Raw genomic sequence first — 143,579 nt, 5'->3', positions numbered from 1 at the left:
TTCACAGCAAAGATTGACAAAATTGACAAATAAACACTAACCGAGAAGAAAATAGAGAAGATTCAAATTATAAAATCAGGAGTGAAAGAGGGGAGATCACTATGACCTTGCAAAAATAAAAAGGGTCTCAGGGAATACTTTTGAACAACTGTGCCAGCAAATTAAATAACCTGGAATAAATGGGCACATTTCTAGAAAGATGCAGACTACCAAAACTGACTCAATAAATAGAATATTTGAATAGACCTATTGCAAGAAATTGAATTAATAATGAAAACTCTTCCCACAAGGAGCGTGGTAAATTGGATAAAAGGGGACAGATGTATGGGGCCTCCCTTGTGGTGCAAGGGGTTAAACAACACACTATGAAGCAATCAGCAGCCTCTGCAGCAAGAGTTGGATCTCCCGCCAGCTGGGGAGCAATCCACATGGCACAGCAGACCTCTCCTGACTTGCCCGCTGCTCCCCTTGCAGTGTAGTTCAGTCAGTCTGCCTGTTCTGTTCCCCACTCTGTCTCTAGTGAATTCTCTCATATACCCCCACCCCGCATCTCTGGCCTGTACCCCAGCTCTTGTATGCATAAATAAATCTTAAAAAAAAAACAGCTGTTTAAAAAAATTTTAAAAAAGGGGACAAATGTATAATGAAGGAGAAATTGGACTTTTAGTAGTGAACCTAGTGCAGTATACTCATGTACTGAATTACAGTGATGCACACCTGAAACTTATATAATGTTATAATGCAATGGTATTTTATTTATTTATTTATTAAATAAATCTCTCTTTTTTTAAGATTTATTTATTTATTATTTATACAAGCACTGGGTACAGTCAGAAGCGCAGGAGGGTGAGAGAATTCACCAGAGCCAGAGCGAGGAGCAGAGCAGGTAAAAGGACTGAAGTATACTGCTGAGGGGAGCAGCGGGTGGCAGGAGAAGTCTGCGCGCCATGTGGGACCCTCCTCTGGTGGCCGGGGAGCAGCCGGGGATCGAACCGGCGCTGCAGAGGGTGCGGGCAGCTTCGCAACCCAGTGCTCAACCGCTGCGCCACTGGGGAGGCCCATATTTTATTTATTTTTTAGCAGATTTCTTTTATTTATTTTTGCATACAAGAACTGGGGTGTAGGCCAGAGAAACAGAGGGGTGAGAGGATTCACCACGGACAGAGTGGGGAGCAAAATAGGCAGACATACTGAAGTACCCTGCTGAGGGGAGCAGCGGGTGAGACAGGAAAGGTCTGCTGCACTATGTGGGTAGCTCCCTGGCTGGGGCTCGAACTGTGCTGCAGTGGCTGCAGATGACTTCATAGTGTTGTGTCTTAACCCCTTGCACCACCAGGGAGGCCCCTATAACAATATTCTGAGGGGGCCTCCCCTGTGGCACAGCGGTTGAGCACTGGGTTGTGAAGCTGCCAGCAGCCTCTGCAGCGTCTGCTGGATCGCGTGCCAGCAAGGGTCCCACACATCGCGCAGACCTCTCCTGCTGCCCGCTGCTCCCCTCAGCAGTGTACTTCGGTCCTTCTGCCTGCTCTGCTCCCCACTCTGGCTCTGGTGAATTCTCTCACCCTCCCGCGCTTCTGACTGTACCCAGTGCTTGTATAAATAAATTAATTAATTTAAAAAAAAAGCAATATTCTGAGACTAACTTTGACTTGTAGTCAGTGAAAAGATCAAAAGATAAGGAAATGCTTTTTAAATTTTTGTTTCAAGTAGTAAATAAAAAGTTAAAAAAATTATAATATATTTATAACAGTTTTATAACCATAGACATTTGGTCAAAAATGAATAACGAGCATAAATGTTATGGCCTTAAAATTTCACTTTGCTAACCTTTATTGCCAGGGTCCCAGACAGTTGCTGTGCCAGTATATCTTTTGGTTAGATTCCTAGAAGATGGATTTCTGGATCAAAGGATAACTTCTTGGGTAATTCTGCTAGATATTATCAAATCCTTTCACAGAGGATTGTGAATACATGTATATTTGAATGTTCCTTTTTGCCCACTCACCTGCCAGTGGAGTTTGTTTCATTTCTCTGATCAGTTAGGTGAGAAATAGTGTCTTAGTGCAATTTTAATTTGTATTTCTCTCATGAATGAGATTGGACAGATTTTCATACCATTTGGACCATTTGCATTATGTTTTTCTGTGCATTTCTTTTTTTTTTTTTTTTTAAGATTTATTTATTTGTATAAGAACTAGGGTACTGGGCCTCCCTCGTGGCACAAGGGTTTAGGACGCAACCTATGAAGCTTGGTCCCAGCCAGCCAGGGAGAAACCCACATGGCGCAGCAGACCTCTCCTGACTCGCCCGTTGCTCCCCTCAGCAGTGTATTTCAGTCAATCTGCCTGTTCTGCTCCCCACTCTGTCTCTTGTGAATCTGTCCCCCCCTACAGCTCTGGCCTGTGCCCCAGTTCTTGTATGCATAAATAAATAAATCTTTAAAAAAAAAAAGAACTGGAGTACAGGCCAGAGGCATAAGAGGGTGAGAGGATTCACCAGAGACAGAGCAGGGAGCAGAACAGGCAGACTCACCATGTGTGTATCTTCCTGGCCGGCTGGGAATTGAACCTGTGCTGCAGAGGGTGCGGGCAGCCCCGCAGCTCAGCGCTCAACCGCTGTGCCACCAGGGGAGACCCTACCATGTCTTCTTGATCCAATTGTCTGTCAATGGACATTTTGATTGCTTCCATATCCTAGCTATTGTTGATAATACTGCCATGAAAAGATATGAATTTTATGTTGATGTTTTCATATTTTTTAGATTTATGCCTGACAGAATTACTGGGCCATACTCTTAGCTAGAGCTATTGAGTTGTGAGAACTTGGAGCAAACACCCTCCTAGATCCTAACTGTATGATGAGTGATTCCAGAAGAAAAACAGAAAGAACACAGAGTAGGGCTCCGATCCATTTCTCCTAGTCATTCCTTTCTCTGTCCATCTACCCCGGGGTTAATTTCTCTCTAGGGCCTTGGAAATGGCTTCTTAGTAGAAGCATTTTGCTGAAGAGGGAGCTAAGGTTAGAAATTTGAGCTGCTCCCAAAACTCACGAACCAAGATACCTGGGGTCACATAAAACAGAATATTTGGACTAAATATACTTCAGTCCAATATATCTTAGTTCCTCTTACTTCTTCCTGAAAACTTTCTACTGCTCTTCCCCTGACCCACAAAACTGTAAGTTCTATTTGGACCATGGACCAAATATTCTACACCTAGTACAATACCTGGCATATAATAGCTACCCAATAATGAATTGGATGCAAGAATGGTTATTAAAAGTATTTTGGTACTGACCACCAGGTGGCTCTCATTTCCCTAAATCCCAATAGCTTTCCAGGAATCTGGACACTCTTGTAGAACCTTAAGGATTTTTATGTTGAAGGTATTTTCTCAGAGTCACTATAGTTTATGATGGAGTCAGGATCACGAAATCCAAAATGCCAAAACTATGAAGTAATACCCCAATTCCTTAAGGCACCAGCAGCTCCTTAAGCCACTAGGTGCTCCTAGCTGCACCTAGTCCTTTAATTCGTGCAATGACAAACATCACATACATCATAACTTGAAATTTCAGCTAAAAATTTAGCTGCGGTACGGCAGAACTAATGTATTAGGATAAATGCTTCCTGAGACTTATGTCAGTTAGCCACAACTGTGCTGTGCTGTATCCCCCTGGAACTTTTGTCTTCTGCTGCAAGTTTCAAAGTACAGGACTCTCAATAGCATCAGCATCATCCAGGAACTTGTTAGAAATGCAGTTTCTCAGGCTCCACCCAGAGCATTGAGTCAGAAACTGTAGGTTGGTGGGTTCAATCTTTTTAAATTTTATTTTGCATTGAAGAACTGGGGTGTAGGCCAGAGGTGTGGGGCATGACAGGATTCACCAGAGACAGAACGGGGAGCAGAACAGGCAGATTTACTGAAATACACTGGGAAGGGAAGCAGCTGGCAAGATAGGAGAGGTCTGCTGTGCCATATGTGGGTTAGTGTCCTGGCCACGGTTTGAACTCAGGTAGTACGGTGATAGCGCTGAGACTTAACCCATAGGCCACTAGGGAGGCCCAGTAATCTATGTTTAAAAAGCCCACCTGATGACCTCCATGCATGCTTAAAGCTCACCCTGCTAATATAGCCCTCAGATTCCCCATGAGGGGACTACTGAAATAATGCTCGATGATTCCATTTTTCAAACTTTTCTCAGAATTAATTATTTTAGGGTTTAAGTGGTGGTGTGGATAATTTAGGCAAAGCAGTCACAAGGGGAAAGTGGGAAAAGGCTCTGCTACCCTGAGAATCTTGTTTTCCTCCAGCAGAGATTCCCAGGCCTTCATCCCTTTCTCTTTAAAAGATAACCCCACTGGTTCTCATCCCAGACTGATTAATCAACCGGAGAGTTTTATTTTTTTTTAAAGATTTATTTATTTATGCATACAAGAGCTGGGATACAGGCCAGAGGTGTGGGGGGTAAGAGGATTCACCAGAGACAGAGTGGGAAACAGAACAGGCAGACTGACTGAAGTACACTGCTGAGGGGAGCAGCGGGTGAGTCAGGAGAGGTGTGTTGCGCCTGGCCGGGGAATCAAACTAGTGTTGGAGAGGCTGCAGACAGCTTCATAGGTTGCCTCTTAATGCCTTGCGCCACCAGGGAGGCCCTCAACCAGGGAGCTTTAAAATGTAGTAACACAGAACGCATAAAACATGGAGGTCTACATCCTGAAGATTTTGATCCACTTGATCTGGTGTCCGGGCACCAAAATTCAAGGCTCTTCAAGTGGCTCTGCAATCAGCAGTAAGAACCACCACAAGGGGTTAAGATGCAGTACTATGAAGCTATCCGCAGCCACTGCAGCATGAGTTAGATCCCTAGGCAGGGAGGTGACCCACATGGCACAGCAGACCTCTCCTGACTCGCCCGCTGCTCCCCTCAGCAGTGTATTTCAGTCGGTCTGCCTGTTCTGTTCCCCATTCTGTCTCTGGTGAATCCTCTCAATGCCCCCCCCCCCACCTCTGGCCTGTACCCCAGTTATTGTATGCATAAATAAATAAATCATTAAAACAAACAAACAAACAAACAAACAAAAAGAACCACTGCCAGGGGCCTCCCTGTTCGTGCAGGGGTTGAAAACAGCGCTATCAAGCTCTATGCCAGCCACTGCTGCACGAGTTCAATCCCAGGCCACAGAGGTGACCCACATGGTGCAGCAGACCTCTCCTGACTTGCCTGCTGCTACCCTCAACAATGTGTTTCGGTAGATCTGCCTCCCCACTGTGCCTAAGGTGAATCCTCTCACCTGCCCCCACCTTTCCACACCTCTGGCCTATACCCCAGCTCTGGTATGCATCCATAAATCAATCTTTCTTTTTTTTTTTAAAGATTTATTTATTTATTTATACAAGCACTGGGTACAGTCAGAAGTGCGGGAGGGTGAGAGAATTCACCAGAGCCAGAGCGGGGAGCAGAGCAGGCAGAAGGACCGAAGTACACTGCTGAGGGGAGCAGCGGGCGGCAGGAGAGGTCTGCGCGCTGTGTGGGGCCCTCCTCCGGTGGCTGGGGAGTAGCTGGAGATCGAACCGGTGCTGCAGAGGGTGCGGGCAGCTTCGCAACCCAGCGCTCAACCACTGTGCCACCGGTGAGGCCCCATAAAGCAATCTTTAAAAAAAAACAAACAAAAAACTACGGCCAGGCTGTAGAAGTGGTCTATATAAAACTGTGTGCACAAAAGTCCACTGGTGTTAGTACCACTAGGAATTACTTTATAGCAAAAAAAAAAAAAAAAAAAAGTGGGGGGGGTGGACCTAAAGGATTACTAATCTTCTCCAACCCTCTCCCTCATCTGCAGAAAGGAGTAATTTACATACCAGTCTAGTTCAGTGATTCTCAAAGGGTGATCCAGAAACCCCTAGAGAGATCTGACACACTTTCAGGGAGTCCCAAAGATCAAAACTTCTTACATTACTCATGTTTCAATTTCATTCTCTCTAGTTGTCTTCCAGGGCTAGGGGCTAAGTGGTGTGGTGTCACTGCTTTGATGTGGACAGAAGTGTACCTGTGTTGTCTTAAAAATGGTTCAACCTCTGACATGATAGTTATCAATTGTTATACCTCTGAAAAATAAAAACTCCGTGGGGGTCTTCTGTAAATTTCAAGGCCAGAAAGTTTGTAGTAGTTTTCAGGCTTTTCAGCCCTCCTGCTAATAGAACTGTCCTGCCTGATGGGGCACCTGCATTTGTTACATTATTATAAGTTGTATTGTTTACCTCTGTGGGCCATGGCTGCAGTATTCAGATAGTCAGCAAGAGAAGCAAAGGCAGGATTGAGGCAGAAGACAGAAGCCCAGCGTGAAGACTTGTCAAGGGCTCCCCCCCCCCCCCACCATCCGTGCCTGCCCTGTACCTGGTTGCTGCACTACATGTAAAAGCTCAACAAAAGCCTGAGAAAGCCACTGAGGGCTCCAGGACTTCTTTACCCGACTGGTCTGCTCAAATCGTAAGAAAACCTGTTCAGTGGCCCACCCTGCCCCTACACTGGGGTAGCAGTTTCTTCGCAGCATTGTAAATCATAGGCTCTAAAAGTCAGTAGAAAAAGAAATTAGGGGAAGCAACAAGTGGTCAATTGGGGATATGAATAAAAGCATGAAATTTACTTGGAACTTTTATTTTTTTTATTTTTTTTTAAAGATTTATTTATTTGTTTGTTTATTTATACAAGCACTGGGTACAGTCAGAAGCACGGGAGGGTGAGAGAATTCACCAGAGCCAGAGCGGGGAGCAGAGCAGGCAGAAGGACCAAAGTACACTGCTGAGGGGAGCAGTGGGCGGCAGGAGAGGTCTGCGGCCATGTGGGACCCTCACCCGGCGGCCGGGGATAGAACTGGCGCTGCAACCCAGCGCTCAACCGCTGCACCACCGGGGAGGCCCCTACTTGGAACTTTTACTCCAGAGATTACATACTAACTAAGAAAGAATTATTGGAACCCGAAGGCTCTAGAATGAGCTAGCTCTATTTCAGATGCAATTTGCAATGGTAAGTGGGATCTTGTTCAATTCCAGACCAATTTATGAACCCCAGCAGGTATGTCATAATTCCCTCCCTGATATCCCATAATTCCTTAAATTAGACACAAACACACGATTGTCATTCACTTTTCCGCATACTTTATTTGTTACAAACATACAATTTTTTAAATATAGACTGTAAAACTCCATTTGCAAAAGTCTGCTATTGTAAGGAGTGCACACCAGCAGTAAGGATTCTCAAACTTGTTTTTTCTATGAGTTTTTCTGTCAGTTTTGCTAGTTAGTGGTAAATACGGGACCCGCCATTTTACAGACCTGTCTGAAGCTTCTGGCTGTATTCACATTGCTCTTTTGAAGCAGCCCTGCTCATCTTGAAATTGACCAGAATCTGAGCTTCAACCTCCAGGCAGTGAGATCAACAGCCCATCTAGACTCTGCTTTTGAACGGTTTCCAGGAAGTGTGATTTCTGAATGGGTACTGCACTTAACGGATTTGTTTGAATTGCCCATGCAGCTGTTTGTTAAAGTGCATTTTTCTTTTAAAAAATAAGAGGCATAATCTTTACTCTTTAACCAAGGTACTTAAAAAAATGAGCTTTTTGGTCTCTCAGCAGATATTCCCAAATTGATCCTATCACTACAAACTTTAGTGTTCTATTTACAAATATTTATAGGGTTATAGGTGAAGGGGACCTTATACAATTAAAGGTGCAGCTTCTCTTGAAGCAGAAATCCGTTCTACAAATTCATACATAGGAATACACACTTGGTTTACAATGCACAAGCATGTGGGTATTTACACAGACTGAAGACATCCCCAAAAAACTTTTAAACTAACCTCCAACCTAAATTCTAGTTGTACATCTAGATTAGGAAGCTGTCTCCTGCTATCAATATTTGGTTTTCATTCATTCAAATGACTTCTATAGATGCTCTACATGCAGAACATCAGTTCCAACTTTGTAGTAAAGAATCTAATCTAAGGAAGCCCCTGGTAGATTTGATTGGCAGTGAAGGTTCCTACAAAATGAAAGTATGTTACTTGGGAATATGATCAAGATTAACAATAATCTTGGAAAAACATCTGTATGAAGGTGCAAAAGAACAAACATCTAAGTGTTCTAGAACTTTAGAAAAAAGGCCAACTACATACACTGATAATTTCTTATTCAAATCTTTGTAACTTCTTAAAACTCAAATATACTCCCCTATTATAACATATAAAACCACACTAGTATGCTCTGTACTCATCAGTTTCTAGACTTCTGTCCAATCGATAGTCACTTGTAGGAATCAAGTGTTTTTCTACAGAGGTGACATGTGGGCTGGGAGAAAAGGGCTTATATCTCACAGTTCAACAGTTTAAAACTCCCTAATCTTTACAACACAAATGTGATTAGTAATATAATCCTGTTTTTCAATTTTCTTAGGCCTCTCCCTGGACTTATGTTTCTGAAAAGGTAATTTTAAAAAGGGAAGAAATAAACTACTGGCAACTCGATATCCAAATACAAAGATTTTTTGAATCGGTCTGACAGTGCAACACTGGGTTAAGAGTGGAGATGAAAATTTGCCTTTAAGAAATGAGATGGTCTAAATAAATTTTCTTGAAAGTTAGTTGCTTATTGAAGGGAAGTAAGAAGAAACTCATGCCTTCTGTAATATGTTAGTGGAAAATGAACATGAATAGGTCTATTACTTTTCTCTCCAATTATCTGGGTCCACACTTCATTAGATCACATGTAACCAGCTCTCTCCTCTTCCATGTCAGTGGATATTTAGATATAAACTAGGAGAATGAAATTTGCTCCTGGACTCAAAATCTCATGTTAGAGTCACAACTTTCATCAAACTATTTAGAATCACCTTTTACTTCAGTTAAAGTTCTGCCATTCTTGTATTACAAGTCCTGTTGAGCAGTAAGTGACCAATAGAGCACTGGTCATGTTTTAACATGGCTTTACCTATGTCAACTGGGAGGGCTAATTCAAGAAGCAAGGAGTCAGATTTTCAAACAAAAATAAAAGATTGTGAATAAAGGTGATTATATTGATGGCATATTCTTATTTCATCAGCAAATATAAAATACATTCATAAAGGTCTTACTTTAATCAGAGAAATTACTAGCCTTTGTGATGCAATTTTATTATTTTCCAAATTTAATTTTCAGTACTGACAACTGGATATTTGTCAAAATAAGGGTCTGTAAAATCCATCAATAATGAAAACTAGATTTTAAGCCTCAGGGCTGGGAACAGTGACTAACTAAATAGCAAAGTTATCAAGAGAACAGTCCATCCAAAAGACTTGTTCTCTTGAAATTTGGGGGAGGGAGCATTTGAATATTAATTACTTTGCTTTTCTAGATTAAAAACAGGAAATGGAAGGTATAATTTGCCTCTTCCACTTATATCTGAAATTCCGAATGGGGCATTGACGTGCATTTTTTCCTTTTCTGTCTATATTTTTCTTACAAGTAAATGTGATTTTTTTTCCTTTTTCTCTTTTCTACAAACTATCTCCCCATCCCAGACCCACCCCTACCCCCACTATCCAGTTTATTTAATGGGAATAGTAACTCTTTAGGAAGACAGCTAATTGATTTACAGTACTCTAAAACCAACCCTGAAAACTGACAATCTCATTTATTTACTATAACTTCAGTGCTGTTGTTGACAGAAAAAAGAAAGTTACCTTAAGGCTCAAGGGAAAGTAACCTATTAAATTGTGAATGCAGCATTGTTTACTCTCCCATCCATTGGAAGCTAGCAAAATGCATTCTGGATCATAATACAAACCGTTTAACATTAGCAAAGATTTCTATTATTCTTACACAGAGATAGAACAATATTCATAAGCAGATTATCTATGGAAGCCTGAGAAACCATCCACATCACACAAAAATTCCATGTATTTCATGATCAAAAAGTGCTTTATCTTTGAGAAGTATGTCAGGGTTAAAATGGAAATATACAATGTAAAATCCATCAACACTTTCAGTGAAGTACAAAGTAGAAAAGGAGCTAAAGATGGAGGCTCTGCTCTCTGAACAGGCCTGATGCATGTGACTTTAAGGGGGTACTAAATTAATGTTGTTTTAATAGTTAGTGGGATTTCACACTACTATATATATTCTAAAACCTGAGATTGGACATCAAAGCAGTCAACTTTGTTACATTATCAGATCAATTCTGATACTTCCAAAAAATAGAAGACAACTCAATTGAATTAGTAATTCCAGGATCAAAAACATTAACTTTCTGAATCAAAAAGGAGACGGATCACAAACGCATAGATACGAAGAGTGCTGCAGAACAACTCTCAGCAAACGAGTCATTTCTACATAAGCAAAAAGTCACTTCTCTCCTTCCCCTTCTCACTGATCAAGGCCACACTATTTTCAAATGAATATCTACTGAGAGATCAGTTGTGCATTGGACAAAGTACCATAATTGGGTTAAAAATGAAAACAAAATTTACAGAGAAGAATACTTAATGTGCATGGTTTACACACTTAAGTTTTCTCCTTAATTTCATCCACCTCGAGAGCAAGGTAGATGCAGACAAATATTCACCTTTTAATATCTTGCGTAGATCATTCTACCCCCCTGTAAATAAAGCCAGTCAAAGTCACATTTAACAAAGCATCCTCAGCAACTATAGTGCCTTAAGTTTGCAGCCATCTACAGACCACTCAATATGAGGGCATTATTATAACCAGCCTCTTTTGCCCACAACCCTGCATTTTCAGATAAGACAGGATACTTGTTTTGTTTTGAGGAAACTGAAGCTTGATTCTCTTGAAAGACCTGCAATTTATTGCAAAGTGATAGAGAGGTAACAAAGGAAGCAGGAAGCTAATGGCTGCCTGCACCAAAAGCCTCTCAATCATTTTGCAGTAAATAATTATGGAAAGTGACCTGACAAGCAGCCATGTATGTATCACAGCTACAGTCATTTATACCACCTACATGCCTCCCGTTGTGACATAGGGTGTCCGGGTTTTTGGTTTGGTTTTCACTTTGATTTTTGGCGCCATACAGGTTTTTTACATTTTGTTTCTGTGCAGCATATTGCACTGAGAGCTCTCTTTGCGTAGAACACTGTTCTACTCACTTAATGATAGGGACAATAGAAACCAGAAGGGAATGGTAGGATGTTGTCAAGAGTTTTACTCTTGATTCTGCTCCTAAAATTTCACTTCGCACGTCTGCATGTGCAGTAGTTTGAGAAGCATACATTCTACCAATTACCTGAAAGGAATTTTAGTTCCCTGCTTTTCAGGAAAATGACTATTTTGAACAGGTGATTAGCTGGGATGTTAGCCAAAATGAAAAACAAGTCCTAAGTTACAGTTCATAACAGTGGTTGAAAACCACAGTCTGCACAATGCCATTTTCTGACTGGATTTAACAAAGATCATTTCCTTTCAACAAGCCTACTGATGAATGAGTTCTGAGAAATGATCCACTAGTATCACCTTGTTTAACTATGTCATCTCTGTTCTGCAGATTCCTATTGTCCCTAGTAACTGGAATGAAGATGGGTAAAATGCTGCAATTAATCTACATCCTTCTGTGATCTTCCTGCAGTGGGAAGAGAGGCCATGAACCACCCCTGGCAGGAGAAACAAACCTCTGAGATTGGTTTAGACTTAAAACCCACCACTATGACATTTACCACTTAATCTTACACATAGGCAGGTCAAAATTTTAATATAAATTACTTTTTCCAACACATAGCTTATGCATTCTTTGCTCCTTTTTTTTGGAGAATTCTCAAATTGACATCTAAAGATTTACATATGATATATTACTGTTATATGGTCTAATGACTAAGAAAATTTCTCTGGTAACCAAAGCTGATGCCATATATGGTAGTGTTCATGGCATATACTCTATATGCCTCAGACCACTTCCACATTCTTTCTATTCAGCTAATTATAGCTTAGTAGCCACTGGTGAAGGATTGTGAAGACCCTGTCATTTCTACAGAATAGAAAAGCAAGGCTAGTTACTGCAATTCAGCCAAACAAAAAGAAAAGAAAAAAATAAACCAACCCCTTAAAAAGGAGAGGTACCGCACCTTTGCAAAATTGAACGGCTCACTGCAGCTGAGCAACAGAACCACCAAATGAAGCAAGAAAACAAGTTGGTCTACACAGGAATTGTACATGGTTTGAAAATGAAAGTTATAGCAATCAACGAACAGCCACAACCTTAATTTTCATTGCTGCCTCAGAGTTTGAAACTTAAAGTTTCTGCAAACCAAATGCTAACTTCTCAGCTCTTTTACTAAAACTATTTAGGGATTTGTTCTCCGCAGCAAAGAAAAAAAAAAAAAAACAACACTCAAAACACATATGTAAATACAGCAGGACATTATTGAAAACAGCTGCCTTGTAGTACAAAATACAGTACAAGTATACGGATGTCATTAAAACATCAAAAATACTATTGCTCCCATACAATTTAGGAAACATTCTTTGCAACGGAGAAAAATTTAAAAAAAAAAAAAAGATTAAAAAAATCTGTTTAAAAAGTCTACTGTGGATGATGAAAGTAGAGAAATAGTCTGAAAAGGGCACCAATGTTCGTGGCTCTTCCACTTTTTTTAAAATCTAAGATCAATAATATTCTGCATCATAACCTAATTTTTAAAAAGCTTAATTTTATATACACAATTATTTCCCTCCCTCTCAGCCACAATGCATGAAAATGACCTTTTTGAATATTACTTATTTCCCAATAAATACAAAAAGTGTATAGATTGAATACTACCAAAATAAGATAATAAAAAGGGTATGCAATAAATTAAAAGGCAGCTCAAATAAAGGGCAGGCATGCAGTTAAAAAAAAAATACTAAGACTGAGGAGGTGGGGTTACTTGCCTCCTGATTGAGAAGGTGTCTCACAAATAATACCTGAAAACTTTGGAAAGAACATTAGCTCCCATTCAATTCAGTTACCTAGGTCTCTGACATTTTAAGGAATACCTTTTGATAGGGTGGGATTAACTTGATTAGAAAAAAAGATTTCTACTGAAAATCCATTTAAAATATAGAAGAGGCGATCCTTGAAAACCCCAACTTTTATTCTTGAAAGACAGCTGGCTAAACTGGCAAAAGCCAGGTTGTTGAAATTTCAAGATGGTATAAAAATGCTTCCAGGATATAGTCAGCATATTCACTGTTCACTTCAGCGCCATTCAGAAGAATTTCAGTTTCCAAAGGACACATTGCTTGAATCACTTATCCACCATTTGCCAACTTTGATTGTGAGGTACTGATACAATGGATCAAGTTCTTAAAAATTTATTTTAAAAGAATAAATGATGCTGGAATTCTGGACCTGAGGATCTTTAGTATTTGAAAAAATCCACAGATTAAACTGAAGGTAGATGAAGACTTCAGTTTTGTTATTCCAACTTTTCTGTGAGGATGTATATTCCATTAAAGCTCAAGCTTGTAGTCACACTGTTCCTTTTGTGGATATCTTCAAGTTTTAAAGTTTAAAATCCAGCCAACCAGTGGCGGAAACAGCCGAATTAGCCACACTTCACTGGCTCACAAGGTGGAGCCATAGGGATCTGGCTCTCATTCATACCTAAGCCATTTCTTGGTAATGACCTCCATATATGGAGATCAGGGGAAGAACTTTAGTGAGCAGCAACCAATCCACTCAAACAGTTTTTCCTTGTGCTTTACGCCCGATTTCTTCTTGTGCCTACCTCAGAAACCCCCAATGAAAAACTGCTCTTCTAGCTTTGAAAAAATTTTGCCAACTTAAAAAATTTGTTTTAGTAATGAATTCTAGTTCAAGGATTGATATTTGAGTTCATCTGCGTCCCGGAAAACAGTTCTGTAACAAAAAGACTTGGGCCTTGGTCCAGGTTCCATGCAAAACCATTTTAGACAAAACGGATCCAATTTGTTTCTGTATTCCCCAATGGCTTCTTGAATTCTTATTTTGCCCTGTCCATGATTAAAGTTGTATTCCTTTTCATGAAACCGGTATCCGCATAAGTGGGTAACTGCAAAGGCCCTTTTCTCAAGAATTCCACGAAGGCCTAGATCCAAAATGCTGATTTCAATGGAGGTGAAGGGAAAGACACTGCAATACTGAGTTCTGGAGAGATCTTTAGACCAGGTTACCCAGGTACAACACAAATTCAGTTGCCATCACGTCTCTGGGTAACTCAGTGTTCCCTTGGCCCATGCTGGGCGAGGATCTAGTCCCTGCATGGTTCTCCTGATGGGTTTAGGAACCTCAGCTGGGAAACAACAGAAGCTGAGACTATTTTGCTCAGGTGAGGAGACACTGCTGTCCTCTTTGCAGGTTGCTGTCTGTTCCTTGGAACTTTACTGCTTTTCTCTAATTGTCCGCGACTGTTCTCTTACGGTTATTTCTCTTAATAAACTATTACTTAAATTTTAATTTTCTCTTTCTGGGGCCTCCCTGGTTACCCCTGCACTAGCTCACTGGGGATGGGCAGGAAAGGTAGCTCTTTAGCCAAGGGGTTTGTGGTTTAAGGGGTGGGGGGAGGCCTACAGGGAAAGCGGCTATTTTCAATCCTCATCCACCTCCTCGCCTTCAGACTCATCTCCGCCGCGTCGTTCATAGAGCTTATCCCTCTGCCGCTCCTGGATCTCTTTCATCTCATCCGCATACCGGCAAAAGGCGCCTCCGAACTTGCCCCAGGCCTTGAAGGGGACAGTGATGGCGTTGCGGTAAGACGGCTTCACCTCGCTCACTCGCAGGAACACCCCGTACTTGTTGCAGCCTACGTCGAAGAAGAAGCGCTTGGAGTCCACCGTGATGGAGGTGCCTTCTGGGAGCTCCCCGTACAGGCCGGCTCCAGGACCCCCGGCGCCGCCGCCAGTGCCCAGCTCTTCGTCTTCGCCCCCGTAGTCGTCGATGAGCTTGGCCAGCGCATCGCGGAACTCGATGAGGCCCTGCGCGGGCAACGCGATGGTCTGGCCGCTCTGCAGGCCGCCGGGCCCGGGCCCGCCGAAGCCGCCGCCCCCGCCGCGGTGCACCGTCTGGCGGATGCGCAGGAAGCGGCCGCGTTGGTTTTCCTTGAGGTCTAGGTAGTACTTGCGGTTCTCGCGCACCAGGAACTCGCTCTTGAGCGCGCGCCGCGGCCCGCCGCCCTCCTCGGCTCCCGCTGCCAGCTGCTCCGGGCTGCTGGGGCCCAGCTGCGCGTAGTGCTCGATGAAGTCGCCCAGCGCATCGCGGAACTCGGCGGCCACAGCCATGGACAGCGTGAGGCGGCTTTTGGAGCCGCCCGCGCCCACCTCAGCGATCTTGAGGAAGCGGCCTTTGGCGTTCTGCTTCACGTCCAGATAGAAGCGCTTGTTCTGGATGTCCAGCCGCTTCGAGGCCAGCTCCTGCGTCTCCTGCTCGCCGCCGCCGCCGCTACGGGACGCGGACTGGAAGCCACCGGGCCCGCCGCCGCCGCCGCGCTCGCTACCGCTGTCGCCATCCGCCATCTTCTCTCCTCGGCCGCCGCCGCCGCGCCCTGGCCGCCGCCCGCCGCCCGCCGCGCTCGCGCCCCCGCCCTCCGCCCTGCGGCTAGCTCTCCGGGGCCCCCCAGCCTCGCCCGCCGGCTCGCTCACGCGCTCCCGCTGCTCATCGCCAGTCGCCGCCGCCCCCCATCGTACTCACGCCCCGCCCTGCCACTTCCGCCCGTTAGGCTCCCGCTTCCGGCGCGCGCCCCTGTGACGCCGCCAACCCGCGGCCCGAGGCGCCGCCGTGGCGGGGCGCAGAGCCGTGACGTCACCAGCACGCTCTGCTTTTGGCCCAGGGATGTGATCCGCAAGTGAGGGTGGTGCGGTGGGAACCCGGCAGTGCCGAGCCGGGGTACTCCAGAAGGAGACGGCAGGGGCCGGGGGTATGTGTGGAGGAGACGCCGGGGAAGAACTTCGCCTGTGGGGCGGGTATCGAGGGTGGTTCGGAATGACCTGAGGTTTGGGCCTCGGAGACCGCACCTGCTCCACACACTGACTTGTTTTCTAAAGTGGGTCAGTGATTGGATCCCGCCAAGCCTTCCTTTATTTAACAAAAAAAAAAGTGTGTAAAATACTTCCTGTGGTCCTTATTCCAGCGAGAATGAGGTTTGATAGGGGCAAGATAGGAATATCGTTTGAAAGTGTCCGTCTGGGTTTGAATCATTGTGTTCTTCACCAGTTATTCTATTTTCCCAAGCCAGAGTTTCCCCATATTGAAAATTCAGCTATTAATAAATGATTAATTTGACAAGGGATTTATTTAAAAACAAATATTTTCATTTTATATTAACTTAATATTTTAACTTATTCAAATATTTAAATCTTAAAAGTCAATAATACAATGTGGTAAATAGGCAAAAGATTTTAACATACACTTCACCAAGAAATGATATACATATGCTAAGTGTCAGGCCTTCCTGGTGGCTTAGGAGTTAAGTCACAACGCTCTCACCATTACGGCCTGGGTGCCAGATTTCGATCCCCACCCAGAGAGCTAACCCATGGATGGCACAGAAGACCTCTTCTGTCTTGCGTGCTGCTCCCCTTAGCAGTGTATTTCACTAAATCTACCTGTTGTGCTTCCCACTCTGTCTTTGGTGAACCCTCTCACCCCGCAATCTCTGGCCTACACCCCAGTTCTATGCAAAAATAATATATATATATATATATATATATATATATATACTCAGTGTTAGCAGAGAAATGCAAACTAATATTACAATGAAATACCAATAAACACCACTACCTTGGCTAAATTTGGACCAACAACTATCAAATGTTGGTGATGATGTGAAGAAACGAATTCTCATAGGATACTAGTTGGAATGTAAAATTTCAAATGTAAAAGCAATTTGACAAAGAGTTTGGCAGTTTCTTATAAACATTTACAATACTTCTCCCTTATCGATACATTCCAAAAAAGTGAACACCTGAAACTGAGTACAGAGCGTGTATATACTGTATTTATTCCCTATACATATATAAATACATACATAATTACCTATGATAGGGTTTAACATAAATTAGGCATAGTAAAAATTAATAAAATAGAATAATTTTAAATATACTGTAATAAAAATTATGTGACTATGGTCTCAGAATATCTTATATATTTTTTTATTTATACAAGAACCAAGGTACAGGCCAGATGCACCAGAGGGTGTGAGGATTCATCAGAGACAGCGGGGAACAGAACAGGCAGACTAACGAAATACTCTGCTGAGGGGAGCAGCGGGAGCAACAGGAGAGGTCTGTCACGCCATGCGGGGCCCTCACCTGCCGGCTGGCCAGGATCAAACCCGTGCTGCAGAGGCTGCGAACAGTTTCACAGCGCTGCACTCAAATGCCTGCGCCATCAGGGGAGGACCACATAATTTTTTTTTAAAGATCTATTTATGCATACAAGAGCTGGGGTACAGGTCAGAGATGTGGGGGGTGAGAGGATCCACCAGAGACAGAGTGGGGAACAGAACATGCAGACTGACTGAAATACACTGCTGAGGGGAGCAGCAGGCAAGACAGGAGAGGTCTGCCTTGCCATGTGGGTTTCTTCCTGGCCGGCTGGCCGGGGATCGAACTCGCGCTGCAGAAGCTGCGGATTGCTTCATAGTGTGGTGCTTCACCCACTGTGCCACCAGGGAGGCCCTTATACATAATTTTTTGAGCTGCAGTTGACCTCTGGTATCTGGAATGGTAGAAAGCAAATTACAGATAAGGGGGGAATACTGTACATGCGGTAAAGCTCATCTGCTTCACTTATGTTTTCACAGGGTAAGTAAAAGTATGTCTGTAGAGAACATGTACTTCCATTTATATAAAAGTCTAGAAAAATGAAATATATATATGTCAGGAAACAGATCAATAGCCTGGATCTGGGAAGAGCAGGGGGTAGGGGGAGATAGATTGGAAATAGCACGATGTAATTTTCAGGGTGATAGAAATAGTCTGCATCTTGTTTATAGTAGTGGTTTCATAGATGTGCCAAAACTCGTTGAAACACACCTTTTTAAAAATTTTATTTTTTACATCATTGTTCATTTTTATTTTTTTATTAAAGATTTATTTATTTATGCATGCAAATACTGGGGTACAGGCCAGAAGTGTGAGGGGGTGAGAGGATTCACCAGAGACAAAGTGGGGAGCAGAACAGGCAGACTGACTGAAATACACTGCTGAGGAGCAGCAGGTGAGACAGGCGAGGTCTGCTGCACCATGTGTGTTGCTCCCTAGCTGGCTGGGGATCGAACTCATGCTGCAGAGGCTGAGGATAGCTTTACAGTGCTATGCTTAACCCCTTGCACCACCAGGAGGCCACTGTTCATTTGCAAACAATATTTGCTTACCCGCCCCCTCCCCACCCCAGGTGTAGTCTGCATAGAATTTCCTTCTCCAATGCACCCATGCACCATCGCGTAGTCCCCAGTGCTCCTCCCTCCCTCCCTTTGATCCCTCTCCCTCTTCCTCCTTTGCAGGATGTCTCTAATTTATAATTGTCTGTTTTCGTTTTGTTGTGTTTTATATGGTTATTATTTTTTACACTGATGTCTTATTTCGTTCCCCTATATTCCTCTGATAAGTGAAACCATCCAATAATTTTCTTTTTCCTTCTGACTTATTTCACTGAGCATAATTCCTTCTAGCTCCATTCAAGTTGCTGCAAATGGCAGAAGTTTAACTTTTAGAATGCTGAATAATATTCCATTATATGTGTGTATATATATGTTTGTGTGTATGTGTGTGTGTATATATATATATATATATATATATATATATATATATCCCACAGCTTCTTGATCCAGTCATCTATATTGGGACATTTGGGTTGTTTCCAGGTTTTACCTATTATAAATAGTGCTGCAATAAACATAGGGGTACAGGTGTTCTTTTGAATCAATGTTTTTGTGTCCTTTGGGTAGATCCCTAGGAGTGGAATTGCTGAGTCATACGGTAGCTCCATTTCTAGTAGACCTAAGAATCTCCAGAAAGCTTATCATAGTGGTTAGACCAGTTTGCACTTCCACCAGCAATGTAAGAGAGTTCCTTTTTCACCACATCCTCGCCCTCATTTGTTGTTGCTAGTTTTTTTAATATGTGCCATTCTTACTGGTTTAAGGTGGTCAACATCCCTAATAATCAGGGAAACAAAACATACACTTTTAAAGTGCAGTTGAGGGCCTTATGGTGGCGCAAGGGGTTAAGACACAGCACTGGGAAGCTGTCAGCAGCAGTGCAGCACTGAGTTCAATCCCCAGCCTGGGAGGTGACCCACATGGCACAACAGAGCTCTCCTGACGAGTCTCCTGACTCGCCTGCTGCTCGCCTCAGCAGTGTATTTCAGTCAATCTGTCTATTCTGTTCCCCATTTTCATTCTCTGGTGAATCCTCTCACCCTCCCACCCCCCCACACCTGGCCTGTACCCCAGTTCTTGTATGCATAAATAAATCTTTTTTAAAAATAAAGTGCAGTTGATTGTAGGGAAATTATACCTCAATGAAGTTAATTTTTCAAGAGAGGAATTAAATGTGGACCTGTAGCTTTAGTTTGTAGAGTAACTTACAGAGTGCCTGAAATACACACAATTGTATAATCATCATTTCAACAACATAAGAAAAGAAGTGATCAAGTCCTGAAGTTTTAATAGGGATACATAATTTAGGGAATATTGAACATCCGTGTACAGACTCTGACAACCATTGTATATGTTAGCTCAGGGCCTCTCCGGGTTGAGCACCGTGCTGTGAGCACGGTTGAGCACAGCAACTGCAGTGCGGGTTCGATTCCCGGCCTGCCAGGAAGAAACCCACATGGTGAGGCAGACCTCTCCTGTCTTGCCCACTGCTCTCCTCAGCAGTGTATTTCAGTCATTCATCCTGTTCTACTCCCCTCTCTATCTCTGGTGAATTCTCTCACCCTCCCGCACCTCTGACCTGTACCCTAGTTCTTGTATAAATAAGCAAATCAAAAATAAATAAATAAATAAAGTACAGAAAAATCAAAGAAATTATTAAAAAAACAATATTATATATGTTAACTCAGAAGAATACACATTTCAAAGGTTACATTTGGAAGAGGAAAAGAAATGGACTAAAGAAGGTGTTTGGGGCCTCCCCTGGTGGTGCAGTGGTTGAGCGCTGGGCTGCGAAGCTGCCCGCAGCCTCTGCAGCGCAGTTTCAATCCCGGCCGCTGGCAAGGGTCCCACATGTCGCGACTGACCTCTCCTGTCGCTCCTGCTGCTCCCCTCAGCAGTGTATTTCATCAGTCTGCCTGTTCTGTTCCCCGCTCTGGCTCTGGTGAATTCGCTCACCCTCCCGCGCTTCTGACTGTACCCAGTACTTGTATAAATCAATCAATCAATCAATCAATCTTAAAAACAAAAAAAAAGATGTTTGACTTTACATGAAAGGAGGTGTGTGCCTAGAGTCACTCTGCCTGGGTCTGAATCCCATGCTGTGTGATCTTGAGTAGTTCAGTTAATCTCTAAGTCTTAGTTTCCTAAGACTGTTAAATGGGAGTAATAGAACCTATCTCTTAGGATTGTTATAAGAATTAAATGAGATAGGGACCTCCCTGGTGGTGCAAGGGGTTAAGATGCAGCACCATGCAGCAACCCATAGCCACTGCAGCACGAGTTCGATCCCTGGCCAGGGAGATGCCCACGTGGTGCAGCAGACCTCTCCTGACTTGCCCGCCGCTCCCCTCAGAGTGTATTTCAGTCAGTCTGCCTGTTCTGTTCCCCACTCTGTCTCTGGTGAATCCTCTCACCCCCCACATCTCTGGCCTGTACCCCAGTTCTTGTATGCATAAATAAATAAATCTTCTAAAAAATGAAAAAAAAAGAATTAAATGAGATAAAGTACATAAGCTGGCACAGATGAAGCACTCCTAAGTATTACTCCACCTGGTTCAAAAAAATGAACCAAACAAACAAAATTAGACCAATAGCTATTAATGAGACACAGGGGAATCCAGGGAAAGACATCAAAGTTTTGGTCTTGAACATATCAGTTTTGGAGAGGGTTTGGATATTTCAAATACCTAGAGAAGGAATGAAATGTTGGACATCACGTGTCCTTCGTGCAGGATATCCAAGAGGCTCTTCTTATATCTTGCTAACCAAACCGCTCCCTGGCTCAGGAGGCCCCAGCATTTAGTTCGCACAAGAACACTACTCCTCTGTTAATTGCTTATCAGTTTGGTTTTAATAAGTCAAGTTCTATTTAATGAATTAGATCTATTTGTTTCCTTTGAAATTTAATTTTTGCTTTTAAGCTTAGAGTCTTCTACACTTTCAGATATTTGATAATTGCATATTTTCCCAGACTTTTTACAGTTAGATTTTTTCATCTATATAATTATATTTCTATATTTACATTTTATATTTAACCTTAGTTTATCGAAAATATATTTTGGTGTAGTGTGGAGAATCTAAAAAATTTTCTGCAAATAACCAATTGTCCCAGTACTATTTATTGAATAACTCTTCTAGGACAGATCTCAACAGGTGGAGACAAATGTAGGTTATTTTGGGCAGAGGAAACATGTGTTCCCAGATGACAAAAAGTCTAGTTTGTTTGGAGCCCAGGATCTGGGAGGAGGGGGTGGTGAACAACAGAAGTGGTGGGGGAGGGTGAGGCAGCTGAACTGGGATCCTCAGGACAGGTCTTGACTTTTGTAGGCAGGAGCTTGGATTTAACTCAAGGGGGAGCCCCCTAGATCTTTGTGAAAAAGAGTGTGGTGCTTTACTGTGTGCTTTGAGGAAGTGAGCCAAGGCAAAGGACAGCAGCAGTGGGTCGCACACTGTGTTGCAGGCCTAAGCCAGCAGGGACTGAAACCAGTTGGTGGAAAGGGTAGAATCTATGGGGCAGGAGAAATACCAGCATTTAAGAAATGGACGTATTGACCTGAGAGAGAAGTGAAGGGTGCTTTGAGACGGGTGCTGAGCGACTGGAGCCCAAAGCTGTTAGGAAAGACCAGCTCTTGTTCAAGATGACACTGAATACTTAATTGAGACCCACAGAGGTCAGGATAATGCAAATGTTAAGTACTCCTCCCTCGTGTAATTTGCAATAAAAGGTATACAAAAGACAAAATCTTTGATGCATTTTTTGAATATCTAATTCTTTCCTTAGATGCTTATTGCTTCTGGGTGGCCTTAAGCACCTGCTGTGACTGTCTTTTGGCAAATCCAGCGCAAATGGGCCTGAGGGTTGGCATGTTAAATTTGAGGAGCTGGCTGGATTCAGAGGGGAGATGTCCAAGCAGCTGTGGGACCCAGACAAACGGAGTCCAAAAGAGGGGCAGCAATGAAGATGAAGGCTTGGGAGCCGCCTGTAGCCAGGGAGCTCCAAAGAAGCTATGTCCAGAAATCAGGGAAAGGAGAACAAGATGGGAAAAGAGAAGGGCTGATGGTCCCCATTGCAGTTCATTGTGTGCTACACGCACACTTTCTCACTGGTCCTAGAAATGTGCTGAGAATCACACAGCTATTAAGGGGTGGAGCAGAGACTGCAATTCAAGTCTCCAGCTCTAAATCCTGTCTTTGACTCTGAATTTTTTTAAAAAAAGATTTATTTATTTATGCATAAAGAACTAGGGTGTAGGCCCAAGTTGCAGGGGAGGTGAGAGGATTCACCAGAGACAGAGTTGGGGAGCAGAACAGGCAGACTGACTGAAATACACTGCTGAGGGGAGCAGCAGGCGAGACAGGAGAGGTCTGCTGTGCCATGTGGGTTGCTCCCTGACCTGCTGGGAATCATGAACTAGTGCTGGAGTAGCTGGCGATAGCTTGATAGCACTGTGTCTTTAACCCCTGCACAACCAGGGAGGCCCAAGACTGATACTTTTAGGGAAGCAGGGAAGTCAAATGTCCCTGTACTGAGGAGTTGAAGTGTGGTAGTGACCAATGGCTGGAAAAGGCGGTGGCCTCGCCCAGAGAGACCTGAGTGGCTCCAAGTTGGGTTCTCAGGATGTGGTCTCAACTAAGGGACAAAGGAGAGGGGGCCTGTTCGTTCCTGGGAGGCAGGATGATGTCATTTTTTTTTTTTTAAGATTTATTTACTTATTTATACAAGCACTGGGTACAGTCAGAAGTGCGGGAGGGTGAGAGGATTCACCAGAGCCAGAGCGGCGAACAGAATAGGCAGACTGATGAAATACACTGCTGAGGGGAGCAGCGGGTGCAACAGGAGAGGTCTGCGCGCCATGTGGGACCCTTGCTGGTGGCCGGGGATGGAACCGGCGCTGCAGAGGCTGTGGGCAGCTTTGCAGCCCAGCGCTCAACCGCTGTGCCATCAGGGGAGGCCCCTTTGTTTTTTTTTAAATAGGCGAATGTTCTGTCAATTTTTTTTATTTTTTTTTTACAATTAAATTTTATGTTATATATATTTTACCACATCTTCATTTTTATACAGTGTATGCTTTCTCCTCTCAGGTGTCGTCCTCCTAAAATTCCCACCACCAATACACCTGTGCACTGTCACCATAGTCCCTTGTGCTCTTCCTTCCTGTTTTTTTTTTTTTTAAGATTTATTTATTTATGCATACAAGAACTGGGATACAGGCCAGAGGTGCAGGGGTGGGGGTGTGTGTGTGAGAGGATTCACCAGAGACAGAGCGGGGAACAGAACAGGCAGACTGATTGAAAAACACTGCTGAGCGGAGCAGCGGGCGAAACAGGAGAGATCTGCTGTGCTATGTAGGTGGCTCCCTGGCTGGCCAAGGATCTAACTCGTGCAGCAGAGGCTGTGGATAACTTCACAGTGCTGTGCTTAACCTCTTCCTCCACCAGGGAGACCCTCCCTCCCGTTTTGATCTCTGTCCTTCCCCCTCCCCTGCAGAATGTCTCTGATTTATAGTTACCTGTTGATTTTATTTTTTAATTTATTGTAATTTTTTTCCTGATCCCTTTTTTGGTTCCCCTACATTCCTCCTATAAGTCATTCTTACTGTGTCTGTTGTGGTGTCAGAGTAAGCCTATAAACCAAGTTTTCTGGGAAGACCAAAGTCTCTTCGAGAAGCCTCTTGAGCAGCTAGGGCCATGGCTAAGGCCGGGGCCAAAGCACAGTGCTTTCTTTGGCTCCTGAGACCATCTTGGCCTCTGGGAGGGAGGCAGCCTTTGCCTAGGTTTCATGAGGAAGAGGGGTGCAGAACCTAGGAACCATGGCCTTAGGTGGCCAGCCCCTGTCCTTGGTCCAGGTCAGGAGTAGGATGGGTTTGGACATAGCAGCGGTCACATTTATTTTTTTGTCATATTTTTTCTTACCAGAATTAAAATCAAACTCATAGAACAATTGTTTAAAATAGTGTTCTTACTCTCTGTGACTGTAAACCTGGGGAACTCTTGCAGTCTGGGGATTTCAGAGCATGTCCCCCCAATCCTTTATCCTCCCTGAAAACTGAAACTCCTCAATAAAATGGTTTGATTTCCCCTAAAAGAATAATACTCTTAGGGCCTCCCTGGTGGCGCAAGGGGTTAAGCACAGCACTATGAAGCTATCCACAGCCTCTGCAGCACGAGTTCAATCCTTGGCCTGCCAGGGAGCAACCCACATGGCACAGCAGACCTCTCCTGTCTCGTCCGTTGTTCTCCTCAGCAGTGTATTTCCGTCAGTCTGACTGTTCTGTTCCCCACTCTGTCTCCGGTGAATCCCCTCACTCCTTAAACCTCTGGCCTATATCCCAGCTCTTGTATACATAAATAAATAAATCTTAAAAGAAAAAGAGTAATACTCTTCATGTAGGTCCCACAAATGTTAGTATTTAACCATGTTTGCTTCATGGTCTCTTTTTGTCTATTTTGTCTTCCTTTTGAACTACTTGAAAATAAGTTGCAGGAATGATGCCCCTTCACCTTTAAAAACTTTAGAGTATCTGGCCTCTCTTGTGGCACAGGAGTTAAAGACGCAGGGTTATAAAGCTATCGACGGCCACTGCAACATGAGTTCGATCCCTGGGCAGGGAGCTAACCTAAATGGCTAACCAGAGTACAATGATCAAAATCAAGAAATTAGCAGACATTATCATTTTATTGGCAGATTTGATTTAGATTTTACTATGTGCCCTTATTACATCATTAGTAACAGAAGAAAATCCCAGTTGTATTCTGGGGGCCGGTGTCCCTCTCTCTAACCTGCGACCATCCTTTTCCTCAGTCTGTGTCTTTCAAGTCATTGACATATCTTAAGGGTACAGGCCAATTATTTAGTAGACTTTGGGCTTGGAGGTACTTTCAGACCTCAGTCTAGAAACATTTACCTTCCTGACTGACTTGACTCTGCACAGGGTGCAAAATACTGCCAGGCTGCCCAGATCAGTCCTTGGTCAAAGCAGGGAAGAAGGTTAAGCTCTGGAGTCAGCAGGGCAGGGCAGTGGGAAAGCCTGAGTGTGTGTGTGACTTCCTTGCCTCTTCTGCCTCTTTCCTATCAGAAGGAAACTGGACTGAAGGTAAGGAGGCAGGGTGGCAGTTTAGGAGAGGGTGTTGAGGGATGCCATCCCCATGGACACCTGTACTGAAGCTGCAGCTGCATCTCAGTTGATGCCTCTGGGCCCATGATCAAGCTGGTGTGCATCGAAACTTTAATGACAGGCCTCCCCAGTGGTGCAGCGTTGAGTGCCGGGTTGTGAAGCTGCCCACAGCCTCTGCAGCGCCGGTTCAATCCCCAGCTGCCCCTCAGCAGTGTACTTCGGTCCTTCTGCCTGCTCTGCAACCCGCTCTAGCTCTGGTGAATTCTCTCACCCTCCCGCGCTTCTGACTATACCCAGTGCTTGTATAAATAAATAAAAAAATAAATCTTTAAAAAAAAAAACCTTAATGACATTTTCTTGAATTTGTGTGTCTAGACACAAGTGAAGGCCCACACCTGCTGTTTAACTGGGGACTTTTATCTTCTGTGAGCTAGAAAATCAATCGCTTATGTCGGTATTAGGTTCCAGGGGCAGTTTCTTAGCTTTGGAACTTAGCCAACTCAGTAGCTCCTCTTGACCTTAAAAATTAATCTTTCTGGGGGCCTCCCTGGTGGCACAAGGGGTTGAGACACAACACTATGAAGCTACCCAACCAGGGAGGTGACCCACATGGCATAGCAGCCGTCTCCTGACTCACCTGCTGCTCCCCTCAGCAATGTATTTCAGTCAATCTGCCTGTTTTGTTCCCCATTCTGTCTCTGGTGACTCCTCTCACCCTTCACACCTCTGGCCTGTATCCCAGTTCTTCTATGCATCAAATAAATTAATCTTTTTTAAAAAAATAATCTTTCTGGGCACTTCAAGAAACTGTAAGACTGCTTTAAACACACTGTCTAACCTGTTTGTCCCACATTCATCAACACTCCCATGTAGCTTTCTGAACCTCTGGAAGACATTCGTGTTCTGGGAACACAATGGGCCTCCCCTACCCAGTGTTTTAAGGCAAGTCATTTCACTCCTCCTTCCCCAGTATGTGATATCTGCTGCCTTGGGCAGTCAGGGAGGCCATGTGTGCAGACTGCTTGTTCTGCATGACTGGCACCTGAGTGCTTCCAAATGGCCTTGTCCTTGTTAATGCTGTTTGTGGGTGCTGAACTAATGTCTGCTAAAGACTCCATGTTCTGTAATGCCTGAATGTTGAGCTGAAAGCACACGTTTGTAAACCCAAAAGTACTGTCGTCATTCTTGGGGATGTATATTTACTGCACAAAAGAATGAAACCCCCAATTGCAACAATCTTCTTTTTGTAACAGAAACTAAAATGAGCCATGCTCACACCAGTACTTTTTTTTTTTTTTTAAAGATTTATTTATTTATTTATACAAGCACTGGGTACAGTCAGAAGCGCGGGAGGTGAGTGAATTCACCAGAGCCAGAGAGGGGAGCAGAATAGGCAGAAGGACAGAAGTACACTGCTGAGGGGAGCAGCGGGCAGCAGGAGAGGTCTGTGCACCATGTGGGACCCGCCCTGGCAGCTGGGGAATGAACTGGCACTGCAGAGGCTGCGGGTAGCTTCCTGTGGGCAGCTTCACAGCCCAGCGCTCAACCGCTGCGCCATCAGGGAGGCCCTCATGTCACCAGAACTTAAGGTGGCACCTGAGGTAGAAATAAGGGCATTTATTTTGGAATTCATGTGACAGATTTGGGCGTAACTAATTCAGATCACCACCACCACCCCTTTTCATAAATTGAGGTAACATTAGTTTATAACACTGTTTGTGTTTTAGGAGTATAGGATCATACCTCTTTTTTTTTTTAAAGATTTATTTATTTATTCATACAAGAGCTGGAGTAGAGGCCAGAGGTATGGGGGGTGAGAGGATTCACCAGAGACAGAGTGGGGAACAGAACAGGCAGATTGACTGAAATACACTGCTGAGGGGAGCTGCGGGCGAGTCAGGAGAGGTCTGCTGAGCCATGTGGGTAGCTCCCTGCCTGGGGCTCAAACTAGTGCTGTAGTGGCTGTGGATAGCTTCATAGGCTGTGTCCCAAACCCTGTGCCACCAGGGAGCCCCCATACCTCACCATGTCTACCACCAAAGGATCAGTAACTCTCCACCACAGTCCATCGTACCCCCCCTTAAACTTTTCCTCCCACCCATTCCCTCTAGTACCCTCAGTTCTGCAGTCAGAATCAAATGTTTGTCTTGGACAAATACAAAAATCTTAAAAAGAATAGGATTCCTAGAAATAGTACAGTGAAAAAGTGTACCAGCTGGCAATGTAAACAGATCTGAGGTACCCATAACTAGGGTCACTAGTTTGAACCCACTCATTTATGTCCTAAACACCACGGGGGCAGCCTCTGTCCCCAAGAGCTCTCTTTGGTGACAGCTGGGTGTGAGCTGCTCCTGCCAGCTGTCCTCAGGCTCACTCAGAGCCAGCTGTGCCCACAAAGCCCCTAGTCAGGGCTCCTCTCCCAGTTGTTGTGGAAAATAAGTTTGTTCTTTCCAAGCATCCCTTGTGGTCTTTCCATGGAGCTGGACAACAGCCATCTATCTGTTCTGGCTTCTCATTTCATCTGGAAAAATCCCAGTGTTTTGGCTTTCCCCCACAACACCATCCCCGCTTCCTGGGGATTCTGATTCTGCCTCCCCTGCACCTTCCAGAAGGGCTTTCTGACTCAGTCCTATGGGACTGGATTGGAATCAGACATATCAGACATATCAGCATGAGTTCATGGTTTCATTACATGTATACATGGATACATACACCCACATGTAGAGATAAATATGTAAATACACATACACAAAGAGAGATATATAGAAATAACAGAAACAGAGACCTAGAAATGTACTATATACAGATACAGAAACAAACACAACTAGACATAGAAATAGACTCACATACATATATACATGTAGATAGATATACAGAAATATACACACAGAGTCACACAGAGATATAGAAATACATGTACACACAGATAAACATAGAAACAAATAAACAGATAAACATAGAAACAGCCACAGAGAGAAAGGTACAGAAATATATACATAGGGGCCTCCCCGGTGGCGCAGCGGTTGAGTGCTGGGTTGCTAAGCTGCCTGAAGCCTTCCTGGCGCCGGTTCCATCCCCAGCTGCTCCCCGACCACCAGAGGAGGGTCCCGCATGGCGCGCAGACCTCTCCTGCCGCCCGCTGCTCCCCTCAGCAGTGTACTTCCGTCCTTCTGTCTGCTCTGCTCCTTGCTCTGGCTCTGGTGAATTCTCTCACCTTCCTGCGTTTCTGACTGTACCCAGTGCTTGTATAAGTAAATAAATAAATCTTTTAAAAAATTATAAATAAATAAATAAACAAATAAATAAATAAATAAAAAAGAAATATATACATAGGCACATAGGTCTGGGTATTTATACATATACATTTGTTAGAAGCAATGGTACCCCAATAGCAATGAGCACACCTAATGCCCAGATTGTAGTGTCCCTACTAAAAAGAGCCAGAACTCCTTAGAAAATGGCTGATTCCAAGACAAGAGGAGGAAAAGCACAAGCTGAGACTAGAATTTCTTGTGTGAGAAAGTAAGTGCTCAAAAAATGGAGGGGGTCTCCCTGGTGGCGCAAGGGTTAAGACGCAACCTATGAAGCAATTCACAGCCTCTGCAGCACAAGTTCGATTCCCGGCCGGCCAGGGAGAAGCCTATATGGAGGGACAGACATCTCCTGTCTTGCCCGCTGCTCCCCTCAGCAGTGTACTTTGGTCTGTCTGCCTGTTCTGTTCCCTGCTCTGTCTCTGGTGAATATTCTCACCCCTTGCATCTCTGGACTGTACCCCAATTCTTGCATAAAAATAAATAAATCTTTAAAAAAAAATGAGGGAGGACATGTCAAAAGGACATTCTTGCTAGCAAGATACTGCTGGCATCAAATAATGTCCACAGGTTATAAGCCACAGAATAAAATAAGAATTTATGTACACATGCTGATATAAATGAGAGAAAGAAAAGCCCATCTTTACAGCAGATAGCCCAGTAATAAAATCATGGAATTTGACAAAAAATCATTTAGCAATTATTGTAGAAATAATCAACTTAATTCAAGAATCATCAGTGAGTGGATGTTAAAACCAGTGGGTGAAAATTTGTTGAATAAAGTGAAATTTACCTACCATCAAAAAAAATCTGCCCATAAAAACTTGCTAACTACAAATGAAAAATAATAACTTTCCACGGAGAAACCTGGCAGTCATTGCCTCAGCCAGGTGATCATAGTTAATGTTGAATAGGGGGTTTTGGAAACAGGCCTGGAGACTGAGGACCCCAGGCAGGCTCTTGCTCGGTTCTTGTCTTCATTGAGCAAAGAATTCAATGTTGAGACCAAAGTTACAGAAAAGCAAGAGATTTGATAGGTAGGTAGGAAGAAGAACAGGAAAGCTCTTTGGAGAGGGGTCTAAGTGTGTAGCCACTGAGGTGATGAGAAGTAGGTGCTTATATGGATATAGTGGGCAAGGAGTGGGGGTTTGGTTGTTGAATGCCTCCCTGTTGTGTCTCTTGCTGATTGCTGGGCCCTAAGGGTCTCCTAGGCTACCAAGTCCCACTGAATTTGCAGGGTTCTCCTAGGCTACCCAGGCCTACTCAGTTTGCCTGTTACCAGGCCTACCTTCCTAAAACAAGCCTTGGTTTATTGCTCTAGCATTGTATTATTATGCTGGTGTTCTGAACTCTCCAGTCAGACTGATAAATGGATCTAGGGCTTGATGGGTAGGGAGGAAAGAGGGGCACTTTCCTGGATCCAACTGAGTGCTTCTCAATCAGCTGATAAGTAGACTTAGGGGCTTGGGGCACCCTCTTCCTAACTCACTGCCTACACCCACTTCCTAGTTTCCTCCATCAATGTCACCAGGAATGAGAAATTTTTTTATCAGGTATCAATCCAATCCCCTAAAAATTCCAATATTATGCAAGGACATAAACAAAAAATACTAAAAGTGTTATGGAACCATAAAAAAATCCCTCAAATAGCTAAAGGAATTTGAGTGAAAACAAAACAAAACAAAACAAAACAAGAAAAATAGAGGCATCATGGTACCTGATTTTAAGCTATATCACAAAGCAACAATAATTAAAACAATATGGTATTGGACTAAAAATAGACATATAGATCAATGGAATGGAATAGAAAACCCAGAAATAAATTCATGCATATAGCAACATGCAATTGATGACAAAGAAGCCAGGTCCCTAAGTGGGGAAAGAAGAGTCTCTGTAACAAATGATGCTGGGAAAACAGGAATGATGACATGTGAAAGACAGATGTTAGATCACTCTCTAACGCCATCATAAAAATAAATTCAAAATGGATTAAAGGCTTAGATATAATAACTGCAAAAATATAATGCAAAGAAGAAAGTACTGACAATTTGTTTCATGACAGGCATGATAAAAATATGTTTAGAAACCTAACTCCTACGGCAAAACAAAACAAAACAAAAACACAGATATAAACAATTTGGATTACCTTGAATTAAAAAGCTTTTACACAGCAAAAGAAAATATTATCATATTTAAAAGATATCCTGCCAAATGGGAAAAGATGTTACTGTTTACAGCACAATAGAAGGAGCTTGAAGGATTACATGTAGCCAAGCAAGTCAGAAAGTTAAAGACAAATATTGCACAATTTCACATATATGAGTAAAATAAGGAATCAAATGATAAAACAGTTTAAACTAGCAGACATTGCTAAGTGAAGTGAGGTTTTTGAGATTAAGAGCAAAGAGGTGAGATCAAGAGTCAAAGGGATGGATGTGAGAGGAAAAGACAAAACAAACAAGAGCAATCAAAAACTGGGTATAATAACATGATTTAGTCACAGTGACATACAGAATTCTCCATCACATAACTGTTACCGGAACCCAGCCGTCTCAGCGGTGGGAGCCGGCAGGGCAGTGACGTCCTTCCACCCCGCCGCTCCACCACAAGTCCGTTGTGGCAGTTGCTCCTCAGAGCTCAGTAACGGCCGTTTGTAATGGACCAATCAGGTGCGAGCTGTGAGCTGATTGGTGCTAAATGGTCCAATCAGACTTGTGGGTGAGAGGATCTAAGCCAGGGTTGGATGGAGCTGAGGGCGCCCCTGAAGCAAAGGAGATGACAGCCAGCCCCCCCCCCCCCAAGAAGAGAGACAACACCAACTGCTGGAGAAAAGAAGATGGTTCCAGCCTCTGAAGAGAGAAGAAAAGAAGCATCCAGCAGCCGCCCTCCGAGGAGGAAGAGAAGCCGAAGGACTCCGTCCCGGTCTGGGCCTTGGTCCCGTCTCTGACGTGGCCTGAAAGGAGCACCCAAGGCCCCGGGCCTGGTCCTCAGAGAGCCGTTTGTCGCTGGTGTAACCCGACCACTCACAAAGAGCCTTTAACACTGGGTGTCTCTGACGCCGCCTCTGCGGGGCCAGTAGTGGCCATCACGACAGGCCAGTGCTGCCCAGCACTCCTGGTGACCGGTGGCGACCGTCGCCGATGCTCCCTGGGTGAGACAGCCGCCATCTGTGGATACGGAAAGCTCTTTGTTTCCCCTGTTTGTAAACTAAACCCCCTCGTTGTTGTTCCTGGGGCCTGAGGTCTCTTGCAATTGTGTGCTCAGGTGAGAACCCACGGACAGTGACCTGTCCTCTTCGCGGGCACTGTCCTTTGTTAGGCTATTGCTCTTGGTTTTGGTTTTTGGTCTGTTGGCCTTTTGGGGCTTTTTGGTGGCTCTCTTGTCTCAGAGCTTGGGCAGGTGGGTGGCCATTCCATCCATCTGGCCTTCTGCCCCGTGGCCTCTTTTGTGGTCCTCTCCACCCCTGTTTCATAACCACTCTCCTTAATTTTTTGATTCCACATTATGTTATGAAGATTCCACATGTCTTTTATTGTTTTGTTTAGCTGGAGTTAATTCATATTCATAGTTGTATAATATTCCACCGTGGGCCAATACCACCACTGTGTTCCACCTTCTGCCTGTGGTCATTAGGATCATGGTTGTTCTCACAAACAAGGCTGGGGGACTCTTTGGAAGTTGTTCTGTGGAGTAGATGTGGAAAGATTGTCTTAGGTCTATACCAAGGAATGATTTCCTGAGCCATCGGACATATGAATGTCCCAAATTATCAAGCAAAGTGAAATAGTTTTCCCAAGTCATTACAACAGTTTCACAACCCTCAAAAATGTATTAGAGATCTCTGTGAGATAAGAGACCTCTGACTAAGAGGCCTCTCCAGGCCGTGGCATTGTCAGATTACTAATTTTTGCCCTGGAATAGATGAAAAACATTCTCTTTTGCTACCTTAGTTTCCATTTCCCTGATTACAAGGAGGTCACCAATCTCTTTGTATACTTGCTGACTGGATATGTTTCCTCATTGATGAAATGCCTTATTCATGGCTTTTGTCTATGTTTGTAAGGGATTAGGAGTTCTGTATGTGTTCTTTTTTTTTTAAGATTTATTTATCTATTCATACAAGAACTGGGGTACAGGCCAGAGGTGTGAGGGGTGAGAGGATTCACCAGAGACAAAGTGGGGAACAGAACAGACAGATTGACTGAAATACACTGCTGAGGGGAGCAGTGGGTGAGTCAGGAGAGGTCTGCTGCGTCATGTGGGTAGCTCCCTGGCTGGGGATCAAACTTGTGCTGCAGTGGCTGCAAGGTAGGCCCTCTGTATAAGTTATTATTATTTTTTAATAGAGGCATGTTTTCTTTCTCTCTCTCTCTCTCTCTCTCTCTCTCTCTCTCTCTCTCTCTCTCTTTTGTTTATACATGCACTGGGTACAGTCAGAAGCGCGGGAGGGTGAGAGAATTCACCAGAGCCAGAGCGGGGAGCAGAGCAGGCAGAAGGACCGAAGTACACTGCTGAGGGGAGCAGCGGGCGGTGGGAGAGGTCTGCGCGCCATGTGGGACCCTCCTCCGGTGGCCGGGGAGCAGCCGGGGATCAAACCGGTGCCGCAGAGGCCGCGGGCAGCTTCGCAACCTACCGTTCAACCGCTGCACCACCAGGGAGGCCCTCTGTATAGGTTCTTAATGCAATACTTTGTTAGTTATGTCTTCTCCATTTGTAGCTTGTTTTTCACTTTCTTTAGGGATTTCTTTTTTTGTTTTAAAGATTTATTTATTTATTTATGCACACAAGAGCTGTGGTGAAGGACACAGGTGCGAAGAGGTGAGAGGTTTCACCAGAGGCAGAGTGGGTAACAGAACAGGCAGGTTTACTATAATACACTGCTGAGGGGAGCAGCAGGCAAGACAGGAGAGGTCTGCTGTGCCATGTGGGTAGCTCCCTGGTGGGGGATCGAACTCGTGCTGCAGTGACTGCTGATAACTTCATAGTGCTGACTTCACTCTTTGCGCCACCAGGGAGGCCCTCTTTAGGGATTTCTTAATGACAACCTGTTATGTTTATTTACAAAAATACCACAAACACTGCATAATGGTCCACTGAACTCCTGGCTTCTCATTCCTGACTACATTTCAGAATCCAGGAGCAGCGATATTTTGATTTAATTACCCTGGGTGTGACTTAACCATTGTGTTGTTGCAAAGGTACCCCTGTGGATTCTAATTGCAGCTGGAATAGAGAACCACAAATCACTCCTGGAGACAGGAAGGCAGCTTGATTTTAATGGGAAATAAATAAATGGGAAATAAAGAAAATGTGTTTATTAAGACAGCACACAGGCATTTCCATAAGGAGGAATGGGAGTAGAGGCTAGGTCAGGGGAAGTTTCCAGCTATTTCTGTGTTTGAAGCTAAGAACTGCCTAGAGCAGGAAGTGGGGCCTGCTGCCTCCCTCATTGTTTCCTGCTACCGTTGATTTATTTCAGAGTCTGTCAGTTACAACTTCTCACTTCTCAGCAAATGTCAGTATTGCCTATGTTTCTACCATTTGTCTGCCAGGTACAATTATTATTTGGTGAAAGATGCAGTAAACGAATCCTTTCTTATAGGGAGATATTCAAGCAGGAGCAGGTGGAGTGCCCCTGAGTGCTGGGGGAAGTAACCTTTCATAGGTCCCTGATGCCACCTCTCCCACAGGCCACTATCTCAGCTCTCAGGACCTTCCAAGCTCACAGTGTCCTGGGATTTCACCACCTCATTTCTGGCTGAACTGTCCCCGAAACTGTTCCTCCTACCCAGTCACTTCCCAGTGCTATCCTGGTCTGTCAACAGTAGATTCCCTGACTCGCTCTGCATGGGGGTGGCTCTAGCTGGCCCAAGTGGCCTTCATTTTGGACTCCATATGGCTGAGGCCAGCTCCTGCATCCCTCTAGTTCTGGCCCCCCACTGTCCCCACCGTTGGAGGCCCCTCACACCATCTGCTCCAGAGTCACCAGCAGTGGCAAAACTTCCCAGATAATGGAGCCTGATAGCGAGGATCAGAGACATGGACTAGAGTCTAAATACACCTTTATATTTCCAAATCCTGGCTATTTGCTGTCAAAAAGATCCAGAGCAGGACTTACGTGTCGTCTCTTTCTGATATATTAGTAGCTTCCTGTTTGCCCAGTGGGAGAAGAAAAGAGATGTGCCCCTCCTTGTCCTTTTGTGGTTGAGTTGCTTCTTTGTTTAATAAGTTTTAGTTCAGGAGATAGAAATATTTTTAAAGTGTCATTTATTAGCTATTGCATTTAAAATGAGAAAAATTCACACAGAATCCTGCCACCTACCATACCTATTTTCCCTGTTTTTATTGTTCTGGTTCCCTTTTAGTTTCTATTAACACATATACCTATTTTACATTGTAACTCTAGTGTACAATATTATGTAGTGTTGAAAATAAAATAATTCTCTCCTTTTCCCCCCGCTTTACATTTTTGAATAATCATGTCACCATATTTTTTTATGCTATCTTAGTGATACCAATTTAAATGAGTTGCTATAATGTTCCATGTTCCATGATTGGAAGTTTAGATTTAAGTGTTCCATGATTGGAAGTTTAGATTGTTCCCAGGTCTGTGTTTGCTATATGTGATGTTGATATGAAATTATTTTTACTCAGCAATTCTACAGATCTGGATTGCTTGCTGGGGCTGGACAGGAGTCAGAAGAAAGGGGCTCCTTCTCAAGGGGTAGTGGGGAGGGTAGATGGAGTTTGGGATGCTAGAAGTGTGTTTGTAGAACCAACCCTGGTCCAAGTGGGTTTGCATGTAACCTCCACTGTTGCTGGAAATAAGCAGAGGAAGAGGTGTGTCCATGGCACCCCCTGGGGTGGCAGAGGCTGCAAGGACCAGAAGGGAGGCTATGTATTAGTTGGCTCAGGTTGTCTAACAAACACCACATATGGCCTACTCATACAATTAAAAATTATTCTGCCTGAAAAATGAAGGAAATTCTGTCACATTCTACATGGATGAGTCTTGAGGACATTAGGCTGAGTGAGATAAGCCAGTGATGAAAGGACAAATACCATATGACAGAGACAGAATGCAGAATAGAATTACCAGAGGCTAGAGGGGAATGGAAAGTTAGTGTTTAATGGATTGGGAGTCTCAGATTGGAAAGATGAAGATGTTCTGGAGGTGGATGGTGGTGATGGCTGCCTGACAATGTGAATAGACAATGCCACTGAACTGTTCACTTAATGGGTAAGATAGTAAATCTTATGTTTTGTGTATGTTACTATAATTAAATTTTTTTTAAATGGAGGATAAAGAAAAAAAGACAAGATCCCATGTGCTTTGCTGGGGCCACATGAACATGTTGGTTGGGCAGATCCCCTGGGCCACATTTTAAATGGTTTATTGATGAATGAACTCTTGTAGGAGCTTGATGAGGCTGGAGGAGTATCTGAAACTTTGAAGGAACCACCTGGGCTGGGTAGGGGTTGAAGGAAGGGAAATGACGAAAGGCCAAGGTAGTCACAGGCATAGGAGGGAAGGGGTTTCTGTGTTGGGGGAGGTGTGGGTGTTAGTCAAAAGAAAGCTGCTGGGTAGGGTAAGAAGAAAAAATCCCAGCTCAGTAAGAAGGACATCTTCCCGTAAATTCCAGACAGACTTGCTTTGTGGCACAATGAGCCTTCTGACATTGAGTGTGACTGACCAGCTACAAGGCCCACATCACAGAAGGGAAGCCTCTTGCCACCTACAAGCCACAGACCTCTCCCTTTCACAACCAGTGCTTCTGTCCCTGAATGACTATTGTCATCAGCAAGGGTAGGATTCCCTTCTTGAATTCAGGGCCTTGACACTGCCCAGAGGGTGAACTCAAGTTGGATGTTACTTTTCATCCTGGCCCCATTTAGGGTTTTTTTTTATACCAACTGATTCTTTGACACCAACTGGATGTCAGATGATTATTGACCACACTGATCACTCTGAGTGAGGGAAGACCCCCAGGGGAGGGCTTAATTCCACAAGACACCTCCATTGCAGAATCCAGCTGCAAATGGAGCTGCAGGGTATCCACACTTCTACCTGGTCACTAAAAGTTTAAGGGTTTCAATAATTACCCCTTTCCTGTTTGATAATTTACTAGAGTGACTCACAGAACTAGGAAAATGCTGCGTGTGTTGTAAAGTAAACAAACAGCCAGATGAAGAGGGACTTAAGGCAAGATTTGGAGCCTCTGTCCCTGTGGGATGTGGGTGCTCTACCCTCCTAGCACATCGGCATGTTCACCAACTCAGAAACTTCCAAACCTCATTGTTCAAGAGTGCTTCTGGAAGTTTCATTGCGAAGACATAATTGATAAAATTGTTGGCTGCAGATTGAGCTCCCGTTTCAGTCCCACTTCTTTCCCAGAGACCCAGGGGAAGCTGATAGTTCCAGATCATTCTGGTGACCAGACCCCATCCTGAGGCTGGATAGGTCCTTCTACCAAGAGTTACCATATTAAGATAAACACAGAAAAGATGGAAAAGGGGTTTATCATGAAAAAAAAAACTTTGTATTTCTCTGGCTATCGCCACATGTTCATTTCTTTCAGATGATTTAAAATATATTACAGGGCCTCCCTGGTGGCACAAGGGGTTAAGACACAACCTATGAAGCTATCCACAGCCACTGCAGCACTGGTTCCATCCCTGGCCAGGGAACTACCTACATGGCACAGCAGACCTCTCTGACTCGCCCGCTGCTCCCCTCAGCAGTGTATTTCAGTCAGTCTGCCTGTTCTGTTCCTCACTCTGTCTCTGGTGAATCCTCTCACCCCCTTGCAGCCATGGTTTATACCTCAGTTCTTATATGTATAAATAAATAAATAAATCTTTAAAAATATAATACAACCAATATAGTTAATATAATTAGTATAATATGTGATAAGCATCTCTATAGCTATTGGAAAAAGAGTCCATCAAGTTCAACTGCATTTGCAATTTAGAATGATTCAGTCAGGGCCTCCCTGGTGTTTCAGGGGTTAAAGTCTCAGGGCTATCAACCTACCAATCCCCTGCCAGCCAGGGAGCTAACCCACATGGCACAGCAGACCTCTCCTGTCTCTCCCACTGATCCCCTCAGCAGTGTATTTCAGTCGATCTGCCTGTTCTGTTCCCCACTCTGTCTCTGGTGAATCCTCTTACTCCCCATACCTCTGGCCTGTACCCCAGTTCTTGCATGTATAAATAAATAAATCTTTAAAAAAAAAATAAAAGCAGTCCCAGGGCCAGCCCTCATTCAGGCAAAATCTACATAGGGCATGACCATTCCCCAGAGGCTGGTAGGGAAATATGAATGGGGCAGGGACAAGTGGCTAAGAAGTGGACTCTGATAGAGGCATTCCTCTTGAGAGCCTCCAACCAAACACAAAGGCTAAGGATGTTAGTCCCTGTCTGTAAAGTGAGTGCTCTATTTGGCTGAGTGCTAGTGTGACATCGGGCATGTTTGCCTGGACCTGAGGTAACTGCAAGGCCCAGCATCCCCCTCAACATCCAAGTGGCTTCTGGAACCTCAGTTTTCTCATCTATAAAGGTGGGAAGATAAAGGAAACACCTACTATGTAGGTATGGATGAGGTGAAATTTGCAAAGTGTTTGGAATGGTGGCATATAGTAACACAGGCGAATATAAGGGCTTGTAAAATGATCTGTAATATTTTTTAATTGCGTTTGAGGTTTTATGTGAGGTTCAAGTTCATGACCAGGTCCTAGTGCTTTCCTCTTCCTAGCTTGTCATTCACCCCTTGGCCTGGATCTTAGTACCTGGAGGTCCAAGGAACTACCTGACCTTTTTCCCTTGAGGCTGGAGAAATCATTTTTGGCTCTAGACCCTGGGTAAAGAGTGGCCTCCAGGGTGTCACACTCCTAGACTTCAAACTATACTACAAAGCCATGATAATAAAAACTGCATGGTATTAGAACAAGAACAGACACACAGACCAATGGAACCAAATAGAAAACCCAGAAATAAACCCACAAATTTAAGGTCAACTAATCTTTGACAAAGGAGAAAAGAATATGTAATGGAGTAAAGACAGTTTGTTCAATAAATGGTGCTGGGAAAACTGGGGTTCTACATGCAAAAGAATGAAACTTGACTACTACCTCATACCATGCACAAAAACAAATTTAAAATGCATTGAAGAACTAGACATAAGAACTGAAACCATAAAATATATAGAAGAAAATATAGGCGAAACGCTACATGACATAGACCTCAGTAACATCTTTAAAGACGCATCACTCAAAGCAAAAATAGTGAAGGAAAGGATAAACAGCTGGGACTGCATCAAATTAAAGAGCGTCTGTACAGCAAAAGAGACATGAACCAAAACAAAGAGACACCCCACTCATTGGGAGAAAATTTTTTCACACAATGCTAATGATAAGGGACTGATCACAAAAATCTACAAAGAGCTGAGGAGACTCACCAAAAACAAAGTAAATAACCCAGTCAAAAAATGGGCAGAGGAGCTAAAAAGAAACTTCTCCAAAGAGGAAATGCAAATGGTTAACAAACATATGAAAAATGTTCAACATCACTTGTAATCAGGGAAATGCAAATCAAAACTACCATGAGATACCATCTTACACCAGTGAGAATGGCACATATTAAAAAAACTAACAACAACAAATGTTGGTGAGGATGTGGAGAAAAAGGAACTCAACTGCAATGCTGGTGGGAGTGCAAACTGGTGCAACCACTGTGGAAAGCTGTGTGGAGGTTCCTCAGTCTGCTAAACATGGAGCTTCCACATGATCCAGCAATTTCACTCGTAGGTATCTACCCAAAGGACACAAAAACATTAATCCAACAGGACACCTATACTCCTATGTTTGTTGCAGCACTGTTTACTATAGATCAGCTATGGAAACAACCCAAATGCCCCAAAATACATGACTGGATCAAGAAGATGTGGTATATATATATACCATGGAATATTACTCAGGATTCAGAAAGATAAATTCATGCCATTTACAGCAACATGGATGGAGCTGGAAGGGATCATGCTCAGTGAAATAAGCCAAAAAGAAAAAGAAAAATATCGATGGTCTCACTTATAGGAGGAATGTAGAAGATCAAAATAAGGGATCAGGAAAAAAAAGTAATTATAATAAGGTAAAAATCAAAACCAACAGGCAACTATAAACCAGAGGCATTCTGCAGGGGGTGGGGAGAAGGGTGTAGGAGCAAAACAAGGGTGGGAAGAGCCCAAGGGACTATGGTGATGGTACATGGGTGAATGGGTGGTGGGAATTTCATGTGGACTATAATTGAGATGAAAATGCATACACTGTAAAAAAATGAAAAATTATGTAAAAAATATATCAAATAAAATAATATTTAAAAAAATAAAGAGTGTCCTCCAGAAGATCTGGATCCCCAAATGTTGTTGGGTAGTATAAAGAATCATCTCTTGGGGCTCACTCAATCTTTTACTCCCTCACTAAGCTCTCCTGTCAGTCAGGCAGCTGAGCTTTCTAAAGAGCTGGGAATTAAAAAAAAAGGGGGGCCTCCCTGGTGGCGCAAGGGGTTAAGCACAGCACTGTGAGGCTGTCCGCAGCCTCTGCAGCATGAGTTCGATCCACGGCTGGCCAGGGAGCCACCCACATGGCACAGCAGACCTCTCCTGTCTCGCCCACTGCTCCCCTCCGCAGTATATTTCAGTCAGTCTGCCTGTTCTGCTCCCCACTCTGTCTCTGGTGAATCCTCTCATCCCCCGCACCTCTGGCCTGTACCCCAGTTCTTGTATGCATAAATAAATAAATCTTAAAAAAAAGAGAGAGAAAGAGCGATCTGGGAGTAACTGGAAAGGAATCAGGCAATGCTGAGAGGCTCTCTACTAACTTTGCTCATAGTCACCTGCCTAAAATCCACCAAGGACTGGGACCACCTGATACCCAAGGCAGTATAGGATTGTGGGATTCAAGAGGCCCTGAACACTTCATATCTGATTGTTCTGTAAGGGAAGCCAGCCCATCCCAAAGCCACCGTAGCTGGGATAGACACTGGGGTCTGCTGTGGGGGCTTCCAGAGACCCACAGGTTGGGCTTGGAGCACTCTGCATTCCCGGGCTGGAAAAACCTGATGGTGAGGTGTTTTGTGTGTGTGTGTGGTGGAGTGACCCTGCTCACTGCCACCTGGAGAGAAGATGCTAGCAGCAAGGGCAGCCCCTTGATGACACATCCGCCACCGCAGACAGATGCCAACCTCCCTCCACACCAACAGGACACAACTAAGCACGGTATCCTCCTGAATTTAGAGTGCCCCAAGAAGAGGAAGGGAATAGCTTCTATTCCCTAATAGCTGAAGAGGGCCAGGGGCTGAGTGAGGCAGAGTCTGGGAGGGGGTCTGCTGCACAGCAGGGTCCCGTCTGGCCTCCTTTGTTGGCATCCAGAGAGACCCAGACATAAGATCCTGTTGCTGGTTTCTGGGAGGTTTGGGCTGCTCATGTTCCATAGGTTGAATTCCCAGGGAAGGCTCCTTGCCCATCCCCAGCACCACAGACAGCAGCTGGGGATGATGTATGATGGAGGCTTCCTAGCAGAGGCAGAAGGGTTGATTGCTCTGTGCCCTTGATGCATATACTCCTGGAAGCCCCCAAGCTTCCCAGATGACCCAGCAGGAACAAGGCCAGGAGCCCTGTGGGAGGGAGGGAGAGACACCATGGCTGTCAGGAGAGCCTGAAACTTACACTGGTGGCCTGGAGCATAAAGGGCATCATTTCCCAGAGAGAACCCTTATTCTCAGACCAGTGACTCCATGTCCAGGGGTGCATAAGCTGAGGCCTGGGAATGGGGTCTTTTGCCACCCCCCAGACTGGGCCCTCAGCCCCCAGTTCTCCTCCTCTAGTTCCACTGACCCAGAAGGGTTAAGCAGAGGATGCTGAATTGGCATGGGTTGCTTGGATGCCCACCCACAGACACAAGCCCAAGCAGACAGGAGACACCACTTTATTAGGCAGCAAGATGGTGCTCTGGTGCTAGGGTTCTAGCCACTAAAGTGGCTAGAAGCCCTGGTGCAGCCAAGACAGTCAGGCTCAAGGGTTTGGCCAGAGGAGGGTGAAGGTGCCACGGCTGCAGCAGAAATCTGGCTCTGGCTGTTCTGGCCTGGGCTCCACGGAGACCAAGCGCCGGGTCCCTCGCTGACTCAGTGGGATGCAATCGGAGACACGGACCTCCAGCTTCCGGCCCTCCCTGAAACAAAGAGGGTAGGATCGAGGCGGGCAAGTTCTGAGACCTGCAGCCACCCACACCTGGGACTCACCGGTGCAACTCACCCCTGGCAATGTGCCGCCAGTACGCCCACCAGCTCCCCAACGCGGTTGTCCAGTGGCGGCTGGGAGCGGTGCAGACACACCACGAGGTCATCCTGTCCCTGGGCGTGCAGCACTACCAGCTGGTCCCGCCCGCTGGTCACACTCAGTCCAGTTACCTGAGGGGGCAGCGCTCAGGGTCAGAGGTGGCTGGCCTTCTTTCCCGACCCTGCACCCTGCTAACAGTTGGCCCCAGGCCATCCCCCCAGGGCATCAACTCTGGCCAGCACCCAGCCCTCTCCAGGAAGCTTCAGAGTTAGAGTTCTTCCAGGGAGCCCACCCTCACCAGCTTTCCACTGTCCAGTTTTTCTTCCTCTTTGGTCCTGCCCACAAAAGGGAAGGTTGCACGAGGTTGGTCATAATGGAATTTTCTGCCTTGGTGGGATGTTCTAGATCTGTATTAATAGGGCAGCCACTACTCAGCTGTTTCTGGAGAATTTGAATATGCTGTTGCTATTGAGGAGCTGAACTTTTAGTTTTCTTTTCATTACCTTTAAATAGTCACATTGGTCATGTGGTACCAAATGGAGCCACACACAGTTATGGGGACCCTAACCTCTATGCCTACCCCAAGATGCTCCTGGCCCTGTGGGAACAGGACCTGTTCCCAGGGAGATAGTGGCTCACAGAGCTAGCCAGAGGGGTGAGTGCAATGGGGACTGGATCTCATTGGTGGCAACTGCATGCTGCAGGAGGTCCACGGCACATCTCAGTGGGGAGGCCCCAAGTGGGCACAGATGTAGGGAAGAGTGGCCATTGGGTAGACCAGAAAGTAGAAGTGAAGATGAGGGAACTGTGCTGGGCAGGGATCAGAACCACACCATGGACAACAGGTCTCTGCCATCCTGAACTGCTGCAGAGTTCTAGAAAGCTCTTCATTACCCTAAGCAGGTAGGAGGGAGGGGTGTTAGGCTGGGCTTTCATCCCAAGGGCCAGCCAGTGCCCAGTGGGTCCAGCGGGCCAGCTGGAGCCCTACAGATGCCAGCATGCCTCCAACACCCACAGGACTCACCGCTTCAAGGGGCACTGCCCGCATCACCCGGTACTGACGGCCTGGCTCCAGCTTATAGAGGTGCCGGTCTGTGAGCAGGAGTGCCCGGTCTCGTCTCTTGTTGAAGCGATTCACCTGCAGGACAGGTGTTTTGGGAGTCAACTTCCCAAGCTCAGTGGGTCCCAGACAGTTATGACCCCCGGTCTCTTCTCCCTGGGCCTGTTTTCTCATTGGCTGGGTTTCTCACTGACCATTTCTGAATTTCAGGAGCAGCCATGAAATCTCTGGCTGGGTCTGGGCTGAAAGACCCTGTGACCTCCATGCCCTTTCTCACCTTCCGGACATGGCTGGAAAAGAGCACGGCCCTGAAGCCATCCTTGTCCTTGAGAGTCTTCAGTCGCTGAGCAAACAGAGCTGAGGCTGTGGGGTTGTCAGTGGCCTGAGGACAGATGGGGGGTTTCATGGGATGGTAACCTAGGGCCAAGCTCAATTTATGGCAACTCTTGTTGAATAGGCATAGCTGTCCATGGAAAACCAAGTCAGATCATGAGTATGATTCCGAAGAATCCACCTACCACACTGGATTCCCTGAGGGGTCAAGTTCAGATCCTAGCAGCTTACAAAGTTCTAGGCATGTATGTCTCTGCTCCCCATATTCACCCCATGGCTAACAGCAAGTGGTGCTGTTGAGGGTCTGAACAGACTTGGAGAAGGCACGGCCTGAGCAAGACATGGCTCTCCACAAAAGCCTACCACCTGGGCAAAGCCTGCAGCTCCTCCTGAGTCTTCATCCTTTGGAATTGGGCTGGGTACCACTCATAGTACCCTTGTGAGGGTCAAAGAGAGTGATGGTGTGGGGTGCTGACTGGGGGGTCTGTTTCAGAGAATATGGAGGCTATGCCTGAGAACACAGGGCCTATACCTAGGAACCTTCCAAACCTCCTTGTTCAAGAGTGCTTCTGGAAGTTTCATTACATAGGCATAATTAATAAAATTGTTGGCCAAAGATTGAACTCCCACTCCAGCCCCTCTTCATTCCTGGAGGCCAAGGTGGGGAACTGATAGTTCCAGATCTTTCTGGTCACCAGACCCCATCCTGAAGCTGGCTAGGTCCCTCTTTCCAGATTTACCACATTAATGTAAACACAAGGAAGATATGCCTGAAAACAGTGACACTTATCTGAGAATATGGCTCTGTGTCTGAGAAAGATTAGGGTTCTTGGGCCTCCCTGGTGGCGCAAGAGGTTAAGCCTTAGCACTATGAGGCTATCCGTAGCCATTGCAGCATGAGTTCAATCTCCGGCCAGAGAGGTGACCTACATGGCGCGGCAGACCTCTCCTGACTCGCCCACTGCTCCCCTCAGCAGTGTATTTCAGTCAATCTGCCTGTTCTGTTCCCCACTCTGTCTCTGGTGAATCCTGTCAACCCCTGCACCTCTGGCCTGCACCCAGCTCTGGTATGCGTAAATAAATAAATAAATCTTTAAAAAATATTAGGGGACTTGTGCCTGAGAAGATGGAAAGGGGATGGAAGTAAGGCAGAAGAAGGAGGTGTTCGGTAAAGCCCAGGTGAGAAGGGTCAGGATAGAAAGTCTTAAACTTCAAAGGAAAAGGGCGGAGACAGAGGGGCACAGTGCGCTGGACAGACAACCAGGCCCAGGGAGAGGATAGCTGAGGTGGGCACAGAGGAAGTGACAGTCTTGGGCCCCGCCACGGAGTCAAGATCCAGCAGCCCAACAGCACTCACGGAAGACAAGTAGTCTCGTGTCCAGGCCCGCCGGCACCCCCATTCCTGCCGTAGCTCCTGCAGGGCCCCCATTGCAGCCACCTTGGCCTTGATCTGGGCCATGTCTGAAGGGGGGATGTTCTTCACCAGCTGCCGGGCCCGCCACCTGGAGAGGGAGGGGCAGTCAGATGGACCCCTGTGCACACTCCCCCTGGTCTGTCTCACACCCTGCTTCTGTCCTCCCAAAACTTTAATGTCCTCTCACAGTCCTTATTCCCAACTGCCAAGAAAAGGCCAACCTTCTTAGTTGGGCCTGGCCACACTCCATGTTCCAAATTCCCTGGTCTCTATGAAAGATGCCCTCTGACTCTGAGCACACTCGCAGCTCAGCGCTCCTCCTCTTTGAGAACTCCTACTCAGCCTTCAAGACCCTTCTCAGATGCAGTCTTCCTCATTCCCAGTCCAGCCTGCCATTTTCCCCTGTGACTGCTAATGAGGAGAGCCGGGCTTGTGACCCCGCCCCCACGCCCCAGTACAGCACTTTGCTGCTAATGTTTCCCTACTTATCAAATGGGGTTTGTGTATCTCCTAGCTGGTGCCTGGGGTTTTAGATCCAAGCATTCAGTCAGCACTAGCTGAATGGGAAAGAGCAAGGTGTGGGGTGTCCAAGGGTAGTACCTGGAGAAGAGTGTGTGGCAGGTGTCCTGGAAAGGCTGCAGCACAGGGGGGGCTGGTGGCCAGACCAAGTCACGGCCATAAAGTGGGGGCTGCCGTGCCGCCTGGAATCGCCGTTGCAGCTCAGCTAGGTGAGCGCGCACCTTGTGCCTCCGGAACCAGCGCATGATAGTGTAGATGGCCCGCAGCTTCCGGCAGCGCCACCTTGCAAGTGTGCCCCGCCATGCCTGGGGGTTCAACCAGAGGTGGACTCTCTGTCAGGCTCAGCCAGACATGACCTCTTGCCCAACCCTGTGGTACCTACTCTCCCATCTTTCCTGAAAATGCCCTGCTTCTCTCCAAAAAAGCCTACCTCCTCCATCTACAGCCTCCATCTGCTAGGCACAGCTGACCTGCCCTCTGGCTCCAAAAGCCACTTCCACCTGGCTGGAACTTGGTTCCCTGGTCAGCTATGCCTGTGTCTCTGCCTGACTTTTGGGAAAGTATGAGACCCATATTGCTCTATGAGACCCATATTGCTAGGGACACCGGCTGTTCCCAGGGAGAAAGCATGTGAAAAGAGAGCTAGGGAGCAGATGGAGGTATTTTCCCACCTCAAGGGGCACCTGCCAAATGTCCACATGGAAACTGACCTGGTCTTGTCTCATCTCCAAATACTACAAGACCCGAGGAGGGAGGTACCCCCCCCCCAGTGCAACTATCAAAATCCAGATGATAACCTCACAAGGCAGGCCAGCCCAGCAGACCCACAAGCTAAAACAGACTGAAATCACACAGCACTGACTGAAGTGCATGGTCTGATGTGAAGACACCAGGGGATATGTGGGCACTGGCTGGACATGGCTCAGCAGAAACAAATCAGTGTGAACTTTCTAAATTCCATTTCTGTGATAATATCATTGTGTCCTATTCTTATAAATGAGAAAATATAAGTAATCACTAAGTGCAGTATATCATTACTGATTGAGTCTGGGATTGCAAAAGATGTCACAGTAATAGTAGGACGTTTGTGGAAATCTAACTATGCCCCACATATTAGATATTCAGATGTTAATATATACAATAAAATATGCATCAGATATATTTTATTCAGTATTAGATTTCTTGAATGTACTGATGTGAATCTGGTTATATAAGAGAATGTATTTATTCTTAGGCTATGCCTATTGAAATATTTAGGAGTGCCATTACTTTATATTGTCCAGAAAAAAATCAGTACTCACATTTAGTGTATCTGAATAGAGTGAATTCAAGAGAGATAAAGACAGAGGCAGGGTGAAGGGAGGACACATTTGCAACCATGCAGGTGGGTCATCGTTGTAGGATCTTTCAAACGTTAGGTTTGAAATGTTAAAAGTAAAGTTATGGGGAGGAAAGAAGACTTATTGTTAGGAAATATATACTGAAATGATTATATGTGATGATTTGCTCCAAAATAATTGGGGTAGAGGTGCAAGCATCTATATAGAACCACACTAGCCGTGAGGTGACACAGTTTGTGATGGGCAGTGTGGGTTTTAGTATACCTTTCCATTTAATTTGCTTGAGAGCTGAAATCTTTCAGAATATATAAAGGGGGGGTGGAAGGAATGATGTTAGAGTCCTGTAAATCTTGTTTTGAGCACTGGATGTAGCTGAGCTTGAAGCTGACAGCCATTGGACGGAGGTGACTCTAAACAGCGTCCATACTATTTGCTTAAGTTTCATTCATGTCTCTCTTACCCCTGCCCTCCACCCATACACACTTGGAAGTGCCTTGTAAGCTCCAGGCATGCACATCCCACCCCACTCTGTTGCATGCACATCTCCCCTGTATTCCTAAGCCCCCTCTGGTTGGCACACACACATTCCCTCACACCCTTCCTGGTGGGTGTCCTGCCTGGCAGTACCTTCTGCAGCAGCAGCACGATGATGGGGATGAGGCGGGCACGACTCTGTTCCAGTGTGACCAGTGTCCGGGGAGAGCGGATAAAGAGCTTGGTGTGGCCAAAGGCCACGTCCCCCTGCAGCCCGTGCTGCTCCAGGAGGGCACTCACGGCTGCCCGGTCAGAGCCCAGCAGGTGGTTGGGCCACGTGTATTCACAAGTCATCTTGTACCTGTCACCACAGGACAAGGGCGGTGGGCACCACCCTTCCCAACCCCACCAGGCCTTGACATACCACATCCAGCCCTCCACTACTCCCACGCCCCCGCCTCCAGGGCCTACTCAGCCCCACTCCTAAGTCTGGCGTACCCGCCCACACTAAACCCTGCCCCCACCCAGCCCAGCTGACTCTCAGTGTTCCAAGGTCACAGCATGCTGGCTCCCACATGCCTCTATGTCTGAGAAGCTCTGGTTGCTTTCAGGACCCTCTTGGCTTCCATACTGGTACAGGGCCTACAGGTGACAGGGTGATGGGGCTCCCAAATGGTGGGGCATCTTACCTGAGCAGGAATCGAGGGTAGGGCTGGCGGGAAGCAAAGCCAGCTCTGCGGACCCTCACGTTCTCCAGCAGCCCCAGGTAAGCAACCTGGTGGCGACAGTGGCCCTCATCCAACCTTGCAGCCACTTTGTCCTCATTTGGCTTGATGCAGCGAACATAAAAGGGTTCCTGTGGGGACAGAGGACATTTGGTCAGGAAGGCCAGTGTCACACAGCCCTGTAGCCACTGGGAAGGGTGTGTGTGCTTTGAGTCTCTCCCTGGCTACAGTTTGTGTGGGAATGAGGCTCCGGTGGAGAGAGAGGTTGGCAGAGGGGCCCAGGGCAGGCAGAAGTGCTGGCCAGAGAGAAATTGGGGAAGGAGTTTGTGGGAGAGCCTGAAAAAAAAACCCCACTGCATGGAATAGGAGAATAGGAGAAGGTGGAATAGGAGAAGGTGGGGCCAAGTTTTGGATTGCAGCAGTGAGCCCCACCCACCTTTTCTCTCATCTTCCAGAGTTTGACTCCCTGGGAAGTTGTTAACCTATCCTAACTCCCTCCTGTTGCCTACCTCTGACTTTGGGCTCTAAGCTCCCCCCAAAAGCTAGTGCTTGTTTTTTGTCCCTGTGGTCCCAGTGTCCAGGGGCACACCACAACTCCTGGCAGGGCCTGGGCCAAGCCAATCCAAACACTGAGCAGGGTATCCTTGCACACCTCCTTACCTAAGAGGCATCAGGATAGGGAAAGCCCAGTTCAAACCCCATGTTTACTCAAGACTTGGGATAACTTAACCTGTATAGGGGGTAAGGCCCTGTTACCTGGAAGGGGTGTTATCTGGAAAGGAACATGCCCTCCCCAAGAAGAGCAGTGGTGGTGGGGGCCTACTCAACACCCAGGGTACAGACAGAAGGATCTGGAAGGATTCAGGGCAGAAGTAGGGTGGTTACCTTAACAGCCAGGTTTTCCACCAGCGCCACCATGGAGTTCTTGAAGAGTGTGCCCGCTGTCAGAGGGCGCTTGGTCACCTCGGTGATGTCCTGCTGCCCATCCGGCCACATGGCCCGCAGGGTGGGGTCCATGCTGTGCACATAGGTCACATGCTCAGCTGCCCCAGCTTGGCCATTCTCAAGCCTTGAACCTTAGGTTATCCACCCATCAGCACAAGTCAGACAGGAATGTCTGAAGGTCCCTCCAACCTGAGCCACTATGGGCTGCTGAGCCTTCTGCCCTCTGGCACCGACACACATGCCCAGCAAACCCTATTTACCTGTTGTACAGCAGCCGCTTGAAGTCCTGGAAGAGGGAGTCTCTGTTCTTGTCAATGAAGCCCTCCACCGAGTATCTGTGGGGGAGCCAGGGTTATTAAGGGCAAGGGACCTTTGATGACCCCGGGAAGCCTCTCACCTGGCTCTGTTCTCATAGGTAGGTCTCTCTTTCTTCCCCTCTCTCATATGCTTTCTCTCTAGTTAAGTCAGATTCCCTCCCTTAAGAGATGTTTCTCTCCTGAATGATATGTGGTTATGCTCTGGAGTCAGATACCATAGCACTAAATCGAGGCTCTAGCACAGCCCTGCTGTGTGACCTGGGGCAAGTTACTCAACCTACTGTGCCTCTATATATGTCACATTCTCAGAACAGAACCTACTGAGTTTCCATAAATACCAGCAATTGCAGTTACAGCCAGAAACTCCTAAGTCATTTGTCCATTTTGAACCTGTGGGCACTTAGAACCTCAGAGTCATTGTCTCAGTCTTTGCTGGAAAGCTTAGTGACAAAATCATGGTACCCTGGCAGCTCCTGCAAAGGCTTAGGGCATGGATTTTGTGAACAGATCTGACATCTGGCTGCTTCATTTTCTCTATTCTATTTCTTCTCCATGTGAAGTACATATTAGACACTTCTTCCTCCCTTTGTGAGTCACCTCAAATCCACTTCAAGATGAGTTGAGCAACAGGTAAATTAATAACAGTAATCATGGAAATTTCTGAAGGACACCCTGAGCCTGGTACTCAGTGTGTGGCTCGAGAACTGACACTGTCTGCCTGGCCTGGGAGCTTGTTAAACACAGCCTCTCAGTCCTCCGTGCTGACCTGGCCTCTGCAGGTGGACTCCTTGCTTGAGGTGTGACTAAAAAAGCCCCACTTTCGCAGCAGCACGCAGTCCTGTCCTTTCTCCAGATACTGGTGTGGTTTGAGGCCCAGAAGTGGGCATTTTTCAAAGCTCCCAGCAGATTCTATGATGCAGCCAGGGCACAGAACCACTATCTTAAAAATCTTTTCTGAGCTGTGTGGAGATTTCTGGACCTACTAAACATAGAGCTTCCATATGATCCAGCAATTCCACTCCTAGGTATTTACCCAAAGGACACAGAAACATCAATTCCAAAGAACACCTGCACCCCTATGTTTATAGCAGCACTATTTGCAATAGCTAAGCTTTGGAAACAGCCCACATGCCCAAAAACAGATGACTGGATCAAGAAGATGTGGTACATATACACCATAGAATATTACTCAGCATTCAAAAAAGATAAACACATGCAATTTGCAGCAACATGGATGGCGCTGGAAGGGATCATGCTCAGCGAAATAAGCCAGAAAGAAAAAGAAAAATACTGGATGGTCTCACTCATAGCAGGAATCTAGAAAACTTAAATAAGGGACCAGGAAAATGAATAACTATAAGAAAGTGAAAATCAAAATCAACAAACAACTATGAACCAGAGACACTCTATGGGGGGGTGGGGGGCGGGAGGGGAGGGATTGGGGTCAGAATGGGGGGGGTTGCAATTGTATGGGGAATATAAAAATAAAATTTATTATTTAAAAAAAATAAAGGGGCAAATTTTCAAGCATCAAAAAAATAAATAAATAAAATGATCACTGAACAGTAAGAAATTACAAAGTGCGTGTTTCCAAATAAAGGTTAATTTGACTTGCATTTAAAAAAAATCTTTTCTGATTCTCTTCACTTGTGAATCCCATGAAAGGCTTGTTTTCAGTATCTTAAGAAGGGGAATAATGTGTTTCGTAATCATTTCCCTGGAGTACTCTCTGCCCCACCCCCACCTCTTATGCATGTTGTGGAATCCCTAGAAGGTCTGGAGGTGTGGTTCTTACGTGACATCCCCTGCATAGTGTTTGATCCGGAAGTCTCGGCCAAACTCCATGGTCTTGTCTGTGAGGCAGAGCTGTAGAGGGGACAGGCTGGGGTCAAGGCAAAGAAGGTATGTGTATGTGTCGGCGGGGGGCATCTGCCGGGATGGGAGACAGTCAAGATCCCATGGAGACAGGCATCGTACAGCCTGTGGTGTGTGCCAGCACTGGGACAAATTGGAGGTGAGTAGGGTAAAAGTGATCAAAGGATGGAGGAGGCACCTGGCGGCTAGTGTAGTGTGCATGGTGGCGGTGATGTGTGTCCAGGGTCTGCAGGAAGATTCGGTCGGTGATGGTGCCTGCAGTACTGCAAGCCTCATCCAGCACAGCCAGAACACCCCGGTGGGGCCGCTCCACCAGTTCCACGATGGAAGCATTGTTGAAGTAATCGACCTGGGACAGAACGAATGGGCTACATTCAGCACCTGCTCCTCCCGACCCTCCTTCAACCCCACTTGCCCACCACTGTCCCAGGACCACACTTCTTTGGGCACTCACGGTCTGCCAGGTGATGCCCTCCTGCTCATACTCCTCCTGCTCCTGCTTCAAGATGAGCTGAATGAAGAGCTGCTGTAGCTTCTCATTGCAGTAGTTGATGCAGAGCTGCTCAAAGCTGTGGTGCAGAAGCCTGCTCAGTTACAGCTTTCCTGCTCTCCTTGGGGTGGTTACTTTTGTGGTTACTCTCCATTTATAGCGCCCCTGAAGTTTAGCTAAGGGGTCTGGTGCCTCACTGTGGGGAGTATATCTACAGCTCTTGGCTCTTCTTTACTTGGCTCTTCTTTACCCCACTGCTCCCACCTCCAGCTCCAAAGTTTTAGAGTAGAGATTTGTGATCATAGTGAGGGGAAGTGAGCCTGAGAGTCTGCCTTCCTGGGCTCCACTGTATGGGTACCACAGCTGAGGTGGACTCAGGGCCATGAGTCTGGGTTCAGGTACCAGTTGGGACAGACACCAGATATCTTGCTTCCCATCCCAACCACGTTCTCTAGACTAACATGACCCTAGGGGTTGGAGGGTTGGAGTATGAGATGTGGTTGACCACCCACCTGTTGACAGGGAGCACCTCAAAGCCGTAGATGTCCAGCACACCAATGACTGTGTCCTTGCCATCTCGCCGGGGGTCCCTGCCCCGGGTTTCCATGACACTGTTGATCCTGCTCACCACCCACTCAAAGAGCCGCTGGTACATTGCCTGGGGAGAGACCAGGGTTTGGCTGCTTCTGCCTATCTCTGACCTAGCCTCTTCCAGGAAGGCCTCCTGGGTCCCCCCAAACCCATACCCCACTGCTGGTCTCCCAAATACCTTGGCACAGGCATCTCGGGCATAGCTGGCCTCAGCTGCGGTGTAGCCCTTTTCAATGAGTTCCCTGCCTCCTGAGGCCACAGTTCGGGCCAGCAGGCAGCGCAACACCAGTTCCCGGGGTGTGGCTGTCAGCTCAGCCACGTAATCCACCAGCTTCTCCTCGGTCACTGCCAGTTTCCCCTGCTCCGGCCCACCCTTCTCCGTCTCCACAAACTCGATGTTTCCCTAGTAATGAGGGAACCATGAAGAGTCCAGGTTCATGGAACCTGGTCTTCTTTGCCTGGTAAAAAATGAAGGGAAGGCAGGGACGAGAGGGCGGAGGAGCCCATCCTCTACCACAAACATAGCCAGAGATGTAGAAGGGCCCCTGGAGCCCACCACAGCCCAAGACTTCCACCCCCAAATGTCACTTGAATTATCCCATTGCATCCTCCTGCAGCTAGACTTAGGCATTGTCTACTCTTTTTTTTTTTTTTTGAGATTTATTTATTTATGCATATGAGAGCTGGGGTACATGCCAGAGATGTGGGGGTGAGAGGATTCACCAGAGACAGAGTGGGGAACAGAACAGACAGACTGAAATACACTGCTGAGGGGAGCAGCAGGCAAGACAGGAGAGGTCTGCTGCGCCATGTGAGTTGCTCCCTGGCCGGCCGGGGATCGAACTTGTGCTGCGGATTGCTTCATAGTGCAGTGCTTAAACCCTTGTGCCACCAGGGAGGCCCTACTTTTTTTTTTTTTAAGATTTTATTTCTTTTTTTGTGTAGAAGACATGGGGTATAGGCTAGAGGTGCAGAGGGTGAGAGGATTCACAAGAGACAGTAGGGAGCAGAGCAGGTGGATTTATTGTACACTGCTAAGCAGCAGGCAAGACAGGAGAGGTCTGCTGTGCCATATGTGGGTTAAGCAACCTGGCCGGGGACTGAACTCAGGCCATAGTGGTGGTAGCTCTGTGACTTAATTCCTTAGGCCACCAGGGAGGCCCACTGTCTACTTTTTATGCTACTTCAGAGGGAAGGGAGGCCCAGAGTCACAGAATAACCCATCCAAAGTCACACAGCTCTTAAATGACAGAAGGCAGAGGCAGGGCTACACAATACTGCGCCCAGACTTCTTTGCCCACATAGCACACAAATTCATCTACTAGCCGTGGGTAGGTACATTGCAGGCCTGACCGGCCACATTCTGGGCATGCAGAGGCCATGGCTCAGGGTCAGTCTCAAAGGAAGTCCACAGCCAAAGCAATTTGGCTTCAGCAGAGGGAGGAGTAAGTCATGGTTGGATTATAAGAGGTCAGTTGTTTTCCTGCGACAACTGCCAGCAGGACCCCATGTGGGGATGTGAACCCACCCCCCACCCCCCAAGCTGGGCTTACCAGGTGCAGTATGGCAGCCAGGATCCGGCGCACAGAGCCCACCTCCTCAGAACTGAAGCCGATCACTAGCATGGCCTCTGTCACCGCCTGGTGGTGGCTCTTCTCGTCGCTCTCTAAGGTCTGGGGGGAAAAGGACTCAGCAACCCAGTGGCGTGCGAAACCCTGATTCCTCTCTCCCAGAGCAAGTGCTCACCCACTGCACCCTATCCCCAAGCTGAGACCCGATTCCACCAACTGCATGTCTGTAGATCAGTCCTCCAGCGGTCCTGCTGAGTCATTCACACTGTACATAGAAGATTGCTGCTGATGGTCAGCACCAGGGGCCATGTGTGATTAGAGCACCAGGCTCTAGTGCTCATGCGGAGCCCTGCCCCCACTCACATTGAGCCCTGCTCCCTGGCGGGTGAAATTATACAGAGCAGGGTTTCTCTGTAAGTGCAGTTCATGTAGCTCCTCATCCTCACAGCCCCGCAGCACCTAGAGAACAGAGACATCCCTCAGTTAGGAGCACTGAGCTCAGGGGGCCTCACCTACACAAGCAGGAGGAAATAGGAGTGTCTTTCCACCATGACTGACCCAACAAATACCCAGGATTTGGAGATGGTATGGACACTGCTGGTATGTAAGAAAAACATACTTCAGTGGTGAGATGTGGTGTAAACACCAAAGGACTCCATTAAGAACCCATGTCAGAGGTCATATTTAATGTAGATACCACACAAGTTCAGAGAAAAACCATCTCTGTGGTCTGATGTGGTACAGACACTGAACCAACCCAAGGAGAGCCCACTTCAGTGGTCACACAGTGTAGACACTGCCCACATCCAGGCAGAACCCACCACAGTGGTTCAGAAAAAAATGTGGACACCGCCAGAAGCAGGGTGACCTAGCCTCAATGGGTCAGACACCAACAGTGTCCAAGGAGATGTCCCCTGACCAAGTCAGACATGGTATAGAAACACCAGAATCAGGGACTCCAACATTAGTGGGTGAGACACTGAGCAAACCACCAGTGCCCAGGGAGTTCCCACCTCAGGGTGTCAGTCACAGCGCACACTTAGCTTGAGACCAAAGAGGTTCCACCTCAGTGAAGGGGGTCAGGGCATTGGAGACACAAGGCACAGAGGAGGTGGTTGGGGGAGATGACCTGAGCATGGCAGTCAAAAGGACTTCCTGCTGCCATCCCTATTGCTTGCATGGCCTACCTGGTAGAAGGCGTGGAAATTCCTTTCACCCACGTGTTGCTTGAGGACTCGAGACTAAAAAGAGAGACAGAGCTGGACTGGTATCTGCATGGTGGTCCTAGCCCAGGGGGCTTGCCCCTTAGCTCAGGGTAGTGCAGACAGTGGGATGGCAGACCTCGGTGGAGGAAACCTTGAGGTCCAGAGAAGGGTACAGAGGGAACACTGCCGTGCTGACTTGGGACATCAGAGAAGGTATGTTCCGGCCCCAAGGGCCCCTGACTTGGGATGAGGCAATGTAGTTGGGAAGATCTGCCAGGATCCCCTGGGGAGAGGCCTGCACACCGCACCTGCTCAGGGCCTGCAGCAGCAAGACCCACCTTTTCCAACAGGTAGCTGTGGATGTGTCCCCCTACAGGATCTCCTTTAAAGTCGAAGTTGATGTCCATGTACTTGCCGAAGCGGCTGGAGTTGTGGTTGCGGTTGGTGCGTGCGTTGCCGAAGGACTCTAGCACACAGGTGGACTTCAGTAGCACATCCTTGACCCTGGTTAGGAGGGTGGGGAGCTATAGGGCAAGTACTTTATACTAAGAACTAAATACTTTATAGTAAGAACTATACCTCAGTCAGGGTCCCTTCTTTCACTCCCATGGCAGGATGAAAGGGAATTTCAGAGCCTGACCTCACCCTTGAGCTGACTCTGACAGGCTGTGGGGAGGGCCCTGAATGCTAATATGACTGGCAGGTGGCGTGTGTTGTGTATGATGTGAAATGCAGAGTCCCTGAAGGCCTCAGTGTATGTGCATGGTCCCTCCCACCTTCTAAGACTGCAGCTGCAGCCTGCAGTGAGGAGCTGGGTCTGCATAATCTGCCAGCCTCCTCCACTTGCAGACGTGGGCAGCTGCCAGTCACATGGGCTCAGGAACTTCCATTGCTTGCCCCCGTGACCCTAACTCACCTCATCTTGACAGGAGGAGGCAGGACTCCCACACAGAGAGCTGTCCCACAAGTCCCCACTGATGAGTAGCAGATGTGTAGGCAGGTTGATGGGCCCTGATTTCCAGATTCCTGGCCCAAATCCCGACATTCTACCTGACATTCCTGACCTTCCTGATCAGCGGGCTAAGTTCTCTATTTCTATTGTGTTTCTATGAGGGGTCCAGTGCGAAAGTTGGCCCTCTGTGTTTTACCTCCTTCTCTGTCCCTAATAGCAGGGCGCTCCTCTCCCTGGTTAAGAGGACCAGTGTGAGGGCCAGCCACCTCTTATCTCTGCCAGTGTGGGGAGTCACCTGGAACCTTCCTGACAGGAAAGCCTCCTGAACATGGCCCGAGCTGGCCTCAGTTGCATCCCTTGCTTCCCTGTTGGTTCCTGGGCCCAAGGCACGAGGCCCAGGACACCCCTTTCCCCAGCCCTCCTTGCCCTCACCTCTCCACCTCAGCCCTCTGGCTAGGGTTGGTGACAGCAGAAATGTACTGCATGATGTGCTTGCTGGCTTCGGTCTTCCCTGCCCCACTCTCCCCTGCAGATAGAAAAACAGAATCAGTGACTTCTTGCCCTTGATGGTTCCCTGTGTCTAACCCCCACCACAGGTGTTTCAGTCACTTCCCCAGCATTTACAAATGAAGACACTTGAGGCCCAGGGAGGCTGCAGCCAGCACCTTGGCCCTGGCAGCAGGGTAGATACCTGAGATAACAATGCAGGTGTCCCTGGACCGGAGCTTCATCATCTTGTAGGCTGCATTGGCCACGGCGTAGAGGTGGGGTGGCCGCTCATAGAGCTCTCGGCCCTGGTACCTGGCAATGGCCTCGGGCCCATACAGGGGTAGCTCCTGGTAGGGGTTCACGGACACCAGCACCTCCCCGATGTAGGTGTAGATGCGGCCCTTCTCAAACCTGGTATGGGCAGGGCCAGTCCTCAGCCCTCACAAGCCATGGGAACACACCCAGGTCCTGGGGCATTGGGCCTGTGTGGGTAGCCTCGGGATCCCTGGCCCACTCCCAGAGCTGAAAGCGGAGAAGGGGTAAGGGTTGACCTAAGATTCCTGGTGTCACCTGGAGGCACTGGGCCACTGGGAGCCCAACCCCACTGTAGTAGTATTGGCTTCCAATCTGCTTTCCAAGGGGGACATCCCTGTGATGTCACAGCAATCACACCACCCATTTTATGAAGGGGATTGACTTGCTGGAGTCCCAGGCAGAGCCCGGAGTTAAGGAGCCAGAGTTGAAAATGGAAGGAAAAAGAAGCTGGCAGGTAGAGGGAGTACCGCAGGCGGTTTCAGATCTCCAGGCCTGGGCAGGAACCCACAGGAAGAAAGGTAGCCTGTCCAGCCACACCCTGGAGGGGTACAGAGGGGGCCTGAGGCAGCGGCAGCTGCTGCCCCTCCCCTGGCATAAACCTGGTTTAGAGAGGTTGTACCTGGGTCTGTCATTGTCTTCATTGCTGTGCCTTGGAAGCTCTGCCTCTCTGTCCTGTTCTTGAGCCTGGAACCGCCCTTCCTCTGATGGCCCATCCTGGGTTCCTCTTCCTGTTCCCACCCCCAGTGACGGCTCCTTCCACACCCTCAACTGCTGCCCTCCCCCGACATGCTTTCCTCTCTGCAAGCTGGTCTAAGATGGTAATACTCGCCCATAGCTAGTTCTTCAAGAACGAAGTGAAACCATACTTCTCTTTGTGTCCTAGAATTGAACTTCATTTCCTGCATGACCCTCCCCTCTACCCTACAGCTTTGGCCTTAGCTCAGGTCTATGGTCTCCTACAATTTGGGCTTAGTGGGCCCTGTCCCCAAATTCTACATAGCAGGCAGCCTTCTGTTCCCCCTAGCTGGCCAGGAAACAAGCCGGCTCCTGCTGCCCACCCCATCTCACCACCTGTCTCCTCCGGGTCAGCTGTCCTCCAAGGCAAACTGAGCCCCATGTCACTTTTACCAGTTGGACCCCTGAGAGCATCATCTCAGCTTATCCACTTTTATCCCAGGGCCTTCTTGCTTCCCTTTGAGGCCCCAGGGCTCAGCACAGACCCACATTGGAGAGTAGTGTCCCCCAGTCCCAGTACCTGACACCAGCCTGTCCCTGCCGGGTGGGGGGAGGCACAAGACACCTGGGCTGTGTGGGAAGCGGGTCCGGGGACCTGTCCGGCACAGGCGGCTGCTGGGCAGTCCCTCCTGGTATATGCCACGTGGGCATCCAGACAGTAGTGTCCGTGGATGTTCTTGCCTCACCCCTGGTGATGGGGACCAGTGGTGGTGGGGACCAGGGGAAGGGTGGACCTGAGTCCTGAGTCTACCTGAGTTTCAGGTTCTTCATGAAGTCTTCCATGGTCACTTGATCCAAAAGCACAAAGTCGGGTTTGCCATACTCAGGTCCTTCCTCGTCCTCCATCGCGCCGGCGGGAAGCACCCTGACCAGGTTTGCCTCAACCTAGCTGTGCAATCGGGTGCTCTTGTGCAGGCCCAGCCCTCTCTGCACCTCCCCAGTGCTGCGGTGAAGTAGGAAGTGGGTTATGACTGGGGAGGTGCTGTCCTCTCTACTTACCACTCCCGCCCAAAGGGGCTCTAACCTCGGCTTCCTAGTTCCTGTACTCAGAGGGTGGGCGTGCCTAACGGTTGAGATTGAGGCACAAGGGGCTCCCTGCTGGCCTCCTTAGTAAGCACTCTCCAGTATCTCTAAGGCCACCCATCATCCTGAGCAGCAGAGGCTCAGGTTTCCCAGCCCCTCCCTGAGTTGTGTCACCTGTGGAACTGAAGGAAAAATTTCTTCACATGGTTGTGGTTATTCAATCTTTTGTGTCTGTCAGTTCTCAGACCTCCACACTGAGTGGATTTTAGAGCAGCTGTATTGCCTAATGTAAAAGTGAAAAGATGCGGATGCACATATCTGGCAATGACATTCTGCCCGTGCACCTGTTTCACTATGGTCACTGCCCCAACTTGTTAAACCTAGCCAAAGGTGTGCAAAGACCATGTGTGTACAAAGACCATGCTGGGATGTAAATGACAAAACCAACTGCTCATCTGACCTGGCACAGGCTGTGGTCTGGATTTGTCCTGCCTCCATTCCCAGTTGTGTCCTCCAGGACTCATGGATGTTTCTGGAAGGTGCCCACACGTCCTCCAGGTCCACCCATCCATCCCTTCAGCATTAAGGAACAGGAAAAGCACTGGGAACCCTCCTGCCCCACTTGAGTCCTCACTCACCAGAGGTGTAGACTACACTCATGATTGTGCTTTCCCCACCCTGACAGCTTGCACAAGGGACTTGCCACCCACTGTCTCAGAGGGTAAGAGGATGAGATGACATCATATCAGGGTTCTTCCCCATCTTGGTCTGGTCCCCATTCTGACTGGTCAAGTTTGTGCCCACACAACTTTCATGACCACATGGAAGCCTATATTTTCCAACTGAATGCCACCTTTGGGAGTCTGTACTCTTAACACTCAAAACACTAATTTAATAATAGTCTTTCAATCAACTCTTTAAACTCTGAAATAATTAACATGCACTTTCCTCCCTAAAATACACACCTAATAATATTGCAAAGTACTTACATCAAGTGCTTGATAGAACTGTGCATTGCAATGATGGGCCTGAAAAAGTCTCCCATTACAATGAGGCTTAGGGGCCACCTTGGGGTTCCTCTGGGGCAAACCTGGTCATTTTATGCTAAGCCCTGTGGACAACCCCTCCCAGCCTCTTGGGCTGGTGATTTGTAGGGCTTTCTGAACCAAACCTCAGAAATTAGGGGAGTTCTTATCAAACCTTCCCCACCCCTCAACAAAGGTTTCACTTCCCTAACCTCCAGGTATCATCCATCCTGTTTCTATTACATCAACACTTGAAAAGAACTTAGTTGTTCCTGTAGATCTTCAGAAACACAGGAACCTGAACGTAACAAAATTTGGGAAGTCTCAAAGTGGCATTCTTTGGGTTTTCTGTGATGACCATTCTTAGGGGATTTGGCTGTGTGGGTGGAGCTGCCCTGTCACCTTGAGTCTACAATGATTGTGCTTTCCCCACCCTGACAGCTTGCACGAGGGACTTGCCACCCACTTTCTCAATAATCAGGGAAGTTCTTCCCCATCTTGGCCAGGTCAGATGTCACCAGACTCCATGTTGTCTCAGGGAAGACAAGTAGTGGCCTTATTTTCATCTTCCTCAGGACACACCTTTGGCTGGGTTTGACAAGTTGGGGCAGTGACCATAGTGAAACAGGTGCATAGGCAGGTTAGGATAACAAGGAGGGGCCAATGGGAATTGGGGAAACAATTTGTTTCATTGCTATCTTGTCTAAGATCAACTCCAAAATCCCACCCCAAGCCTCTTACTGGGAGAGCTGAAATTTGCAGCAGACTTCCAGTCGTCTCAACATCCCTCATCCCGTCTCAGTTTTTCCATATCTTCCTACACAGATGTATTCACTTAGGATATGTATCTAAAATGTTTATCTAATGTCAGAGTATAGATGCAGGGCAAAAGCTCTACCAAACCCTTTGGTTTTGCTAGCTATCTGGGGATTGAGTCTCACAGTCTGACCCACAGTGGTGAAAAGACAAAGAAGCAGACAAAGAAGCAAGGCAAGGCAAACCATTCCAAGAACTCCATATGGCTACTGAGCTGGTATCTCCATGCCTCCATCACCCACCCACTCTACAGTTTACAAAGGCTGAGCAATGAGAACAGACTCCAGGGATTCCTCAGATTTGGCCGAAACTCCTTCAAAGGCAAATCTTCCTCACATTTGTTATCCAGCATATAGAAAGAACTGAGGCAGGACTGCATCACACATTGAAAATGCTTTATTAAATATTTCTTGTTTATCACTCAAAGATATCACAGTGGACTGGGATTCTGATGCAGAGGATCCTTGTTCTGGAAGCAGACAATCTGGTGCCAAAACCTGGGGTTAGAGAACTTCAGTTAGGCAGGCATGCCAGACCTTGAGCCACCCATACCCCAGCCCAGGGCCAAGAACCTGAAATTCCCACCCTACTAGAGGGGGAATGAGGCTATGAACCAGCTCAGAGAAGCTGAGTGCAATGGGTTCAAATTCTGCTGCCTCACTTTGGCGTGCCAATGTGGATAGGCTGTAACCCCTCAGAACCTCAGGTCTGCTGTGAAAATTAGGTGACATAAACATAGTTGGGGGTTGTTACAAGTTCTAAATGCCACTGAATGTCAGAAACAAAAAGGAACCTGGGCTCCCACTCTTAACTCCACTGTGAAGAAGCCTCTGTGACAGACTTAGCCTGCCCTTTCCCAGGGAAAAGGCGGCAGGTCAAACGTAAAACTACAAGGGCATTAAGAACCAGATATGAGACAATGTCCACAAAATAGTCTTTTAAGCTTGAAGGTAATTAACCTTTCTGGGATTCAAAAACCTGATTTATAACATGTGACAATCAGAGTAAGTTGATGGCTTTGAACTATTTTTTGGCTGGGGGCTCATGGAAAATATAACACAGAAGTGAAGTGACTTGCTAGAGCAGAGTCTTCCTGCATACTCACCACTGCACAAACCGCATGGAGTATCCGGATAGCCATGGAAAAGCTCAGCTCTCACATTTCCTCTAGCTTTAGCATCCTGGGGTTTTTGTTGCTGAACCACTGAGGGAGGGCAGGCTACATGTTGTGTACTCTGGCAGGGGCACAGTCGAGCCTGCCTGGAGAAGGTGGCTGTCATGAACGGAGGTGCACGCGATTCACAGAGAAGCATCTCCCAACAGCAGCTCCTGGAGGCCGGTATGTAGTCTGCATCTGGACTTAAGACAGATCTGATCTATTGGCATCCTCCACCTTCAAGGGAGATGTGGTATGACCCAGGGACCGAGTGGTACACAACTGTGCTGCCCCTGCCATGATGGCGCTTTCCATCCTGCCTATCTCTGATGCACACCAGAGCAAGGACACGAGGGCACTCCACTCCTTTCCAGTCTGGCATCCTGGAAAGGAACAGAAACTTTAGGGTTTGAGAGACCAGGTGTCCAATCCTGAGTGGTCAGCTCCTGGTTGGGTAAACTTAAACACATAATTCTGACCTTGGATTTCTCATCTTTATTGATAATAAGACCACCTCAGTATCCTCAAAAATTTCAACTCAGGGAAAACTTAGGACATTTGTTACAAAATAACAGTTCAACCAACCCAAGAGATCTTCCTTTAAGATCAGACACACTAACCTCACCCTCTGTCAGTTCCTGGGCATTCAATCCATCGCAGAACTTAGCATTTGTTTGCTTTACTGACACGTAAATATGTCAGTCTTTCAGGTCTGGGTTCATCCCTGTTATTCCTTAACACTATTAACAATATTACTCCCTGCTCTTGCTCTAACTCCACTTTTACTGTTCCCTCTGAGCTTCATCACCAACATTTGTTAAGACTTTTGTTTTAAGGGCCTCCCCGGTGGCGCAGCGGTTGAGCGCTGGGTTGCGAAGCTGCCCGCAGCCTCTTCAGCGCTGGTTTGATCCCCGGCTGCTCCCCGGCCACCGGAGGAGGGTCCCACATGGCGCGCGGATTTCTCCTGCTGCCCGCTGCTCCCCTCAGCAGTGTACTTCTGCCTGCTCTGCTCCCTGCTCTGGCGAATTCTCTCACCCTCCCGCGCTTCTGACTGTACCCAGTGCTTGTATAAATAAATAAATCTTTGGGAAAAAAAAAAAAAGACTTTTAAGAACACGGTAAAATTAAAAATGCAACTAGCTGGGAACAAAACAAACATGCTAAATTCAAATCAACTTCTGCAAAGACTTGAATGTTTTATGATCTGCATAGTCAATAGGCAGCGATGTGCCAAATGTGGCTGACCACCAGAAATAACTGAATTTTAAAATTTACTCAGGGCCGCCCTGGTGGTGCAGGGGTTAAAGACACAGTGCTATCAAGCTATCTGCTGCACGAGTTCCGTTCCCAGGCAGGGAGCTGACCCACATGGCACCACAGACCTCTCCTGTCTTGCCAGCTGCTCCCCACTCAGTCTGGTGAATCATCTCACCTCCTGCACCTCTAGCCTACACCTCAGCTCTTGTATGTATAGATAAAAAAAATCTTTCAAAAAAATTTACTTAAGTTTTACCATATGTGGCAAGTAATTACCATATCAGCAGAGTACAGGGCTACACAATGCCCACCTTACCACATCACAAAGGGAGCAAACGATTGTTTGAAATTTCTATAACCTTGCTCTGGATAGAAACAGGGCAAGGCCTCAAACCACTTCAACTTATTCTTGCAAGCACTGTAGGAATGCACAGGGTCACCCCAGACCCAAGCACGCTGGAGGCTTGCAGTTCACATGGCTGACGCACAAAGCAGTACCAGTACAAAGCAGAAGCCCCCGCCAGACGTTGAAAGGAGGAGAAATCATGGTGTTTAATCAGGCCTACTTGGGTTTCCTTCTGTTGTAGAACAACCCCGATACAAAACGGGGTGCCTGACTGTGGGTCCTCACCCGCGCGCTTAGAAAGACTTATTAATGCTCTACTGCAGGCACACTCCCCCTAACACTTCCAGGAGCCTGTGGGCCCAGATAAAACTCAGATAGCAGGCAGGAGTCTTGGGAGAGGCTGCCTTATCCAGTAGCTCAGACAGTAGGAACTGGCCTTCACTTCATTCCCTGTGATGTAGAGTAGCACTTCCTAAATTTACACAGAAAAACCTGTATCATCCCATCACACAGAAACAGCCTTTTTCTTCCACATTCTCCTGTACATTACAACCAGGAGAAGACTTCGGACGTACAGATTAAGACACAGACGATTCGGTAAAGACGTTCCTCATGAAACAGTGGTGGAGGAAAAGCGGGGGCCAGTTTCTGGTGGAGGGAGCTGGGGGTGGCATCTTCCAGAAGCGTGGCAAGGAGCGTAAGGAGACCCGCCACCTGCAAGGGAACAACCACGGTCATTCAAGCCGAGCCTCCAACGACCCCCTCAGGGGAGACCCTACCCCACGACTCCAGGGCTGGTCCCCAAAGACATTTATGTTGTTTGAACCCGACCTTATGAGCCATGGCTGAGACCCCCTCCCCAGTTCACCCTCTCATAGCAGCCGCACACGTGGGCCCGGACGCCGCCAACGGCAGTCTGGGCCCCCATTATGCCGCCCACCGCCGAGCCCCCAAACCCCACGACACTTACGCGGTTTCAGCAAAGAGCGGGCACCGATTACGACCCTCGATGGCACCGGATAACGAAGACGCCACGAACGGCCAACCTCCTAAGGAACTTCCCGACCCAAGGCGACGGCAGCGCGTACCCGCGCGCCTGCGTCATCACGCAGCCCACCGGAAGCCGTACGCTGCCTCACGTGACAGGCGCCTTGGCGCGTCCTGGTAGGTGACGTAAAGCGGTGGGGGTGCTCCGACAGCCCCTTTCGTTGCAATTTGAGAGGCTGCGGAGCTCGAGTTTAGTGGAGTGGCTTTTCCTCTGTTCGGCCCGCCGAAGGGAGCCCCTGGGAGGGTGGGGAGGCCTGGGAAGCCGAGAGGCAACCGTTTAGAGGAACAGGAGATCGGGAAATCGGGAGTCGGCCCGGTCGGTCTCCGGGGGCGAAGAAGGGGAAAAGGGCCCCACCAAGGAAAGCTGGATGCCGCATCCTCCAGTTCTTTAGGCTACCCTCCCAACTCCACCCCCATCCTTCCCCCCAGGATTTCATCCACTGTCCCTTTCAAATTTATGCAGTTAATGAATGCACACGCCTCTGGCTTATCTTCACATCTCAGCACCTCGGAGTCCTTACTTTGAAATGTAATTGTCAGCGGATATAAAGCCCTACTTCGGTTTCCTGGGTGGTTAAGGGTACAACTTGTCCAAATTGCACAAGGATGCATTGTGTTTATTCAGCTATATAAAAGCATGAGATTTCTTCCTATCTGCATCTTTCTAGTGGATTGCCCTAATGTGTATCACATTCTGGTTTAATTCTCAATAAACTTTTTGTTGTACCTTTGTGAAGAGGTTTTCTGGTTGAGAGGAAATTCTTTAATATTTTCTTAAAGGAAGATCAATTTTTTTTAAAGAATCATTTTTATTTATGCATAAAGAACTGGGGTGTAGGCCAGAGGTGGGGGGGTATTAGGAGGGATGAGCGGATTCACGAGAGACAAAGTGGGGAGCAGAACAGCAGATTTACTGAAATACACTGCTGAAAAGAGCAGTGGGAGGGACTTGAGAGGTCTGCTGTGCCATGTGGGTCAGCTCCCTGGCCAGGGATTTAACTCGTGCTGCAGTGGCTGCCAATAGCTTGATAGCGCTGACTTTAACTCCTATGCCACCAGGGAAGCCCGGAAATTTTGTTTTTAATTATATTTTTGGGCCTCCCTTGTGGCGCAGACGGTTGAGTGCAGCGCTGTGGAGCTGTCCGCAGTCTCTGCAGAGTGCATTTGATCCGGCTGGCCGGGGAGATACCCACATGGCGCTGCGGACCTCTCCTAACTCGCCCCCTGCTCCCCTCAGCAGTGTTTTTCAGTCAGTCTGCCTGTTCTGTTCACTCTGCCTCTGGTGAATCCTCTCATCCTCCCGCACATCTGGCCTGTACCCCAGTTCTTGTATGCATAAATAAATCTTTAAAAAATTATATTTTCCACTCAGGCAGAGAAAAACACATGGGAACATATTAAGTCAGGAAAGGGAGTGACTTGTTGGAGATGCAACTAAATATTTCAGGCTTGTGGTGTGTTTTTTTTTTTTTTTTTCCTTGTGGTGTGTTCTTGACAAGGAGAGGTACATAAAGATTATACCTTCAAGGGTCTCGACTGTTAGGCTAGGAAGGTAAGAACTTGGTTCTGCAGATAAGTGCAGAGCAGTATTTGAAACTCATATTTTATGTATAGTACTGAGTAAATACAATCAAGCCCTTTACAGTATACAAATTCCATTACTTTATGAGCCAGAACAGGAATATTATTTCCAGATTGCTAATTTGAAGACTAACATTCACCCAAAGAGGTTAAGAGATTAGAGGAAAGCTTAACATTTTCCTATAAACAACCACATGGGACACTAATCTTCTCCAGGCCTGAGGTCCTCATCCAGATGCTGAGCCTCCCTTTTCTCTACCAGGAAATACTCCTACTCCCTAGCCTGCCCTTGGGTCTCTGCTAAAAGCATATGAGGGTGCTGCACTCCCATGTTGTAGCCAGCTCTGAGCAAATAGCCTTTGCTTCTTCTCCATTGGTTACTTCCCATTTGTTCCCAAAATTAGTAAACAGACTGTTACTTGAAGTATGGGCTTGTGTGTGTGAAGATGAAGCAAATAGAAAGTATATAATTACCAGCTTCTAAAACCCTTGGAATTTTCTGGGTGGTAGAGGAGTGTTGTTCTAATGAGGCAACTCTGAATGAGCTCCTGGATAGTTCCTGGATGGAGACTGGTCACTGCAAAGAACAAGCCATGATTTGAAGCTTGGGATTTCATTCCTATACCACCTCCCCATTTTCCAAATAGGATAGAGGGACTGGAAAAGGAGTTAATGATTGATCAAACCTATGTGAAGAAGCCAACTGCATGGGGTTCAGTGAGCTTCTGGGTAGAACACACATGAAGGTACTGGGAGAGTGGCATGGCTGTGTTACCAAGCAATAGGTGCACTGCATGATGTGCATAGGAGTCAATTATTATGGCACCACGTTTTGAAAGAAGAGTTTGTTGCAAGCCAATCAGCAAGGAGGCAGGAGGAAAACCCAAATCAGCTCCTCCATCCAGTAAAGGGAAGAGGTTTATATTGACTTTGGGGAGTGGGGTTGAAAACAAAGGAAGTCAATTTTATTAGCTAAGAAGTGGACTAAGGGCAAAGAAACAGAATCTGACTGAAGTTTATTGACTAATTACCTATTGGTTCATATAGGGAGAGTTTTTTCCCCCAAGTAACTGGATCTTCTGTGTCAATAGATGCCCCTTTCTTTGCACTCACTCCTGGCTCTGTGTTGTTGGTCCTGTGTTTTCTCAAGGTTAGTGGCATCCATTCATGTTCCTGTTGCCTCATTTATAAATATGCTGTATCTGTGAAGACAAGCCTCAGAGAGGATATTACTTTTTTTTTATTCTCTAAGACTGAGAACTGAGAGTAATTTAAACCATTTAACCCCAGTTTCAACTGGAGATGGCATGGAAGCTCAATGCCCCTTCCCACATGTGTTGTCCTAGGTAACTCTTCTACCTGAATGTTTATCTGTATCCTTTTTTATTTTTTATTCTTTCTATTTTTATTTTTTTAAGATTTATTTATTTATTTATACAAGCACTGGATACAGTCAGAAGTGCGGGAGGGTGAGAGAATTCACGAGAGCCAGGGCGGGGAACAGAACAGGCAGACTGACGAAATACGCTGCTGAGGGGAGCAGCAGGCGCAGCAGGAGAGGTCTGCGTGCCATGTGGGATCCTCGCCGGCAGGCGGGGATCGAACCAGCACTGCAGAGGCTGCGAGCAGCTTTGCAGCCCAGAGCTCAACCGCTGCGCCACCAGGGGAGGCCCCTGTATTCCTTTTTAAAAAATATTTATTTAGGGCCTCCCCGGTGGCTCAGCGGTTGAGCGCTGGGCTGCAAAGCTGCCCGCAGCCTCTGCAGCGCCGGTTCGATCCACGGCCGCTGGGTGAGGGTCCCACATGGTGCACAGACCTCTCCTGCCGTCCACTGACTGCTCTGCTCCCTGCTCTGGCTCTGGTGAATTCTCTCACCCTCCCGCGCTTCTCACTGTACCCAGTGCTTGTATAAATAAATAAAAATAAATCTTAAAAAAAATTATTTATTTATGTACACAAGAACTGGGGTACAGGCCAGAGGTGTGTGTGTGGGGGTGAGAGGATTCACCAGAGACAGAGGGGGGAGCAGAACAGGCAGACCGACTGAAATACACTGCTGAGGGGAACAGTGGTTAAGTCAGGAGAGGTCTGCTACGCCATGTGGGTAGCTCACTGGCCAGGGATCAAACTCGTGCTTCAGTGGCTGTGGACAGCTTCATAGGTTGCATCTTAACTTGCTTCATAGGTTGCGTCTTAACCCCTTGCGCCACCAGCGAGGCCCCTTTATCTGTATTCTTGATCATATCCTTCTATAGCAAACTGATAAATGTACACAAAATGTTTTCTTGAGTTCTGTGAGCCTCTCTAGCAAATTAATCAAACCTAAGGAGGGAGTTGTGGGAACATCCAATTTATAGTTCATCAGTTAGCAGTAGAGGTGACCATTTGGACTAGCAGTTGACATCTGAATTGGGGTGAAGGCAGACCCACGGGACTGAGTCCTTAATATGTAGACTCTGATGCTAACTTCAGGTAGGTAGTGTTAGAATTGAGATAAATTGTAGGACAACCAGCTGGTGGAGTAGAATTTCTTAGTGTGGAGAAAATGTTCCCCATATCTGGTGTCAGAAGTGTTGAGTGTGGTAGTAGTGTGACAGTAAGAGGAGTAGTGTGAGTTTTTCCCAAAATATAGGCTAGGGAAGTTTTAGTGGTGTTATTTGCTGCCATAATGAAGTAATAAGTATGAAATGTACATTAGTGGAAAACCTCAAATATCAGCTGTTTTGTGACTTGTGGGAGAATAGTAACTCCCAAATGCACTGCATTATTTGCATCTGTCAATGTGGCAAGCTAAATCATTGTAGAAGGTAAACTGAAGGGTCATTTTTCATACCTCTATTGCCAAAGGGACTGGTACACCTAAAACCCAGTGATCAACTATTCTTTTGGTATCTGTATCAAATATTGTCCAACTAGGAGACAGAAACAAAGTTAAAAGAAGTTTGTTTAAAAAGATTTATTTATTTATGCATACAAGAACTGGGGTACAGGCCAGAGGTGCAGGGGGTGAGGATTCACCAGAGACAGAGTGGGGAACAGAACAGGCAGACTGACTGAAATAAACTGCTGAGGGGAGCAGCGGGTGAGATAGGAGAGGTCTGTTGCGCCTTGTGGATAACTCCCTGGTTGACTGGGGATCGAACTCTGTGCTGCAGAGGCTGCAGACAGCTTCATATTACTGCATCTTAACCCCATGTGCCACCAGGGAGGCTCCCAAAGAAGTTTTAATATGAAAAACTATTAAGTATAACAGGGGTCGGGGAACAAGGGATTGGCTAGTCAAAAGTAAAGTGAGGGGCTCCCTGGTGGCACAAGGGGTTAAGACACAGCACTGTGAAGCAATATGCAGGTACTGCATCACCACTTAGATCCCGGCCAGGGGGTTGACCCATATGGTGCAGCAGAACTCTCCTGTCTGTCCTGCTGCTCCCCTCAGCAGTGTATTTCAGTCAATACACCGTTTTGCTCCCCACTCTGTCTCTGGTGAATCCTCTCACCCCCTGCACCTCTGACTTGTACACCTGTTCTTGTATGCATAAATAAATAAATCTTTTAAAAAAAAAGTAAAGTGAACTCTAAAAAATAAAGAAGTAGCTACTATTCTGAGGACTGAACTAAAGTTCCCAGGGAAGAAACCCTGTTTCTTCAGGGTAACATCCAGATTTTGTTGGATAGAACATAGTTACAGCTCACTGAACGGCAGAGAACTTCTGGCAGAGGGTCAATGTCCACTCTACAGTGCAAGGAAAGTTGTTTATGGGGTGGTGTCTTGCCAAAGCATTCAGATTTAAAACTTTCTTCCCTAGACAAGTGCTGGAGGAATATTTGGGCCTCTGGGTAGTGTTGGCAGCCATGTATTGCAGAGCCAGGTGCTATGGAGAATCTGGAGCTGGAGGAGCTACCTTGATACAAGGTTAAGGGTGCTATGAGCCTCTCATTTTACAGGTGCCTGTCAAAAGATCTCACCAGCATGAGGCAGCAGTCCCTTCCTTCTGCACTGCTTCCCAGCACCTTTCACTAACAAAACTTTATCCTGGCCCACCTGTGAAACTGTTACAGGGCAGCCCCGATACAAAATGGGGTGCCTGACTGTGGGTCCTCACCCGCGTGCTTAAAAGGACTTATCAATGCTCTACTGCAGGCACACGCGAAAGGTTAATAAAAGGTTTATTTACAAGGGAAGGGGAAATGAGGAAATGTACAGCTCAGGGAGAAAAGTGGGAGACAAAATTTTAAATGAGTCCTACCTGATCTGCCGATCTGGAATCCCAAATGGCACTCTGAGAGTGGGCCGCGAGCCAGGAGCCGTGAAGCCAGGAGGTGAGCGACAGGGAGCCAGCACAAGGCCCACGTGTTTGGTTTTTATACCCAACCTGGCTGCTTAACTCCACCCTCAGGTCCCAGCCACCTTCCCTTTGGTGGTGATGGGATTTGTCTTTCCCAATGTCTTGATGGCTTTAGTCTGGAGTGGGAGTGGAGTCCACAAAGCCTGTATGGGATTAGTGCAGGACATCCTTTCCCCCTAACAATTGGAGGACTGCTTAAAGGACCCAGCTCCTTTCTGCAGAGCAGGAAATGAGAAATGACTATGGAGCTTAGAGATAACACATGGACAACTGGCACAGTGTCCAATACTTAAAAATCAGCTGAGGCAAATGTTGGTTTCTTTGGGATCAGTTTACATTTTAGTTTGACTTAGTGGCCAACTGATGTTGGTGGCTCCAATCTACAGTGTGCTTTTTTTTTTTTGAAGATTTATTTATTTATTTGTTTATGCATACAAGGACTGGGGTACAGGCCGGAGGTGCCGGGTGGGGGGGGCGGTGAAAGGATTCACCAGACACAGAGTGGGGAGCAGAACAGGCAGACTGACTGAAATACACTGCTGAGGGGAGCAGCGGGAGGACAGGAGAGGTCTGCTGGGCCATGTGGGTCACCTCCTTGGTTGGGGATGGAACTCATGCTGCAGTGGCTGCGGATAGCTTCGCAGTGGTGCGTTTTAACCTCGTGCGCCACCAGGGAGGCCCCTGCAGTGTGCTTTTGGACAGCTTGATTCTCCGAACTTCATCTGTAAAAGGTGGCAGTTATCCCAGTGACTGTTAATGTTCTATGGTTTTACAGTAGTCTTTTCTCCGAGGTTTTACTTTTCCCATTTTCAGGTACCACTGGTCAAATTGTTATAGAGCAGCCCTGATATTAAACGGGTTCCTGGCTGTGGGTCCTCACCCGCGCGCTTTAAAGGGACTTATGAATACTACAGACACACACAAAAGGTTAATAAAAGGTTTATTTACAAGAGAAAAGGAAATAAGGAAAATGTACAACTCAGGGAGAAAACAGGGAAATAAAGTCTTTAATGCGTCCTACTGTTATAGAGCAGCCCCGATATTAAACGGGTTCCTGGCTGTGGGTCCTCACCCGCGCGCTTTAAAGAGACTTATGAATACTCTACTACAGACACACACAAAAGGGTTAATAAAAGGTTTATTTACAAGAGAAAAAGAAAATAAGGAAAAGGTACAACTCAGGGAGAAAATAGGGAAATAAAGTCTTTAATGCGTCCTACCCGATCCGACGACCTGGAAACCCAAAGTCACTCTCAGAGCTGACCGGACGCTGCAAGCTGGCCGAGAGCCCAAAATGGAGAGCTCCCCAAAGCCCACGTGTCTGCCTTTTGTATCCACCTGGCTGCTTAACCCCACCCTCAGGTCCCAGCCACCTTCCCTTTGGTGATGATGGGATTTGGAGTTCCCAGTGTCTTTGGCTTTGACCTGGGGTGGGGGTGGAGTCCACAAAGCCTATATGGAATTAGCTTTGGGACATCCTTTTCCCCCTAACAAAATGAGTTCCAAAAACATTATAGAATAAGATATTTTGAGAAGCCACATTCATGTAACTCTTCTTACAGTATATTTTCATAATTGCTTTATCATGAGGTATTGCGTTAATCTTATAATGGCCTAGTTCATACCTTAAATTTTATCATAGGTTGTATGAAAAGGAAAAAACAGTACATATAAGGTTTGGTATTATCTATAGTTTTAGGACTCCACTAGGGGTCTTGCAACATATCTGCAGAGGATAAGGAGGGACTATTGTAGTGTGTTAGGGTCTGTATCTGCTTGCTATTGCATTTCTACTTTTCTGATGTCTTTGTCTATGGCAGGAAAGCATTGGAACAGAGGAAGTCTGTAGAAAAGGCCTTCACTGTAGTCACGGCAACAGAGCGGCAAAATAAGAAAAATAAAGGAAGTGACCCCACCCTCTTCCTGCCCGCCTATCTGCCTTCCAGGCGGCCGCCTCTTTCTTCCCCGCAGACCTCCCCTTGCCCCCACTTTTCCTGTAGCCCTCCACCGCCTTCCGGCCCTCGCCGTCCCCGCAGACACCACCCACTCCTTCCACAGACCCGCCCCCTCTTTCGGGTTCCGCCTTCCCCTTCCCACCTGCCCCGCCCCTCCCGCGGGTCTCACCCTCCCGTGCCCTCGCTTGCCTTGGGCCGGAGCGCGGCTTCCCTGAGCGCGAGGCAGGCTGGGAAGTTGGCTGTCCTAAAGATGGCGGCAGAATTGAAAAGCCCGTCGGCCCCGAGCACAGGGGCGGGCTGGGGGCGGGGCGGGCAGGGAAGGCGCGTTCCCGGCAACCCTGAAGGCCTGGGGGCGGGGCGTTACGGGGTTGGGGCGGGGGCGAGGTGTGGGCGTGCACGGAGCGTGGCCGCGCCCTCGGGCCCGGAAGTGCGCGGTGCGGGGTGCGGAGCTCTGACGGCCCCTGGCGGCCTGGGGCGGAGACTGCGGCCGGGCGGGCGGCGCTGGTGCGCGGCGGCGGCAGCGGCGGCGGCGGCCGCGGGGCGTGAGGGAGCATGTAGCGGCCGCAGGAGGCACGAGGCTCCCGGGGCGGGCGGGGCCGGGCCGCTCGCGGCGACATGGAAGAGGAGGGCAAGAAGGGCAAGAAGGTGAGCGTGCGCGGGCGCGTCTTCCCAGCGCCCGGGCGGGGAACGGGCTAGAGCCGGAGCGAGGTGGGCGGAGGGCGGAAGCCTGGGGCTGGGGAGAGACTGAGATGGTCCCTTGGGGCGGCCCCGAGGTCTGCCGCTGCCGGGCGCTGGGAGATCGAGACCGGAGGTGCTGGACGGGAAGTTCGGCGTGGGGAGGTCCGGCGTGGGGAAGCCCGGGTCTGGAAGCCCCGCGTGGGGAGGCCCAACTTGGGGAGGCCCGGCGTGGGGGAGGTCCGGCTTCGGGAGGCCAGGCGTGGGGAGGCCCAACTTGGGGACGTATGGGGCTGAAGGTCCGGCGTGGGGAAAGTGCGGCCGCACACAACTTCGAGTGGAGATGGGGGGGCAGGCTGGACCCACCGGTGGACGGCAAACTCTCAGGCCCTGCACAGGGCCAGAGGAGTTGGTCTCCGTGGACCGGGTAGGAGGCAACCCCCTGGACAATGGGGTTAGGTGGTCCTCAGCCGGGCCGACGCGACGGGGGAGGAAGGAGCCACGCCTTTCCGCCCCTTCAGGTCAGTGACTCTCCCCAAAACCCAGGCTGTCCACTTGTCCTTCCCCGAGGGTCTGTGACTAGGATCTAAGGAGGAACCCAGTTAGGGGTAAGAAAGTTTTCAGGATTGGTATCTTAGAGACCTTGGGGTGTAAGCTTATTGTAGAAACATTCACTGCTTACTTGGCTTCAGTTTTTTCATAGCAAGTAAAAGCAAAAGCTCTGCTTCACCATTCCTTGGTTGAGAAGTGTGGCTCTACCTGCTATCAGCTGTGTGATTTCAGTGACGTTACATTTGGCAATTTGATCTAGGCCACAGTTCAAGAGGCTGCTTAGTTTGTATAGTTTTAAAAATGTGACTTTAGCTGCGGTAGTTAATAAATGCAACATTTTGAGACTGAAATAACAATGTAGGATAAATTACCATTAAAATGCAAAGTCGATTTTAGCAAAATGTATCTTTTCAAATACAGGCTTTATGATATGCTTAAGTGTCTTACCTGTCACTGTCCTTTTAAATAACTGTGTGACTGTGTACTTTTCTGCATAAGTTGAAAGCACACCTTGATAAATCCTATGACTTTACCACTCTTTACTCTTCAGAGCCAGCAGTGTCCTTCAATTGAGGATTACGCATCACCTTGTTTTACAAGGTGCCCTATTTTTAAAAGGTCGTATTTGAGAATGATTGTAGCCAGTGTTCTTCGGGAGATCTCACTTTCTTTACTCATTGTCTTGTTATGTTGCCAACACACATGTATTAAGTACAGTATTATTTGAAGTTACCTGTAATGGCGGTTTAAGTCTGAAAAATAGCCCAAGAAGGTGATTCCGTGTGCAAGCGTTATACTGCAGAGGGATGCTGCCCACTGAAAAGGAATGAAGCTGAATTTGTTTCTGCTAAGGCTGGTAGAAGAGGAGTGGGTGCTAAGTGACCATCCTTAGCAGACACATTTGATCTGATTGTAGAAGATGCTCTGTTGCTAGGTCTGGTGCTTTGCTGCTATTGAGCTAACTGTTCTATAGAATGCTGGGAGCCAGGACATTCGGACAGGCCATGTCCCTATGTGCAATGGCTCACCTGCCTGTGACAGAGAAGGATGGAACTAAGTTTTTTCTGGAGCCTTCTATCAACTTGGACAGAAACATTAAAACATTCAGCAGTATGGAGAGAGTAAAGCAGTAAGAGCTTCCTGAGATTTTAGAATAGGCGTTAAACCAGTAAAATTCAAGAATTTTAGTTAGTATGTGGAAAGATTTATGCATAGACAAGGTTAAGGTTAATTTCACTGTTTATTAGAAGAGGTAACAATTACTTAGTCATCTAAGCCAGGAGTTTTCTCTGTATCCTGTTACTGCACTAGCCCATTTTCCTGTGCCTGGCCACAGAGGGCAGTGGGGCAGGGTTCCTAACCAGGCCATGACCGTGAACACATTTACCCCCATTTCCCATTCTATGTAAGTCACCTTCAACTCCTGAAATTTGGTGCTTAAGTTGGCCTTATTATGGTCAGTTGACTAGGAGTACCTATTTTAATAGTTAGACACAGATTAGGCTTAAACACTAGAAGTGATGACTTACTCATTATGAAAATCATTTGGACATTTAAATTCTCTAAGTTAGCTCCTCCCGAAAATGCAGATTTAGACCATTAAAAATGTGGGTTGGTAAGGCTTTTTTAGATCTTTAGTTGCTTCTGTTTGTCTTTTGTCAAGCAGTTATTCAGGCTGCTCTATGTGGCCTATTTCTTTAGGACAGGAATCAGTGAGCTGCCAGAGAACCAGCAGATCAGAGTGAGTTTCATATAAAGTGGCCCCAGGTATAACCCTGTTCTTTCTTGGCATAGATGATGAGGGTGACTTGAGTTCCTGTAATGTCGCACTGAAGGTGGTGGAGAGGTGAGAGGATCAGATGGGGAGATGGGTAGGTCCTGGTATGCCTGGAGGATGAGTGCAGAGACATTCACTGGCTGCTAGAGATTTGAGGCCTGGGGGTACGATGGTCACTAGGGCTTACCCTCCTGCTCCACTGTCCCTATACATTGCGGATAAGGCTGCCTCTTTACTAAATGGACCCAGCTTACTCACATGTTGACGCTGTTCTATCAGGATGTAAATCCTTTTTGTAAGATACTTAAATGTATACTTGAGTGGATTCTTTGCATTTTTATAAAAACAGTTGACTCAGACAAGAATCATAACCTATCCTATAATCCTAGGGTCACCATAAGGTACCCTAGAGTGCAGGACTGGATATTAAGTGATAATGCGGAATTGCTAATTTTGTGGGTTATGATATTTGTGTTGTTTTGTCAAGATCTGATAGTCGTGTACTATGATTTTCTAGGTGAAATAAAATGATTTCTGAGATTTGCTTTTCTCAGATGAGGAAAAAGAGGGAAATAACTGAATGCTTCACCAGTGGTTATTCATTCATATTTTGTTTACTTTTGTGAATATGTTTCCATTTAAAAAGTGGGGAGGAAAAGATCCCCTAGGTTAGGGATCATGGGTTATCAGCTCATATACTCACTGAATCTTCCCTTAGCCACTCTCTGGTGGGGAACTGTGATCTTGGACTAGACAGCACATTTTATTTTTTTTTTTTCTCAAATTTTAAAAATTAATTTTAAAATTTTTTTACATTGTTGTTCATTTTTAAACAATATTTGTTTCCCCCCACCCCCTCAGGTGTAGTCCCCATAGAGTTTCCTTCACCAATGCACCATCACCTCAGTCCCCAGTGCTCGTTCCTTCCTCCCTCTGATCCCTCTCCCTCCTCCTCCCCTGCAGTATGTCTCTGATTTATAATTGTCTGTTTTTGCTTTGTTGTGTTTTGTACTGTTATTATTTTTTTACACTGATGTCTTATTTGGTTCCCCTATATTCCTGCTATAAGTGAAACCATCCGATATTTTTCCCTTTTCTTCTGGCTTATTTCACTGAGCATAATTCCTTCTAGCTCCATCCACATTGCTGCAAATGGCATGAGTTTATCTTTTTTTGATTGCTGAATAATATTCCATTGTGTATGTATACCACATCTTCTTGATCCAATCATCTATTTTTGGGCATTTGGGTTGTTTCCGGGTTTTACTTATATTAAATAGTGCTGCAGTAAACATAGGGGTACAGGTGTTCTTTTGAATCATTGTTTTTTGTGTCCTTTGGGTAGACCCTAGGAGTGGAATTGCTGGGTTATATGGTTGCTCCATTTTTAGTAGACTGAGGAACCTCCAGACAGCTTTCCATAGTGGTTGGACCAGTTTGCACTCCCACCAGTGATGTAGGAGAGTTCCTTTCTCACCACATCCTCACCAACATTTGTTATTGCTAGTTTTTTTAATATGTGCCATTCTCACTGGTGTAAGGTGGTATCTCAGTGTGGTTTTGATTTGCATTTCCCTGATTATAAGGGATGTTGAACATTTTTTCATATGCCTGTTGGCCATTTGCATTTTCTCTTTGGAGAAATGTCTTTTAAGTTCTTCTGCCCTTTTCTTGACTGGATTGTTTACTTTGTTTTTGTTGAATCATGTGAGTTCTTTGTATATCTTTGTGATCAGTCACTTATCAGTTATATGGAATGCAAAAATTTTTTCCCAATCAGTGGGGTGTCTCTCTGTTTTGGTTAAACTCTCTTTTGCTGTGCAGAAGCTTTTCAGTTTGATGTAATCCCAGGTGTTTATCTTTTCCTTGACTTTCTTTGCTTTGGGTGATGAGTCTTTAAAGATGTTACTGAGATGTACGCTTTGTAGCATTTTACCTATATTTTCTTCTATATATTTTATGGTTTCAAGTCTTATGTTCAGGTCTTTTATACATTTTGAGTTGATTTTTGTGCATGGTGAGAGGTAGTGTAGACAGCACATGTTATATTTTCCTAATTGGTCATCAGGCAGCTATGCCTTGCCTGACCCTCTCTCTCTCATTTTCTCTCTTTGTGTAAGTAAATACTTATAAACAAAGGGTTAAAGAAATGGTTCTTACTGCAAGCAATGCCCTCTGAATTTCTTTTTTTTAAATTTTTTTTTAATAGAGGCATATATATTTATTTGTTTGTTTGTTTTGTTTGTTTTGTTTATACATGCACTGGGTACAGTCAGAAGCGCGGGAGGGTGAGAGAATTCACCAGAGCCAGAGCGGGGAGCAGAGCAGGCAGAAGGACCGAAGTACACTGCTGAGGGGAGCAGCGGGCAGCAGGAGAGGTCTGCGCGCCATGTGGGACCCTCCTCCGGTGGCCGGGGAGCAGCCGGGGATCGAACTGGCACCGCAGAGGCCGCTGGCAGCTTTGCAACCCAGCGCTCAACCGCTGTGCCACCGGGGAGGCCCTGCCCTCTGAATTTCTTAATCTATTCTTTTTTCCTATTAAAAGAACTGCTGGACATGACCTACTAAATTGATTTTATAATTAAATTAACTGTAACTGTCATAGCTGTAACATGAATTAACAAAGTGAATTTGGGATCTACACCTATTATTTCTTCTCAGATATTTGTCACAGTGGTTCTTGGGTGGCAGGACTGTAGGTCAGGCAGTCAATAGATGAGTCCAGAATGACTGGCAAGCACAATTTGTTCTCTGGTTGGGAGAAGTAACATTTACATGGTGTGATATATTTATATCTTATAAGGAACCAGAGAGCCCTTGGTCTCATTCAGTAAGTCGGTTATCCACTGACCATAATAATTTAGATTCAGAAAGCACATGAGAATCTTACAGAGCTCTTTGGTTAGTACTAGGAATATTTGAGAGGAAGAGCGAATACAGTGAGAAGAGAATACAGTGAGAAGAAGGGCTAAAGATTTTGCATTTTGATTGGAAAGTAAGCTGCTCACACAGTGTTAGAGAGTGAGAAGCAACTAGTGCTAACATGTCAGAAGAGACACAGGGAAGCATCAGCTTGTTCCACATGGGGGACCCTGCATGTGATGTTCAGTAGCAGAAGAGGGGCCTCCCTGGTGGCGCAAGGGGTTAAGACGCAACCTATGGAGCTATCTGCAGCCACCTCAGCACGAGTTTGATCCCCAACCAGGGAGCAGCTCACATGGTGCCGCAGACCTCTCCCGACTTGTCTGCTGCTCCCCTCAGCAATGTATTTCACTCAGTCTGCCTGTTCTGTTCCCCACTCTGTCTCTGGTGAATCCTCTCACCCCCCACACCTCTGGCCTGTACCCCTGTTCTTGTATGCATGAATAAATAAATCTTTAAAAAATAAAAATAAAAAAATAAACTAGTAATAGGGCCTTCCCTGGTGGCACAGGCGGTTGAGCACAGCGCTGTGAAGCTGGGGTTCTATCCCCGCTGGCTGGCGAGAATCCCACATGGTGCGGCAGACCTCTCCTGACTTGGCCACTCCTCCCCTCAGCAGTGTATTTCAGTCAATCTGCCTGTTCTGTTTCCTGCTCTGTCTCTGGTGAATCCTCTCACTCTCCCATGCATCTGGCCTGTACCCCAGTTCTTGAATGCATGAATAAATAAATCTTAAAAAAAAAACAAACCCTAGTAAATAACATATCGGTACCACCATTATTTAAAAAAAAAAAAAAAAAGGCCTCCCCAGTGGCGCAGCGGTTGAGCGCTGGGTTGCAAAGCTGCCCGCAGCCTCTGCGGCGCCAGTTCGATCCCCAGCTGCTCCCCGGCCACCAGAGGAGGGTCCCACATGGCGCGCAGACCTCTCCTGCCGCCCGCTGCTCCCCTCAGCAGTGTACTTTGGTCCTTCTGCCTGTTCTGTTCCCTGCTCTGGCTCTGGTGAATTCTCTCACCCTCCCGCGCTTCTGACTGTACCCAGTGCTTGTATAAATAAATAAATAAATCTTTAAAAAAACAAAAAAACAACCAAAACAAGGTGAGGTGCCTTCCTGGTGGCGCAAGGGGCTAAGCACAATACTGTGAAGCTAGCCGCAGCCTCTGCATCACAAATTTGATTCCCGGCCAGCCAGGGAGCTACCCATATGGCACAGCAGACCTCTCCTGTCTTACCCGGTGCTCCCCTCAGCAGTGTATTTCAGTCTGCCTGACTGTTCTGTTCCCTACTTTGTCTCTGGTGAATCCTTTTACCCCCTGCACCTCTGGCCTGTACCCCAGTTCTTCTGTGCATGAATAAATAAATCTTTAAAAAAACAAAACAAAACCAAGGTGAGAGGCCTTTGAAAGAACCATCCCTGCTAACACCTTGATCTTGAATTTCCAAACTCCAACACTGAGAATCAATGTCTGTTAAGCCATCTGTCTATGCTTTGAAATGACAAGGACAGGCTATTTTGAAGCCATCCTAGATGTCAGAGTGATGTGACAAGAGACTAGTATAGAAGTCCTATGCTATGCCCATGTTGGTGGGAATTGGTCTCAATTTAGCCTGCAGAGACTGCGAACCTGGTTACCTGGTTGCCTCTGTTGCTGCAGACATGGAGAACTACTCAAAGTAATGGGGTGATCCATGCTGTGCTCTAGGTGGGTTGTAAATGACACAATCATTGTGGTCATATAGTCTGTGATAGGCTTTGTGCCTCTGGGGTTTGCCTCTGGGGTGTGGGCAGAGCTATGTATTGCCTTTGCATGGATTCTTAGTCATTGTATTGACAATTCTGTATCAGTACTTCCACTGCTCCACTCTTATCCCTCATCCAAGAACAGCATTTGTGCTTCAGATGCTTCTGTCAGTTTTAGTTACACAGTTGCAAGGGAGTTTAGATTTGGATTTGTCAAGTTAGAAATTAAAGGAGTTTTTTTTTTTTTCTCTCTTAGCTCTGTATCACTGCCAAAAATGTTTTTTCCTCCCAAGTGTGCTTGAACATGTTGAAACAGTTTTTTTTTTTTTTTGCTTTTTTTTGCTGCATTTTGTTAAGAATTACAGCATTTGATCACAGGTATTAGATGTGTGCTGTGAAAATAATCCATGTTAATAAGAGCAGTAGGAAGTTGGAATTTGGGCTTTTGTTTGCGACTTAAGAGTGTGAATTGCAGTGTGTATCTTGTAATCTAGGAGGTGAAAAGAATAGCTGAATTCTGAAAGTGTTAGAAAAACTGTCAGCCTGTACAAAATCAACATACAGAAATCCATAGCTTTTTAATATATGAACAACAAACAAGAAGCAAAAGAAATTAAGAAAATAACTTCATCTGTAATTGCTTCAAAAAGAATTAAATACCTTGGATTCAATCTGAACAAAGGAGGTGAAAGACCTATACAATGAGAGCTACAAGATGTTATTAAAGGACTTAGTGATATAGAGATGGAAGGCTATACCATGCTCCTGAATGGGGAGATATAATTAAAATAACTATCTTGCCTAGAGTGGTGGAAAGATTTAATGAATTCCCCATCAAAATCCTAAGAATATTTTCTAAATCAACTGAAAAAAATACTAAAATTTATATGGAACCACAAAGGACCTCAAATTCAAAAGCAAGCCTTAGACAAAAGGAAAGAAATGGATGTATCCCATTACCAGACTTCAGACTTAACTATAAAGCATCAGTATTGCAAGCACTATGGTAATGGCACAAATGGAACAGAATAGAAATCCAGAAATAAATCCACATGTATAGCAGCACCTAATCTATGATAAAACATCTATGACTACAAAGTTGGAAAACAGTCACTTTAATGCATTTGGAATTTATTTTTGTGTGTGGTATTAGAAAGTAATCCAACTTCATTATATTATGTGTGGTTTTTCAGTTTCTCCAGCACCATTTATTAAAGATTTGCTTATAATACGTATAACAGTAAGATACACAGAGGAAGACATTGGTGAAATGTTCCATGATATCAACGATAGATATTTTTTGATGACTCAACCCCTATGGCAAAGGAATTAAACACAAAAACAAACAATTGGGATTACCTCAAATTAAGTTTCTATACAGTGAACAAAAATATAAGATGATTAAATAGCTATCCTATTGAATAGAATACACAATATATAACTGATAAGGGATTAATATCCAAGATATATAGAAAATGTGTGCAACTCAACCATTAAAAACAACCCAGTTAACAAATGAACAGCAGATATGAACAGATAGTCTACCGGAGAGGCTATCCGGAAGGCCAAAGACATGAAAAAATGTTTATTGTCACTTCTAATAGGAATGATGTCAAGGCTATAGTGAGACTGCAGTGAGATACCACCTCACACCTGTGAGGATGGCACATATCCAAAAGACTTCCACCAGCAAGGGCTGGAGAGGATGCAAGGGGGAAAAGGAACCTTACCCTAGTACACTGTTGGTGGGAATTTGAACTGGTGAAACCATCATGGAAAAGCAATCTGGTTATGTCTTTAAAAATTAAAAATACTGTATGACCCAACAATTCCACCTTGGGAATATATCCAAGAATATGACACAATCCACAGACCCTCCATATGTTCCACAATATTCAGAGCAGTATTATTTACAGTACCTTGGATATGGAAGCAGCCTAAATGTCCTTTAATGGACAAATGGGTCAATAAGATGTACCACATGTACATCTTGGAGTATTGCCATAAGAAGGGTAAAATGCAGCCATTTTCAGCAAAATAGAGGGAATTTGAGAGAATTATGAGCAGCAAAGTCGGAAGGATAAAAACAAATATTGGACATTTACATAGAGCAAATTGACAAAGTAAAACACTTTCAAAAACTAGTAGATATCAGTAAACTTCCTAAGTGTGTTAGGTTAAGAAGGAGGAAGAGGGAAAGGAAGAATGGAATTAAAGGGTAGTGGTGGTGGTGGGGAAATAGAGGATGAGGGCCTCCCTGGTGGCCTAAGCTGTCTGCAGCCTCTGCAGCACGAGTTTGATCCCTGGCCAGCCAGGGAGCTACCCACATGGTGCAGCAGACCTCTCCTGTCTTGTCCGCTGCTCCCCTCAGCAGTGTACTTCGGTCAGTATACTGTATTTCTTTTTTTTTTTTTTTTTAAATAGAGGCATGTTTTATTTATTTGTTTGTTTGTTTGTTTGTTTGTTTGTTTATACATGCACTGGGTATAGTCAGAAGCGCGGGAGGGTGAGAGAATTCACCAGAGCCAGAGCAGGGAGCAGAGCAGGCAGAAGGACTGAAGTACACTGCTGAGGGGAGCAGTGGGAGGCAGAAGAGGTCTGTGCGCCATGTGGGACCCTCCTCCGGTGGCCGGGGAGCAGCCGGGGATCGAACCGGCGCTGCAGAGGCTGTGGGCAGCTTCGCAACCCAGCTCTCAACCGCTGTGCCACCAGGGAGGCCCAGTATACTGTACTTCTGTTCCTGGGAACAGAACAGGCAGACTGACCGAAGTACACTGCTGAGGGGAGCAGCGGGCGAGACAGGAGAGGTCTGCTGCACCATGTGGGTTTCTCTCTGGCTGGCCATCCGGGGATCAAACTCGTGCTGCAGAGGCTGCAGATTGCTTCATAGTGCAGTGCTTAACCCCTTGCGCCACCAGGGAGGCACTAAATAAATAAATCCTTTAAAAAAAAAAAAGAATGGGAGACACTCTTTTACCTATGTTGTTACCGTGACTCTGAGAAGAAAAAGAGAGAACCTTTATTTATTTAAATCTTTATACTGTTTTTTCTATAGTTTAAAACTATTTTCTCCCCAGATATCTAATTTTGCTTTATGTGTGTCAATACCATTGACTGCAGTCAGAAGTGGTTGAGAATACAGGTATACCTTGTGTTATTGTACTTCACTTTATTAAGCTTTGCAGATACTGCATTTTTTTGCAAATTGAAGATTTGTGGTAACCCTGTGTCCAGCCAGGTGTATTGGTGCCATATTTCCAACAGCCTGCTCTCACTTTTGTCTCTGTGTCATGTTTAAGGTACATACGTTGTTTTTTTACACAATGCCATTGCATACTTGACTGCAGTATAATGTTGACATAACTTTTATATACACAAGGAAACCAGAATTTTCATGTGACTCTCTTTATGTGGTAGTAGCTTTATTTCTGTGTTCTCAAACAGAAGCCAAAGTAATTCCTACTTGTATTTTTGTATTTCAATTGCTATTTACACAGTGGGCATATAGTTTGCCAATTAAATGCCTTGAGCAGATGTACATATCAGGTATGTGTACTTGCATGTCATGTGTCAGATAATGTTGCCAGTCTGTGTTTATTACTGCCAGTAGACTTGTCACCCTGAATAACTCTTGTATTTTATGTTTTTAGATACACATGGTAGCTAAAGTGGACATGCTTACATCTGATAATCAGACCCATCTCAAAAGCAAAAGAGCTTTGTTTTAAGGCTCATTTCTGCTAAAACTGTGAGTCTTCAATCTGTTTCCTAGGAAGAGGAGTATATAGCCACTGTCAGTGTTTTCTAGCCCAGGCTCAGCATTTTGATTATGTAAAATTTCAAATAACACTAAAGTTGAAAGAATTTTACAGTAGATACTTGTATACCCACCACCTAGATTCTACCAGTAATGATTGTGGTACTTGTTTTATTCTGTATTTAGAGTCACCCCTTTACCCATCCATCAAACCCATCCTATTTTTCTGATACACTTAGTTCACTTTAATCTAAATAATTTAGCATGCATATTCTTAACTAGGGCTCAATATTTGTTTACCGTTTTCATGTGTTATGAAATTTGTATACAATGAAATATATGCATCTTAAATGTATATTAGCTAAATTTTGACAAATGTATATACTTGTGTAACCCTAACTCCTGTGAAGCAGTAGAACATTACTAACACTTGGAAAGTTCCCTTAATAACTTAGGAATTCCGAGGCAACCATTTGTTCTGCTTTTTCACCACTGTGAGTGAGTTCAATCTGGGTTAGCTGTATCTGTTCTAGAACTTCTACAAATGGAGTCATACAGCATATATTCTTTTGTGCAAGTATCCCTTTAGTTAGCTTATTGTTTTTCATACTCATCCATAATGCTGTGTTTATCAGTTATTGCTAAGAAGAATCCTGTTGAATATACACAGCTCAATTTATCCATTCACCTGTTGTTTGACATTTGAGTTCTTTCCATTTTTGTATTAAGAAAAGCTGTTATGAACATCTGTGAACAAGTCATTGTGTGGACATATGTTGTCCTTTCTCTTGGATAGAATACCTAATGATTGGTATTTGTTTGTAAAAAGAACTTCCTGTAGTTGTATTAGAATTGCCAAGTTATATGGTAATACATAGCTAACTTTATAAAGCACCCTCAGAATGTTAATGGATTTTTGTCTACTAATTCTACCAATTACTGGGAGATGAGGTTTTAAAACCCCCAGTTACTGTTTCATATTTGTTTGTTTCTCACTGTAGTTCTGTTAATATTTGTCTTTATGTAGTTTTGAAACTGTTCTTAAGGATCATTACTGTTGAAATGACTTTCATGAAGGGACTCTGTTTATTTCTGGTAATATTCCTTATTTTGAAATCTACTTTGTCTAATGTTAATACAACTGCACCAACTTTCTTATGCTATATATTTGCATGGTTTGTCTTTCAAGATGTCTGTAGCTTTGTAAACTCTGTCTTTTATAAACAGCATATTGTTAAATCTTGCTTTTTTATCTAGTTTGTCTTTGCCTATTTTGCACTTTACATTTAATATACTCTGTGATATGGTTATGTTTGTGTAACATTTTGCTATTTTTTTCCCATTCTGTTTTTTTCTCTCCCACCCCCTTTCCACTTTTTCTTTTGCTACAAGGGCCTTTTTGAATGTACCTTAAATTAAATTATAAAGAACACACCTTAAATTAAATTGGTTGAGTTTTAATAAGTCTTTGTTACTCAGAATATTTTCCCATTTAAAAAAATGTTTTATAGATTTATTTCAAGAAAATGTAAAATCCTACTATTAAAAAGAAAATCAAAAGCAAACGTTTGAAAAAATTTTTTTTAATGTCAGTCTGTTTGGTTTATTGACGCAGCAACGCTCAGGTGTATTTCTGCAGTGGATACAGTCATTCCTTCTGCTGCTGCTTCTTGGTCTTCAGGTTCTGCTTGTGCTTGGTGAGCTGGTGGTGCACAGTGCCACATTTTCTTGGACCGCAGATCCAGGGATTTGTACTTCTTGCCTGTGTAGAATTTTCTGAGGTTCTCTTTCTGAGTTTGGTTAATGAAGGTGAGAATAGGGTGATGGATATGCCAACAACTTAGATCTGTGAAAGTTTGGATGCCGTCCTGCCTGTTCCCTTGACAATATGCAGCTGGGAAAGCTTCACCTTCAGGTAGACCAGCTGTTTCAGCAGCTCCTCCTCCTTGCTGCAAAGGTCCTGGGCCTTAATCTTGGCCATACCTGTGCGTGCACACAACACCCACCCCCCAGTCATTTCCAACCTTCTGTAATCTAATTCCAGAATGTTCAGAATCTTAGAAACTTGCCTTTCTCTGATTAAGCTTATTAATACCTTTTTTCCTGTCATATATAACATACCACTTTATAACATACCATAGGCTAATTTTTGAAATTAAACAAAGGACAGTTCCTGTTTGAATACATTTGAATCACCATTAAATATGTATCTTCTCAAAGTTCTTTATCAAAAAACCTGAGGCAGCTGTGTTTGGGAGAAAATATAAGTGAGAAACCTACTCAAAGGTTCATTCATCTCTTTGAAAGCTTCAAGGGCAGGCTAAGCTTCCCAGGCAGGTGCTCAGGGAATTATTGGGGCCCCCTTCTCCAGGCAACTTAGGGCAGAAGAATGGAGCCAAAGTTCTACAAACAGGAAACAGTTTTTATAGATAAGGGTAGCATTTCTAACGTCAAAAAACTTTCTTTCTCTCATCTCAACATCTCAAAAGAATTTGTGACTAAGGCTGGGCCTTGCAGCAGTTCTAGTTTGGGGGGTGGAGTTGGTGTTGATAGCTTATGCCTTCATGCGCATGATCACGAAGCTATGCTGAAAGGAGAAACCTCTTTCTGCTGAGTCCTTGCACACACCCCTTGCAGACACCCATTCCTACCTCCTAGTAATGATGGCCTGCAGAGAAGCAGGGTGTCCATGACATAGCCAGGTAGGTGAACCTCTGGGGGTCTTCCATCTGGTTGTGGCCATCCTTACACTGTATGCTTCTTAGGTCGTCAGGGAGTTGGCGGGAGGCTGCATTCAGGATCTCGTTTTCCAGGAACCTCAGGAGCTCCTTTGTTCTCAAGTACATACTTTGCTCCAGAAAGGCATCATGCTATTGGGCAAAAGTTGTCAGCATTCTAATTTGCCATTTCTCCAGAGCGGGATTCTTGTTTACACTTTGACAGATGGGACAGGTCAATTTCAGAGCCTTCCTTCTTGTCATCCAATATAATAAGTAATCAAAGCAGAAAGTGTGCACAGTGGGGTGAAATTGGGTTGGAGAAAATTTCCAGACAAACTGGGCAGGTTGCCTCCTTTGGCCATGGTTCCTGAAGGACACATCTTAACAGTGAGTTGAGCTTAAAAAATGGTCCTTTGTTAGCTTCAAGAGTCTTTAATACACAATTTGTGCTCTTGTAATCATGATATATCTTGTCTGGAGACCCCTGAGTGAAGTCTTATCTGCTCTTAGCACAACTTCTCCCAGGGGGAACTGAGCCCAACAGGGTCTTTTTTTTTTTTTTTTTTTTTATAGAGGCATGCTTTTATTTATTTGTTTTGCTGGTTTGTTTGTTTGTTTTTTTGTTTATACATGCACTGGGTACAGTCAGAAGCGCGGGAGGGTGAGAGAATTCACCAGAGCCAGAGCGGGGAGCAGAGCAGGCAGAAGGACTGAAGTACACTGCTGAGGGGAGCAGCGGGCGGCAGGAGAGGTCTGCACGCCATGTGGGACCCTCCTCTGGTGGCCGGGGAGCAGCCGGGGATTGAACCGGCGCCGCAGAGGCCGCGCGCAGTTTCGCAACCCAGCGCTCAACCGCTGCGCCACCGGGGAGGCCCCCAACAGGGTCTTAATAGGATCTTGACATGCAGTCTCTGCCCCTACTTTGTTGGTCATCTGCAGTTTGGAGATTTTCAGCTGAGGTCGTAAAAATCTGAGGTTTTTGCCTTTATCTCCCCTGGCTTTTCCTCTTCTCTGAAGAGCCATTTTTTTCTTTTATTTTCGGAAGATTTATTTAGGCATACAAGAACTGGGGTACAGGTCAGAGGTGTGGGGGGTGAGAAGATTCACCAGAGACATAGTGGAGAACAGAACAGGCAGATTGACTGAAATACACTGCTGAGGGGAGCAGCGGGTGAGACAGGAGAAGTGTGCTGAGCCATGTGGGTCATCTCCCTGGCTGGAAATCGAACTCATGCTGCAGTGGCTACGGATGGCTTCATCATGCTGCGTCTTAACCCCTTACACCACCAGGGAGGCCCCTGAAAAGGCAGTTTTTCTTCCCCCCATTCCTTATACTCTTTGACCCTTTCTTCTCCTCCCACCACTTAACCTTGGAAATCTGTTTGATTATTAGTCTGCTGGTTTCTATAACTAATGATACTTTCCTTTGTTAAACGGTCTACTTTGTAAACATCTAATATTTGTCTTTATCATTCTGATTTGCTTTACTACAATAATTCCCTTAAACTACTTCCATTTTGCTATAAATGAAACCTTAAGTTGAATAGTAATCCGGTGTTTGGCTATGCCACATATTCTTGTTCCAGTGCTTTACCGTTTGGCATTTAGGTTGTTTCCATGTCCTAGTTATTATAAATAATCCTGCAATAAACATAGATCATATAATGCTTTGAGTTGGTGATTTTATGTTCTTTGGATATATGCCCAAGGGTGGGATTACTGGGTCATATAGTATTTCCATTTTTAATTTTTTTTAAAGATTTATTTATTTATGCATACAAGAACTGGGGTACAGGACAGAGGTGTGGGGGGGTGAGAGGATTCACCGGAGACAGAGTGGGGAACAGAACAGGCAGATTGACTGAAATACACTGCTGAGGGGAACACGGGGCAAGTCAGGAGAGGTCTGCTGTGCCATATGGGTTGCTTCCTGGCCAGGGATCGAACTGGTGCTGCAGTGGCTGCGGATTGCTTCATAGGTTGCATCTTAACCCCTTGCGCCACCAGGGAGGCCCCCATTTTTAATTTTTTAAGATACATCAGATTTCTTTCCAAAATGACTGAACCAGTTTACATTCCCACTTACAATGTAATTGGGTTCCTCTTTATCTCCATCCTCTCCAGAATTTGCTGTTGGAGGTTTTTTTAGTACATGCCATTGCCATGAATGTGAGATGATATCTCATTGTGGTTTTGACTTGCATCTACCTTATGAAAAGTGCTAATGAACGTTTTCCCATGTGTCTGTTGGCCTTCTGGATATCCTTTTTGGTGAATTGTCTTCTCAGATCTGCCCATTTATATCAGGTTGTATTTTTTTTTTTTTTGTGGGACCCTGGCTGGTGGCCGGGGAACGAACCAGCGCTGCAGAGGCTGCGGGCAGCCTCGCAGCCCAGCGCTCAACCTCTGTGCCACCAGGGGAGGCCCAGGTTGTACTTTTTTTAATTGTTAAATTGAGTAAGTTTTTTATGTAGATTGTTGGTTGTATAACGTGTGAATACTTTCTCCCATTTAATGGGATGTCTTTATTTATTTATTTATTTATATTAAAAATATTTATTTATTTATATAAGCACTGGGTACAGTCAGAAGCGCGGGAGGGTGAGAGAATTCACCAGAGCCAGAGCGGGGAGCAGAGCAGGCAGAAGGGCCGAAGTACACTGCTGAGGGAAGCAGCGGGCAGCAGGAGAGGTCTGCGCGCTATGTGGGACCCTCCTCCGGTGGCTCTGCAGAGGCTGCGGGCAGCTTTGCAACCCAGCGCTCAACTGCTGCGCCACCGGGGAGGCCCTAATGGGATGTCTTTTTAATCTACTTATACTAACTTTTGCTGTGTAGAATTGTTTGGAGATAATCCCAATTGCTTATTTGTGCCTTTATTTCCTTTGCAATAGGGGTCAAGTCTCTAAAAATAACTTTATCATTGATGTGAAAAGTATAGCCAGTGCTTTTCTCACTGTGTTTTATCGGTGTAGGTCTTTTTTTTTTTTTTAATTTTAAAGATTTATTTATTTATTTATACAAGCACTGGGTACAGTCAGAAGGGTGGGAGGGTGAGAGAATTCACCAGAGCCAGAGTGGGGAGCAGAGCAGGCAGAAGGACCGAAGTACACTGCTGAGGGGAGCAGCGGGCGGCAGGAGAGGTCTGCACGCCATGTGGGACCCTCCTCCGGTGGCCGGGGAGCAGCCGGGGATCGAACCGATGCTGCAGAGGCTTCGGGCAGCTTTGCAACCCAGCGCTCAACCGCTGCGCCACCGGGGAGGCCCTATCGGTGTAGGTCTTATATCTAGGTCACTAATTCATTTTTAATTTATTTTTGTGCATGGAGATAGATGGTAATCCAACTTCACTCTTTTATATATGGGCGTCCAGTCTTCCCAGCACCATTTGTTAAAGAGATCCTTCATTTCCTGTTGTATGGTCCTGGCTCCTTTATCATGAATTTAGTGCTTATGTATTAGTGGATTTATTTCTGGAGTTTTTTAATTCTGTTCCATTGATCCATGCATGTTTATGCCAAAACCGTATTGGGCCTTCCTGGTAGCCTAGAGGTTAAGTCTTGGTGCTGTCACTGTTACGGCCTGCCTGAGTTTGATCCCCAGCCAGGGAACTAACCCACATATGGTGCAGCACACCTCCTGTCTCACCCACTGCTCTCCTTAGCAGATACACTCTGGTGTATCTTTTCACCCCCTGCAGCTCTAGCCTACACCCCAGTCCTTCTATGAAAAAAAAAAAATTCAAATGGATACCTGGAGGTGATGGTGGGGGTGACCTGTTAGCATAGCCTTCTCATTTTGGAACCAGGTTTGCAGTTTTATAAGATGAATTAAATGAAAACATTTTGAAATCACTTAAATAAGAAAATAAAAATTTATAAAAGGCATAGCAACAACAAAAAGGCATAACCTCATAGAGAAGAGTTATTTCAAGTAATTAAATCACAGAAGTTGGACAATATGCCCTCAGTGGGATATCCACTAAGGAGATTAACTATATAGAACCTTGAACAAATTGTTTTTATTAATCATATTACTAGTAACAATGGAATTGTAATTTTGCAACTGTGGTATGATAAAGTGAAAATGTAGTCACATTAGCATCATTCAACACTGGCATTCAGTTTAGGAAAAAAACATGCAGATAAGATCAGTGGAGTTAACCAAAAACTTTTTAATTTTAAATTTGAGTTGGAAATATCATGCACTCATTATGAAGTTGAGGTCATTTCTCTTGACCACAAGAAGCTTATTTCCTCTCTCTTTGTTGCCAGTGAGCCCTCTTGGTGCCGGTGGTGACCCGAAATTGTATTCTCCTCCAGAAGGTAGCAGTGCTCCTTGGAGCAGTGGCCAGTTCCAGGGCTGAGGAGAACGTGTTCAGAGGTGCCGGCACAGCTGCCAGGGTCCACTTGGAAGAGGCTCCCGCTGGACAAAGGTGGGGCAGTTTGAGCTCCATAAAAATGACCACTAATGGTTTATCTTAGGCAGTTGCTGAGGAACCAGAGCATCGCTGTGAAAGCTGTGACAAGAAGAATGAAGCATTCAACTTGACTTTTTTTTTTTAACCTCATGATGACCAAAATAACCAAGGAGGAAAAAGGCATCTTTATGTTGTATCCAAATTAGACCAAGGGTCAGAGGATGGTGCTCACTGTGCTTTTGCCATCCTTATCGTTGCTGGCCTTTGCAGCTAAATAAAATCAATAATAAGGATATGAAAGACTGAGTTAGAGGGACTTTAGGCAGCACTCAGAGCTGCCCTTCTGTCTCACCTCTTCCTTAGTGGATTTGCTAGGGACTTGAGGGTAAGGCATCCTCTTCCCTCCAGGGCGCCTGCCAAGTGTGGTGTGGAAGGAAGAGGGGCTCAAGCAATACTTGCTTGCCACACATAAACACAGTGCCTGGTGCAATCATGGAACCTTCCTCGAAGTGGGTGTTAATGTCATGCTGTTGGAGGGACCCTGAGCTCAGAGATGCAGTGTGCCCAGGGCTTCTGCCCTGCACTGGGACCTGTAGGCCCTGTGACATGTCTCTGTCCCTCCATCTCCTACCCCCAACAGTTGAGGGTACTGTTTTCTGCACCACTTTACATACTGGAAAATACTTCAGAGTCATGGGTATGGGTGAGAGGATATACAAGCTCCAAAATAAACATTTAATAGACTTTTTTTTTTTTTTGAGATTATATTGTATTTTGGGGGAGTTAGAGTGTCAGCAGGTCTTTCTGTAGTAGTCTTCATGTGCTGTAAAGAAATAAGGCCACTAGGTCAGATGCTGGCTTCTCTCTTCAGCCTTCCATCTGCCCTTTTTTAAAAAATCATTTGTCAGTTAATTTTCTGTTAAAAAAAAAAGAAACAACACTTCCCTAGAGTTAGAAGTAGAGTTTTATGTTTGGCAATTTGTTACTGGTTTTGATCCAGTGGAAAATATTTCTTTGTTAACTTCCTAATTATAAGTGCATGTTGAAAGTGAATTAGAGCCTCCCTTCCCTTTCCTTCCTTAGTAGACAGAGCTGGAAGGCGTTTCTCCCAGGTTACCCTTCTGCCCTGCATAAGGAATGGAGCTGCAGGCATGATCCTGACCTGAGTGAGTAGATGTCTGCTGGACCCAGGCCTTGGGAAAACACTTGGAAGGAGAAATGAGGTCGAGTTCTTACCACCCCAGCATTGCCCGTGAGTGACAGCACCAGTGTTGGGGAGTGCTTGGTGACAAGGATTGGGGAAGTCAGTCCTGGGAAACACACTGGACTCAGGTGCCCTCCTCCCTGCTCCCAGGTCTGCTCCCAGTCTGAAGAGAGCAGCTCTATCATGGCATCACCAAACTGCAGGCCCTAAAATCTACGTAGGAGATAGCAACCATGTAAACATGTTGTTAGGAACCAAGATTTTCATGTAAGAACAAAAAGATGCAGGTATGAAGTTAAATCCAATTAGATTCATTTTGAGTTAGAACTGTCAGTTTAAATTCATCATCTTTCTTTTTCAAACCATGCGTTTCTTGTAGTAGCTCCTGAAAACACCTGGAAGAAACAGACGTCCAAAAGCTAAAAAGTATACCTTATACCTTAATTTAGCGTGAGTTCTGTTCCGTGTGGTTTGGTCAGACTGAGTGGAAAAATATGATTTTCTGCCATGGCACCTGTAATTCTGAAGAAGTATGTCAAGAATTTGAGGTCAGGTGGAGAATGTCAGCTTGTCTGCTGGTATTCAGAATCAGGTCATATTTTTGTATGTTTCACATTGGGGTCTTGGGTTTTTTTTTTAAATAAACATTTTGTAGAGTTTCTAGTAAGTTGCTTTTCTTTTTTCTTTCTATCAATCATCAGGAACTTCTAGGACCATAGTCATGTATTTTACATTCTTTTGGGGCCCTCTACTGGTCAGTTTTAGTTTGTATGGGTTGCTTTGTTAGCTTATTGCATCCTGGGAATTTTTCTTCATTGTGTGTCTGGGTTCTGCTCTTTCCTAGAGTTCACATCTTTTTCTTACTTGGACTTTATTTTTATTTTGCTGGTAATACATTCTGTAGTATGTTTTTCAAAAAGGGTTTTATGTTATAAAGATCCCAAGGCACTGCAGTTTTGAAAACACCTTTATGTTGCGTAAACTTTGATTGATAGTGGCTTTTTCTTAAATTCTAAGTTCAAAATAATTTCCCTTAAGAACTTTGAGGGAATTTCTTATTGCCTGCTGTCTCAAAACACTTAGTGGTGGTCTGATCCTTTACATTTAGAGCTAACATCCTCATTTTTTTCTGATAGGAAATTTTCAGCTATTCTCTTGAGATCTTATAATTTTATGAGGATGGGTCTAAGAATCCAGGGTTTAAGAATCAGGGTCTAAGAATCTGCCTACTTGGTATGAGCCTTTTTCTGTGTAACTCAGTTGAATCCTTCTTCAGCATCTTCTGTACTTATATCCTTCCATGCCTCTGCCTGCCCCTCTGAGGTCACCAGGAGACTTTATGGTTTTGGCTCTGTGGTCTTTAAATTTTCTTATATTTTTAAATTTTTCATCTTTTCCTTTATGTTCTAGGATAGGATTGGCAAGCTGTAATGTGAAGAGCCAGATAGCAAATATTTTAGGCTTTGTGGACCAAGAGGCAAAATTGATATTTATACAAGAGAGCAAAGAAATCTCATATAATTTGTATTGATAAAATTTAAAGTATAATAATCATTATGTACAGTTTTATTTTGCGATGCATTCTGGCTAAGAGAATAGCATTCTTTGGACCACTAACATTGCTTAAATGGGGTATCAAATTGATTTGAATATTCATTTTTAGGAGTATCATTCTCAGCAGTAGCCCCAAATAGCAGGCAGCGGGTGCTCTGGCTTCTGACTTGCATCTCTTCCTCCACATCACTAATTTGACCTTCAGCTATGTCCATTTTATTATTCAGCTTTTCTGTCGACCTTTTCATTTTGGCAGTCACATTTGTAATTTCTAAGATGCCTTTCCACCTTTGCAGCACCTGCCTCATATCTCCTCCTCATGTCTCAGGAGGAGGGTGGTTGTGTTTTGGAAGGAGCCCTGGTGGGAATAGTCTGCAGGCTCAGGCCAGGATATTGATGGGGATCTTTGTGTCTTACTCTTGGTTCCCTTTTCTCTCAGAATCTGTGATGGAGGTCAAGGCTACTTGGTCCTGCTCTGAGGGGGCAGTTTTTACAAAGAAGAAATTGGAGTCCAGACAATGCATGCTCTGCCCTCAGTCTCTGAAGAGATAAGGGATGATCCAGTCAATACTAGACATTTAGTCAAACAAATCTAGTTCAGTAGTGTTTTCCTGGACCTTCTTCATCTGGGCACATGCAATAATAATTGAGGCATGAAGTTACTGATCTGAACAATCAGTCTTTTCAGAATCAAGAAATACTGAATTTTGTCACAGTTTGAGTTGAGGCATAAGAAATTGTATTTTTATAGGCAGAAAATTGTTAAATCATTTTGACTTGGTTCAGCTTAATGTTAATAAGTTATATTCATTATGTTGACCTGTGAGCATATGTGGTCACTATAATTAACCAGAACACATAGTTGAAAAGCCTCTCCCATTCATGTCCACAGGTCATTCAGGAATATCCAGGATATGACAGTCTTCACTCTCAATCCAGCTTCTTTTCTAAGTTAGGAGATTTGACACTACAGAAGTTAAAATGAGCTTGTTCAGGGACACACACATTAGTGGCAAAACTCACTCAAACTCAGGAATCCTGGAGGCAGGAAGAGGTCTTAGAAGGAGTTCTTTGCTCAAGTCCCAGAACTGCTGTTCCCTTGGAGCAAATTCTGAAACAGTCAGTCGATAGGTCCCCCTCCTGCTGAGGGCAGCAGCTCCTGTGACTCGGAGGGGTGGCCCTGGCATTGCTCTTGACTGGTGGTAACTCTTTTTAGCTTGGACATTTGCATTTGCAGAACAGCTGGACTTCTAAAATACTACCCTTTAGCTGCCTATTCAATGCTAACTAGAAATGTGGTGAGGCTGCCCATGGGCTCTGTGACCTGGAGGTAGTGAGGAAGATGTGCTGGTTTTACTAAGAAAAATAAGCCAGTCCCCTGTGTGTCTTTTTGTGTTGTAGCCTGTTTGGATTTTGCACTCAGTTTCAGAGTGCTGCCTGCCTCTTAACCTTTCTTAAAGCATAAACAGCTTCAGTGGGCTCTGCAGAAGGAAACTGTGGTTTCTGTTCTTCCTGTTCATTCACATGTGTTTTTCAGAGGGAGGTCTAACATCTGACCATATTTTTCAACAGTACCACAAGTAAATAGGGGAGAATGCATAGTAACTGTCAGCAGAGCGGGAGGAACCAAAATTTCTCCACAGAAATTCTTCCAAAACCAGATTTTTCAGATGGGGTCTCCCATGGCAAATGAGGTAGGTATAAATCCAGCATGGAGAGTCTTTTAGGGTGACTGTTGGATTCCATCAGTGGTGTGTTTGTAAGTTAGGATGACCAAATTCTGTGATTCCTGTTATGGGAAGCTGGATATGAAGGGTTTGTGCTGGCTTTTGGGTCTGAGAACCAGTGGTTCCTGGAGGACTGTGAGCAAAATGAAGGACTATTTGTAGGCTGGTTTCATCTGTCTTTTACTGAAGGAGTCAGGCCACATGTCTGCTAGCTAAAAGTAATCTTCATGTGCAGTGGGGGTCACTTAGGATCCGAGGTCTGTGTTGGAAAATGGTTTAGGGGAAAGTTAAGAAGGAGAACACCCACACCTAGCAGACTTGTACTGGAATTTCATTCACAGGAGGTTCTGCATGCCAGGACCCAGCACCAGTGCCCCTCAGGCCACCCCTACAGGGAGGCAGGCACCTGTTTGTTTTTCACTGGAGCAGGCTAGGTCTCCACTGGAATGGAGAGCTTTGCCCAGCTTTGGCTCCCAGCTTTGCGCAGCTTTGGCTCCTTCTTCTGTCATCCTCTGCATCCTTGAGGCCTGGTCCCTGCCTTGTTGTTCCTCCTTCCCCCTCCTCCCAAGACTGGGGACTGGGCATGACAGGGTACCTTGAGATACAATCCCAGGACCAGGTGCATGCTGACTATGCATCAAATGTTTACTGAATGCTGAACTTGAGGACACTAGAATCTTGCACTTAGAAAATTTTTGTTCAGGGGAAATTTTGTATTATGAATTAGGTCAAACCTGCCTTGCAGTGTACAGTGAGATTAAATAAAACACATGAGTGAATTCTTGAACACTTTCTGAGTCCCACTTGAGCTTATTTCTATTCCTTGGTGCATGTTTCCTGATTTCCTAAATGGTTCAGCTCTTTCCCTAGAATATTTTGTATTGTGTTGTGGGCAAAGGGCCTGTTGGTGTATGTCGCCTTATTAACATTTGATCCCCAGGTAGAGGCCAGTGACCCATAGATGAAACACATTTATCATCGTAAATTTTGTAAACAGATACTCTGATGGGGAGATTAACTTCTGGTAATTTGTTTAAGAAATGCAGTCATTCAGAGCATAGTCACCACAAGTGAGCTGCTAAATTGAGCTTCAGTCTGATAAACCTGGCACATGGGCAGCTTGGCTAGGCCTAGAGGAGGGCTGCTGCACTAAGCAGATGCTCAATGGTCCAGATTTAGAGTTTGTTTAACCAAGGGTTGCATTTTACATTTTCATCTTCAAAAGGTATTTTATGTGTAAGATGGAAAATATTGTGAGAATATTGGGGATTGTTTCTGAGCCACTCCAGAAATCTCTTCAGTTAATGCAAGTAACTCTGTTCCATGTGAGAAGTCTGCTCTCTGCTAATGGTGCCTCAGAAGCCCTGGATTTCCTTCCTGACTCTGTGCCTGGGACTCCTGTCAGGTTCCTTTATTGGTAACCTCAGGGCCACAGTTTCTTCCCAAAAGACTTTGCACACATGGAATCCATGTTGCACCCCATGAAAGAACTCCATTCATAAAAAGAAAGTGTGACTTAACCTTATGCTCCTTTTGGGGGTTGAATCAGTCCTTTTATCTTTTGGGGACAAAGATTATGAATTTGGTAATGATGAACATGAGTGCTCAGTAAAAGTACTTGTTGACTGGAGAATGAGTGATTGCATGAGCTAAAACCACTTTCAACACTGTGTATAGATCTGGAGAATTTTCCAGTGAATTAAAGCATCCATGGTGGTTTACTGGAACCCCAATCCTGTGTGCCAAAATTTTCTTAATTATTTCTTGGCTTATTTTTTCAATCAGAACTTCCCCTTATATTTTCATGTTCAAGAGCGACTTCACTTCCAAAATCTTGGTACGCTTTTGTTCATTTGTGTTTCTGGAATTGTTGCAAACCCCCCTTACCATGTGTGCTGTCCCCCAGCTCCCAGCTGTGTACTTTCCAGTTCCCGACAGGTAGAGTGGGGTGTGCATCTGTGTGACATGTTCTCTGTTTTCCAGGCCAGCTGCCACTCCTGTTCCGCAGTGACTTGAGGTGGCGCGGTAGTTTTGTTAGAATGCATATCTTCACATAACGGTTTCAACTTTATGCTGGCATGCTTGTGTCAGCTAAATGTAAGCAGCCATAGGCAGGAGTTAGAGTCATTCTTTAAAAAAAACCTTAGTGTTATAGAATATTTCAAGTAAATGACAAGTAAAATGAAGTTACACATCATCCAATTTGATTATTAGTGGACTTTCCTTCTTAGATCAGTGTTTCTCTATCCCTGGTAAGATGTGATGAGGGATTGGGCATGGGAAGGAAGCAGGTATTTCAGGTCAAGGAGGGGACACTTTGGGGAGATGAGTTTTCCAGGCAAGGAGAGGTACTTGAGATTAAGGGGGATTGCTTTAGATCAAGGAGAGTGGTGCTTCAGGATAAGAAGGGGGTACTGCAAGTAAAGGAGGAGTGTGCCCCAGGGCAAGGACAGGATATTCCAGAGTGAGGAGGGCAAGGAGGGGGTTATTTGAGACAAGGAGAGAATACTCTAGGGCAAGGAGGAGAGTACTTCAGGTCATAGTGTGGCATCTCTCCAGGATGAAGATGGGATGCGGAGGAAGATCCTCTTGGCCCAGGTTAGGGGAGGAGTTAGGGGATCTCTGGGCTTTAACCTTGTGACAGGCTATCTTGGTTCTGGGGCAGGAAGACTTGCTCATTGTGGGTGTGCCAGTTCAGCATATTGGATGTGTGCAGATGGGTGGAGGGAAGGGACTGAGACTTTGCAGTCATCTACATAATGACAGCTGGTGAAGAAGAGACACATTTTTATAATATTGTAAAAAAAATTATCACAATAATCATTGACATTATTTTACTTGCTCAAAACACATCAGAGATGTGATAGAGCTTTATATAGATGGTTTTGGAGACCTTCATGACATCCTTTGGGTCATTAGCTCAATTTCTAGTTGGTGGAAAGCTCAGCTCACCAGTTTGCTTTGGAAATAGTATAGCCCCACACCATGCCAGAGAAGGGCAAGTGGAAGGCCTGAGCAGCATCTGATGTCCAGGCACAGGGATCTGCATGCCATCAGGTTCCCAGGAAGAATGAGCAACAGCTATGGTGGCAACACTGGCTGGTGTTTGCAGCTAAGATGTTTCATTGTGTTGTTTTATTTTATTTTTATTGAATCTCCTTATCCAGTACCAGTTTTAGTGGGCCATTGGAATAAAAGCCAGCTATTCCAAGGTCACAGACTTCGAAGAAGAAGGTAAACCAAGGATCAGCGGGGGAAATGCAGCTAGAGTGGGTGTATGGCTGGGAGAAATGTGGGGGTTCACTTGTCAGGGTTCGTTTTTTGAGGTGTGATCTTTCTTTGCCAGTTTTCCCCTGACGCTGCAGATCTAAGTGTGGGGCCCTACATGCTCTGCGGGGAGTCAGGCCTCATGGCCTTTGTGGGTTGCAGTCATGTACCTCTTCACCCTTGATGTGTGAGGTTGACTAGCTGACCAGGCACCTCACAAGGTTTGTAGTTTTGTGGTACTGTATTTTGTGGAGTCCAGTGTGCAACTGAATTTCGCACATGCAGAGGAGAAACTTTAGAAAGAGAACCTATAATAAATGTTGGAACAGGTATATTTTGTTGATTCTGTGAGTGTTGGTTTGAGCCAGGCCTGCGATGGTCCCAGCTGTTGTTGGGGCTGGATCACCCATCCGACAGGCAGAATTATGGAGAAAATGACAGAAATTGACTTCTCAACTTGTTGTAGGTCTCTAGCTGGAGTTTGAGTTTGACATTTCTCTGCTAAGCCTGCATGTAGGTGTCTGGTTTTCTGTGGTTTTGTGTTCCTTTGGGTTGATAGTGTCTGTGGGCAATGAGTGCCTTGTGACTGTGGCAGCTGTCTGCTCGTCTGTGCAGTTAAGGACTTGGAGGACTTTGTTCCAGTTACTAGAGGGAATCCCAGGCCTTCCCATGGGTTCTCAGGAGGATTCTTTACTCCTCCCACCCAATTCCCTCCTTTTGCTCTGTAGATTGACTTTGCTTATAGGATTGGCCTCCAGACACTGATGAGGCTGTGAGGCTGCCCAGGTGCTGATCAGCCCCTAAAGAGAGGAGGAAATGCTGCACTAGCATGTGGGTTACTACAGATGAGGAAAGAGGTATGATTTGGGCTCTGACTGTTGAGCTGTGTCCCTTGTTGATGCCACAGCCTGGGCACACCTTCCTGCCTCCTCAGAGGCCCCTGTGTGAAATAACCTTGCAGGCCTTAGAAGTATAGGAGTGATGCTGTGTTTGTGTCTTCTGGGAAGAACCTCCCCTTTCTATCCTCTTGTCACTCAATGAGATTACTGACCTTGAGAGCTGACACTTGATCTTGCCCAAAGTAGCACTGGGTGCAGTGGCACCCTGGCTGACTGGCCATAAAAAAGTGATGTCTGGCCTTTGTGTTCTTGGTCCTTGTCTCACCAGATTGGTAGTGACCAGCATCTGTTTGCATGGGGACTGTGGTAGTTGTCTGGCTACTCCTGATTGTTAGCCATAGGTACAACAAACACAAAGCATTTGTAAATAATGAACTCAAATCATTGCCATTTCTGCCTGCAGCCTGGAATTGTGTCGCCATTTAAACGAGTATTCCTAAAAGGTGAAAAGAGTAGAGATAAGAAAGCCCATGAGAAGGTGACAGAGAGGCGCCCCCTGCACACTGTGGTGTTGTCCCTGCCTGAGCGCGTCGAGCCCGACAGACTGCTGAGTGACTACATCGAGAAGGAGGTGAAGGTAAGTCTCCATGGGCCGCAGGATGAACCTGCCTGACACAGCAAAGGCCCCTCTGGAGGATCCAGCAGCTGCTGCTGTTTGTGAGACACGTCTCCGTGGATGCCGTACTCGAAGCTGCCACCATTGTCATGTCTGGTGATATGTCTGATAACTGGGTACACACACCCCAGATTTCTGTCTTCTGACTCCGTTTTTGGTTCTTTCTACACTAGTATGCCACTTCCTCTCTCTTGAAGCAGGCCACGTATTTTTGGTTCCTTGATTGAGACTCAGTGCTGTTTTGTGTGTCATTGTCACAGCCTAGGACGCAGGTCTCCTGAATCTTGTCAAAGCCTGTGTCCAAAACACTTGTGGATCAACATGATGTCATCCCCCCCAAAACACTACAGTGAAGATAAATGCATGAAAAAGTCAGAGAATGAGACATGACAACAGTGTTGAGCAAGGCCCATAAAGATAGAGAAGGAACTGGTGAAGATAGGGCAGTTGAATTAGTGATGCTGATGAACCTGAGTCTCCTCAGAGGATGTGGAGCCATCTGGCTGGGCCCCCAGTGATTGGGGCTGGGCACTGGGCCATGTGTTTACCTGGAACAAATTTCCGTTCTCTTCTGACAGTCAGATGATTGACTTTCCCAATCCCAAGGGAAGGTGGGAGGCCTTCCCCATAGAAACATGGAACTAGAGAGGTTTTGCATGTGGGACACCTGGCAGGAAGGAGAATGAATACAAATCTTGTGCACAGAATGATTAGATCTGCAGTCCCCTTTCTCTGCCAAGCTTTCAGAATGTCTGCAACTAGGCCTTTCCCAAAAGCATCCTTGGAGGTGCTTTTATGGGGAAACTGAGTAGCCTGCAGAGTGCCACCGGGATAGTGACCCTGGATGCCAGCTGGTTGTCAGTGACTTCGCCTCTGCACACAGCTTCAGTCACAGGCAGCTGAGGAGAGAAGAACACATATGAGGAGAGGAGGAAGACATTTAACCTGAAGATAGAGCTCAAGACAAACACAGAAGTAAACGTGAATGAATTAGCAACGCAATAGGAGAGTGGGAAGGGCATAATTTTTCAGAAAGATAAGAGGAAATGTTGTTAAATAACAGTATCTATGTTAAATTTTAAAAAGATGAGTATAGGAGCTTCCGGCATTAAAAGCATGTCAATTACATATCTTGAAAAAATCATTAAAGGGCCAGAAAGAAAAAGAAAAATACCGGATGGTCTTACTCATAGCAGGAATCTAGAAAACTTAAATAAGGGACCAGGAAAAAGAGTAACTATAACAAAGTAAAAATCAAAATCAACAAACAACTATGAACCAGAGACACTCTCTGGGGGGTTGGGGGCGGGAAGGGGAGGGATTGGGGTCAAAATAAGGGAGTCGCAATTATATGGGGAATATAAAAATAAAATTTATAATAAAAAAATCATTAAAGGGCTTGAAAGATAAAATCAAGAAAATCACGTAGAAAGAATAATCAAAGACAATCAGTAAACAAAAGATAAGAATGAGAAAAAAGAAATTATAGGATTAGTGTAGCAGGTTCATGTTTGACTCATGAGAAGACAGACTGTTGAATGGAATGAGAAGGAAATTATTGAGAGGGTAATACAAGCACATTTTGTAGAATTAACCAACGGACACACTCTCAGATTAAAAGGATCCCTTCATATGACCAGAAATGCAGGTTTCTGAAATGTGAGTTGCTGACCCCGCTCTGAGGAAGTTCGTGGAGGGTGTGCTGCATCTGAGCACAGGGACAAAGGGCAGAAAATGTGAATTCAGTGTCGAGTTCTGGTATAGTATGGAGGGGAGAGAATCCCCAGAGTGATGGGAATCCAAAAAATAGGCCTGAGAGCCCTGGGAAAGGGAAACAAATGATTTTATATGTTTGGGTAGAGGCTTTCAAAGAACTGAAAAATTAGAATAGTATGTAGGGAAAAAAACAAATGGAAGGAAGTGTGGGTCCATATTAAACCATGAAAAAGTAAAGGTTGGGAATTTCTGTTTCTAGAAAGATGAAGTAAATATACTCTTCTTTTTTCTCCCATTAAATGCTACTAAAAATCTTGGGCATCACAGATGCAACAGGCATTAAGAAGACTCTAAGAGGGCCTCCCTGGTGATGCAAGGGGATAAGCACAGCACTGTGAAGCTATCCGTAGCCTCTGTAGCACAAGTTCGATCCCCTGTCCAGGGAGCTACCCACATGGCGCAGCAGACCGCTCCTGTCTCGCCCACTGCTCCCCTTAGCAGTGTATTTCAGTCAGTCTGCCTGTTCTGCTCCCCCGTCTGTCTCTGGTGAATCCTCTCACCTCCCCCCCAACCTCTGGCTTGTACCCCAGTTCTTGTATGCATAAATAAATCTTTTTTTTCATGCATACAAGAACTGGGGTATAAGCCAGAGGTGGGGGTGTGTGTGAGAGGATTCACCAGAGAGTGGGGAGCCGAACAGGCAGATCCACTGAAATACACTGCTGAGGGGAGTAGTGGGCGAGACAGGAGAGGTCTGCTGTGCCATGTGGGTTGCTTCGTGGCCAGCTAGGGATTGAACTAGTGCTGTAGTGGCTGGCAGTACTTGGATAGCGCTGTCTTTAACCCCTGCACCAAGCACCCTGGGGCCCACAGAACTACCTACTGGTGATGTCCCTGAGTTTTCTTTTTGCTTCATATCTCCCAGAGTTGGAGCTGAAACTGGCAACCCAGTAGGTACAGACAAAAGCCTGCTCTCTCTGGTGAAGGACCAGGGAAAGGATGACCTACCAGGATGAAAATATTCAACAATAATTGCTTAGTTCCAGCCAAACTTTACAGAAAAAACTTCTGCCACCACCTCTGCTGCTGTCAGCAAGGCCGAGTGAGGTCCGGTGTCCACCCCTGAGTAGTGGAAGGGATTTTCCTTCCCAATGAGCCCTGGAAGGAACTGGGTGTCAGTGAAGACCATGCAGAACTAGAATGCCCACCATGCCCCACAGTAAAGAGGTGGCTGCAGAGGCCAGTGGAGAATAGAGCCCTCCATATCCACCTAGCAGCGGCAGGGTATGCTCCCCTTCCACCATGTGCTAGAGTGCTTTCTGACATGTCTGTCATTGGAATTCTGGAGGGAGGGGCTGAAAACTGTTAAAAAAAAAGGTCATGGCTGAAACTTTCTGATTTGACAAAAGACAAAGTTAGAGATTCAAGAAGCTTATCATACCACAGATATCTTAAACCCAAAGCAATTCACAGCAAGACCTGGCAGTGTGATGTGATTCTGACTCATGAATCACATGAATTCTGATTGATGATTCTGAAAAATAAAGTCTTGAAAGCATGGGTAGCGCAGCCTTTTGCAAATAAATATAAATTCTGTGGAGCAAACAGAAGGACAACAGATTTCTCAGCAGGAACCATGGACCGGAAGGAATGTCTTTCTTCAAGTGCTAAGAGACCCTGAAGAACCAAAGTTAGCCTATATTCTCAAACAACAGACTCACAAATGGAACAATTTGTGGAGAAGCACACACTATCACAGGTGACCCAGTATGAAATGGAAAATTTGAATAGTCTTGTAACTATTAAAGAAATTCAGTATCTAATTTGAAAATTCCTATAAAAAAATTGTCGGGATCCAGACGACTTCTGGAGAATTCTATCAGCTATTTAAAGAATTAACATCAGGGGCCTTCCTTGTGGTGCAAGGGGTTAAGATGCAGCATTATGAAGCTATCCCGTAGCCACTGCAGCATGAGTTTGATCCCTGGCCAGGGAGATGACCCACCCACATGATGCAGCAGACCTCTCCTGTCTTGCCCGCTGCTCCAGCAGTGTATTTCAGTCAGTCTGCCTGTTCTGTTCCCCACTCTGGTGAATCCTCTCACTCCCCATACCTCTGGCCTGTACCCCAGCTCTTGTGTGCATAAATAAATAAATCTCTTAAAAAAAAAAAAAACATCAATTCTGCACAATCTCCTCCAAGTAGTAGGAGAGGAACACTTTCTGACTCAGTTTATGAAGATAGTATTACTCTAATGCCAAAAGTAGAAAAACTACAAAACCAGAAATATGAAAAGAGATACAGAAATCCCCAACAAAATATTAGCTAATGTTATTTATCAATATCTAAAAAAATTATACATTTATGACCAACTGGCTGTATGCTAGGAATGTGGAATTGGTTCAATATTGCTAAGGAAGAAATATGATCAGATGGATCAATTGATGCAAAAAATGTATTTGACAAAATTTAACACCCATGCATGATAAAAACTCAGAAAAATGGGATATATATGCAAACAATAATTCTTTGGGCACCAGAATTTAAAATATAGTACCATTTATAGTTGCTTTAAAAAAAAATGAAGTACAGGTATAAATCTTACAAAATTTGCATGCAGAAAACTATACAAAGCTGATGAAAGAAATTGAAGATCTGAAAAGAGAAACAACCATGTTCATCCATTATAGAAAACAACCAAGTTAATATGTCAGTTGACCCAAAATTGACATACAGATTTGATACAATTCTTGGCAGAATTCCAGCAAGATTTTTTTGTTGCTAGAGCAAGGTTATTATAAAATTTATATGGAAAGGCAAAAAGCAGAAAAGCTGAAACATTTGAAAAAGAGTAAAGTGAGAGGAATGAATTTGTCTTTCTGATTTCAAGATGTGTTTTATAGCTACAGAAGGTATTGTGAAGTATTATTGGAGAGATCAGTGGCATAAAGACAAACCCACACAAACTTATTTTTGACAAAGGGAAGAAAGCAATTCAGTGGAGAAAGAACACCTCAGCCATTGGGCACCCAGCGAGAAAAAAAATGAACCTTGCTATAAATGTCATACCTGATGCAAAAATTAACTCAATATGGATCATGAACTTAAGGAAAAATGTGAAACAGTGACACTTGTAGGGAAAAAAAAAACCAGAAAATCTTCATGACACAGGGCTTGGCACAGTTCTTAGACTTCACATGATAAACAGGGAAAGTTGATAACAGAACTTCATAACATTTAAAACTTTTGCCCTGCAGAAAACCCTCTTAGGGATGAAAGGAGAAAGTATAGATCTTGTAGACTGGGAGATATGGGCAAACCGCATATCTGCTAAAGATCTCTTATCTAGAGTATATAAAGAACCCTCCCTACACAATAGAGAGAAAGCAAGCTGTTCAATTAGAACTTGGGCAAAAGACATGAACAGAAATTTCACTGAGGAGGATAAGCAGATGGCAAATAAGCACAGGGTAAGATGTTCAACATCTCTGGCCATTAGGGAAATGCAAATTTAAACCATGATAAGATATCTACACCCCTCTTAGAATGGCTGCAGTAAAAAATTAATGACAATACCAAATGCGGTGAGGATGTAGAGGCTCTCTTGTTCATGACTGGTGAGACTGTAAGGTGGTACAGCCACTCTATAAAGTAATTTGGCAATTTCTTTAAAAATTAAGCAACACCATATGACTGTCAGTTGTACTCCTGGGCATTTATTCCAGAGAAATGAAAATTTGTGTTGACAAAAATAACTGTACAAAGTTTATAATAGCCCAAACCTAGAAACAACCCAGTGGGTAAATGATTAAACAAAATGAGGTACATGGCTATCATGGAACACTACTCAGTGGCAAAAAAAGGAATGAATCATTGAGTGGTTCAGCAGCCTGCTGGGCTCTCCAGAGGATCATGGTGATGCCAAAAGGTTACAAAGTGTTTGGTTCTCTTTGTAAATCATCCTTAGAATGAAAAACAGATTGGTGTTCACAAGAGATTAAGTCAGACACTGGGTCGGCAGGAAGTGGGTGTGCCTGTAACAGAAATGGGAGGGATCCTTGAGGGGATAGGATGGTCTTTGACTTGACCTGGGAGCAGACTACTGGTTGTAAGGGTTCAATTGCGCTGGATCTCTGTTATTTCTTACAATGTCATGTGAGTTTACAGTCATCCTAAAATAAAAAGTTTAATTTTTTTTTTCAAACAGCCAGACACATAAAAGGTTTTATTAATCCTTGCATGAAAAATCTGCATAATCACCACAGATACAGATAAAGTCACTGCAGAATCTTTACTCCTTCTTTTTGCCAGCGCCAACATTGGCCTTTGCAGTCCCCCTGACTTTCTTCATTCTGTTCTTGCGTTCCTTTCGCTGTTTTCTTGAGGTCTTTTTCTTCTCATAAAGGCCATGTCTTGCAAGTCTGTGTTTGGGTTCATTCTTCTTTGCATAATCCAAGGAATCATAAATCATGCCAAAGCCAGTTGTTTTGCCACCTCCAAAATGGGTTCTGAATCCAAATACAAAGATGACATCAGGGGTGGTCTTGTACATTTTCGCTAGTTTTTCCCGAATTTCTGTCTTAGGTACTGTTGCCTTTCCGGGGTGAAGGACGTCAATGACCATTTGTTTTCGCTGAAGCATTCGGTTGGTCATGAATTTCCTAGTCCGGATAGTCACTGTGTCATTCATGATGGCGGTGGATCTTCAGGCAGCCAGGAGGAAAAGAAAAATAAAAAGTTTAATTAACGATTAAGTCATAAATCACCTAAATTGCGAAAAGAAAGGCAGAGAATGTGGGAGTAGGGATATGAATTAAATCTTTGTCTGCCTTATTTGGAAGTCAACAAACAGCGGCTTCAAATGACAAATCAAGAAGTAGCAGTGTAAAGTCTAAACCCACTATTTAGAAAAGTGGCCCAAATACCAGAAGAAACCACTAGAAGACTCCAGAGTGGTGCCTCTGGGAAGCAGGTTATAGGACTGTCCCAATAGGGTTGGGACTGGAGATTGTCATTTTTTGTTATATGCTTTTGGGAAGCTATTTGCCTTTTTAAACTGTGTACACGTATCACTTCAATAAAATAAAAGTGATAGCAAAATTTACTAGTGATGAGGAAATAGTTACTTCCTCATACTCCAGTGTGGTTCTTTAGGACAGGTATTTGGTATTTATTAATAGAATGAATGCTAACAAAATAAAGTTAAGAGGAACTTAATAGTAGTTTCTGTTTTTGAATGCTTGCCAATATAGATAGCTTCTCTATTTAACACTAATTACATTTTCCATTTCATCTTTACCAATCCTTTGTAAAACACAAGCACTATATTTCATCATAGACTGACATTTGCCCTGCAGTACCTAGTGCAGTGCAGGCTCTTAATTCTGGCCGGCAGTTGTAATTAATCACATCTGTGACACCAACCTCTGGCTGCTTCTTGGCTAACTTTGTTATTTCTTATTTCTTATATTGTTTTTGATTGACTATCTCTTATGTACTTGGTACAAAATTCAAATAGTATAGAGAAGTTCTTGGTGAAAAGTAGTTATCAGTTCCCTCTCTGGAGAAGGAATCATTGACACCATTTTTTTGTGTCTCTGCATGGGCAGTCTGTTCACATTCGAGTACACTTGCATTTGTTCAAAGATGATTACATAGTGCAAACTTCAAACCTTGTTGTTGACATGCAGTAGTACATCTTGATATAGTTCAAGTGTCCACATTAGGACACACAAATTTACCCCATACTATTCTGTGTTGCAGCCATACCATATTTTTCTTAACCAGTGATCTTTTGCAACATATTTGTCTCCAGCTGTTACCAGAAGTTGAATTTCTAGGTGTCAGGCTAAGTTACTTTTAATTTGACAGATATTTCTAGATCACTATGTTGGTGTGAAACCATTGGCATGCCATTGGCAGTGTGAGGGTACCTATTTCTCTACACACTTAGGGAAAACACAGTGTATATTCAAACTTTTTATCTTTGCCAATTTGGTGATTGTAAAATAACCCATCATTGTAGTTTGTGCTTATGGGTGAGGTTGACTGTCTTGTCCAGTGGTCGGTCCAGTGGTCAAGTGTCAGATCTCTTTTAAGTGTCTTTCTACAATCCTTTTTCTGTTGGGTGCTTGTGGTTTTCTTATACATTTTCTGTAGCTCTCAATGTGTTGGTAGGTTCACCTTTTGCTGTATTTAGTTTGTTTTCCCAGTTGGTCACTTGTCTTTTTTCATAGGCTGGTTCTCTAGAAACAGAGCCTGAAGCTAGAGAATGTTAGATGGTTTATTTACTCAGGGCATGCTCTCAGGAGAAGGGGGGTGAGGGAAATGGGAAAGTACAGAAGAAAGAGATATGCTGGAGCTGAAGTTAATTTTTGCCCCTCTGACCCTGGGCTCTAAGGCAGGTGGCTCAGTGGACCTCTTCTGTCATTGAGGAGGATTGAGCGGGGGAGGGCAGCAGGAACTCCCTGGGCTGGGTGACAGCATTTCCCTGGGGGCAGTGCTCACAAGCAAGGAAGCTGTTGTTAGCCATCACTTGGAATGGGTGGGGGCTGGGTGCACCGGCCAGGAAGAGATTAGGGCAGCCCCCATATCAGGCATTGCAGCACCTCTGGTGCTTTTCCAATCCAGTTGTTTCTCAAATTAAGTTCACTCCTTCCAGACACAGCTTCAGTGGTTCCCAAGGGCATAGCCAGTATTTACTGTCCCTCCTTTACTGCTCCTTCTACATTCCTTGCTCCTGGCTGCTGACTCTGCAGGCCTTGGGTTCTGAGCCCATTGTCATCCTGCCCCACCAGGTACTGATTGCTATGTCTACCCACGTATGGGCAGGAATGTTGGGGTCATATAAGGAAGCACCCACTGGCTGCATGGGTGCCTTTCTATCTGCCTGCTTTATATTTGAAGTCCTTTCCAAAGCAAGACCCTGGGAACCTCCCAAGTTCAGGTACATCCTGAGCTTGGTCCACTGCCTTTTGTGTACATTTGGGTTTTCATTCACCAGCATTAAATCCCAGGATATAAGAGATAACAAGTAGGACTCTCCCTCCACGGCATTAAGTCCTTTTGTTTGTTTCAGAGGCAGTAGCAAGGCTAATGTGGAAAACAGGCAGGAACTTATTCTTCGAACTAGTGTGATGAGAAGTGCCTGCATGAACATCACTGTCATTCCCCTGACACTTTCCCTCCAGTTTAAGATAAAGCAGAAAGTAATCATCTCTGAAGATATGGATAACAATTCAAAAACAAACAACACAATACTTGCTTCCAGTACCTGGTGCTTTCAGATATTCTGGGTTTAGTTGAGCTGCTGAATGGGCTGTCAATAACCGCATGGGTCAATCTTGAGAAAGCCCATTCTTCTTGGTAGCATGAAGGGCCAGTGAGAGCTGAAAAGGGCACAAAAGCGCAGAGATCATCTAGAGACATTTCCCTGGGAAGGCAGTTTCATGAATGAAGTTTTCCAAGCAAATGACATTGTTCCCCAAGTGCTCCTCGATCACTGTTATCTGTCGGAGGGAAAGTCCTATTCTTTTTTTTTTTTTTTAAAGATTTATTTATTTATGCATATAAGCACTGGGGTACAGGCCAGAGGTGTGGGGGGTGAGGGAATCCACCAGAGAGAGTGGGGAACAGAACAGGCAGACTGACTGAAATACACTGCTGAGGGGAGCAGTGGTGAGACAGGAGAGGTCTGCTGCACCATGTGGGTAGCTCCCTGGCTGGCCGGGGGATCGAACTTATGCTGCATAGGCTGCGGACAGCTTCGTAGTGCTGTGCTTAACCCCTTGCGCCACCAGGGAGGCCTGGGAAAGTCCTATTTTTTTTTTTTTAAAGATTTATTTATTTATTTATACAAGCACTGGGTACAGTCAGAAGCGCTGGAGGGTGAGAGAATTCACCAGAGCCAGAGTGGGGAGCAGAGCAGGCAGACCAACAAAATACACTGCTGAGGGGAGCAGCGGATGGCAGGAGAGGTCTGTCATGCCATGTGGGACACTTGCAGGCGGCCGGAGATTGAACCGGCGCTGCAGAGGCTGCGTGCAGCTTCACAGCCCAGCGCTCAACTGCTGCGCCACCGGGGAGGCCCCGAAAGTCCTATTCTTGACCTTGCTTTGTCCACATTTCAAGATGAGTTCCAGGATAGACTTCAGATTTGCAAGTCCCCATGTCACAAAGTTTCCATTGTAGGAAGCATTTCTGTGGTTTGAGGGGTCACTTTGACAAAGATACCACTCAAAGTTTTTCTCAGGTGAAGTCTTGTGATAGCCCTCTGCACCAGTAAACTCACCCCATTGATCTTTTGTGTGCATGCAACAAAGGCCAAGGAGATTCCACCTGGTACTTTTTTTTTTTTTTTTTTTTTTTGGTAAAGATTTATTTATGTATACAAGAACTGGGGTACAGGCCAAAGGTGTGGGGGTGAGAGAATTCGCCAGAGACCGAGTGGGAAATGGAACAGGTAGATCGACTGAAATACACTGCTGAGGGGAGCAGCAGGCAAGACAGGAGAGGTTTGCTGCACCATGTGGGTCAGTTCCCTGGCCAGGGATCGAATCATGCTGCAGTGACTGGCGATAGCTTCATATTCCGAGACTTATCCCTTGCGTCACTGGGGAGGCCCCCACCTGGTGCTTCTATGCCATGAGGTTTTATGTCTAGTTATCTGAGGCATATGTGGTCATGTTGCTGCCACTGTGAATCTGTGTAGGACACATTTTAGCCCTTTAAACCTGAGCTCTTTTCCATTCCTCTGCTCCTTTTCCAGAAGTGTCTGCTTTGCCTGGGTAGCTTTTGAGGGCCTGATAAGCCTGCCCCTTCTTTTCAGGACATATTCTGGAACCGAAGGCGTCTTTTTTCTTGGTTCTTGCGTGCCAACTTTCCAATGCTTCAGCTGCTGCTCATGCACAGTGTTAATCCCAAAGGTAGTTTTGAGTTCAGATCTTCATTGTGTCCCTTGATAGAAGCATTCTTCCCTCTAGCAGCAGGCTCAAAACCCCCAGAGCCTACAGGTGTGGGGACAGGAAGCTTATGCCCCCCAAGCGGGTCTCTTAGATTGATGCTGATGGGAGATACTCCTGCTTCCACACCTTGGACTCCAGGCCCATATGTTGTGCTGAGTTGGCGAATGGGGGGTAGTAACTGTTGGTTTATGATGTGTCCTGTATTCTAAAGAGATGTGGCATCTTCTCAGGGTGTCCTCTCCAGAGTGCCAGTTCCGGATAGTGTAGGACTCTACATCATCCCTGAAGGATCATTGGAGCCCCTGCTGCTGTCAGCTGCTGTCCTCCTTGATCCAAGTGATGTTATGTACTGACCATGTCCCATCAGACATGCTGGGCCTTGGGGGGTGTGGTTGGGGTTGACTGAGACACAGGAGGAAGGAGAGGCAAATCTATACCTAGATCTCATGTCAGTCCCTGCCAGGAAAAAGCACTTGCCATTGCAGTGCCATCACACCTCCAGAGTCTGGCTGGCCTTCTCAAGGTAATGTGCCTTATCAGGGCCTCGGATCTGCCACCTTGAGAGGGGCTACAGTGCACCAGCGTATTGACAAATATGTGAGCCAAGCTTGGGCTTCCCACCCTCTTTCAGCTCCCATAGGGATGAGCCAAGGGCAGGGATCCAGGCCTCTGTGCTGGGCTTCTGGCACTAGGCCTCCTGTCACCACAGCTGGCATATTTAACATGATCTTGAAGTATGCTTGTCCATTCCATGTGGATATCAGTGATTCCTGATTGGTCTGGAAGAGTGCCCTTGTGACATCAATAGTTGCAAGCCCTGAAACCAAAACTGCTTATCCACCCTTCCAAAGATTCTGTTCGTTCGCTTTGTGGCAGACCTTGGTCATCAAACATAACCTACCCACTAGGGCATGGGCTAGACTGAGGACTGGATGCCCTGGGAGGACAGCATTTACCTCTGCTTTTTCCTGTGGACATGATACCAATCTTGCTTTAGGCCCATGGCCAGAAACAGGAGGCTGGCACTGTTTCAGGGGCTTCCCACAGCCTTTTCTACTTGTAGCTCCTATTATGGAGGTCACAGAACCAGTGTGAGGATTCTGCAGGCTGCTGAGTATATCTGCTCCTATTATACATTCACGAAGTGGGCAAGTGACCACCAGTTGAGTCTGGACCAAGGGACACACTCTGAGGCACATCTGCCTGGATTCCATTTATTGCCGACACCTGCATCTCCCCACCCTAACAGGACCCTTCTGGCAGTCTGGACCCCTGAGTATCAGCATCATCTAGATGTTCTGTTCCCAAATATCTAAGAGATTCTGCTCTCCAAGTAAATGACAGTTCCTCTGGAGTAACTGGGAGAATCATTGCGGTGTGTACTTCCCTCAGTGTCAACAGATTCATCCTCATGGGACTTTGCCTCTCCATCAGCCAGTGTTTCTGGGTCTGGAAACCAGGTCAGGGATTGATATTTTTCATTGGAGCAGCACACTCAGTTTTGATATTCTAGTTTGTGTACATTCAGCAAATCCTTTGTTGGCACCTCATGTGTACCTTGTTGCCACCCACCCCCTTGTTCCTAGGAGCTGCACGGTTGTAAGAGCTGTCTCTATAGGCCCCTACATACCAGGTCTTCCAGCTGCCATTTTGACCATTTGTAGTCACTGCCTACTACAGGACCACACCTGCCCTGCCCTGCCCTGGTGGCAGAGTGTGGCTGTCTGGCTTCTGCTCTCTCAGCATCCCCCTCATTGCTAAGGAGCCCAGTTCTGTAAGCATTCCCTTCTGTAACTGCACCATCAGAGCGCAGTCATCACGGTCTCTCAGTGCCCCTTTCCTTTCAGCTCATGCTTGTGAGTGACATGTCTTCTTGGTCCTCCCAAGGGCCAGGGGGCAGCTGTTGGACTTTCTGTGGTTTCCTTCCAGCACCCTCACTGCTGAGTCTTTTGAAGCCTTTCCCCACAGTTCTCCACAGCAGTTCTGCACGCTTGTCTGTTTACTACTAGCCACGCTGTGCTGAGCCACACTAGCAGAGTGTTAAGAGTCATGTCTGGTCCCTGACTAGGTTAAATGCTGTGTCAGGAGAGACTCATCTAGCCAGTGGTCCGCCCTGCTGTCCCAGAGGCATGGGCCCACTCCTCGCTGGGCCACTATGTGCCAGACAGCTCCTGCTGCTCCTTTGGGTTTCAGTCACATCCCCCTTTGTGGGGCTGGCAGAACCCCAATGCACTATATTGACATTTGACCTCAGGTATGGGTCTTCTAGCAGGAGGAACTGCAGGGGAAAGACTCCAAGGAGAACAAACATTGTTGTGAAAGGTGCCTGTCCCACCTGAGGCCTGAGTGTTGTCACCAGCAAGTATATGTGTGTGAGTGTGTGTGTGAGGGGTGGGGACAGTTCTCTCTCTTCCAACAAATGGAGATGGGCTCTTCAGGCCAGGAATGTTCAGAAGAATTTGTGGATGAGGTTCATGAGTGCATCTACCCAGGTGTCCCCTTCCCATGCCAGGGCCAAGGCTCTGCTTTAGGAAACCATTTGTTCAAAGCCAGTAGATGGAAATTACAGGGAAGCTCATGTGGGATCAATATAAAAATGGACTTCGCAGCTCCCTTGCCCCTCCCTGGCCTGGTTCCACCAGCCTGTGAGTCCCACTTTATTTCTGTTCCTTTTCTCCTCAATAAACTTTTTCTTTCTCTAAACAAAACAAAACAAAACAAATATATATATATATATATATGTATATACACATACATATAAGTAAATGGACTTTTACTGTATCTCTTACAGTGAGGTTTAGAAGCACTTTCTACCATTTAGAGCTGAAGTGCTGAGCTGAGTGCCTTTAAGGATGGCAGAACATCAGTGGGGTGAGTGGGTGCCCGAGAATCCGTTTCCTCTTCCATCTTATTAGTGCCAGGACTGACTGATCTGATGTGACCACGAGTTAAATGTCCCCTTGGCCTCTCAGCTTCATCCCTTTGTAGCTGTGTCCTTGATGCACTATGATTGGTTGATTGACATAGCATCCCCTTCACAATGGGTGTGGGCTAGGCCTGACACTGCTGTAGGAGGCACTGGGTGTGGGTTAGGACTGGCCAGAGGATCTCCCAGGAGAATGCAGCATATCACTTTGGTGACATGGAAAGAACTGTCCAGGAGACTCACTGTCTCACCTGGAATTATAATAAGGATTAGAGCAGTAATTTTCTTTTTTTGATCACTTATTTTGCTAATAAATATTTTCCAGTGATAATTCAAACAGGGAGGATTCACTTCTCTGTGAAGAAGGTAGAATCCTCCTGGGGAGTTGTGAGCCTGAGGTTGAGGCATGGTGACTAGATTTTGGATGGCACTAAAAGAAAGGCAAGACAGTACTGATGACCCGGGGGCTGTGTCCTTAGGCTGTGTGAAAGCAGGGAGATCACTGTATAGTCCTGTAGACATAGTACCAAGAGTCTTTTGTTTCAGCAAAATACTGGACATATGACCTCTTCTTTCATAGTGAACATCTTTTATTATCTTTGAGTGAAAGCACAAAATAATCTGAGGATACAAAGCTAGAGAGTGATAACTAATATACAATATAATACTGATTATGATTGAAGAGTTTTTAGCGAGTGAAATTATTCAGTAAAGCTATATATTAAGATAAATTTTTTATGGTAAAATGCACATAAACTAAAATTTATCAATTTTAAATTTAACAATTTTTAAGTGTCTGTCAGTGGCATTACTTAACGTTCACATTGTTGTACAACCATCGCCGTCCTTCATCTCCAGAACTATTTCATGCTGCAAAATTGAAACCCGTCAGTAAACAACTCTCCATTCCTCTTCCTCCTGTCCTGGTAACCATCATTCTATTTTCTGTCTCTGTGAATTTGATTTCTCTAGATATCTCATATAAGTGGAGTCACACGTTATATACTGTGGGCTTATCTCGTTCACCTAGCATAATGTACTCAACTTTCATCCATGTAGCATGTGCCAGAATTTCCTTTTTAAGGCTGAATGCTGTGCCATTGTGTACCTATACCATATTTATTTATCTGTTCACCATCTATAGGCATTTGAGTTGTTTCCACTTTTTTATTATTGCGAATAATGCTGCTATAAATATTGGTGTACACGTCTGTTCAGGTTTCTGCTTTCAGTTCTTTTATCTTTTTATTGTGTGAAAATACATACAACATAAAATTTACCATCTTATCCAGTTCTAAGTGTACATACAGTGCAGTTGTATTAAAATACATTAACATTATTGTATAGCCATTTCCACCATCCATCCCCAGCTCCTGGCAACCACCATTCTCCTTTCTGTTTCTATGATTGTTACTACTCGAAATACCTCATCTAAATGGAATGCTATTTCACTTAGCATAATATCCTCACGGTTCATCCATATTGGTAGCGTGTTGCAGAATTTCCTTTTTAGGCTGAATAATATGCTGTTGTATGAATATACTTATCCATTCATCACCTTATCCCACTTACCCATTCAGTGGGTACTTGGGTGGTTTCTAGTTTGGGGCTATTGTGAGCAATGCTGCTATAAGCATGGGTATATAGAGATTTTTTGAGACCTTGTTATCAATTCTCTGGGTATGTACCCAGAAGTGGTATTACTGGGTCACATGGTAATTCTATTTTTAATTTTTTTCAGAATCTCTTTATTGTTTTCCCATTGGCTATACTATTTTACATTTCCACTGCAGTGCAAAAGGGTTCCAGTTTTTCCACATCCTCCCTAGAATTTGTTTTCTGGGTTTTTTGTTTGTGGATTGTAGCCATTCTGGTGTGTGTGTGGTAGTATAATCGTTGAAGTTTTGATTTGTATTTTTCTAATAGTTAGTGATGTTGAGCATCTATTCATGTGTTTATTGGCCATTTGTTTAATCTTCTTTGAAGAAATGTCTAGTCAAGTACTTTGCCTGTTTTTAGTCAGGTTTTTGTTGTTGAGTTTTTAGTTCTTGTATGTTCCAGATAGAAATACCTTGTCAAATGTTTTGCAAATATTTTCTCCTATTCTGTGGATTGCCTTTTTACTCTGCAGATAGTACCTCTTAATGTACAAAATTTCAAAATTTTCAAACTGCTATTTGTCTAATTTTTCTTTTGTTGCTGTGTCTTTGGTATCATAGCCAAGAAATCATTGATAATTCCAATTTCATGAAGCTTTTGTCTTGTGTTTTCTTCTAAGAGTTTTATTACCTGCTTTCAGTTCTTTTACATCTATACCCAGAAGTCGAATTGCTGGATCATATGCTAATTCTCTTTTCCATATTGCCCCACCATTACATTCCTACCAACAGTACACAAGGGACCCAGGTTTTCTGTATCCCTTGTCAAGATATTTTCTCTTATGATAGTAGCCATCCAAATGGGTGTGGGTGAAGTGGTATCTCATTGTGGGTTTGATTTGCATTTCCCTAATTACCAGTGAAATCGGTGCTTATTAAAAATCTTTTCATGTGCTTATTGACCGTCTGTATATCTTCTTTGAAGAAATGTCTAAATATTTCCTGAGAAATGTCTATGTAAATCTGTTTTTAATCAGATTTTTGTTGTTCTGTATGGTTATGGATTTGAATTCCTTATCAGATACATGGTTGCAAATGTATTTGCACTTGGTTCTTTCATTCTGTGAGTTGTCATTGCACTCTATTGATTGTACCCTTTCATCTACAAAAGGTTTTCGTTTTGATGAAGTCCAGTTTATCTGTTTTTTATATTTAGTACTTTTGGTATCGTAGCCAAGATCATTGCCAGATCCAACATCTTCTAAAATCTTGCAATTTTAGGTCTTGTATTTAGGTGTTTGATCTTGAGTTAGCTTTTGTATATGCTGTAAGGTTACAGCTTCATTCTCTTTTGCATGTGGCTATTGAGTTTTCCTAGCACCATTTGTTGAAAAGTCTGCTCTCCCCGCTGGGTAGTATTGGCACCTTTATCAAAAAATCAGCTAACCATAGAGGGTAGGATTTATTTCTGGGCTTCTTATTCTAGTCCATTAGTTTATATGTCTGTGTTTATACCAGTACCACACTCTGTTGGTTATTGTAATTTTGTAGTAACTTCCTGTAGTAACAGGAAGAATTGATGGCATTTAATAGTGATAAATGTAAGCAAGTATCTGCATTTGATTTACATGAACAAATAAGTGTGGAAAAGCCTCAGGGAACAGATCTGTGGAAACATTTTGGAATGTTAATAGGTAGCTAGTTAAGAATGAGCAAATAGGGGCCTACCTGGTGGCGCAGGAGTTAAAGACAGTGCCATCAAGCTATCGCCAGCCACTGCAGCACAAGTTTGATTCCCTGGCCTACCTGGAAGTTGACCCACATGGCTCAGCAGACCTCTCCTGTCTCGCCCACTGTTCTCCTCAGCAGTTTATTTCAGTAGATCTGCCTGTTTTGCTTTCCGCTCTGTCTCTGGTGAATCCTCTCACCGCCCCCCCCAAACACTTCTGGCCTGTACCCCAGCTCTTGTATGCATAAATAAATAAAAAAAATCTTTTTTTAAAAAAGAATGAACAAGTAGTTAAATGTGCTGCTTATATATTCTTTTTGTTTGTTCATAGGTTTATTTTATTTTTTTAAGATTTATTTATTTATGCTTACAAGAACTGGGGTACAGGCCAGAGGTGCAGGGAGGTAAGAGGATTCATCAGAGAGCTTGGGGAGCAGAAAAGGCACATCTACTGAAATACACTGCTGAGGGGAGCAACGGACAAGACAGGAGAGGTCCACTGTGCCTTGTGTGTTGCTCCCTGGCTGGGGATCGAACTCATGCTGCAGTGGCTGGCAGTAGCTTGATAGCGCTTTCTTTAACCCCTGCACCACTGGGGAGGCCCTTATATTTTCTTAAACTGTTTATATAACTTAATGGTATTTAAACTCCTGATTATCAGAGGGGTGTCCCAGTCCTGTAGAGAGTGGAGAAATCAATATACAGTTTTGTTTTATTCCCTCTCCTTATCAGAAGATGAAATCTAAAACTACTCCCCCCCACAATTGAATATTTTATTAACATGGTAATTGTCTTTGAGACATGTGCACAGACTCTTGTGCCCTCAGAATGAACTGCCTGGAGGAGACCAAGTATGCCCAAGGGGGAAATGAAAAAAAATTCTGTGGGCACTTATTATAGGCAATTTTATTCACACCACTTACAGTGCTAGTGTCAAGTCTGTCCAAGGAAGCAGAATTTGAGGGGTGGGGAGTGGGGAGGGAAAAATTTTGGAAAAAAATTCAGCAGTGGCATAGCATTTTGTAATATGAGAAAGCTGACATAATATGTACTTTTGCTGTGAGTTTTCTCTGTAAAATATGGGGAGGTATGTGTCAGTGGGCAGAGAGTAAGAGAGGGTGGTGTGAAATAGACTTGCAGTCAGTTGTCAGTGTAAACAAATGTAAAGACGCAGCATTAAATCATAACTGCATAAAAGTAGCTAGTGCATCCTGCACTGTTGTATTAATTCCACAGCCACCTGCTTTTGCGTGGATGGTGTGTTGGAGAGCATCTGCTTAAAATGTCTCAAGATGCTAATCCTCTCTGTGTGAGTAGCTCATCTCCCCAGTTTAAAAAAAAAGAATCACATGGATGAGTGACCCTACTCCTCACATTGTTCAAAGTCAACTGTAGTTCCAGTTCCTCCATGTTCCACATAACTACCGTTACTTATTTCACTTGTCCCATGAACTGTTTATCGAATACATTTTGCTATTTTTATTTTGAACAAACTGTTACCTGTTAGATTACTTAAAATAAGAAAAAAAATGGTACTTTCACCTGCTGACATTTTCCCCTTTTTTTTGAAGATCAGTTTCTGACCAGTCATTTTTCTTATCTCAATAAATTCTTTTTTTTAAGATTTATTTTTATTTATATATGCATACAAGAACTGGGGTGTAGGCCAGTGGTGTGGGATGTGAAAGGATTCCCCAGAAACAGTGAGAAGCAGAACAGGTGGCTCTATCGAAATACACTGCTGAGGGGAGCAGCAGGGGAAACAGGAGAGGTGTGCTGTGCCATGTGGATTAGCTCCCTCCCTGGGGATCAAACTCATGCCTCAGAGGCTGGCAATAGTGTGATAGTGCTGAGACTTTAACCCCTGCACCACCAGGGAGGCCCTCTTTTAACATTTTTTGCTAGATAACCATGAAATCACTCAATTTTTGTGAATTCTCTCGCCCTCCCGCGCTTCTGGCCTGTACCCCAGTGCTTGTATAAATAAATAAATCTTTAAAAAAAAATTACTTCACTTCTTTTCCCACTTGCAGGATTTCTGAGTAGTTCAGTGTCATTCTTATCCTCTCTCTTCTGTAGGTAAAGGTAATTTTTTCTGTGGGGTATTTCAAGATTTTTTTTTTTGTCTTTGATTTTTCATGCCAAGATGTAGTTTGTTTCCTTTTTATTATATTGCTTGGTGTTTTCCGAGATTCCTGCTCTGTGATATGTTGTCTGACATTAATTTGGGGAAATTCTTAGTCACTGTTGCTTTGTTTCTTTCACTCCTCCCGCTGGTGGTCTCACTACATGTTACACCTTTTGAAAATGCCCTGCAGTTTTGTGGTTTTCTGTTCCTTTTTCTTCCATTCTTTTTTCACTTTGCTTTTCGGTTTTAGAAGTTTCTATTGACATGTCCCCAAGCTCACTCTTTCCTTAGCTCTGTGCATTCTACTGAACAGCTCTCCAAAGGCATTTTTCATTTATGTTATAGTGCTTTTGATTTGTAGTATTTCCCATTGATTGTTTTTTTAGAATTTCTGTCCTCTGCTTATGTTACCTATTTGTTTTCACATGATTGTAAAAACAACTCCTGCAGAACTACCTCTCATGGGCCCCCTGCCCCTGTCCCTCTTCACTTTGGGGGGCAGCAGTCTGCCCTGTGACCTTGTTCTCTGATGGATCTAAGAAGTCGTTGGTTTTCAGTTTCTTTAGCCCTTTTCTTGTGAGGATGCAATTGAGGACTTGCAAGTTCTTCACAAATGGAACTGGAGATGATCCCCCTCTTCAGTAGAGACTGTAGGGAAAATAATGTGGCTCAGGCTGTTTTTCTCCTCCCGCCGCCAGCCTCTATAGCCGTTACCAGCGGCCTTGTTTTCCTCTCTGGTTTCATTACCTACATGTGATGTTGTGTGATTGCAAAAGGCCTGACAAGTGTTGGGCATGTGCATGTGTAAATATAGACACCTGGGCTGAGAAGCAAGTTAGGGGAGAGAGGAGAGAGGCCGGAGAGAGAGCATGGAGGTCACCCGGCTGCCTACTGCCCAGCCCTCCTGCCTCCTTCCCTGCCCGCTGGTCTGCCTCTATCTGGTCTCCTGCTTCAGTATTAAAGGGTTGTCAGATCTATTGAGGGCTCCAAGATTCTTTTCTGTCTGCCCGAATCAACTATGAACCTGCATGCCCACCCCGCATCTGTTGCCCCAGAGACCTTGATTATTGAAGTTAGTGAAAAGACAAGTGTTGGGCACATGAGATCTAGGAAAGAAATCAGTTCGGAAATTATGAAAGAAAACCACATTAGAAACTGTGTTGGTAGATATAATCACACACACAGCCCACACAGCTGTGGCCACATTCACAGCCTCCCATGCTTCCTCCTTACTTGTTCTTTTAGAGCCCAGATTCCACCAAAACTAGCTACAAGGTTTCCTTTGCAGGACAGTTGATGGCAGCATCAGTGCAGTAGAGTAGGAAATGTGGGGTTGTTCTCCTTAACCACTAGAGATTCACCAAGAGTTTGGAGTGCACTTTCTAGAGGAGGCCAGAGTTGAGGCAAGCGCACCTGTCGTTGGGCAGGCACCAGGCTCAAGCTGTGCTCTCTGTGGGGCCATGACGGTGCTCACTGGTCTTCCCTTTCTCATGGCACTTTCTCTCTATGCTTTTTTTCAGTACTTAGGTCAGTTAACGTCCATACCAGGATACCTGAATCCCTCCAGTAGGACCGAAATCCTGCACTTCATAGACAATGCAAAGGTAACTCCATCCTCCTAACTCTGTCTTCCAACCCTTGGCCTGCACCACCTCCCAACTCTGTCCTCTGACCCTTATTCTCTGACACCAACTTGCTGACTCTGACCCTCTGGCCTTTGTGGCTGTGAGGGATGATCCAGTTCCATCATGTGATGGGTACACTTAGTTCTTGCCTATAGACTGTTTCTCAGTCTTAACATTAACATTCTTCTTGTGATTTTGGGCTGTTTTCAAAATTCACGTATTTAAGATATTCCAAAGCACATGCCTTAGGTCTGAATCTAAAGGTTTGAACACACTGCAGCTGTGCCCCTGCAGTAAGTGTGACTACAACGAAGGGACCAGCACTTGCCTCATCGGTCACCACTGGTCATATGGGTTCATCTGCTGGCACGTGGGAGCCCTAGCTGGGACCCTGCATTTCTGATGTTCTGTGATTCTTTGCAGAGAGCCCACCAGCTCCCCGGCCACTTAACCCAGGAGCACGACGCTGTGATCAGCTTGTCTGCCTACAATGTCAAACTGGCCTGGAGAGATGGGGAGGACACCATCCTCAGGGTCCCCATCCATGACATTGCTGCCGTGTCCTATGTGCGGGATGATGCCTCCCACCTGGTAGTACTGAAGACAGGTACAAACCTGGGAGTGGGGTCAAAGGGTCCTTGGGCAGAAACAGTCATGTATTTCTCCTGAGCTATGATTTCATGGATTGAAGGTCTGGAGGCAGTTTTTGCAGTTTTGGGTCAGTTATTGCTGCCTGTTATGCCCAAGAATGGGCTCTCCTGTTTCTGAGGTGAGCCTTGGCCAGGGGAGGGCTGTGACCCAGGTTGTGAGGAATAGGTGCTGAGCCTGACTGCTCTTGCTCAGAACATTGTGGGTCAATCCTTCAGCCGGGTGTGTTTCTTTCTGGGAAGGTGATACATCTTCTGGCACTCAGGTGTGGTGGAGCCCTGAAAGCAGAGCCCTAGGGCTGTGGGTAGGGTTAGGGTTTGGGCCTTGCCTTTGGCCACCCGGTCTTCCCAAAGCAGTGGCTGCATAGATAAGACCAGAATGCCAGAGTGCTCTCAGTCTAGATGTTCTGAGTTTGTACTATAGGAGAACTAGAAATAACCTTGAACCAGCTATAAGCTGCCTGCACCCAATCCACTGCCCTCACCCGGCAGTGACAATGCAGTGCCACCAACTAGGTACTCACAGATGAGCTGCCTGCCAGGTTCCACAGCCTCCCCTCTGGTGTTAAAGTCACTGAGAAATGAGGAGAGTTATGGTTTTACTCATGCTGTCTCCTTTGCAGTGACATGCTGGGGGGGGGGGTACTGCAATACCAACCTGTCCTGGGCACCCTCACGCACTGCAGGGGGCTGGTTGAGCTCCAAAGGGCCAGTGGCAGGGTGTGAGGTGGCCAGATGAGCTGCCTGGGCCACACACTGTACTGCAGGGAGTGTGGCTGGAAACTTGTGTTTCTGTCTCAGGTCCGTAGTTCATGGGGGATCCAGGGACTTAAGAACAAAGCCCCAGGAACATTCTCATCATGGACTCCTTGAGGTTGGGCATGCTGCAGACAATGTTAGCTGCCAGCCACACAGGTACCTCTGGGATGGTTTATGACGGTATCTGAGCTTTAGCCCCTCTGCTGGGTGGAGCTATGGACGAGGCCTCCCACTGCAGGCATACATACTCTCTCACACACACCCATGCACATGCCCCCCACATTCACAACACACACACATTCAGTCACACCCCTGCATCCGCCCACATATGTAACACATTCACTCATACACACTCATTCACAGATGCATTCTTATATTGCATATACCACCCACGCTCAATATTCATTCACATTCTCAGCACTAATGCCACACACACACACACACACACGTCATTATCAGACATACACATTCTCACACACAATACCACTTATGTACCCTCACATGTACACACACAACACAAAGTCACATGCTCACACAACACTGACTTGCACTCATATTCACTCACACTCACACATACCTCACACTCTTACACCACACACACATCTGTGCTCTGGTCAGAACACTTCTAGCCAGATCTCCTCTGTGTTCTGATATTCCCCCATTTCCCTTCTTCACATTCAGCGAGCATCTTCGATTTGCTGACAGGCAGTTTTAGGCTGAACAACATGAAACTTCCAGTATTTAACTATTTTAATCTACAAAAATGGCAATTTAATGACTCAGGCTAGTACAAAGAATTTGACAAGTTGTCTTAAGTCATCTCTACAGTAAATAGTTTTTTCCCATTGCACTTGAGTAACTGGGAGCAGATAGGTCAAGCAACTTGCAAAGGTGCCTAAGTTGGTACCTAAGTGGTGGTACGGATGGGTTTTAGGACCTGGCTTTGCAACAATCTCACATCACTGCTTCCCTGGCGCTGCCAACCCCTGCCATGGGATGGTCCTACAGAAGGATCAAGATCTGGGGCATCCTTAGGTTTGAAAAGGAATGGGGAGAGTGACTGCTTATTGGGTGCAGCAGGCATTTTAAGATGATGGGCGGGGGGAGGTGGTCCACTTGGTTATTGTGCTGCGGACATGTCTGAGCATTAATCATTAGAATGGATTTCTAAAGAAAATTGGGAATGGACTTTTAAAAAGCAGGAGAATGAGCTCCATGGGGGAACTTTCCAATCACAAATGAAACCAGGACGCAGGGCTTTGAAAACTTTTGATTTAAAGGAAGAGGATGAATCCATGTGTCCCAGGGGACTCTACTTCTCTTTAGTAGATTAACCTGGAGTGAAGCCCTGAGGCCAGTGAGCAAGGCTCACTTCCCTGGTGTCTCTCTGAGGCTCCTGTGTGTGTCAGGCATGCTGTGTGAGAGACTGTGGACTGGACTGTCTCAACACAGGCAGTGACAATAATAGCTAATGTTTAGTAGGTGCCTACATGCAGGCACATCTGTATGTCTTTTTGGGCCCAGGATGTGCTGGTATTTGGCATAACTTCGGGAGGGTGAGTTGGAATCAGATGTGGCTATGGGAGGGAAAAGTTCCATGTGACAGGGCTACCTTGGAGGGTGGGTGACCAGACGTCTGTCTATACCAGGATGGAACAGACCGTGGAGACATCTTGTTAAAAGATGTTTCTGTGGATGTAGGGAGCAGGTGGCGAATCGGAAGCAGTGACCTGTGTGACTGAGGCTAAAAGTGCCCATGGCTGGATGCTGCTGAGGGGCAGGAGTGGGCTCACTGGGAGCATTCACCATGCATGAGTTCCACTAAGCTGCACACCTGCTTCCTGGAGACTAGCCACAGGCAGGGATGACCCACAGAGCTAAATTAAGAAGGAACAAGTGTAGTCAATTTTAATGTATTTAGCTCTCTGTATTCAAAATACCATGTTAGCATGTAATGACTGTAAAAGTTACTAATAAGATAGCACATGTTGTTCTTTGTACTTTCTGAGACCCAAAGCTGGCATGGAGTGCACAGCTTAGTTTGGACTGTGTTTCCCATGCTTACTGCCAAGGCCACTATGGGGCGGTGCAGTCCCAGGATCAGACTTTGCTTGGAGGGGCTCAGCTTCCCTATAGGGCTCTGTTCCTTCAGAAGCTTCCGCAGGTTGGGGGCTCCCTCTCTGCTTCAGGCAGGCCTATAATTGTCACATGTACCACCAGACCTTGTTTGTTCAAGGAGGTAGTAGGTAGAGTGTTAAGAACAGGGACAGTCAGTCATACACCCTGAGGTCTGGGCCTTGTTTTTCCATGGCTCAGTTTCCCCATCTCCAATCAGGATTGTATTGCTAGCCCCTCACACATAAACTGGGAGCCTGTGAATATGTGTAAATCAAAAGCCACTGAATATCAATAATTTTGTGTCTCAACCTAAGATATTTGTGCTGTCTTTGGCAAGATTGCTAGGGGGTAATAGAGGATCAGTTTTCAGCAGGCAGTGACAGGGGAGCATGCAGTTGGGGGCTGCTCACTTGTTGTCTCTTGTTTAGAGAAGGTGGGGGAAAGGGTGTTTCAGAAGATAGGCATTTCTCACACCTGAGCCAGCTAAGAGTGGTCCATAAGCTGCTGTTAAGTTTCTACATCTACCCTAACCAGCTGTGGTGTTAACTTCTTAGCCCAGGACCCCGGCATCTCCCCCAGCCAAAGTCTGTGTGCAGAAAGTTCCAGAGGCCTCACCGCAGGCTCGCTGTCAGAGAGTGGAGTGGGGCCTGTGGAGGCATGCTGCCTGGTGATCCTGGCCACAGAAAGCAAGGTGAGAGATGGGGATCAGGATCCTTCTGGTGCCCACAACCTGCCAAATACCACCCCTCCTGACTGAGGCTCCACCCACACTGGGCCCAGCACCCCCCACAGCTGGCCCAGCCCTGCCCACAACTCACTAAAACCCACAGAGAGTAGAACCGCCCTAGCTGTGCTTACTCTTTCTTCTGTTGCTAAGTCTCTCCTGACCCTCCTCCATGCTAGAAGGAGTCCTTCTCTCCTCAGCTACCCAGGGGCTACCAATCTGAGGTGAGTCCCTGAATACTCCTGTTTATCCTGACATTGCCCTGTAGCCCTTGGGACAGAACTGCCCTAGAAGGACTCTGCTTTCACAGCACACATGTGAAGTTGTTTGCAGCAGTTGGGAGTGCTCTCCATGCAGCTGCCATAGGTGCTATCCCTCCTCCTTGACCCCTTCCCTAACCTGGGACAGGACTGTACGAGGACGTTGGTGGTGCCCCTTCCTAGGGTTGTGGGGAGAGAACAGCCTTACCTGAACCCTTACCCTTGGATCTGGAGAGCATCTTGGCAATGGGCTGGTCTTCTCATGGCCCCCTTTTGATGGTGGAAAGCAGAGGACATTTAGTCCTGGTGTTTGTTCAGCACCTGGTACATTGGGCACCCTGGAAGTTGCTTAGAAAGGCACAGCTTTGTCCCCCCCACCTTGGCAGGTTGCCGCGGAAGAGCTGTGCTCGCTGCTTGGGCAAGTCTTCCAGATTGTATACACGGAGTCCACCATCGACTTTCTGGACAGAGCCATATTTGATGGGGCCTCGACACCCACCCACCACCTATCCCTTCACAGTGGTATGTTGGGTAAAAGGGCGGGGAACAGGGGCCCAACTTCCCAGGCTTTGCAATGAGCCTGGCGGCACTGGTGTGCAGTGATGCTGCTGCCATTTGTTTCTAGACCTTCCTGTTTGTATTATGCCACAGATTTAGACAAGGCAGACACGCACTTCTCCCCTTACTGTGTGCTTTTGAGTACAAAGGCCTGGTGGCTTCCTGCATAACCTTGGGGGCTGTGAACATTTACCATATAACTATAGTCACTTCACCCCACTCAGAACGAATGGCCAGCATAATACTTTGGAGCATGTTGTGGGACTGGGGTGGGGGGGTGCACAAAGTGAGTGTGGGGAGCCTCCCTTCTACAGTGCCCAGACCCCAGCTGCTCTCTCTGTGAGGGCCCTTCCAGGATGAAGAAGTGGGGGTGGTATGCGGGAAGAAGTGAAAGCACCCCAAGGCTGGCCAGCACGTGGGAGCCACCCCTTCACAGCCTCCCACTCGGGCTCCTCGCGGCATTTCCAGAAATCTGTTAGTGCACACGAAACCAGTCATACCCAGCCCACTTTCACTAAACTATCTCAACACCACGTTGCCAGATACATAGTTTTTTGAGGATTCACGACTTGTCTCTGTCAGAGGGACAAAAAGATTCTAAGACAGCGCAGCCCTGGCTGCCAGTGTCGTCTTCCCTGGGCTAAGTCCCAGCCCCTCTGCCCCTCCCTAGTATTCACACGACAGGGAGGAGGGGAAGCTGAGGACACCCCTCTTCTGTGTTTACTAACTGACTCTGAGGAAGGGGCCTGTTGCAGGACCACTTCTCCCGCCTCTGCCGTCTTCTGCTGCTCCTGTGGGGAGTAGAGAGCTGGTGAGAGCCTAGGCTAGTGAGCTCTGTGTCCTCACGGCAGGGCGGCTAAGGCCGAGTCCAGCGACTTCTCGAGTGAGTAACAGGTGGCTTATCCGGCCAAATTTAAACATTCAAATGTAGAGTGATTCGTTCAGCCCATATGCAGTAAGTTCCCAGTGGGGTCTTTGTTTAAGTAAAAACTTTTACTGAAGAGTATACAAGTCTTAAGTTTACAGTTGAATGCATTTTCTCAAAGTAAACAATTCTGATCTGAACTTCTAAAGTGGACTTCCTTCCCGGCCAGCCTCTTCTGCTTAGATGCCCTTTGTGTTCCACGCGTGCATATGCATCACCCGTGCTCGCACACACGTGCACGTGCACATGCAATCATGCACACGTGCACGTATTTACATATAACTATTCACACATATTCGCTCACACACACACCATATGCGCATGCCTACACGCACATACATCACAGTACAGACAAGCAGTGCTAACATGCACATCCATCAGCATGCATATGTGGACCTCATTGTATATTCACATACACATAGATCACATTCACGCAAGCTTGCACAGTTGTATGTTTATACCAGCATTCACATGTGCGCCCACACACTCATGCATTTCTGCCTTAGGGCCTTTCTTACTGTGTATTCTCTTCTGCTGTAACAGATCATCAAAACTTAGCAGCTTAAGTTACACAAATTCAGTCTGTAAGAGTTGTTCACTGACTGATACCAACATACTGGCAGAGCTGTGTCCTTCTGGAGGCTCCAGGGCAGAAGCCATGTCCTCCCCTTTCCAACTTCTGGCTGCCCTTCCTCCATCTTCACGGCTGGCTGCGAAGTCTCTCTCTGACTCGCGACAGCTTCCTCTGGCCCTTTGCCCCCTTTCACTTTAAAGGACCTGGGATCACCCTATTTCAAAGTAAGCTGTGGAGTAGCCTTCACCCCCGTTGCCCTACATCTGATGTAGTCACAGGTTCTGGGGATTTGGGTGTAGACATCCTGCCCAACACACTTACTTCACTCCCACTGCCACCTCCCTCTCCCACGCGCCTACATTTTCTCACCTGTCTTCCTCTTAAAGCTCTCACCGCATACGATGTGGTTTAAATGTCCCTTGTGGTCTGTGCACATGTCCTTTATCCAGTGCTTCCCGAGTAGTTGCTTGTGCCAGACCCTTTGCTGGTCAGAGAATCTCGGGCATCTGGGCTTGACAGCTTCAGGGAGTGGCTTAGCCACATACCTGGAGCTGGGCTGGGACTGGGCTAGGGGTCCGCATCTCCTGTTTCCAAATGTGAATCTTGCACTCATCAGCTGTGTGACAAAGGGCGAGTTGCACAACTGTGTTAAGTCCATTCCACCTCTAAAATGGTACGGCGTGAAACCTGTCCAGGTCCTGGAAGACAAAGTGACAAAGTCCCTGTGACTTGTGGACTTGGAACCACTCCCCAATGGCAGCTTTATATCCCTGGCCTTTGGGATATGCTCTCCAACTTGGCCACAGACCTCCATGCCTCCTCCCTGTTTTATGCACTTTCCCCCAGATGACTCTTCCACCAAAGTGGACATGAAGGAGCCCTATGAGACGGAAGCCGGCACTTTGTGAGTACCCCTGTCAGCATCCTCCTCATTGGCCCCTCCAGAGTCAGGCCCACTGTACCCCCTCAGTGAGTGGCCCGCTGGTCACCACAGGGCTGACCACAACCTTCCCCCAGCCCCACCCTGTCTGGCTTTCACATGCCCTCCAGTGAATGGGCTCCCCAAAGGGATGTGGTTTATGTCACAAGCCTGTTGGGCTCCCAGTTACTTTCAGATTTCTTCTGTGGCATTGTGTCCACCTGTCACGCTCCCCTCTTCTCAGAGTCAGTCTTGTGCCCAGGCAAGCTGACCACCCTTTCCTGTAACCACCTTTATTCCCACTTCTGGGTGCACCACTGGGCTAAGTGGGGCCTTTTGGGTCTGGGCTGCAGGCATCAAGGCAGGGGCCCTGGGGAGCCACCACCCACACACTCATGTTCTTGCAGCTCCTTCTCTGAGTGTGTGCACACAGGCGGTGTCTCGCCCTTGTCCTTCTGCATGCAGACATCACCCCACGCCAAGACAGTTAGCGAGAGTGAGCTGAGCGCCACAGCCGCCGAGCTGCTGCAGGACTACATGCAGACGGTACACACACGCCTGCGGCCCGAGCCATTGGGCCGCTGGTGCCTTGCTTGTAGAAGCTCCTAAAGGTGGAGCAGGAGGGGGGAAGAAGAGGGAGGAGGGGAAAGGAGAAGCTTGCTTTACCTTGCGATGGGCTGGGAGTAAGTAGGGTGCCTCACGCCTCAGCTGTGGTCGCCAGACATCACCTTTCCCCACTGGGACAGTCTTTGGGGAGAGAGTTGGATGAAGCCCACTGTGGGGGTTGCTTTGGCTGTTGGGGCTGGACCACGGACCTGTGTCTGGGTCTCTGGTGACAAGTGGTAGCAGAGGGAGTGGTGGCAGAGGAGTCTGGTCACTTCTGGAAGGGCTGGAATGGGCCATCTCATTGCTTATCTCCTGTCCCCTGGCTTCACATGGTTGTGCCATTGAAAGTTCCATCTTCTAGGTCTACGGGTTTGTGTCCCCTATTTGGCATCAAGATACTGGAAGACGGCTGGCAGCCGTGTAGGGCATGCTTTCCTCTCGGGCAGATTAGGGCAGCCGGGAGCAACATGGGCCCTCCTGCCACCAAGATGGGGGAACTGTCCTCTGGTGTCAGGCAGGCCTGGTCAGGGCAGAGCAGTGCTGTCACCATGGTCATCACGCCCGCCCGCATGGCCTGCTCTCTCGCAGCTGCGCACCAAGCTCTCGTCGCAGGAGATCCAACAATTTGCCGCACTGCTGCATGAGTATCGCGATGGGGCCTCGGTGCATGAGTTTTGCATCAACCTGCGGCAGCTCTACGGGGATAGCCGAAAGTTCCTGCTGCTGGGTGAGTCCCCGAATGGACAGTGCAGCTGACGTACAGGGTGGGCCCTAGTAGGAATGGGGGGGCTCCAGACAGATACGGTCAAAGTGTGACCCAACTGTTTCTGGGCAGAGGGCTCATCACTGAGTGGGAAACCTTGGGGAACAGGAGGGGCCACATGCTGCCAGTGAGGGCCCGGGGAGGCTCTTCAAAGGTTTTGGTGAGAGAGGAGGAGTTTGCTGGGTGGAGGCTCAAAGACGCCATTTCTCGGCAGAAAGACCAGCCAGCCTCTGCTGGTTCAGCATGATGGGTCAGGGGGACTGGCTGGTGTGGTATTCTAGGCCTGGCACAGATGGCATCTAGTGAGGACGATGGCACAGCTTATTTTTTGTGCTGACATCAAGTGAACACTGCTGGTTGACAGTGACTGCTAGAGGCTCCTGGCTTCTGGGCCTCTGCCCCCAACATCCAAGGATGGTGCCTGCCCATGTCTACCACCCACTCAAAGACTTTCTGCTCATAGGCTATAAAGGACCAGAAGACAGACATGCTGTGCCCTCCTGAGTGCTTGCCAATCCCATGGGGTTCATCAACTAGCCAGGGCTTAGGCCCCAGGCCCCTGACCCCAGGCTCAGAATGTTCCTTTTCATCTTGTTCTCAGATAAGCGGGCACCTCTCTTTAGGAAGTGGCTTGTGCCCCCAGAGATGGAGGGGAGCTGGGCTGTGAGAATTTGTTGAGTCTCTCTTTTATCATCCTGGGCAAATCTCCCCCATATAGCCAGCTCTACATTTGGAAAAAGTCCGTCAGGGGGTTCACAATACATAACCCAGGGTGGGAACTCCACCTCCAGAGGGCAGGGACAGGAGACTTTGCAGTGGGCACTGTAAGCAGCAGCTCCTTCAGTGCGTGGGCTCTGCCTGCTGTGCTGGGTCCTGTGTAGGAGGGCAGGTTGGGGAGCCAGACACTACCTTGGGGGAGCTGTTGGCTTTGGCATCAGCTCTGTGTGAAACCACTCTGAACAACAGCTTTCCTGCCAGTGTTGTGGGTGTTCTGTGAGGACTGCTGGAGTGTGGTGAGGGTGTGGCTCTTGGCCACGCCCCCGTATAGAGGCAGCACCTGACAGAATTGGGTGAATGAAGGTCTAGGTGGCAGACCAGGGTCCTCTGGGTCTGCTGGTGCTTTGCTGGATATGCCAGGTCAAGTGTCCCATGTCTGCAGGTCTGCGGCCCTTCATCCCCGAGAAGGACAGCCAGCACTTCGAGAACTTCCTGGAGACCATTGGGGTGAAGGACGGCCGTGGCATCATCACTGACAGCTTTGGCAGGTACCGGCGGGCTATGAGCTCTACCTCCACTTCCACCTCCAATGGGAACAGGGCGGCGGGCAGCTCCGATGACCAGTCTGCGCCCTCAGAGGGGGACGAGTGGGACCGCATGATCTCGGACATCAGTAACGACATCGAGGCACTGGGCTGCAGCATGGACCAGGACTCGACCTGACTGTGCCGGGAGGCTCCCGGGACCTCTCAAAGGCATGCCCTTCCCGTTCCAGGGCTGAAACAGGGCGAGGGGCCCCAGACACAGGGGGCCCTCTACTGTGAAGGGGCGCCGCTGCTGTGGGACATGCCCCATTGTGGGGGCAGAAGGCTGTGCCTTGTCTGCCTGCACATGCCCCGCTCCCAGAGGGGGTCCTGGCTGCCGGACCCCAGACAGCGGTTGGTTTTGCACATGATGTACCTATTGAAACTCTCAGAGACCTTAAAAGAAGTTTACCGCAATGTGAATAATTTACTGTCTGGTTGCCAGTGTGTTTCTCGCTCAGCTTTGAGAGCCAGGACAGTGAGATGGGTCTGCCCAGCCCCTTCCCTAGCCAGCATGCCCAGAGCTGGGCTGGGAACTAGGACGGGCCTGGTGGCACAGGTGGTGATAGGCCACGGGAAGGACCTGATTGTGCTTCTGCTTTGTGGACACGGGGCCCTGAGGATGGGGACAGGAAGGCTACCCGGATGTGTGGGTGTCGCTGTGGGCTGTGCACTGGCCTCTTAAGGGTTGCTGCCTGTTCTCCAAGCCCAAACCCTACACTGCCCGGTCTCACCTGCCTCTCAGCTGCCATCTCCAGAGCAAACCCTGGAGGGTAGGGTATGCTACCTGAACCAGCCCCATAGGGGACCCAGTTTTCAGGTATACTTAGGGGAACACCAGACCTTCCCACCCAGTCCAGGCCTCTTGGCCTGGATCCTACTTGGTCTTGCGCCCTTTCCCTCTGTGCCCTTGGAACACAGGAAGGCAGTGGAGGTGACAGGTGCCTGGACCCCAGGGCAGGGCTGTCGTGTGATGGGCCTGGTGCCTGGACACTGAAGTGCAGGCATGGGAGGCCTAACTCCAGGATTCCCTCTTTACTCAGAAGGCAGCTTCTACCATGTGAGGCCCCTGACAGTGCACAAAGGAAGCTCTGGGGCTGAGGGAGGGGCAGAGCCCTGGGCTCACAGTACAGTGAACGGGGCACATGTAGGGTTCTGCACTGTCCCTTGGGCTCCTTTCTGATGAGATAGATCAGGATGGGACAAAGTATCAGACTTTACTCTGGATCAGACTCATACCTGGGTGTGGCCCTGGCCAGGAAAGCTAAAGGAGACACTTGATAGTTGCAGTTTCTAGGCTTCTCTGCCCATGTATGAACACAAGTGCACGTAGACAGACTGCCTGGAAGTATCTGCAAGGACTAAAGATAGTCACAGGTACTAGGGGCCAATCTTCCAGAGCCCACCCTGGGCCTCAGCAGGACACAAAGGATGACCATGTCAACAAAGGTGGGTCTGGCACTTTGTCAGTCAGGGTCATTCCCTCCCCTCAGGGGCTGCCACCTGCTCATGACCCCACCCTGTGTGTTCCCCACCCTCTTGTCCTGGGACATGGCCCCACATCACCAGTTCCTGGACTTGGAAAAGAGAGACTATGGGGAGTAATTCCCTCTAGATCTGGATGCAATAAGGGGGATTAACTGCATCGCCTCCTGAGCAAATGCTGTCTTCCTGTGGCTTCTTCAGCCCCACATGACTCCATGAGACCAAAAGCCCTTCTGCTTCTGGGGAGTTCTTTCTGAAAACTCTAGTTCCCCTACTCCTTGGGCCACAGCCAGATGACCAGGTCACCTGAAATCTCTGGATAAAGAGGGTACCAGGGAAATGGGTCTGGGGGGCGGACCCACCACCCTCCCCGGGTGCTGTGTGATTCCAGAAAGCATCTTCAAACTCATCTGTTTAGCTGGAACCTGCACTGGGGGAGCAGCTGCAGCAGGAGCAGAGAAGTGATGAGTGACACCCATTTATTGAGCAGCAGAGCTGGGGGGCAGGATGGAGGCAGGTACTGGTCAGTGGCTACATTGTCAGCTCCTGCAAGAAATGCAGAAGTGAGGGTCAGGCTGGAGGGGCCCAGTCGAGCAGCAGTGTGTCTAGGGGCCCACCAGCTCACCATGATGGCGTTGACTATATCACTCTGGTTGTCCCTCAGGGCCCGCACGGCCTTGGCTCTCGATACGCTAGCCTGTGCCATCACCAGCTCAATGTCACGTAGCTCCAGCCCGGCCTCATCCACCTGCAGGGAAACAAGTGGGGGAGTGTCTGGAGCCGTGTAACTTCTCTCTGCCCTCCCCCAACCCCCCAACTGCAGGTCCCTCCTCCCTAACCTGCATGTCAGGGCGCCAGACCCTGGGCCTCACCTTGTCCTCTTCCTCCTCCTCGCATTTGGGCCCCACCTGAGGCTCAGGGGCAGACTCTGGGACCAGAGTGGTGGGCTCCACAGGCACCTTGAACTTCTCAGCAGCAGCTCTGTGCACTTGCTGGGACAGGTCCTCTATCTGCAATCCGGGTACAGCTGTGAGCTGAGCTTATGTCCCCAGCACCTGCCCCGCCCGTCATTCCTCCCCCAGTCCCCCACCCAGCTGGGACCTTGGCCTCTCCGAAGACCACATAGGTGTCTGAAGCTGGGCTCTTGAAGACATCAGGCTTGGTGATGACGAAAAGGATGTTCTTCGACTTTTGGATGGTGATCCTGGTGACCCCCTGGATCTGTCGCAAGCCCAATTTGGACATCGCCTGAGGGCATAATGGGTTCAGACCTGGCCTTTGGCTCCAGGATCCCAATCCGGATAAGGAAAGGAGCAGGCCCAGGGGCCAGACCTTAGCCTCTGGGCCGGAGGGAGGCAAGCAGCACAATGCTAGGGGATAAGGGCTCTACCACCAACTCCTGAGGACCCTCTGCAGCCCCTGGTATGTATAATAGGGCACTGAGCTCACTCTGACGGGACCATCGCAACTGATACTTGGCCCCAGGAATTTAATACAAAGGTGTTCTGGTTACTGCGTTTGCCCATGGCCACCACTGATGGGATTTGTTTACTGTGGGGTGTGGAATGTGTGGGTTGTCTAGAAACCTCCCCTCTCCCAATCCCTCCCCCAGGTCTCCCTGCTCCCACCTTCCGGGCCTTCTTCTCACTGCGACTCTGCTTGGCTTTGGTGGATGTCTCCTCACTGCTGCCGCCTGCCAGGGCCTGAGGAGGCGGGGCGGGGGGGGAGGTGCGGTCAGCACCATGGGTGGGTTGTGTAGCCCTCCCCAAGGTGCTTACTCCCCCCTAAACTGGGCACCTGGGCTGGGCGCTGTGCCGTCTGAGATCCTGAGAGGTCGTGTTCCTCCAGCTCAAGCGATGATTCCCCGTGGCTGTCCGAGTACTGGCCTGAGCCTGCGGCCTGTGGCGAATCTGGGGACAGGGTGTGAGGATCGTGTCTGCCTTCCAGCTCTGCACCATGATGGGGGTCAGTGCCTGCCTAGCCCTCCACCCCACCACCACTGAAATCTCAGTTCAGAAGCGCGCTCCAGCAGGGTCCCCCACACCTCTCACCTTCATCCAGGCTGTCCTGGTCATCCTGCTGCTCTGAGGCTGGGAGTCCTCCAGGGCCGAGTGGGCTCTGGGGCCCAGAGCCAGGAGGCACTTGGCAGGGGGATGAGATTTGAGAGGCTGAGTCTTTGGCATGGGTGCCCCCTGTAGGGGCCATCTTGAGGCTGAGGTGGGAGTGGGGTGAGAGGCTGACTTGCTTCTCAGCCCTGGGTGAGTTTGTGGTTCCCGAGAAAGTAGCCACGGCCCACTGGGCTCCTCCCTGGGGTTTTAGGAGATCTGGAGAGCTTGGAGGCTCCTCACCCTCTACTGAGTCTTCCTTGGGACCCTGGTAAAGGCAGGGGGCAGGGGACTCACTGGGAGTAGCCAGAGCTGCCCCTGTGAGGACAGCAGGAACAGAGGATTCAGGACCCAGGAGCTTGTCCTTGGGCTCACTGGGTGTGCCCTGGGTGGGACTTTCTGGGGTCTTCACTGGGGAATGCCCAAAGGTTCCAAGTGCCTCCTGGACCTGCTCTCCACTGCCTGGGCCCAGAACAGGCTCTGGTTGCTGGGAGGGCAGTGGAGGCATGGGGGTCATATCTTTGGGGCAGCCACTCCTCAGCCTGGGCACAGCCCTTGATGGAGATTTTGAGGAGGATCCCAGACAGATACTTGAGGTCACATCTGTGGGAAACCCTTGGGTTGCCGTATTTTCCACCATTGCACTTGGGGGCCGTGCCTGGCAGACCTCAGCAGGACAGGTACCTGGGCTGCTGCTCCTGGGAACCTTCCTAGAACCTTGGGCCACTGGCTCAAGGACTTCCCTTTCCTGGTTCTCAGCCACCAGGGCCTCCTTCAGGGGCTGGGCTTTAGCAGCTGTGGGCATGTGGGCATTTGGATGGGTTCCCTGCTTGGGCACTGACAGATCCTCAGCTACATCCTGCCTTCCAGGGGCAGGCTCAGAGGAGTCCAGGATCTCCATAGCAGACTTTGAGGGATCCCCATTTTCCCATGAGATCTTGGGTATCCCAGAGTCTGCAGCTGGCTCTGGGCCATCCTTTTGGGCCTGGTCCATGGCTGGAGGCTTCTGGCCTCCAGTGCAGCCTGCATCCCTGTCCTCAGGTGCTGACCTCTGTCTCCAAGCCCCACCTCCTTCCAACTGGGCCTTGGTGGCCAGAGTCTCTTTCCCTGGTGAGCAGCCCGTGTCTCTCTGCAGAGCTTGACCTAGGGGGAGGCCTGTATCCTGCTGGGGGGTGGGTGTAGCTCCAGAGACAAGATCCTGGGCTATGGTGAGGCCCTTTTCTTTTGGCTGGGGATCAGAGCTGACCATAGTATCAGACCCTTCAACTTCTTCTTTCAAGTTCTGCAGAGAGTCTGGACTCCGTGTGAGGTCCATCTCTTCCTGTACAGTCTGAGGCTCCTGGCCCACGGCAGCACTGTGTCCCACTGGCAGGAGCTGAGGCATGGCTGTGGCAACAGGCACTGGTCCTAGGGTGGAGCTCGCCTCGTCCCCACAGGCCTGAGGGGTCACCCTGCAGAGAACTGGGCCTGCCTTTATGGTGTGAGCAGCAGCAGATGCCAGGCCTGAAGTGGGGCCCACCCCAGTTAGTACAGCAGTGGGTTCCTGGCTTTTGGAGGTACAGCCAGTCTCTCCCTCAGAGACCTCAGGAGCAGACTCCAGGTCCCAGGCTGAGACCACATCATGGTCGTCCTGGAGCAGGGTGGTGGGCTGGGCGTGGGGCTCTCCGCTGTATAGTCTCTCATCATCTGCCCCGGCATAGGAGGCTGAGTCAGGATCAGAGGAGGCTGCAGATGCATCATCCCGGAAGGCGAAGGCCTCGTCCATGCCTTCGGTAATGGAGAGGTCTGACAGTGACTGCAGCGAGGAGGCAAAAGTGCTGTCGTCCTCACCCTCCTCAGCCAAGTCCCCTTTGGGGACAGAGGCTGAGCTCTCCTTCTCATCCTCCTCGTCCTCCTGTGGGGGTAGTGGTGTCACCTCTACAGTATCCACCTGGAAGATGAGGCTGCCCCGGAAGGGCAGGAGGGCAGCAGGGATCATTGGGTCATTGGCCAGGAAGTCCAGATCAAAGAAGTGGCCCTCCTGGCTCCAGGAGGAGTTGCTGTCTGCTGAGAGGCTGGACTCTGGGGATGGGGGATCCAGGGACCCAGCAGGCGACAGCTCCTGCTCATCTGCCACAGACCCTGGTGGGGAGAAGCCCCAGCCAGATGGGATGTCCAGCCCGTCAGTCGGGGTCAGCAGGCCCAGGGAGCAGGATGGGGATGGAGATGAGGCCCAACTGTCCCCATCTGCTGTGACATAGGAGCTGGCGGGCGAGGTGGGTGGTGAGTCCCTGGGCTCAACCTGTGTGTCCCAGGCATACGTGCAGGACCAGTGACTGGGCAGCAGGGCAGAGGCGATCTCGGTGGGGGTTGAGGGAGGAGTGAAGTAGGAATCAGGGTCTGAGGCAGGGAAAGGCACAGGAGGGTCACCCTGAGAACACAACTCGGGGGGTGGGTTCAGGCTAGCAGGCCCACCCTCCAGGTCCCTGAGCTCTGGCAGGGCTGTCTTGGGTGGTGTGGGTGCCTGGCATGTCTCCTCGCCCATCACAATACGGGGCTCCAGAGTGGTTGGGAGAGGACCCTCTGTGGGCTGAATCTTGGGGGATCCTGGGCTGGGGCCACCCTCTGCAGTGACCACCCAGGCCAAGGGGGTGCTGCCTGGCCCTGCATCCCAGCTGGCACCTTCAGGTGGGGGCCGGGCACCTGGCTTGCTGGGCAGGAACGTGAGGGCGAGGGTGTTGGGCCCAGGGCTCAAAGCACAGTGTTCCAGTGGATTCCCTCTTGGAGTGGTGGCTGCAGATACATCGCAGGACAAATCTGTAAAGAGAGAAGGCAGTGAGGAAGGCAGGCATCTGCCCTGAGAAGTGGGTGCTCGGACAGGAGCAGCCCCCACTCTTTTCCACCCACCCCGGCCCAAAAGGAGCTGTGCACAGGGCTGGAGAATCCCTCGGAGTGGTGTTGCTGAGGCCTGAGAGGGTTGGTTGGGGAGGGTAGGAGAGGGAAAGACTTGCTGGGTCTGGGAGAATTTCTGAGTTTGGACAACTCTGAGCAGTGGGGCACGTTATGTGTGTGCCTCTTCCCTGAGATACCTGGGAAGGAGGAAGCTCACATCTGTGTGCTTTCACATGACCCTTGGTGGTTCAGCTAGGTTTGGCAGCACAGGGTGTCTCTCCTGCCCTCCCAGATGAGAGGTTTCTCCAGCAGGGGCCTGTACTCTGCTCAGCACTGCCTTTTGCGAAGGACTCACCTCTCTGGCTTGTCTTTCTCCTTACTACCCTGGTCTCTGCCCCCAGAGCTGGTCCAGGATTCCTTGGTGCCGGGAGGAGGGGATCTGGGGGTCACAGTGAGCATGTCCAGAGGCTGGATGCCCCATCGACGTTGAGCTGGAGCACCAGGCCAGGAGGCTGGCAATGATAATAGCCATTCTGTGGAGCTCAGAGGGGACCTCCCGGTCCCCCCTGTAGGACAGTAATGGGGGCATCTGGCCCAGTCTCCACAGGGATAATTGCTCCACATGGCTGGTAGGGCTCACCTCTTCTGCCAGGAACATGTTAGTGTCTCTGGTCATGCACTGGGCTGTTCAGGCCCCAGCCTTGTCCTCAGGGCAGCAGAATCTGAGGTTCCTGCTCTATCACATTCACCAGAGATCACTCAAAAGTATATCTCCTGTGCCTCAGCCTTCTGAATTGTTTCTGCCATGATGAGCAAAGAAGCGGGTAGAGGAGTGAACCCTCACCAGGCTCTTGAGTTCTGCTGCTGTAATGTTGGGGTGGTCTGTGGATCCTTAGAAAGGGGTCCTTTAGGGCCATTGGGGGGTGACAAGACATCGAACACCTGGAGTGGGTGAGGGTGGGTGTTGGAGACTGGGCTCCTGGCACTGAGCCCCAGTGTGTCTCCTGCCCACCCACGTCTGACTTTAGGACTCCTGGGGCAGAAGAATGGAGTGGAGCTGGGCCAAAGGCCAAGTGGAAGGGAAACCAAAAGTCAGAGGTTTCTATGACTGATTCAAGATCATTTAGCAGTCTGAGCAGAGCCAGCATGAGACCATGGTCTGGGGAGTCCAATCCCCTACCCTTTTAATGGGCTGTAGAGGAAGGCCAGGCCCTGCATGCACCACTGATCCATCCCCACTTGACTTCGCAGCACAGCAAGGTGCCCTTGCCCTTCCTGGAGCTATACATGGCTGAGCTTCCACTGGGGCCACCCTGCCTGGTCTTCCCAAGCACAGAGTAGACCCCCTTAGTCTCCATCAGCATTCTTTCCAAGGATGTGGGTCTGACACTGGGGAACACAGCTCCCCAAGCCCTGCTCCCTGGGGCGACCACCTTCCAGACCTGCAGCTCACCCCTCTAGTTTTCCCAGGCGCCAGCTCCGGTGCTGAGCCTCCCTCCTCACCCCTAATCAGTCGTGGGTCCAAAGGCAGCTCTCAGGCATCTGCCAGGCAGGTGTTTCCAGTGGCCAGGGTGCAGCTGAGAGTGGGCCTCCCTCCCTCCAGTCTGGAAGAGCCTAAACCGGCAGCTCTGCAGACAATGGGGCACAGCAGATTGTGGGCAGGGCAGAACGGGGGCCAGAGCCCACAAATCGCAGGGAGCCCAGAGAGGCTGGTAGCCGCTTGCCTTGCTTCTGGCTCCTGGAGGACATCTCTACCCCACCCCATCCTTCCCCAGAGTACTGAGTGGGGGCCAGGCAGGGGTTGGGGGGGCGGTGTCAGGATTCGGGTACAAGGAAGGGAGGGTGCTGAAAGGAACTGAGAGAGGACAGTGGTGGGTGAAGGGGGAGAGAACACGGACGAGGGGACAAGGACAGGAAGGAGACAGACCGCGAGGAGAGAAACAGAAGGGACACAGACCGCAGGGGAGAGGGCGATGGAGACACGCAGACTGGAGAGCACCACGGCCTCACCTGTGCGGGGCCCCGGCCCGCCCGCCTCGGGCAACAGCAGCTCGGCGTGGGCAGCCTCCCCGGGCATGGCCTGGCCGTGCGCCCGTCTCTGTCCCCGGCCGGTCCGTGCGTCCGTCCTGCGGAACCTGCGCGGCCACCGCCCCTCGGCCAGGGGGTGGGGTCAGAGATGATGTCAGCGCCGCCCCGCCCGCTCGGTACCCGGAGTGAGCGTGCGCGGGTGCTCCAAGCACTGCAGAGCGTGAGGGGGGTCGGGGCCTTCCTCCCCGCAAGCCCCTACCTGACCGCGCCGACCCCTTCCGCAGCATGCCCCTCCTAACGAGAGGGATTCGCTGTCAGTCAGAGGCTAGGGTCATCGACAGAACGAAGGGTTGGGGGCCAGGTGGGTGGTTGGAGGTTCTGGGTGACCGGAGGACTTCGGGGTGGTAATGAATCAGTCCGGCCCCTCCTCTCCTCCAACCCCCTCCTCTGGGCCCCCAGCTGCCCAGGCTGGAAGACCCACCCAGCCCAGTGCCTCCATCCAAGAGTGAGCTGGAGCCGCAATTCTGCAGTGATTGGCTGGTCCAATCAGTCGGTCTCTGTGGCAACCACCTCTTGTCTCTCCATGGCAACCGGAGATGGCAAGGCAAGAGTGCAGCGGGAAGGCAGATCCAGTCTCTCTCCCAGGTGGACCCGTCCCTGGAGCCCCGCTGCAGCGTGGTGCTCTGTCCCCACCCCTCAGCTGTGGAAGGGATAGGAGAAACGAGCTTCCTTCTTGGCAGTCACCCCTGCCACACCCCTAAGAATGCAAGTCCTCCCCTAGCCTTTCTGAGATGAGCCCTTGCTTTCACATTAAGTCCTCTTGCAGTCAGGTTCACTGAGCACCACCCTGCGCCAGGCACAGGGAGACAGAGGAACAAGAACACTGTCACCACCCCTGGGCTAGATGGGGTGGGGGCAGGGTAAGAGAATCAGACCAGCCATTGTGTGTTTGTGTGATGTAAATGTGTGTGTGTGTGGGGGGGGGGGGGAGTGTGAGGCTGGTCCGGGGTGTGTCTCAACCATCTGCCATCTTCAATTGGTTCTACTCCGTGAGCTCATGGAGCTCTGATGCTCTCAAGGCTCAGCTGCAGAGCTAGCTCCCTGCTGGGTATCTCTGCTGCATGGGCATCGGACCCACAATATCCAAATGTAAGACCCTGCGTCCTGTGTCCCTGTGTCACTGGACAAGTCCATCTATTCCCCTGTTGTGGGACTCCTCTTCCTTTCACATCCACATTCATTCTCACCTCCCACAGATTTCCAACTTCACTCCTCCTGTGGTCCTGCTCTTATCACCCTAGCTGAGCTGCTCATAATTCCTACTGCTCTGCCACCTGTCTACCACTTGCCAATACCACCAAATATTCAGAAGTCAAAAGTCATTCAGCAGGGCCTGAGGGCCTTTCAGTCTGGACAAGATGGCATATATTTGTCTCTCAGCTCCTCCTAATACAATGACAAAAGCAGGAAATAAGAAACAAAAACAGCACTCAAAGAGGAAAAGGGGAAGGTGAGCTGCTGCTGAGGAACAGCATAGCAGTCCACCCACAGAAGGGGATCCAGGTTTGGCATTCCCTGACCCCAAGCTACTTCCAGGAGGGCCAGGTGGGTGTATTTAACCCCTTGTGAATACTGAAGTCCTGCTGACTGTAAAGGAGCCTTTAAAAAGTGGCAGGAGGGTGGTAGCGCAGGGGGTTCAGCATGTCACTGTGAAGCTATCCACAGCCTCTGCAGCATGAGTTTGAACCCCAGCCGGCCAGGGAGGTGACCCACATGGCGCAGCAGACCTCTCCTGTCTCCTGCTGCTCCCCTCAGCAGTGTATTTTAGTCAGTCTGCCTGGTCTGCTCCCCACTCTGTCTCTGGTGAATCCTCTCACTTCCTGCACCCCAGTCCTTGTATACATAAATAAATAATAAATAAATCTTAAAAAAAAAAAAAGTGGCATGAGGGGCCTCCCTGGCGGTGCAGGGGTTAAAAACTATCGCCAGCCACTGCAGCACGAGTTCAATTCCCCCCTCCAGGGAGCTAACCCACATGGAGCAGTAGACCTGTTTCACCTGCTGCTCTCCTCAACAGTGTAGTTTAGTCAGTCTGCCTGTTCTTTTCCCCACTCTGTCGCAGGTGAATCCTCTCCCTACCACCTCCCGCACCTCTGGCCTACACCCCAGCTCCTGTATGCATAGATAAATCTTAAAAAAAAAGTGGCAGGAGGATCAGGGGAGCCTCTAATCCCCAACAAAGGAAGCACATTCCTTCCCCACACAGAGGCACAGGATAGCCCAATGCAGGAAGCACAGTCTATCAACCGGTCATCAGCACTAGCAGGGACTAGCAATACAACATACTCTAAGAAGACCAAAGTAGTCTCACAAAATCTCTGTTGCATTGAGCATGAAAGTAGGCCAGGACCTGCATGCTACGCCCAAACATGACATTGGCTAAAATGTAAAAAAAAAATAAGTCACCGATCATATCAGGAAAATCGCAACTAGAATAAGAAAAAGGAGTCAACTGAAGTTATCACTGAGGTGATGCAGCAGCTGACAAGAATTTTTTTTTTAAAGAAGGAAATTTTTTTTAAAGATTTATTTATTTTTATACAGGAGCTGGGGTATAGGCCAGATGTGCGGGAGGGCGAGAGGACCCACCAGAGACAGAGCGGGGAACAGAACAGGCAGACTGATGAAACACACTGCTGAGGGGAGCAGCGGGCGTGACAAAAGGGGTCTGCTGCGCCATGTGGGATTCTCTCCGGCCGGCTGGGGTCGAACCCGCGCTGCAGAGGCTGCAGACAGCTTCACAGTGCAGCACTCAACCGCCTGAGCCATCAGGGAGGCCCTGACAAGAATTTCAAAACAGCCGTAACAAAAGTAAGTCAACACGCAATACCAGAGTATCTTGAAGCAAATGGAAAACCTCAGCAGAGAAATACATTATAAAAAATCAAATGGAAATCACAGAACAATATGGAATTACAGAAGTAAAAAACTTGCTGAATGGACTTACTAATAGAAGTCACAGAGGATATATTCATATTGAGGCCAAGTCAACAGAAATTACTCAACTGAATAGCAAAAATGAAACACACTATAAAGTTGAACAGAGGCTCAGGAACCTGTGGGATAATAACAGATGATTCATTGTTCACATTACTGGAAATGACACAGTATCTTGAGGGGCACCATTCAGGACAGTGGACATCTTGTATGAAACCAGAGGACAGAAGGAAATGGCACCACACTTCATAAGTATTGAAAGAAACTGTCCTTCAACAATGAGAAGAAAGACATTCTTAGATAAAGGGAAAATAAAGAGACTTAGTGCATCTGCCCTTAGTGGCTGGCCAAAGGAAGTTCTTCTAACAGAAAGGAATTGATAAAGAAAGGCATCTAAGACCTTCCTTTCATCAGGAAGAGCAAGAATATGGCATGTAGGTGCACCTCATCTTGAGTTTCTTACAGCAGTGTGATAACTGAAGCAAAAAAAAAGTAACACCATCTGATATTAAAGATGACATTTAAAAGCAGGGAAGGTAAAGGGACTGAAACAGTAGCATTTCCACGTTTCACTCAAAGCATTAAAACATTGCTACCAATAGAATTTGACAAATCACATGGGTATATATTAATACTCAGAACCACCATGAAGAAAACTATACAAAACATTTCACTTAACACACCATAAATAAATGAAGATGGAGTCTTTAAATATATTCAAACAATCTACAGGAAAGCAGGAAAAGAAAAACAAGGGAGAAGAAACAGGTAAATCAGAAGACAAAAAGTGGGCAGACTATATCCTACCTAAATATAAACAAGTAAAACACAAATTATAATAAATACAATATATACAAAAAGCAAAGATTGACAGAGTGGGCAAAAAAGCAAGACTGAACTATATGCTATTTATAAGTTCACTTTATTGAACTTATATTGGATTCAATGTCATAGGCACACTGCTAGTACCATAACAGAAAAAGATAAACTGTGAAAATATTAATCACAAAACAAAAACAAACAGGTGTGGCTATGTAAGAAAGTTAACTTCAGAACAAAGAAAAGGACTAGAAATAAAGAGGGATGCATTATGCAATAGCTCAATCTACCAGGAAGACACAATTATCTTAAATGTGTTTATAACAGCCATCAATCTTGAAATGCATAAAGCAAATATTGATAAGCGCTGACGTAGAAATAGACAAATCCACAAAGGCAGTTGAAGACTTTACCTCACTCTTCCCTCTCAACAAGGAGACAGGAGTACTAGACAGGAGTGCTAGACAGGAGTACTAGACAGGAGTGCTAGACAACGTTAGCATGGATACAGAAGATCCAAACCATGCCAACAAACAGCATCCAATTGACAGATTATGCTCCACCCAACAAGAG

At 46.7% G+C, this 143,579-nt stretch overlaps 5 protein-coding genes across 7 annotated transcripts; 1 reads left to right on the top strand and 4 right to left on the bottom strand.

Moving 5' to 3' along the window:
* Positions 1–14,586: 14,586 nt before the first annotated feature.
* PURB (purine rich element binding protein B) lies at positions 14,587–15,510 on the bottom strand (the record flags this gene model as incomplete). Its single annotated transcript, XM_084246938.1, has 1 exon — positions 14,587–15,510. One exon carries the CDS (start codon positions 15,508–15,510, stop codon positions 14,587–14,589), a length of 924 nt encoding a protein of 307 aa, XP_084103064.1.
* A 26,359-nt stretch (positions 15,511–41,869) lies between these two features.
* On the bottom strand, positions 41,870–58,329 carry MYO1G (myosin IG; the record flags this gene model as incomplete). Its single annotated transcript, XM_084248251.1, has 22 exons — positions 41,870–42,026; positions 42,110–42,264; positions 43,158–43,271; positions 43,471–43,575; positions 44,884–45,028; positions 45,541–45,764; positions 47,427–47,634; positions 47,963–48,129; positions 48,884–49,016; positions 49,204–49,278; positions 51,056–51,126; positions 51,314–51,484; positions 51,590–51,704; positions 52,138–52,283; positions 52,395–52,619; positions 53,770–53,904; positions 54,151–54,246; positions 54,975–55,028; positions 55,331–55,496; positions 56,377–56,470; positions 56,636–56,844; positions 58,235–58,329. 22 exons carry the CDS (start codon positions 58,327–58,329, stop codon positions 41,870–41,872), a joined length of 3,060 nt encoding a protein of 1,019 aa, XP_084104377.1.
* A 14,321-nt stretch (positions 58,330–72,650) lies between these two features.
* On the top strand, positions 72,651–131,096 carry CCM2 (CCM2 scaffold protein; the record flags this gene model as incomplete). 3 transcript variants are annotated; one of them, XM_084246711.1, is made up of 10 exons in its annotated part: positions 72,651–72,680; positions 99,649–99,822; positions 120,443–120,526; positions 120,971–121,154; positions 124,626–124,762; positions 125,442–125,577; positions 127,959–128,016; positions 128,439–128,577; positions 129,226–129,364; positions 130,560–131,096. In XM_084246711.1, 10 exons carry the CDS (start codon positions 72,651–72,653, stop codon positions 130,838–130,840), a joined length of 1,362 nt encoding a protein of 453 aa, XP_084102837.1. In that variant the 3' UTR covers positions 130,841–131,096. The 3 variants fall into 3 exon arrangements, with proteins under 3 accessions (XP_084102837.1, XP_084102838.1, XP_084102839.1); XM_084246712.1 differs by lacking the exon at positions 99,649–99,822; XM_084246713.1 differs by lacking the exons at positions 124,626–124,762; positions 125,442–125,577.
* Positions 105,840–106,280, bottom strand: LOC311179821 (small ribosomal subunit protein eS24-like). The gene has a single exon (XM_084247339.1). The coding sequence runs from the start codon at positions 106,266–106,268 to the stop codon at positions 105,870–105,872; it is 399 nt and encodes a 132-aa protein (XP_084103465.1). The 5' UTR covers positions 106,269–106,280; the 3' UTR covers positions 105,840–105,869.
* Positions 131,097–132,533: 1,437 nt separating the features above from the next.
* NACAD (NAC alpha domain containing) lies at positions 132,534–139,239 on the bottom strand (the record flags this gene model as incomplete). Its single annotated transcript, XM_084247738.1, has 7 exons — positions 132,534–132,934; positions 133,059–133,196; positions 133,288–133,434; positions 133,815–133,889; positions 133,984–134,096; positions 134,238–137,087; positions 139,173–139,239. 7 exons carry the CDS (start codon positions 139,237–139,239, stop codon positions 132,593–132,595), a joined length of 3,732 nt encoding a protein of 1,243 aa, XP_084103864.1. The 3' UTR covers positions 132,534–132,592.
* Positions 139,240–143,579: the final 4,340 nt, after the last annotated feature.

This window comes from Talpa europaea (assembly GCF_964194135.1).
Source record: "Talpa europaea genome assembly, chromosome: 11".
Lineage (NCBI taxonomy): Eukaryota > Metazoa > Chordata > Mammalia > Eulipotyphla > Talpidae > Talpa > Talpa europaea.
This window is presented reverse-complemented; position numbering and strand designations above follow the sequence as displayed.

Coding starts and splice junctions, on each gene's coding strand:
- LOC311179821 (XM_084247339.1), bottom strand. CDS start 106,268: ATGAATGACACAGTGACTATCCGGACTAGGAAATTCATGACCAACCGA.